General features: G+C 35.1%; 19 protein-coding genes, 1 long non-coding RNA gene and 1 pseudogene across 24 annotated transcripts in view; 14 read left to right on the plus strand and 7 right to left on the minus strand.

The window, feature by feature from the left end:
* The window catches only part of LOC130950215 (uncharacterized), a 1,005-nt gene extending 58 nt beyond the window's left edge, over nt 1-947 (minus strand). Inside the window, exon 1 of the mRNA XM_057878740.1 lies at nt 1-947. This exon is cut by the window's left edge and continues 58 nt beyond it. Within this exon, the coding sequence (XP_057734723.1) occupies nt 1-947 (947 nt within the window).
* Nucleotides 948-6,117: 5,170 nt separating this feature from the next.
* On the plus strand, nt 6,118-7,742 carry LOC130949115 (cinnamyl alcohol dehydrogenase 1). Its single transcript, XM_057877934.1, has 4 exons — nt 6,118-6,266; nt 6,355-6,696; nt 6,801-7,240; nt 7,326-7,742. Exons 1-4 carry the CDS (start codon nt 6,178-6,180, stop codon nt 7,526-7,528), a joined length of 1,074 nt encoding a protein of 357 aa, XP_057733917.1. The 5' UTR covers nt 6,118-6,177; the 3' UTR covers nt 7,529-7,742.
* Nucleotides 7,743-9,900: 2,158 nt separating this feature from the next.
* On the minus strand, nt 9,901-13,872 carry LOC130947884 (uncharacterized). Its single transcript, XM_057876599.1, has 10 exons — nt 13,556-13,872; nt 13,079-13,146; nt 12,811-12,836; nt 11,930-12,020; nt 11,487-11,582; nt 11,338-11,406; nt 11,055-11,113; nt 10,838-10,960; nt 10,379-10,450; nt 9,901-10,298 (listed from the first exon to the last, which is right to left on the minus strand). Exons 1-10 carry the CDS (start codon nt 13,652-13,654, stop codon nt 10,234-10,236), a joined length of 768 nt encoding a protein of 255 aa, XP_057732582.1. The 5' UTR covers nt 13,655-13,872; the 3' UTR covers nt 9,901-10,233.
* A 3,352-nt stretch (nt 13,873-17,224) lies between these two features.
* LOC130947872 (uncharacterized) lies at nt 17,225-19,627 on the plus strand. Of its 2 annotated transcripts, none has more exons than XM_057876589.1 (3): nt 17,225-17,413; nt 17,522-17,824; nt 19,063-19,627. In XM_057876589.1, the coding sequence occupies exons 2-3, from the start codon at nt 17,585-17,587 to the stop codon at nt 19,333-19,335; spliced, it is 513 nt and encodes a 170-aa protein (XP_057732572.1). In that variant the 5' UTR covers nt 17,225-17,413; nt 17,522-17,584; the 3' UTR covers nt 19,336-19,627. The 2 variants fall into 2 exon arrangements, with proteins under 2 accessions (XP_057732572.1, XP_057732573.1); XM_057876590.1 differs by having other exon boundaries at nt 17,236-17,417.
* A 415-nt stretch (nt 19,628-20,042) lies between these two features.
* On the plus strand, nt 20,043-22,636 carry LOC130950772 (reticulon-like protein B11). The gene is made up of 6 exons (XM_057879355.1): nt 20,043-20,278; nt 20,506-20,686; nt 21,116-21,257; nt 21,367-21,436; nt 21,541-21,698; nt 22,077-22,636. The coding sequence occupies exons 1-5, from the start codon at nt 20,218-20,220 to the stop codon at nt 21,696-21,698; spliced, it is 612 nt and encodes a 203-aa protein (XP_057735338.1). The 5' UTR covers nt 20,043-20,217; the 3' UTR covers nt 22,077-22,636.
* Nucleotides 22,637-23,346: 710 nt separating this feature from the next.
* Nucleotides 23,347-26,047, minus strand: LOC130947381 (protein TIC 21, chloroplastic). The gene is made up of 4 exons (XM_057876072.1): nt 25,670-26,047; nt 25,154-25,411; nt 24,622-24,825; nt 23,347-23,760 (listed from the first exon to the last, which is right to left on the minus strand). Exons 1-4 carry the CDS (start codon nt 25,970-25,972, stop codon nt 23,647-23,649), a joined length of 879 nt encoding a protein of 292 aa, XP_057732055.1. The 5' UTR covers nt 25,973-26,047; the 3' UTR covers nt 23,347-23,646.
* A 6,268-nt stretch (nt 26,048-32,315) lies between these two features.
* Nucleotides 32,316-35,582, plus strand: LOC130951446 (receptor protein kinase-like protein At4g34220). Its single transcript, XM_057880096.1, has 2 exons — nt 32,316-34,555; nt 34,637-35,582. Exons 1-2 carry the CDS (start codon nt 32,914-32,916, stop codon nt 35,332-35,334), a joined length of 2,340 nt encoding a protein of 779 aa, XP_057736079.1. The 5' UTR covers nt 32,316-32,913; the 3' UTR covers nt 35,335-35,582.
* Nucleotides 35,583-43,204: 7,622 nt separating this feature from the next.
* On the plus strand, nt 43,205-44,290 carry LOC130947882 (probable carbohydrate esterase At4g34215). Its single transcript, XM_057876598.1, has 2 exons — nt 43,205-43,856; nt 43,946-44,290. The coding sequence occupies exons 1-2, from the start codon at nt 43,320-43,322 to the stop codon at nt 44,141-44,143; spliced, it is 735 nt and encodes a 244-aa protein (XP_057732581.1). The 5' UTR covers nt 43,205-43,319; the 3' UTR covers nt 44,144-44,290.
* A 15,744-nt stretch (nt 44,291-60,034) lies between these two features.
* Nucleotides 60,035-63,217, plus strand: LOC130947443 (D-3-phosphoglycerate dehydrogenase 1, chloroplastic). Its single transcript, XM_057876141.1, has 5 exons — nt 60,035-60,701; nt 61,183-61,559; nt 61,672-61,782; nt 61,873-61,968; nt 62,299-63,217. Exons 1-5 carry the CDS (start codon nt 60,158-60,160, stop codon nt 62,968-62,970), a joined length of 1,800 nt encoding a protein of 599 aa, XP_057732124.1. The 5' UTR covers nt 60,035-60,157; the 3' UTR covers nt 62,971-63,217.
* Nucleotides 63,218-63,362: 145 nt separating this feature from the next.
* Nucleotides 63,363-67,152, minus strand: LOC130947445 (sodium/proton antiporter 1). 2 transcript variants are annotated; one of them, XM_057876142.1, is made up of 10 exons: nt 66,811-67,152; nt 66,376-66,552; nt 66,146-66,274; nt 65,714-65,890; nt 65,291-65,397; nt 64,850-64,970; nt 64,551-64,612; nt 64,138-64,440; nt 63,705-63,999; nt 63,363-63,621 (listed from the first exon to the last, which is right to left on the minus strand). In XM_057876142.1, the coding sequence occupies exons 1-10, from the start codon at nt 67,021-67,023 to the stop codon at nt 63,502-63,504; spliced, it is 1,704 nt and encodes a 567-aa protein (XP_057732125.1). In that variant the 5' UTR covers nt 67,024-67,152; the 3' UTR covers nt 63,363-63,501. The 2 variants fall into 2 exon arrangements, with proteins under 2 accessions (XP_057732125.1, XP_057732126.1); XM_057876143.1 differs by having other exon boundaries at nt 66,366-66,552; nt 66,811-66,833.
* Nucleotides 67,153-67,616: 464 nt separating this feature from the next.
* On the plus strand, nt 67,617-68,239 carry LOC130950216 (uncharacterized protein At4g04775-like). The gene is made up of 2 exons (XM_057878741.1): nt 67,617-67,844; nt 67,922-68,239. The coding sequence occupies exons 1-2, from the start codon at nt 67,617-67,619 to the stop codon at nt 68,237-68,239; spliced, it is 546 nt and encodes a 181-aa protein (XP_057734724.1).
* Nucleotides 68,240-70,653: 2,414 nt separating this feature from the next.
* LOC130950853 (stress enhanced protein 1, chloroplastic) lies at nt 70,654-72,462 on the plus strand. 2 transcript variants are annotated; one of them, XM_057879453.1, is made up of 4 exons: nt 70,654-70,950; nt 71,543-71,718; nt 72,072-72,157; nt 72,289-72,462. In XM_057879453.1, the coding sequence occupies exons 1-4, from the start codon at nt 70,794-70,796 to the stop codon at nt 72,410-72,412; spliced, it is 543 nt and encodes a 180-aa protein (XP_057735436.1). In that variant the 5' UTR covers nt 70,654-70,793; the 3' UTR covers nt 72,413-72,462. The 2 variants fall into 2 exon arrangements, with proteins under 2 accessions (XP_057735436.1, XP_057735435.1); XM_057879452.1 differs by having other exon boundaries at nt 71,540-71,718; nt 72,072-72,395.
* A 480-nt stretch (nt 72,463-72,942) lies between these two features.
* LOC130950905 (ADP-ribosylation factor 1) lies at nt 72,943-74,429 on the plus strand. Its single transcript, XM_057879502.1, has 5 exons — nt 72,943-73,182; nt 73,260-73,330; nt 73,470-73,589; nt 73,781-73,899; nt 73,997-74,429. Exons 1-5 carry the CDS (start codon nt 73,035-73,037, stop codon nt 74,091-74,093), a joined length of 555 nt encoding a protein of 184 aa, XP_057735485.1. The 5' UTR covers nt 72,943-73,034; the 3' UTR covers nt 74,094-74,429.
* A 9-nt stretch (nt 74,430-74,438) lies between these two features.
* On the minus strand, nt 74,439-79,090 carry LOC130950903 (uncharacterized; annotated as a pseudogene).
* A 3,319-nt stretch (nt 79,091-82,409) lies between these two features.
* On the plus strand, nt 82,410-85,288 carry LOC130950906 (uncharacterized). Its single transcript, XR_009073765.1, has 3 exons — nt 82,410-82,571; nt 82,667-82,956; nt 85,090-85,288. It is a non-coding gene; the product is annotated as an uncharacterized LOC130950906 (long non-coding RNA).
* Nucleotides 85,289-89,164: 3,876 nt separating this feature from the next.
* On the minus strand, nt 89,165-90,794 carry LOC130947322 (probable inactive leucine-rich repeat receptor kinase XIAO). The gene has a single exon (XM_057875991.1). It carries the CDS (start codon nt 90,516-90,518, stop codon nt 89,343-89,345), a length of 1,176 nt encoding a protein of 391 aa, XP_057731974.1. The 5' UTR covers nt 90,519-90,794; the 3' UTR covers nt 89,165-89,342.
* A 505-nt stretch (nt 90,795-91,299) lies between these two features.
* LOC130950634 (cyclase-like protein 2) lies at nt 91,300-93,546 on the plus strand. Of its 2 annotated transcripts, none has more exons than XM_057879188.1 (6): nt 91,300-91,806; nt 92,081-92,125; nt 92,264-92,336; nt 92,711-92,808; nt 93,118-93,185; nt 93,315-93,546. In XM_057879188.1, exons 1-6 carry the CDS (start codon nt 91,410-91,412, stop codon nt 93,438-93,440), a joined length of 807 nt encoding a protein of 268 aa, XP_057735171.1. In that variant the 5' UTR covers nt 91,300-91,409; the 3' UTR covers nt 93,441-93,546. The 2 variants fall into 2 exon arrangements, with proteins under 2 accessions (XP_057735171.1, XP_057735170.1); XM_057879187.1 differs by having other exon boundaries at nt 91,301-91,806; nt 93,115-93,185.
* A 6,944-nt stretch (nt 93,547-100,490) lies between these two features.
* LOC130948506 (cyclase-like protein 2) lies at nt 100,491-103,171 on the plus strand. The gene is made up of 7 exons (XM_057877254.1): nt 100,491-100,977; nt 101,097-101,141; nt 101,415-101,487; nt 101,845-101,942; nt 102,077-102,147; nt 102,459-102,638; nt 102,777-103,171. Exons 1-6 carry the CDS (start codon nt 100,548-100,550, stop codon nt 102,582-102,584), a joined length of 843 nt encoding a protein of 280 aa, XP_057733237.1. The 5' UTR covers nt 100,491-100,547; the 3' UTR covers nt 102,585-102,638; nt 102,777-103,171.
* Nucleotides 103,172-103,364: 193 nt separating this feature from the next.
* Nucleotides 103,365-106,008, plus strand: LOC130948507 (cyclase-like protein 2). Its single transcript, XM_057877255.1, has 6 exons — nt 103,365-103,922; nt 103,997-104,041; nt 104,133-104,205; nt 104,570-104,667; nt 105,227-105,297; nt 105,599-106,008. The coding sequence occupies exons 1-6, from the start codon at nt 103,595-103,597 to the stop codon at nt 105,722-105,724; spliced, it is 741 nt and encodes a 246-aa protein (XP_057733238.1). The 5' UTR covers nt 103,365-103,594; the 3' UTR covers nt 105,725-106,008.
* Nucleotides 106,009-115,813: 9,805 nt separating this feature from the next.
* On the minus strand, nt 115,814-117,709 carry LOC130950735 (cyclin-D3-1). Its single transcript, XM_057879305.1, has 4 exons — nt 116,947-117,709; nt 116,658-116,859; nt 116,434-116,567; nt 115,814-116,305 (listed from the first exon to the last, which is right to left on the minus strand). Exons 1-4 carry the CDS (start codon nt 117,526-117,528, stop codon nt 116,012-116,014), a joined length of 1,212 nt encoding a protein of 403 aa, XP_057735288.1. The 5' UTR covers nt 117,529-117,709; the 3' UTR covers nt 115,814-116,011.
* An 11,671-nt stretch (nt 117,710-129,380) lies between these two features.
* Nucleotides 129,381-132,283, plus strand: LOC130950965 (cysteine proteinase mucunain-like). The gene is made up of 5 exons (XM_057879571.1): nt 129,381-129,943; nt 130,024-130,259; nt 130,336-130,476; nt 131,455-131,907; nt 132,000-132,283. Exons 1-5 carry the CDS (start codon nt 129,463-129,465, stop codon nt 132,099-132,101), a joined length of 1,413 nt encoding a protein of 470 aa, XP_057735554.1. The 5' UTR covers nt 129,381-129,462; the 3' UTR covers nt 132,102-132,283.
* The last annotated feature ends 6,926 nt before the right edge of the window (nt 132,284-139,209 follow it).

The raw sequence follows: 139,209 nt of genomic DNA on the forward strand, positions 1-139,209 counted from the left end.
GTCGACGTATCTCTGATCTTGATACGAGCCTTTTTTCTGCTAGGTGGCTTGATGATTTTTGCATTTAATATCTCCTTGATGATGTCTTCTCTCCTGGTATTGAACTTAGTATAGGAATCATATTTCGGTGTCAACTTGAAGGGCTTCTTATTGTCTTTGTGACTCGGTGTCTTGGGGTATTTTTCCTCTTCTCGCCAAGGTTGTGGTTTGTCAGCTCGCCGAGCTTCTCTAAGCTCTTTGATTTCCATCTGGCCAGCCGCCATTTCACGGAACTCTTCTAACGTTCTGGGTTTGGTTACGGCTATTGTCTCCTGGAATTTGCCTGGTCTAAGGCTACTCTTCAGTGCGCGGAGATGCACCTTGGGATCGAGATCTGGGATCTCCATGGTTGCTTTTTTGGTGAACCTTGTCATGTAGTCCTTCAGACTTTCATGTTGACCTTGTTTAATGGTGCTGAGGTAATTCGACCCGTGCACATATATTCTCGAAGCTGCGAAATAGTCAATAAAGGATCTTGCCAAATCTTCAAAGCAAGAGATGGAACCTGCAGGAATCTTAGAAAACCAAAGTAAAGCGATACCATCTAAATAAGTTGGAAAAGTTTGACAGAGTACAGGGTCAAAGGCACCGTTAAAGAACATCATAGATTGAAACTTTTTGATGTGTATACGTGGGTCGCCGAATCCTTCATATGGTTTGAGCTCGGTGGGAAGCACGAAATTCTTTGGCATATAAACACTCATGACACCTTCCAAGAAAGGGTTATCAAGTGTAAGCTTCTCCTTTGGCAGAGTAATCTCTAGTGGCTCTGTTCCTCGAGCATGAGTACTACTCCCTCCAGGATTCTTGGACGATTGTTCAACTATTTTTCGAACCTCGGCTTGAAGAACTGCCATCATCGTCATCAGTTCAGCAGGTGTGGTCTGCTGGATTCCGTTGTCTGCCATGTGTGGTAGTCTTGAAAGAAAAAAGAAAAAATGGCAGAAGGAGAAAATGTGGGTCGAACAAGTCGGGCCCCACGGTGGGGCCAAATGTTCTTACAAAGGATACTCTTTCAAGCTATAGCTCGGACGTGCACTTTCTCTGTGAATTTCTCTGGCTTGGAAGGTTATCCTCGGAACTGGAATGGGCTTAGCGTGGAACCTGCAAAAGAGACTCGTTACTCAAGTTAGTAATTTTTCTTAAGAGAGAGTAAATAAAAATGAGAGCAATAAATTAGTATTAGAATATACATTTTCTCAATGCTTATAGAGTGGTATTCTCTGTCTTCCTCCCCTTGAGGAGGGTTAGATGATTCATTTATATAGTCAAAAGAGCGTTGGCCTCTGGCCGTTATGCTGAGCTGGTAGCCAGATTTTTAAGAGAGCTTGAATGCAGTTTGTTGAGGCGAGAATCTCGGTTGTTAGTGATATCCCGAAGAATCTTTTGCCATTAGGTAGTGCTCGGTCAATGCTGCTGAAGCCGAGGTTGTTGGCATAAATCACCACCAATACACGTAAACCGCGACTGCCAGCAGCGGTTTACGTTCTTCCCTAATCCGCTATTATCAGTAGTAGTTTCTATAGAATTATAAAAAAATGCATTTGCGTTTCGGTATTTAAAATTGTGTAATTGGATAAATTCCTCCTCCACTTTATTTATTTAAGTAAATTGTCTTATTTTTCATGTATTCTCTTATCAGTAACTATTTTTTATAGATATTTTTGGTGGTTTACTCTTATTTTAAAATTTCATCCTTAACTAGAAAAAAATATATTATATTGATTAAATGGTGAACACATTTATGTTTAAATAATCTTAAATTTAAATTTTAAATGCATATAACATATTTTTACAATTGTTTATATTTTTGGTAAAATTATTAATAAAATTTTTTCAATATAACCTACACATACCTATCATTTGATAGAATTTAATACATAACTATTAATAATCATATTAAGTATACATTAAAATTAGCTATCAAAATTTGTTACTAATATAAATATATATTATAATATAAAATATATATTAAAAATAAATTATACCATATATATATTTATATATAGTAACTAATTTTAATAATTAATTTTAATATATAAATAATATTTTGTTATTAATTAATAAAGTTAATTTTTTAACTTGAGTTAGTTACGACTTGGGCCACCAACGATCAACATCTTCAACAAAAATATTCTCTTCCTTTTCATCCACCCTTTCTGCATTTTATTTCTCTAGTGTGATGAAATAGTAGTTTAGTTTGTTTGGGTGAATATTTTAAGTTTTTATTAGTTCATCAGATTAAGTAATAAAAATTACACATTTGGGATAATGTAGGGATAATCTCAAAGGACTCACATTGATTGTCCGGTATTCTATTTTCCATTTTCTGCCTTCTGTCAACTAAAAAATAAAAAAATCTATTTCTCTCTCTCTCTCTCTCTCTCTATATATATATATATATATATAGCTGAATAAAAATAAATAAAAATATTATATGTTGATAATGATAAACCTTCAACTCTTGCTTTTATATATATATATATATACACACAAAAGAAAATATTAAAAATTGGTTCACGTCAAATCATGCACCTAACTTTTTTGCTGAAGTATCCAAAAACAAACAGACACCTAACGAAAAATTTACCGAAAAATAAACTAACTAAAGAGAACATGATAATATTGTAGCAGGAGCGTGTGAATACTTCCTTATATAGATAGTTAGATACATAGATAGGTGTTATATTAATTGGCTTCTAATTAATTACCAATTACGAACAAAAATTAATTCATATTAATAGCTAATAGAAAGAATTCTACTCCTAATTATTAGTAACTCCCTTCTTTCTACAATTAGCAAGTTATTAGTTCAATTAATAACTAATAAGTTAAATTCACTGAGAGAAAAAGAACACGAAATGGAATAGGAAGTCCCAGCAACTTTTGGACCACAGAAAATATAACCATTCATTTATTTTTATATGCAAATACTGAAATAAAATTGACGTATGTATGATGCAATTTTAGTAACCATATGCGCATGCGCAAACCGAGCTTAATTGGAAGAATTCTTTCCGTTTATAATTTCTGTCACTCAGATATATTTGTTGCCTCAAGATAAATAATCAGATGCAAAAGCAATATTTTCTCCTTTATATGAGTACAACGCACCGAAAATATCTACTTTTTTATTTATGTTTGAAATAAATTTTTAAAATAAATTATTTATGAATATATTCATCTTATATAAAATAATTTTATATATTTTTATTTATATTGATACCAAATAATCTATAAAATAAATTTTTTTACAAAATTCTTATATTTAATAAAAAAAAGTATAATATGCAATAAACAAATAATTTAATATCTATAAAAAATAAACTAAAATATTTTAAAGTGAATTTTATATATATTCACTAAATATTGTCAAATTAATAATAATAATAATAATACTCATGAGCGGAGTAAAAAATATCTATCCATTTGTTATAAAAAAAATATTTTATATAAATATAACATCTAAAAATTTTTAGATAATTTAAAATATATGATTAAATCATTTAATACAATATATACTTATATTGTGACTATCATTTTTATATAAAAGTATTTCAATACGGGTAATCCCAAAAATATGGCACTAGTTAGCTTGATATATTATGTATAAAATAGGTTTAAAAGGGTAGGGTATATTTAGTTTGTATTTTCATTTTTACTTTTAAAATTTTATAAAAAATAAAATTTTCACTCCTTCATATTTTTTCATTCTTGTACAAAAATTACTAAAAATAAGAAAGACTAAAAATAAAAATAAGAATCATTGAACAAACACACTTCTACATTTTTTAACGTATTCCAAGGCACTAGGCTGCTAGACAACATTGGTGAGAGTGAGACAGCAGATTTTGTTTCCATTTTACATAAAAGCTAAAGACCAAAACTGGAATAACAACTCAACGCTATAATTTTTTTAGATATTAATAAAATTTTAGTGTAATATTCCGTTATTAAATTTTATTAATATCTAATAAAATATATGCCAACTAGATTTAAAACGAACAAAATACTTTACTACTTTTATTTAAAAAGATACCCTTAAAATTAAGAGGGAGAATGGATCTTTTTAATTTTTTTAATAATTAAGAGAGTAAATATGATCAATTTTATTGTTAATGGAGATTAATGATGGAAGAAAAATTTATTTTTGGAAGGATATCTGGTTGCGTGATGGTTTTTTGAAAAATTAGTTTTTGAGACTCTTCTCAGTTTCAAACAAAAAAAAGGTTTATTATAGGGAATTGTGGGTTTTGGGATAGAATGAGTGGATATAAAATTTTCAATAGAGATAAAAGTTATTTCAGTGGGAGTTAAATTTAGTGAACCAGTTACATGATACACTAAGAATGATCAAACTTGATTATGGAAGAGAGGATAAAGTTGTGTGAAAATTTGATAACTAGAGAGTCTTTTTTACTAACTCGTTTGTGCAGGTATTGCAGGCGAAAATAATTTCGGAGGATATAACAAGTTACAGCTTTACTAGGACAATTTGAAAAGGGTTAGTGCCACCAAGAGTGGAACTGTTTGTTTGGTTTGTACTGAGAAGGTCAATACAAGGGAGAGATTGAGCCAGTTTGGGATGATCAACCAAAAAGATGTTGTATGCGTGTTATATAACAAAGATGTGGAATATGGACACCATTTATTTTTTGGTTGTGACTTTTCTTGGCAGGGTTTGGTGTGTTTAGCTATCATTTGTTAGTAGGCTATGGTCGTGCTAGGGACGTTGAAGGAGCATTTCCTGTGTTGGACTAAGATATCTGTTAGTAAAGAGGTGCGTAAGAGATGGATGATGTATTTTTGTGCGATTATTTGGAATATCTGATTAAAAAGGAATAGAAGAATTTTCCAGCACAAAAAAAAGGAGTGGATGAGATTATCCATTTGTCCTTTACAAACTACAAGAAGTGGTTAAGTGTGGATCTTTTTTATTGTTGATGGTAATGCTGGAGATGACAAAAGAATAAAGTGTAGAGTTCTTTGAGTTGCCTAGTTCTTTTTATATAGTTTATGTTGATCTTACTTTTTGTCTTCGTATGCTCCACATGATGTGTTGAGCTAATTTCTTTAAAAAAAAGTATGATTTCTCATTATTAATTTTATAAGCAGGATCAAGAATAAATATGAGAGAAAGCATTGAAAAATTAGAGATAATACTTTACACTCTTAATTTTTTTTTAACAATTGAGAGGATTCATTTTCTAAGAAGAGTGCTAGAGAGGCAGCAAATTTTGTAATTTGTAGTCATTAATTAACTATAATTATTACTTTTAATGGTATAAAATTTCATCCAATGATATAAAATTACTAATTTTTTTATTGGTTAAATACTGGTATAATTTTAATAAAAATGTTGACCTCTAAACTTTCTTTAAAAGTAAATCATAATAATAAAAGTTTAATATTATTATACTGTCATAATAAAACAATTGATGTATCCAATTAGATAAAATAAAAATTTACATGCAATTTTTTTTAATAATTAAAAATAATTAAATAATTTAATAAATTTAATTAAATTATTATTTAATAATTTATTATTATTATTTTTGTATAAAAATAATTATATATATTTATTTTTAAAAATATTATTAATATATTAAAATTAATCATCAATATATTTATATATAAATATATAATTTAATTTATTTTTAATATATATTTATATTTTAATATATATATTATATTTATAAATAATTTTAAAAATTAATTTTAATATACACATAATATAATTGATTTTATTTTATATAAAATAATTAAAATAATATGAGAGATTTGACTAAAAGTGAATTTGGACAAATATAAAACTATCACTTATAAATCAAAATCAGTTATAAATATAAAATATATGTTAAAATTTAAATATATTTTAAAAATAAAATAAATTATATTTATTTATTTATAAATATATTAATTATTAATTTGAGTGACTAATTTTAATTTATAAACAGTATTTTGGATTAAAAAAAAAAGGTGCAGAGTCACTCACCTACCACAAGGTGGAGCCCACCCACCACCTTGGTATTTGGCATCATGTATGGGACCTTACTTTTCTTTATATATCCTTCTGATCTGCAACACCCACTAAATCTAAAAGCTAAGATCCATTCTCATTGAGATTCACAAGAAAAAATGGGTAGCCTTGAGGCCGAAAGGACAACTGTTGGATGGGCAGCTAGAGACCCTTCTGGTGTTCTTTCTCCATACACATACCCTCTCAGGTAATTAATAATCTCTTCCATCACTTGTACTAATTAACTAACCAATCTCTCGTGTCATTCAAAATTAAATTGAAATCCATGCATGCAGAGACACGGGCCCCGATGATGTTTACATCAAAGTTCACTACTGTGGACTCTGCCATTCCGATCTCCACCAAATTAAAAACGATCTTGGCATGTCCAATTACCCTATGGTCCCTGGCCACGAAGTCGTAGGGGAGGTTCTCGAGGTTGGCTCCAACGTTACGAGGTTCAAAGTTGGTGAGATCGTGGGAGCGGGACTCCTCGTTGGCTGCTGCAAAACCTGCTCTGCATGCCAATCTGATGTAGAGAATTACTGCAGCAAGAAGATCTGGTCTTACAACGATGTTTACATTGATGGAAGACCCACTCAGGGTGGCTTCGCTGAAACCATGATCGTTGAGCAAAAGTAAGTAGCTTCTTCATTCAAGTCCTTGTCTTTATGCGAATCCTCAAATACCCATCATTTGATATGATGTTTTGGATGTTCAACGTTCACTGTTTTCTGTTCAGGTTTGTTGTGAAGATACCAGAAGGCATGGAGCCAGAGCAAGTTGCGCCATTGTTGTGTGCAGGTGTGACCGTGTACAGTCCACTGGCGCACTTTGGGTTGAAGAAGAGTGGCATGAGAGGTGGAATATTGGGGCTTGGTGGAGTTGGACACATGGGTGTGAAGATCGCAAAGGCACTGGGTCACCACATCACTGTTATAAGCTCTTCTGATAAGAAGAAGAAAGAAGCACTTGAGGATCTTGGTGCTGATAGCTACTTGGTTAGCTCTGATTCTTCAAGCATGCAAGAAGCTGCTGATTCACTTGATTACATCATTGACACTGTCCCTGTTGGACACCCTCTTGAACCTTATCTGTCTCTTCTCAAGCTTGATGGCAAGTTGATCTTGATGGGTGTCATCAACACCCCTCTTCAATTTGTTAGCCCTATGGTCATGCTTGGTAAGTAACTACTTCTGAACCAACCACTCTTTTGATTTCATATACTGGTTTTAATGTTAATATTGGTATTGGGGTGTGTGTGTAGGGAGGAAATCAATCACGGGAAGCTTCATTGGGAGCATGAAGGAGACAGAGGAGATGCTGCAATTCTGGAAGGAGAAGGGACTGAGTTCGATGATTGAGATTGTGAACATGGATTATATCAACACAGCAGTGGAAAGACTGGAGAAGAACGATGTGAGATACAGGTTTGTTGTGGATGTTAAAGGAAGCAAGCTTGATCAGTGACATTATTACTATTATACCAACTAAACAAGTTTGATGAAGAAGATTATATATGGGGTGCTATGCATAAACCCGATTAAGTAGTTTCTTTGTGTTTTGTTAATTCATGATTACTCTGTTTCCTCTGTTTCCTCTGTTCAAAGCTATTTCTGATACCAAACTTGTTATTATTTTGTAATTGGAGTCTTCTTGATGAATGAATGAATATTGAAAATGATTTTCATTTTCCATCCGTTTAAAGTAGAAAAGAAAAGATTATGGATTAGGGTAGTGGCTCACCAACTTGAATTGAAAGGCGTGGAAGAGTGTAAGTCGTTGAGTGACACCACCCACCTAATATTTGAAAGTGAAAGTGAAAGTGAGACATTCTCTCTCAGCCACACACGTAAGTTAAGTGGAACATGCTTCGTAGCTTATACTACACTTTATAGCTTCGTATTCTTCGTTTGCATGATTGAAAACGTTTATTGAATCAGCAGGATTGGTAATTAGAGATTTAAAAATTTAACTGAAATTTAATTATCAAATATAATAATGATAATAATAGTATTTTTGTTTAAAATATATATTTTCTAAAAATTATTTTCTTTTTAAAAGTTAATCTTTTAACTTTTTTCAGAAAAAAAATCACATTAGTTTATCGATTTTATCAGATTTTAACAATTTTTTTAGTCTAAACCAAAATGATCATATGAATAATTTTCAATTAATTCAGTTGAACCAATTAATTTGATCTAATTCTCAGATCAATAATGATTATTATATTATGACGAGGCTGGTATTTTGTTTCTTCAATAACTGCCCAAGATTTAAATATCTCTATTACACAATATTAAATACAAGAGTCACCACGAAAGTACAATGAGCAATAAATTAAATATTATTGTTTTTTAATCCAATGTTTCACCAACTTATAATGTAAAACAAGTGTACGCACTCTTATGGTATACGAAAAATATCTATTAAATATTATTGTTTTTTAATCATTTTTTTTAAAAGTTATAATTTACATTTTATTTTAAAAAGATATTTTTAAAAAAATATTTTTATATAATAAATAAAAATATTTTTATATTATTATATTTAAATATAATTAATAATAAAAATATTATTTTGCATAAACTTTTTTTTTAAATTCACCCAAACAAATTCTATGTATGCTGACACTAAAATATATTATATACGGGTATATTTGGCCACAGAAAACCATCCGTTTGTAAGATAATATAATGATGCGAGGGAAAAAGATGCCACAGTTGCTCTTTGTAGAATGAACCAATTCCATAATTTGATTAACAGATGCCATTTATGAAGATTCTTTCTATTATTTCTTCAGCACTTCGAGATTAAACTTATGGATCCACCCTTGGATGACCGTTTTGACTAACTATTTAAATTTTAGTTCTTACTTAAGCCAACTCTGATTTTATCCAACAATCAAGTTAGTTAATATGATTTATTTTCCCCCCATTCATGTAGCTGGTTGTATTTCGGAATCAAAAGGGCGCCTTCAATGCATTGTATCTAAGGCAAGCTTACCCCCTTTAGGGTGTAGTCACTAGTATGTGTCCCAGAAACGACCATTTCTCTCCGTATAGGTGTAGCAACTTCAACTATGAATGACAATATTATATTATATAACGACGTGCATGTATGTCTCACTGGGCATTTGGCATTATTTTTTCCTTTTAACCTTTCTTAATACCATCTAATGATTAAGAGACAGCTTCATTGCATGACTTTATCTCTTGATATAAATTAGTCATTGCATTTCATTTCCTTACGCGACAATTTGTACATATTTTAATTTCACCTACTCCGCACAAGAATAGGCAGAGAGTAACCTAAGGAAATATTTAGTCAATAAACTGCAACAACCAACAACAGTGAAACAATTTTTGTTTAATATCTTTCAGTTGCGCCCTGCCCTGACCATGTAAATGAATTTTACATGTGTATTCAATTACATATCACCACATCAATAAAAATAATTATTTTTAACAATGGACACGTGAATGATCATCTGTACATTCTCTTTCAACAATCAACACGTGAATGATCATCTAAAGGAACTAATATAATTAAACGACGGTGTACACTCTTAATGCATCAAAATCAAACGCCTTTTAATTTTTTCTGACCTTCCTCAACTCTAACCCTAATTACTTATTAGGACCAAAAGCTCAATAGAAACAAACAGCGCACGTACAAAACGCAAATTACAAATGTAATCTAATCAATGTCTATCTCATAGTATTACACAATGAAATGATCATAAGAGAATTAACTTTAAAGAGTACTCTAGCATTTAACGATACGATGTTTGATCATGACAGGAGTATTTTACACACAATTATCAATCTATCATGTATGAATTTTGATGAAAATAAGAATATATTTAACATAAATGTTCTTTGTTAGGTAAAAGATAACAGATTGATAGAAAAAATTCATTACAATGGGTATATTCATTTTAACAAATATCTTTCTATTCAATACTGTAAAAAATACACTGGCTATCTTGAATTACTACAGATCCAACTTCTATTGGGTGGTAGGAGGCCTAAATTGAGACATTTCCAAGCTATAGCATTCGCCAAACAAACAATCAAACACTCATCCATGCCATGCCTTCTCATCTTGTAGTCTTAGAATACCCTAATAAGCTCAAGGACACTTGACAGGTCAAAAGTTGAAACCGGAATGGATCATATTTGTCGGCTGAAGTACACATTCATGAAGTATCTAGAAGGATTGAAGCCACTCAAAATCACTGCAAACCGAAAATTGAGTTTATTGCGAGATTAACACAGCGTGAAAGAACAAAAATGACAGACGTATTTAAATACTTACAAATGGGAGATAGGACAATTACAACACCAATCGGGTAAAGGAAAAAGGTGGTCCTCTCCAAAAAGGGCAGAACTACAGCCACAGACGTCAGTCAATTAGTTCACTATTATTCCCACTAATTCAAATTCGAGCTGAAATTAAATTCCTAAGAAACAAGTTTCCCACAAACATTCTTAACATCCAGTTATTCCGTCACCAGCAATGGAAACTACACTGAAATATATTGTAACATCCATATATAGAAAAAAAAAAAAAAAGACAGTCCGATGCACAAGCATCCTGTGTTAAAGCAGGGTCTGAGGAAGGGCTGCACTCAAAAGGTGTAATGTACGCCGCTTAACTTGATAATTACATTAGTGACTATATATATACAATCCCGAAAGTAATAATCAGTTATTAAGCCAAGAACCTAAAATAAGAGAGACAGAGAGCAAGCAAGAGAGAGAAGAGTATTATTACCATCGTAACCTAAAAAATTTAGATAATGATAGTATGATGCGCCCACCATGAACAGTAGATTTGACAGCAAAACTGGAATGAAGCCATGAGCCACCAATAGAGGAGACAGAAAATAATGGATCACTGCCAAGGAACCAGAATTAGTGCCCCTCTAATGCGAGAAATATGGCTGCCAACATTATGACAGAATCTTATAACATAGAGAGTAAGAAATTACCATATAGCAATACAAACATTGGGAAGAAAGAGTTACAATGCACATCAAATGCATACATCCTTCCATGAAAGAAAAAAATATCTAGTCAGCCACTAGAATATAATAAATAAAATCTGAGACAGGTGACCAATTAAATCCCATGCTTATCAACGATGTCAAGCCTTTAAAGAAGAAGTGCCAAATTAAGTTTCAACAAAGATCAGGACATGCTCTTGAAATTTATGTATGCAACTAAATACTGTTAACATAGCAGGTAAGCAGGAAATAACATCCTGGACCTTACCATTCAACACGCTGTTCCACCACATAACTATTTGGAGCCTCTTCTCGAAGATAGGCATTAGTTAGGAACCTGTAGATTGCAGATCAGCTTTAATATCAAGATCTTAAAAAAGAAATAGATGTATTATTTACTTTTGGAAGTTTCCTTACCAACAAAAAGTAGCTAGAAATAACCCAGTCAAAAAGAAGTGGAAGAGCAATACTGAGAAGACAACAAAAATTGCATGTGCACTACTATGATCATACCTGAAAATAAATGGCAAAATACAGAAAAGTTAAGATTAGAACAGTGTAGCACTTGCTGAACTCAATAAGGAGGCAAATAATATAAGTCTAGAAACAAGTATTTTCAGATTTGCTAAGTCATACATTTCGAAATATAAAGCAACACACAGGTTCAATGAGCCTGTTTGCTGGTGCTTGTAAAGTTTTTTGAAACAATTACCCTTTAGCTGCATAGATGAAACACAATGACTTTCATTTGTGATTATATGTTGATTTCGCATCACAATAGTTAAAATGTTTTATTTTTTATTTTTCCTTCCAATCTAATGATGATAAGACACCACCAGCATGGTGTAAGAGAAACTTACGCTGCACAATAAGCCAGAGTTGAAATGGCCAAAAGAAGGCTGCAGATCACAACAAAAGCAGGGTCGTCACGTGCCCATTGGTTCTTGGTTTCTGATACCAAATAAGGCAAAAGAAACAAATTAAACACCTTTTATGAAACACACAGAAATTTGCTCTTCAAAATAGATACTTATGTAAGAAATGGTTTCCATTTTTTCTGAAACAACTGTGTAATATATCACCAAATTAAGTTGATGACGAAACATCCTTAACAAACATCATTAAGGCTCAAGTTCAAAGGCATAGTGATATCTTCACTCAAAAGGCAGGTTAACTGTAAAATTATTAATTTTTACCCCATTATTACTGTGAACAAAATTGATCAAATTGCTAAAATGTACTAATAAATCTTAAGAGATACAACTAAAGGGAATGTAATAGAGGGATGAGACTCATATCACTTGACATTCATAACACCTTCTGTTTGAGCAGCAATATTGCCAAAGCCAGACCATGTGAGTGAATTTCAGGATTAAGAAACTTCAGCAATACATGATTAGATAAGATGAATAACATATCAGCATCCTTTATCACTAAATGCATTTCTAACTTGTTACTTCATGCACAATGCTTTTATCAAGAGTTTACCGAGGATAACATCTATTTGTCATCCCCACACCCCAGATCCTAGAACATGTGAAATATGCATGTAACTAGCATAAGTGTTGCAGATAATAACCCAGTAATACACATGTAAAAAAGAAGCTCAATAAACATTGTTGGACTATTAATTTTCTATAAATATTTACGGCATGATAGAACAAGATAATCATTGAACTAATCATGATCTATAAATATTTACGGCAAGATAGAACAAGAAAATCATCAGAAGAGGACGTACGTTTATGATACTTTGTATGCTGGTAGCTGCATCCATTATCCAGTTCCACATCAAGTGCACCAAAAAAGGCAAACAGAAAAACAGGTAATTCAGAATTCCAAGCACATATACAACCCAGAACATCGGAATAAGTCTGTGTGTACACCATACAGTGGTGCAATTTGTCAAATAAAAGAGGGATCATACTGTTGTTGGAGCAGATCATCATAACAAAATGTGTTTTTAGCTATTTTAAAAGTAGAAAATGCTATATGTACTTAATACTTACACAACTTTTGGTGACGTACATAGATGAAGCATTTGCCAAAACGTATATTCGATATCCATTTGTTGCCACTACAATGCATAATCAAATCACAGAGAGAAAATAAAGAGTTAACAAAGTAGAAATTAGAACTAAAACATATATCAAGATATATAAATTTCCAGTGCGCTGTTTGGATTTCCTTATTAGAATCATAACACAGAATCCACAACAACGAAAGGCATCCACACCTGCTTCATCGGACACAGATGAGCAGTGAATTATGACTATTCAATTCAGAAATTCAGAATCAAACCTACTTAATCGAACTATTTTAGAAGTCACAAAAAAGCACGAGTATTAGAGCTGAACCTATTCGGTTTCCCATGGCAACAGTTGTTGGGGAAAACGTTGTATGGCATTAGCAATGGTAGAATGAAATGTGAATTGGATCTTAGATATGAAAATTGGGAAGGAAGTAAGAGAGATGAGAGAAAGAACCTTGATGATTCTACGGAGGTAGGGAAGGAGCATGGGATTAGGTCGAGAGGAAGAAGAGGAGGACGAAGCGCGTCCTTTCGAAGATGATGTGGGCAACATCCTTCTTTGCCTTCTTCACTGTTCACAACTCTTCTTCTTCTTCTTCTTCTACTTCTTCTTCTTCTCTTCTATTTTGCTAAGTCAGCTCAGAACAGAAGTCGATCCAGGATTCTTTCTTCCCTGCGAAATTCGAATGGCGAATGCCAGCACTCTGATCTATGAATGAATCTCTCTCTTTCTCTTCTCTCCGGTCGCTCAAACTCAGATGCGAGATGGGCAGGGACCATATAGTAAAATCAAACTTAGTTACATGAACTTGGGCCCTCTACCGGATTCCACAGCACAAAGAAACATAGCTCGTTTTTAGGAAAAAAGTAATTTTGGGCCTAAGTGTTTTAGGAAATAAAAAAAAAATAGCGAAGTATCATTAATTCTACTGACAACAACTCAGTTGCGGTACATTTCACGTGAAGTTGACTCTCAGTTATTAACTTCACGTGAAATCGACTGCATCTGAGTTTTCACCTATTCAAAGTTACGCATCCAAATTTTTTATTTAACTAACTCTAACGACGTTAAATAATACATTTTAGATTCATATACCAAATTTATTCGGTGTTTGCTACGATACGATGATAAATATATACGTACCGATACGTTTAAAATATGGACAAATAACATTAAGACATATGAAATTTATTTTTCATGTCAGTATTTAGTTTTTTCTTTTTTAAATATATAGTATATTACCGCTTTTACTAAAATACCCTTTTAATTAAATAAAAATAAAAAACATTTATTTATTTAATTTTATAAAAAGACTTAAACATATTTCCTTTATTTGATTAGACAAAAATACTCTTTTAAATTAATCAAATTTTAGAATTCAATTAATCCTAATTTTATAAATTCAAATAATTGAAACAACAAAACAAAAACATATTAAAAAACAAAAAATTAAAATTGTTCTTCATCTGTATTAAACATATTAAAAAAACAAAAAACTAAAATTATTCTTTGTCTGGGTTCAGAAACTTTCTCTCACACCTTGAAAGTTTCAATCTTCTTCATCTTCTTCTCTCCTCTTCCTATCCTCTCTCTCTCTCCTCCTCTTCCTCCTATTCCTATCCTTAGCTCCACACAACGCCTAAATGCGAACCCATCCTTCCTATCATCCTCGAGCTCCGCTTTCCTCTCTCCGTCATCGATCTCACTCCCTCACCTTCGTCCATCTCCCGCCGCCGTCGCCGAAACGAGCTTCGAAGCCACCGTCATTATCGTGCAGCTCTATTCCACCATCGTGCAGCTACTGTTTCAATTTTGAAAGCACCGTCACGCAGCTCGGTTCCATCGTCGCCAGGCTCGCCTCCTTTTCCGTCGAGCAGCTCTGTTCCATCGTCGCCGGCACTATCTCTGTTCCACCTGTCATCTCTTTGGCCGTGTCCTTGTTCCCCTCTTACTCAGGATCTGCTCTGCTCTGCTCTACTCAGTACGTATATATTTATCATCGTACCGTAGTAAACACTAATTTATTTTAACTAACACATAAATATAAATAATTGAATTACGTATACCATTTACGTGTCTTTTTCTTTATTTTCCTCCTTTTTCTATGTCTTTTTCCTTTTTTTTCCCGCATTATTAACATCATCATTATATTTTTTTTCTCTGTTTTAATTCTATTTTTTTCTCAAAAAAATAATAACTAAAAGAGAAAAAAACTAAAACTATGCATAACAAAAAAAGAGCTAAAAAATAGAAGAATAAGAAGGAGTTACATAAGTTCTTATTAAAAAACTATCGTATCAAATTCAGAATCTTAAAAAATTTTAGTATCAAATTTAAGACATTATTGTATCGCGGTTATAAAATTTGGATGCTATTTTTATGTTTTATATTTTATTTAAATAATTTCTCATCTTTCTTCTTCTTATTTTCATAATTTTTTTATCTTACATCTTTATAATTCTTTTCATTTCACGATATATAAAGAATAAAAATAAAAAACACAAAATAAAAAAAATCAAACAAAAAAAGAAATAAAATAAAAGGATTATACAATTTTTTTTCTTTTATCGGTTTCTCTCTTGAAAATAAACACAAAAACTTTAAAAAAAAAATGCGCAACTCTATAAATAAAAAATATAGAAATTCTACACGAAGAAAGAAGAAAAATAAGAAGCCAACAAAAAAAAACTGCAACATCAAGTTTAGAACTTTAAAAATTTTCGATATGAAAACTAAAAAATTTTGGTGTTAAAATTAAAATTTTTTATCTCATGGCAAAAAATTTTCAATGTTACTTTTCACGTAAAATAAAGTGTGATTTACATGTGTAAGTATTTTTTGTTGAATTTGGTCAAATTTAATTGAACTTAATTGATAAAAATGTTTAAATATATAACAAAACTAAATATTAAAATTTTACCGTAAAAAACTAATGACCCATAATTTAGATGACATATGTCTCTTTTTTAGTTTAGAAATAATAAATTTGAGTCTCACTTAATATAACTTGATTAAAAAAAAGAATGAAAAATTTATTAATGTACAAAATATTGCTCATATTAAAGAGAAATACTTATAAATCCGAAAGCTTTTAAAAAAATGGATTCATATAGACTAATTTTCTTCTAACAAATTATCTTTATGTTTAAAGTTAAATTAATTTTAATATTTCATGTTTAAACAACTGATTAAATTTAAAAAATAATTTAAATATATTTTTAATATAATTTTAAATATTTAAATCTCTCCAATTTTGCATACTGTTAAAAAAAAGGTGAGTCTTTTGTTTTTATGATTGAAACTATTAATTAATAAGAATGTTTAAATTTAAATTGATTTAAATTAAACTATTCATTCGATTTTATTTAAATAAAAAAATTTATTAAAATCGTATTAATTTAAATTTGATTGAATTATTTTTTTTACAAACTGCATATATTAGATTGAATTTTAGATTACTTCTCAAAATAGATCAAATTTAATTTAAATTGTACAATCTGATATAATATTATTTTTATTATTATATTTAAAATTTTATCTATAATATGTTTAATTTATTATACATATTTATGTTATTCATGTATTATAATTATTTAGTAAATATTTTATGAATTAAAACAATATTTATTTATTTTAATCAATTTATAATTTTATATATTATGTTATTGTTGGTTTTTAATATATTATTAAAATTTATTATGTTATTATTGATTATTTAAGATTTAATATTAAGATTTATTTTATATAATTATTTATTTTTTTAATTTAACAAAACCACAAATTCTCTAAAATCCAAATTACTTAAAATTGGATCGCATTATTTGAAAAAATTCATTCAATTAAAATCGAACATAAACAAAATTAGTATTTAAATTTGATGAATTTTTGAGTTAAAATCAAGCCAAATCGCACTACAAATACGTACTACTTAGGGGTAAGCAGTAAGCACGATCGGCATTATCCAAAGGCTCCGCCTAGATCCGGTGTGTTTGGGCTAAAATTGGCCCGGCTTGATATCAGGTCAGACCCAAAGGTTAAAATCGCTATCCGGTCTATTAATTCAACCGGGCTAGGGTCAAGGCTCAGTCTTTGGGCCGGTCCGGTTGAGAACTAGTGATTTCGAGCGGTGAGCTCTGAGACCCGAGTTAATTAGCTGATTGTCCCAGATTCACATCCAGTCAGCCGCCCTCATTCTAGCCTCCATCGTAGCTTCTCGGTTCTCATCGCCACAACTCCGCCTCATCCATCACAGCTTCTCAGCTTCGCAAAATTTTTATCAAGATCTCCAAACTAGCAGAAATTTGTAAATATGCAAGTATCACTTCACTATTTTATTTTATTTTATTTTTTTGTATATGATGAAGTAATATATAGTATATAGTCTGGATGATATTTATTGTTGTTTTGGTTACCGTTTAGGTTCTGATAAAGACTAATGAGAGGAGCACACCACAATTATTAGGGTTTTGGTAAATCCCAGATATGTCGACGGGCAAACCCAAAGACGGTGACTTTCAGATGGTTGCAGTGCCTGGAAGCTCAAAACCACCGCTAGCGCCATCATCTTCGAATGCCTTAGTGGAATACACAACACCGGTGACTTTCAAGGAGGAAGAGGAGGACCTGGAAGTCAAGCTACGCCGTATTATCGATAACGTCCCCGTGCGTGTCAGCAACACCTCCGGTAGTTCTGCCGGTTCTGGCTCCGGTGACTTCCACCAGGTACGAATGCTGTTTTCTGCATTTATTTTTTAAAATAAAGAAATAAGAAATTCCCTTGTGGTTTAGTTGTTTGATTAATGGTATTAGTGTTTATCAATGACAAATGATGCCCTCATATTTGTAGTAGAACTTGCACTAAGAATCTAAGATTCTTGATTCAGGAGTAATCAATACAAACTGTTTGATTCAATCTATATGCACAAACAGTAATTACAAAAGGACATGAGTGGGGAGTAGGAAATTTTAGTTTTGGTTTGTGGATAGGGCTGCAGTAAATGAATCATGCCCCATTTTGGATTGTAACAAGATGACAAAAGCAGCATGAAGGGATGCTGCAACTGTATCTATTGTTTGCCTATTAGATCACTGCATTATTCAATTCTTATGGTAGTGATAAGGAGGATGGATGCATAGCTGAAACTTCTCATGCATGAGGCTCAGAAAGAACCATAATGAGGAGGATAGGTGCATAGCTGAAACTCCACATGTATGAATCTCAGAAGGATGGTAGGGCGCAGAAGTTCTATAAGTTGAACGTTTATGCAAGGAGTCGAGGATTACTGTTAGTTTGTACTTGCAGGGGTTAGAATGGAAGGGGAGGGCTTAAAGTGTTCTGTATCAATTTTTCATTGTGACTAATAATTTTTTGCAGCGAAATAGCACTTTTAAGAATGTATAACTCTCCTATACCAAAAAAATAATATACAACTCTCCTATTTGGATAATTAAATCTCAAAGCTCAGTTTGTAAAACATATTGTGAAGTTTCATATGGATGTTTGATGCGAACTGATTGGCAAAAATGTTGATTTTGATCATTGCATGTTTGTTAAGTGAAGGCTACTAGCTCATTTGATGGGTGTTCTTGATTTTTCAAATGCAAATGACTTTTGAATTTTTTGGTTTCGAGTATCATTTTCTATTGCACAAACTTTGTTAGTGCTTTGGCCACTTAAAGGGATTTAGCTTGCTTCTGTAATTTGTTTTTAAGCGACATTGTTGATGATGCTGATACATCATTTCTTGCACCTGAGATTTCTTGTATTTAATTACGTTTTGGGCATCTGTCATCTGTTCATTGATTTTCTTGTTTTTCTAGTGTGTGATTGGGCCTACATAATATTTGTAACTTATGAGAATTTAACTGTTCTCTTATCTGTTATGAATCAATAACTCGGAAGGTGATAAATAATTTGTTCTGACTGTTTTTTAACACTCTTCAAATTCTGTTTGCAATAGTATCGGCAAATGCGGCGTAAGGAGCAAGATCGACTTGCTAGGATGGAGGTTGACTACCAGAAGAGGAAAGAGCTAGCAGAATTTAAAATGAGAAGGGAGGAAAGGCTAAAAGCTGCAGAAGAACGGACGGCGAAGAAAAGAGCAAAGCGTCAAAAGAAGAAGCAAAGGAAAAAGGAGAAGAAGATGAAATTAAACAGCGGAGAAGAGCAGCCAGAGAAAGAAGATACTTCAGATGATGGAGACTCTGATAAAGATGAAGAGGCAGCACCTTAGATCAAGCTTTAGCTGTACTCAAACACTTGAAATTTGGTTCAAGCTAGGTTGATTTTGACTTGAGGCCGCATTGATTTGTGATGTTGCATGGGTTTCTTTGTAAGAAGATCATGTTGCTGTGAGATTGACTGATTTTCTACGTCAAGCTTCTTCCCCCAAACTAAAATTAAATTAGAATTGTATGTTTTCTATTGTATAAACTTTAGCACAATTTAAGATGAAGTTTCTCTCCTGAACGAACATCGTTGTTTCAAAGCTCTGTGGTTAAAAGAAGCGTGCCACTTACTTGTTACTGATGTGACTAAATCATGCGTAAATAAGTAAAACCTTTAAGCATAAGCAAGCTTTGATATGGAAAGTTAGACGAACCAACTTGTCATACAACATATACTGAAAATTAACCATTAAAACAGCTATTTGCATGGAGTTTATGTTAAAAACTTAAAATACAAAATGCATATTAGAGATATGTAAAATAATTCAGACTGATTTGGTGACTATAGACATGATATTTTTAACATCGTTATGGTGGGTTTTTATTTATAAGAGTTGATAGAAAAAAAATAGTTTAGTTTTGGGCCATAATTGCTCGTGGTCCATCATAGAGACATTTAGGAGAATAATGGGCTGAAGAAAGCCCAAGTGAGGCCCATCTTATTAATGGGCAGGTGAAAGCGGAGTTTCGTATTTCAGTGTTTGGTATTGGAAGCACCGAAGCACAGGGAGAAAGGCATGCGTGGGATGAGCAAAAACGGAAAGAAGAAAGAGCCACCGTAACCGCAACTGTGTCTGTTAGTAACGTCCGAGTCTCCGCTGGTTGTTATACTCGACAGTCGCGACGCGCCACCACTCACTCACTCACTCTCCGTACAACCTTCGCCAATGGGAGAAACCACACCTCGCCAACGCATTTCCGTTCACCACGCCCTCGGCGCTGGCCCAGGTTCTCTCTCTCTCTCTCCCTCTCTCTCGCAATCTCTGATTTCGTCTTCTAAACAAATCCAATTCCGCAATGGATCCTTCACTTCTGATGCTGATAGTCAGGAAAACGATCTGTTCCTATAGCTCTGTTCCGTAACGATGCAATTGATAGATTTCTCCGTAGAAAAAATCAGAAGCTGATTGGTTTGTATTTCATGTGTTTCGGTTTGTGATTTGAATTTGTGGCAGTTGCCGATGTGTTGCTTTGGAAGAATTGGTGTGGCGCAGGTGTTGTTCTGGCTTCGGCTACCGCTTTGTGGTACCTTTTCGAACGAGCTGGCTATAATTTCTTGTCATTCGTGGCCAATGTAATATTGCTTCTCGTCGTTATTCTCTTCTTGTGGGCCAAATCTGCTAGAGTTCTTAATAGGTATCACATTTCTATTGCAATTTTTACGATGAATCGTATCTGCTAAAATATAATTTCTATTGTTAATTTATGACAGAGGAATGCTAGGGGGCCAGCAATATTTAGGATTTATAGCCATCAAATAGCCATCAATAAGGCTTTTAATGGTGTGAGATTAATGTGAGATTTCATCCAATGGCTCACTCTTCTTTGATGGTTACATGCTGGCCAGAATTTGATAAAATTGCTGGCCTCCTAGACTTTTCCTTTATTATGATATTCATGACAAAGTGATTTATGCTCTATTTACTGTTCTAATAAAATGTGCACATGGATTGATTTTAACTTATAAGAGTGCAGTGTTCTGAAATTTTCAGAGACATATTATGTAGGTCTCATTTTTCAGTATGCTTTTTGTTTCATCTGAAATTGATTAGTTCTATGATTCAGGCCTCTTCCTCCTCTACCTGATCTGGAGATATCTGAGCAAACCATTGCCAAAGTTGCTGACGTGCTTCAAATTTGGATAAATTGTGCATTGTCCATTGCACATGACATAGCTATCGAGAGGAATTTGCTCCTTTGCCTACAGGTATGCGGCTTTAATTTTCTCTCATCTTTTTGTATTGCTGAATTCAATGCGTTTAATTTTGGGATCAGTACTTATCGCGATAGTTCTGTATGTGGACATGTTGAATCAGGTTGCCTGTGCATTGTGGGTAATATCTTTTATTGGTGGTCTGTTCAACTTCCTGACTTTAATCTATATTGGTAGGCTCTCTACTTCTTTAACTTTCGTACACGGATATTATATTTTTTATATAGTTTTTGCCTGCATTAATTTGCTGCTGATATTTCAATAATTTTCTTGATAGGTGTTCTTGTAAGCTTGTCAGTTCCTGTTTTGTATGACAAGTTCCAGGACCAAATCGATGCTAAGCTGTACATGATAAATGGAATTATTGAGCCACATTATAGAAGGATTTCAAGCAAGATTCCAAAACTGTCAAACAAAGAAAAGAAGGTGCAGTAGGTAAGCAACATCTACCTTCATTTTTCATATTTGAACCTGATAGTTGTTAAAAGAGCAAATATTGCGGTCTTATTTTTGTAAGCAATTTATCTATGTGATGAAATGTTTCAATTTTTGCTATACCAAGTACAAACGCAATCTTATGTTGCTTCTACTGGTAGTATATATGCATAATGCTAGTTTGGTGTATGTGGATCATTTCTGTCCTTTTGTCTTACATCTCTCTGTTTTAAGCAGATGACTGTTTTGATTAATCATTTTAACTGATTTAACAATCATAACTGAGTTTTATAAGCAATATGAATGAAGCATTATGTTAAAAACCTTAAAATGGTTTACCTGAATCTTTGGGTTAACTTCTTCAAGTTTGAAATTCAGGGTGCACATGGACAAGCGAAGTCAATTTAGGGGCGTATAAATGAGTGCTTAACATATGAAGTACTTGAGGTTTTTCTTTAGATGGGATGTTCTCGCTGTTTTAATTGATGGTTAGATGGTATGGTAATTCTTGAGACGCAAGATTGACAAATAGCTGCAGCGTAGGTAATATTCTCTTCCAATTTTATATGGTACCCATTGGAAGATGCTTTCTTTGGAATTTTTTAGTTGGGTATGTTACCCTTGTTATGCTTCACTTTGGAATAGATTACTGGATCAGGAAGGGAAGAAAAATAGAAAGAAAACAAAGGACATGGGAGAATTTGCCTATCTATTTGTTTCTTCACGATTGTAAGATTGGTTTTGGCCACGAAAAGATTTTGATTAGGTTGGTATTTCGTTATATGATAATTACTGGAAGTATTTATCATCTAAATTTTTTTCCCTCCCCCCAACCTCCTTTTTTCTGTTCATCATCTGTTTATTGTTCTAAGTAGGAATGTAGTAATGAGAATCAAAAGAATTAACTAAATGTGTGGCTTACTGCCACATTTTTGTCATTGCTCCCAGCAAGACGCATGTTTTGATTGGTGACGGTCGTTTCCTTCCTCGACCACGAAGTTTGGTTTCCTGTATAATTGTTGGTATATTTCAGACAAATGGTTTTCCACTTTTCCTTCGTTACGCAATACGTATGTTATTCGTACATAATATTTAGATATTGAAATTTACAACCAAGTAAATCGTTAACCATAGTACAAACAAGTCTATTCAAATTCACGTTTATTATTGAGCAATATTGCACACTTCCTCCAAATTTTAGGTCCCCAAGAATTAGATAGAGCCTTATCCCCAGTACTAGCTACTAAGGCATGTTTATTTCTGTCATACAAATTATTATATAAACCCCAGACAGACCCACCAAGATTTATGAAGTATGCCTTTGTTTTGAAGATCTTTACCACTTATAAATAAAAATAGCAGCAAATAACACTAAATAATTTTATATATCCGTATTGGTACAAGTTCAACGGAAACCTTGTATATGAAGTAAAAGGACTGCTTCAGGATCAGCTATGTGAGAAGCGAAAAACAGTTATTCTTCCTTCATAAAACCCCATGTAAATACTTACTACTGAGCATGAACAGAAAAACGAATCCTGTACAAATCTCGGATTATTTTTAAAAAGTGACAACTGCAAAAACTACGTCCAGAATCGACGCTAACAAGACAAACCTTGTTCCTCAAATAAACCTCTACATCCAGAGATAGGAGAAGCATGATTATATTTTTGACGCAAAAAAAAAAAAATACAAATACCCAAGGATGGTACCGCAGGTCTAATGTACAATCAATTCTTACAAGTGTTAATTGGTGAGAAGCTTATTAGAAATATTGCTGGGATTTTACAAAACTTGGAACTACCAAATGCCTTATCAAGGCTGAGCATCGTCCATTAACAAAACAACTACTGCAAATGTGGGAACTCTTAAATTTTTTTTCCCCTGTGCTTTTATCATACGGGAGTGATATTTATAGTTGACCAAAATACTAATGTTGAGGCACACCTTATGCAAACTTGGGAAACGGAGTTGCTTCTGACGGTGGTAATGTGACAGATCTCAACAACTCTAGTGAGAAAACTAGCCCAAGAAAATGAGAAAGAATGGTGTTGGCGGAAGCCTGTAAATCAAAGAAGGATAACAAACATTTCAATAACATTACTCAGTCTCATAAGCTAAAGGTTTCTTTTAATTTCTTGACAATTCTCAAATAGCAGTGGCCATCAGATGTATCCAACTCAATAAGAAGAAGTTGCTTGCAAAGAAAATTGACATGGCTGATAATTTAGAATAAAAGGGAAAAATGCCAAAAATAAAAGAAAGAAATTTACTAACTGCAACGAAAATGCAGTTATGGAATATAATAAACCTACAGGCTACAGATACATGACAGTTAATAAGGTCCACTAAGACTTTCTAATTTTTCATTCACCACTAAGCAGCACACAGAAAGTTTCATACTGAGTGTTACAGATTTCTCAAGATAAGAAGTCGTTTGCAATTCATACACAGGCCCCCTACTATCTTTTTATAATAGATAACTTCATAAGATGTTATTTATGTGACAAGAGATCTGTGGTTTCTGCTCTCAGTCCTATAATCCAAGTTCCACCAAATTCTTAATGGGTTTGGGTTTGTAGTAAGAGTCAACAATTACATTTTGGGTTTTTTTTTTAAGTTTAGAATAGTAAACCATGTCCAGAATGTGATTGTCTGTACTTAAAGAGATGGAATCCGAGTCTTAGCCGGGCATTATTCTTCATTTCTTTATATGCACAACTGTTTCTCTCTGAATTACTAATTGAACATTTTTCTTTTCCTGGATGTTACACTAACAAAACTAGCCATTGGTTGTTGACATATTCTTCTCTCAAAACTTTCCAATTTCTTGGTATAACCTAGTTAAGACTCTCTGTCCTACATCCGACTAAAGATAATAAAAAAGGTTTCATCTACAGTAAGGATTCATAGTATGCTTTACCTGCACCAAAAATACATCCAAAGCAAGAACAGGGCTGTAGCCCGGAGATATTCCCTGATAATATGGGTTGGCAGAGGAAGTGAGAGCCTTTGCAACCAACAATCCAACAGTAGCTTGCATCCCAAGAATAGCAGCACCCATTCCCAAAAGGTTCACTACGATACCATTTTTCAAGCTTTTAATTACATCAGCACGAGGGGGTGCCTAAAACACCAGTGAAATTGTAAGCTACTATCAGTCATACACACATAAAAAAGATCCACATGAGATCAATAATGTTGATGTGGTTTTACAAAAACATCAAAGTCAGAGTCAATTATCTTGGTTTTTGATATCAGAATTATAAACAGAAAACGATTTCGCATTAAAACGATGAAGATGCTTGGGACAATCAGCATTTTCGTCTAACTAAGTAAGGTATTCTCAGAATTCAGAAATTATACACATTCCGAAGTGCATGAATCACATTAGAATTCAACATCATCTCAATCATTCATAATTCACAAAATAAAAAATAACAATGATAATGCACCTTGGTTGGGTCGCTGGCAGTTCTTCTAAGCTTCTCAGAGAGCCGAATATAACCAAACGACCAAAACACAGAGATGAAAGCAGCCGCAATTCCACCGGCAGTTGCATAAAATGTAGCCGGCGACGTGACTTTTCCGGTGACAACAACTGAAAAGGAAAGTATAACTGCAGCCACCACGGTGCACACTAGCTGACCCCAAAACCCTAAGCTCCCCAATCGCTTGAAGTACCTCGCAGTCTTCTCCAATCTCTTCGACACCTGCACCATCCAAACCGCAACAGTATCATCCATAAGTGTTATCAACACGAAGCAACATTGCCTTGCCGTAAATGCATTTCGAATCGCATCAATGAAACTACAATTTTAAAACCTAGAGATAGGAAGTCAACTCTACAATCCAATAATTTAGAGACACTGAGCTACGAAGCAGCTGGAAATTCTTCTGAAATTCAGAAATCTACATTCATTGGAACTTTAGAGAGAGAAATGCGGACGGCGACAAGAGAGAGAGAGTACCTGATCAAGTTTTGCTTTCTCTGATTCGTCGTTGGAGGGAGAGTAAGCTTGAGAAACTTGAGAGGAAGCGCTCACGACGGTGAAGGGAAGCTTCCATGGACGGCGAGAAACAAAGGAACCGAACAAGGAAGACGAAGGTGCAAGTGAGGGAAGAGGCTTCAGAGAGAGTGAGGGAAGGAAATTCGCGCGGAGAATAGTTCGGGGAATCCGACAGGAGGAGATTGCGGAGGCTGAAAGCGGAGCCGCGGCCGGCGCCACCGTGAACCTCCCGGTGTGTGTTGCCGGCGGAAGTAGCGTTTGCATTGCAGTTTGATTTCTGTAAAAGAAGAAGAGAATCTGTTTGGCTGCTCACTGGTCTTTCTCCGTCTTCTGCTTTCTCAGTTGCCAACAGTTTTGACTTTTGTAGATCTGTCACCAAAAAAAAAATAGAGCTATTATTGGGCCCATCTCCGACGACTCAATATTGATTGGGCCTCTTTTACTACCAAGAATTAAAACTAGCCCAATAGCCTCTCGGTCAAGAGTACAAGTACTGGATCCATGACCCAATAAAATAATTAAATAATTTATTAACGAATAGACAGAATTTATTCAGTTTACCAAACTCCATTCGAATAGGATTAATCGAGTTTCTTATGATTTGTAACAGTGTTGTATCTACATGTGAATTATTAAGTATATCAGGTAAAGTGAAATTTATCCTCTGTGGAGGGAAGTATTTGTTTTCTTTAATTGAAAAAACAAACATATGGTAGAACGGTTTACCAGCAATGTTAGGGGACCAGCAATTTTTATGATTGGTAGTCAGTAAATAGTCATTAATGATGATTTAATAGTGTGAGATTGGTATGAGATTTCATTCAATGACTCATATTTTTCTATTGGTTACATGTTGGCCAAAATTCAACAAAACTGCTGGTCCTTAGACTTTTCCCTTAATTAAATACTGTTTTCAGTTTAGTGCCCAAAAATCTGTACATTATTTTGTGGCGTTATATTAGATAGAGAGGAAGATGAAGATCGATCCACAGGGTCACGTGACCAAGTCCTTTTATAAATACTTGGTCACTAAGGTTCTTTTGTCTTTTACCAAAAGAAAAATAAATTTTGCTTTGTGCATTTGTTTTGTTCATGCATATGCAAACATGTGACGAGGTACTATTGTCATTATTATGGACTTGATATAGTTATAATCAATAGAACATAGGGATAAATATAATACGTGTATAATAGTTTATTGGCTTCATAACGGGCATTGGTGAGAAAGCACTAAAAAGAAGCAAATTGTAGCATATACGGTGAAGAAAAAGAAGCAATAATACGATCTAAAAAAAGAAAAGTAAAAAAAAGATGTTGAGTGGATTTAGATGTGAGGTACAGCTTGATAACCCTTTTAAACAACATTAAATCCTTTATCATAATAGATTGATACATAAAAATTGAATAAAACCATCACTTTACCAGACAACTTTGAATAAAGCAAGTTCGACTTTTGAATTTTACTGCACCACTAGCCCCATGCTTATTTCCTTATTATATTATGTAGCTAATAAGATAATATATTTTACCATTTTCTTACATGAACCGGCTAAAAGATATAAAGTTCCTCCTGTTTCAGTCGTTATTATTATTTAGTTTAGTGGGACTTTATGCAAAGTTGCAAACTCTTGCTAATGCATACTTAAATATATACCTCATCACTCATCAGTCACTAAATTTGGGATATTATTTAAGTATCATTGATAGTTATGCCTTGTGTTAATACTTTACTTTTTAAACATAATTCATCACATTATGTCTACTTCATAAATGAATTAAAGAGGTGGTTGTATGTTGACTATGGTTATTAGAATCAGATCGAATTGATCGATTTGATTAATTTAATAAAAAATCATCCATCAAATAAACCAATCAACACACAAAAAATTAGTAAATCAGTCAAACTGATTTTTTTAATTGTTTAAAAGAATAAAATATAAAAAGATTTTTTGAAAAGATATTTATTTTATATATAAATATTATTTTATTATATTTAATTCAACTCCAATTAATAAATTTCGGTTAGACTTTTAAACATTTAAATTGGTTTGTTTTTTAGAAATTTTAATACTTAATTGAATCACAAATCTATCTATTTATAACATATAAAAGTTGATACCAACTCTTTATACAATAAATTTAAGCTATTTTTTCCTTTCTAGTGATGTCATATCAGCAATTCTAATTACTTGACAAAAGATATAAATCAACTAATCTTTCTTTAATAAAAAATTGAAAAAATACAAAGTAAAAGTTCATACTTATTATTATTCAATTAAAATATAAAATACTAATTAAATACAATAAATATATATATATATATATATATATATTAGCAGTCTCATAATAATAATTATAAAAAATTTCAATTACAATATTTAAATTTAATAATTTATATACATATATAGTGTATAAAACTCTTATTACTACTATATTTATTTGACTTGCTTTTTATTATTATTACTGCATTTCTTAATCTCTCATAAAGTCATACTAATTACCAAAAAATTTACAAACAAATTTAAATTTAACACATCTCTTTATTAAGTATATTTAAATATATCATAATTATAAAATTAATTTATAGTTTTATATTACATTATTTTTTGTGTATTCATCTTCATTTATTTTTGTTTTTAATTTTTTTTGGATTATTTAAAAGGTAAAGCGAAAAGACAAAGTATGAAAATATTAAAGTAAATATAAAAATAAAAATAACAAATAAAAATATAATTTTGTACGATTCTAATATAAAAGAACCTTTATCTTTTTTTAAAATAAATAAATTTAAATTTCTAAAATAACAAATTATATTTCAATAATTTATATTATATTTTAGTTAAACAATTATATATGAATTATATACGAATTATTAAATAAATATTGTACAAATTAATTTTAATATATAACACTTTAAATTTAATATTAATTTATATATTATCTTATCAATTTCTAAACAATATAACACTTATTAAAATATATTATATAGTATATTTAATTTATTTCATTGGGCATGGCACATACACGAGACTCACTAGTTTATCTAATTTTCATATAAGAATGAGATGCCAAAACTTAAGACAAAAAGTGTAGCATGTGCAGTTGTGAATAATCAAGAAAGGAACTCTTATGGTATTGCATGGGATTCACCATACAACACTCAAGCGAGAATCTCTCATTATCAACCACATGGTTCCAAGTGCATGCGCATGCATCATCACCCTTTGCCTTTGACAATTACATTATTTGCATCCAAACACTGTCTAACCCGCTAGAGTTTCGGTTTCTCTTTACTTTTTCGGGGAGCTTCGAATGATTGTTTTGTCACCATTTTTAGCCACCTTGGTTTCAACCATGTTAGAGCCTTTTCACATACCTTATCAGAGGGACCATTAGTGCTTCAACTAATGGCCTTATTATCAGCAGTTTCGAAAGACCATTCAATGTTTTTTGTCTTCAATTGCATGAGTTTTCACAATCATGTCTCAATAGAAACTCTTGAAAACAAACCATTAATTATGGTGCTTGTGACAGTTCCAAATTCTCTATCAGCAATTTGTTCTCCTAACTTCAGCTTAGAGAAAATATTATTTTAAAAAAAATCCCACATGATTACCCTTTTACCATAGATTAGAGTTTTAATGCTAATTATATCAAGGACAAATGTTCTCATTTTATGTTAAGTAGTGATTTATTAGTTAAGAATATCAGAAAATGTTGTTAAATTCTCCTGTGTTGTTAATTTCATATACTGCTCCTCCCGCTTGTAACATTAACAAGTCATTTAATGGAATTATAATTACTTAACCAATAATGACTCATTTTTTCTAAATTCTCTTGCCCTGCCCTTAGTATTGGACAGTGTTTCATATCAGAAGAAAATGTGAAGACTCATGTGAAAGTTTTGTCCCTTTACAGAAACTGCAAGCACACTCATGATTCATGAATAAGATATTTATCTTCACATGTATATATAATTAAAAAAATATATCTATAAATGTGTCTTATATTGTTAAGAGAACCATGTAACCTCGTGACTGTAATTAGAAAAATAGGGATAGGCTTTGGATTTTATGCTATATTGTGTTGAAAATTAGAATTATTTCCCAGATTTTCCCAATTAAAAACTGTTGTGATCAGAAAGCAGTTAGACCTATATTTCTATGAGGTCAATAATTAATGACTTTTAAGGTAGGAGTTGGGATTATGTACGACATGGCGTGTGACAATGTTCAATGTCGATTATTTAGGAATCTGAGTGTGACAAGGTCTGTCACAATGAGGTTAAATTTGTAGTTGAATTCAATTAGCATCTTGTGAAGTCACAGAGCCACCTCTACATGGATGAATATTGATTGAATAATAATAATGATAATAATGGCCTATATAATCTGAGGTGATGGGTGAAATGTTTTCACCTCCAAATAGTTTACACTTTACACACCCGTGATCTGAAATGTTGTTAAACTGTACATGCATGTGTCCAAAATTTCAAATGGTGTTGATTAGTGACTTTAGTGCTGAATATTTACAACTTATTTGTACTCACTAATAACCACTTTTGATGCCATTACCACCTTAGCCTATTTTTCTTAGGTCCACAGTCAGGGACGGATCCAGAAATTTAAGAGTGGAGGGGCCGAAAATTAAAATATTATATAATCAAATATAAAGCTATATATTTAATAATAGATATAATCATAATTAATTTTTTAATTTAAAAAATTAATAAATACTTGTCAAATAAAAAAATTATCTCAGTTTTTATAATTTTTTCATAATTTTTTATAGTTTTATATCTAATAAATAAAATATAAAATTATATTTTTAAATATTTTGTTAATTAATTTACTATATTAAATATTTATGTGACAGTAAGTTATATTTTTATGTTTTATATCATTAAGAAATATAACATAAAATAATATAAGTTAATTACACTAACAATTTTGTTACGTGAATTTAAAATATATTAAAGTGTTTTATATAATAATAGGGTAAAAATTAATTAAAAAGAATAAAAACTAAATAAAATTAAAAAAATAATATTATAATAATATTAAAGTATTTTTATATGATTATAAATGTGTTAAGAAAAATGTAAAAAAATTCGAATTAAAAAAAATACAAATAATATAAATATATGTAGAAAAATTTAAACCCTATTACATAAAGAATAACTCTTTTTTTTTACCAAAAATAAAGAGACTTGAACCTACGAGCTTAATTGAGTATGAAGAGACTATGCCATTTAAACTATAGCTCATTAATAAGAATAATAACTTTTTTTACTATCACTATATTATTAAATTTTATTCTATACAAAATATCTATTATAATAGTATATGAGCTTTTAAAATTTGTTGGGGGGCAAGGCCACTACTTGCCCCCCTTTGAATCCGTCCATGTCCACAGTTGTTGTATTTGATATTGATAGGAACTAAACGTAGATGATACCGCACTCAATATGCATGAGGCAAGCGAAACAAAATAAGAGGCCCCCCACTTACTCCGCTCAAATTCTATGACTTCAACTTCTGTCCATATGCTCTTTTAAAAGGCTGATTTTTTTTGCTTGGAAAAAATTTTGGTGTTTTTTTGGAAAATGAGATTATTTGGTGTAATTACAGATGGGTGGATTTTGTAGAAGAGAAGTCAACATGTGGGGGCATGTTGCAACACGTGGGGAGCCTGTTGGACATATGGTAACATTCTGAAAAACACGTGGGGAGCGTGTTGCATCACGTGGGGGCCGTGTTGCATGATTTCCACAATACTGTAATACACTTTAAATATCAATATTCAACCAAAACACCATCTCTTTTTCCATATTAAAAATAATTTCTGCTTTTAAAAATTATATGAAATTATTTATTCTAAAATCTTAAACTATACAAAAAAAGTATATAAATTATATTTACGAAGAAGTATAGATATTCAGGACTCCAACATTTCATATGACTTGTATTTTGCTTGGAGTTGAATCACCAAACTGTTGTTGCAACTTGCAACTTTAGTTTGTTGTCTCTATTTTTTTTATATGCTGCAATTGTTCAAGGTTATTGACATCTTACTTTTAAATAGTGTGCAAGTCTATTACCTTTTATCACACTCAAAATATACAAGGACTTAGAGAAGTATAAAATTTGCATGATAGACATCTAAATAATGGCTTAATACCATATCAAAAGCAAATAGACCTAATCCAACTCCCAAAAGTAAGAGTTTTCTCATCATGTTAACGTCTAAGTCATACAAATTTATATATAAAAAAAATTATAATTATATGTATATATTAAAATTAGTCATTAATATAAATATATATTAGAATATAAATACACATTAAAAATAAATTAAACTACATATATATTTATATATAAATATATTAATATTTGATTTTAGTAAATGTTGATATACATGTAGTATTTTAAAAAAAAAACTAATATAAAGGAGGATGTAAAGAATAATGTAATTGAATCACTTTCCTAAAAATCAAAGCAGTAATGATTAACTATTGATTTTCATTTCATTTTTTTTTTTCGTGTATAGGTTATACCAAATTCACGGGGGTGAAGTGGTGGACTCTGCAACAAGTTATGGGCTCCAACTCACTCGGGTGTCCTGTAGTACCAAGTTAGATTCCTCTCTGCTCCATTTTTGCCAATTATGTCTAAGAAAAATTATAGTTTTCAATATGTGACAGAGAGAGAGAGAGAGAGAGAAAGAGAGAGAGAGAGAGAGCACAGCAGTACCAATTAACTCACTTTCTTAAAGACCTTTTATTAATCTTTACTTTGGTTAGGTTCAGTTCGTTAGATATCAACTACACAGAACAAGAGAATTATCTTAATTTTCTCTGCTACCAGCCAACCACTTTCCTTCTACTGTTCTACATCTCAATCCAATCCCTCCTTTATTTTCTTAGTACAGAATTTAATCATTTTTTGATTTTCTTACAACCTCTTTTGTCTACCATACTCATAACATAACACAACACATCTTAGCTGCTCTCTACAGGGGTTTTTGTGTTAACTGAGTTAAAGTGATCATTGATTTGGTGAACAAAACAAACAGCTTGTAGTTGGTTACTATCTCCTCCTCCTTTTTTTCTTCTTTGTCTCTTGCACTTCACCCTTGGCTCCTGGAGCTCTTTTTCTACACTATGAACTTGTAGTTGCAAACATGTTGTGTTTTTTCAAGGAATCATGAACCTTACCTCTAACATTCTCCATTTGTGGTGGAGTGTCTCATCTTTTGTTGTTCTTCTTTTTCTTGTTGTGCTTCAATCATCAGTACTTGCTCTTAACTCTGACGGGATTCTCTTGCTTCACTTCAAGTACTCTATCCTCAGTGACCCTTTATCAGTCTTAGATACATGGAACTACGATGATGTAACTCCATGTTCATGGAATGGAATCACATGCACAGAAATTGGAACACCAGGTACCCCGGATTTTCTGAGAGTCACAAGCTTGAACCTTCCCCATAGCCAGCTTCTTGGTTCCATTGCTGAAGAGCTAGGCATGATCCAATACCTACGCCACCTTGATCTCTCCCACAACCTCCTCAATGGTTCACTGCCAAATTCCATCTTCAACTCTTCACAGCTTCAAGTTCTTTCTCTCTCAAACAATGTCATCTCAGGAGAGTTAGCAGAGCTCATTGGCAAATTAACAAGCCTTCAAGTTCTCAATCTCTCTGACAATGCCTTTGGTGGTTCAATCCCAGAAACCCTGACTTCTTTGCAGAACCTAACAACTGTTTCACTCAAGAGTAACTACTTCTCAGGAAGGGTCCCAAGTGGTTTCAACTTCACCGAGGTTTTGGATCTTTCATCAAATCTGCTCAACGGTTCTCTACCAAATGAGTTTGGTGGGGAAAACTTGAGGTACTTGAACCTCTCTTACAACAAGGTTTCAGGGACCATTCCACAAACATTTGCAAGGCATATTCCTGGAAACGCCACTATTGATCTCTCATTCAACAACCTCACAGGTCCAATACCAGATTCTTCTGCTTTACTCAACCAGAAAACCGAATCTCTATCTGGGAATGCTGATCTATGCGGGAAGCCTCTCAAGATTCTGTGTTCCATTCCTTCTACACTCTCTGATCCTCCAACCAATGCAACTACATCTTCACCTGCAATTGCAGCCATACCAAAAACAATCGACACAACACCACCAACAAACGCAACAGGAGGAAGCAATAACGTATCACCGAGTGGCCTAAAACCTGCAACCATAGCCGCCATTGTTGTTGGAGACTTAGCTGGCATGGCCGTTCTTGCATTGATCATTCTCTTGGTCTACCAAAAGAGAAAGAAAAGGGATCCAAAACCAACCAGCAACAGCGTAAACAAAGACGAAATAATCATCACAAAACAAAACCACGAGAATGACGCGAAAACAACATCATCACTCCCCTGCTCATGCCTAACAATGAAAGAAGAAGCGACCTCATCAGAAGAATCAACAAGCTCAGAGAGTGAGCAGGAGAACTCAGAAAACAACAAGGTTGCGAAAGGAGGGAGTCTTGTGACGGTGGACGGAGAGACAAAGCTTGATCTGGAGAATCTCCTGAAGGCATCGGCGTATATATTGGGAAACAGTGGTGGCAGCAGCATAGTGTACAAGGCAGTTCTTGAAGATGGAAGAATCTTCGCCGTTCGAAGAATCGGTGAGTGTGGAATTGAGAGGATGAAGGACTTCGAGAACCAAGTAAGAGCCATTGCCAAGCTTCGCCACCCAAATTTGCTTCGGCTTCGCGCCTTCAGCTGGGCCAAAGACGAGAAGCTTCTTGTCTCCGACTATGTTTCTAATACCACCCTCGCTTCCATCGGTCCGAGTAAGTTCTAACACACGATTTGATATGTTTGACTAAATTATTATTTATTAATTTTTAATTAATTCATATTTAATAATTTAGGAAGAGGAGGTTCATCATCACCCTTGAACTTGGGATTGGAAATTCGGTTAAAGATAGCAAAAGGGGTTGCGCGAGGGTTAGCGTTCATTCACGAGAAGAAACACGTGCATGGCAACATCAAACCCAGCAACATTTTGTTAAACTCTGAGATGGAACCAATCATCTGTGATTTTGGGCTAGACCGGCTCATCTTGAACCACCACAACATTAACCATAGAGCAAACGGTTCAGCTAGGAACTTACTTCAACAGCAGCAAGAAAGTGCAACCATTGGTTCAAGCCCCTATGCTGCAACAACAACAACAACAACAATGCTTGGAACATCATCATCCATTAGTGGGACTCCAATGGCGTATCAAGCACCAGAGTCGCTTCAAAACATTAGGCCGAACCCCAAGTGGGACGTGTACTCGTTTGGAATGGTTCTACTTGAGCTCCTCAGTGGGAGGATTGTTTCAGACCGGGAGTTAGAGCAGTGGTTTGGAGTTGGACCGGGTTCGGTGGAAGAGGAGAAGAACCGGGTGTTGTTGAGGATGGCCGACGTGGCAATCAAGTCTGACGTGGCTGGAAGAGAGACTGCTATCTTGACGTGCTTCAAGTTGGGGCTTAGTTGTACCTCAGTTGCCCCACACAAGAGACCCTCTATGAAAGAGGCTCTGCATATCTTGGACAAGATCCCTTCATCTGCTACAAATTAAACTCACTCTATTGTTAGCTTTTTTCCTCTGCTTTTGTTGATTTGATTAGCAGTATTAATTAGTTTATGGAGGGAAAGTGACGATGATTGTAACATTGACCACTGAATCGAATCGAATCAAATCCTTGTCTGTGTAATGAGCTTTTTCACGGAGACCAATGGTCGGTGTTGCTGACTATTAGTAATAAAGCTTGCGCAGCAGATGCTGACTGTTTGGTCCTACATACATATATGGTTTGGTTATTATGACGGATTTATGTGTGGGGTTCGGTGCATCTGATTTCTGCTACACAAATGTTTGATGATGCGTGGATCCAAGTCTTTTTATAATGTGAACTCTGTAATCGCTACTTTTGTTTAAAGCTTTCCTAAAGTTTATAGTTTTATGCTGTTTAGATCATCATGCGTGCCTATTAAACAACATTAAATCAGAAACAACTATTTTAATAGATTTGAAAGGGATTAAGGATGGAAAAAGTTCTTTCTTTATTTATATATTTTTTAAAAAATTATATTTATACATTAAAATCAGTTACTAAGTTCCACTAAAAAATTAATTAGGACCGAAGCTAATTCTGGTAAATTAATTACAAAACCTGTTTATTAAAAAAAATCCAACCCCTACAACTCTATTTTTTAAATTTCAAAATAAAAAAAGAGTTTTGGCTTATATTTTTGTTAGTTGTCTAGTTTTTTTTAATATATTTGTATATAAATATATGTAATTTAATTTATTTTTAATATATATTTATATTTTAATATATATTTTATATTAATAATTAATTTTAATAGTTAATTTTAGTGTATGGGAATATGCTTCATTTTTCAATGCATGTATACGGAGAAATAGTAAATGAAAGACCCTTTAGAGTTATAACTATAAGTCACGTTTATCTTCACCAGTACAAGGATCTTGCTTGATGGTTATAAATTATATTTAAAATCCTTTACTTTGATGGGGACAAGTCAGCACGTTGCTGAATGCTGATGGCAAGTTGGTTAGGCTTTTTGTTTTTGTATACAGTTGATTAGTTTTGTTTGGGCTAACCCATGTTGTTTATTTTTGCAATGGGCTGGGCCGTTCTTTTCCTTGTGTTCTTGTGTAGGTGATGATGATCGATGGCAGGAGTTTTGTGCAGGGGAGCGTAAAATATATATTTAATCCGGAGAGGAGTTTTTTTTTTTTTTGGACAGGGGTCATGGGCTGGATGTCTGACCCTATCACACAATCAGAACCCGATCCGCCCCAATACCCACTTTTCTTAGTGCCTGATTCTAACACTATGGTCTTCCTCCTTGCGTTGCTCTGTGTTTGATGTTGCTGTTGCCGCCGGATCCTTCATTGCCAGGCCGACCTGATGCATAGATCTGTTAGCTGAAGCATCCTTTCCGATTGGTGTCTTTAGTTCCACTCTGTAGAGAGACGTTCTGAGATCTCCTCCAACACCGTTCTCCTCCTCAGCCTGTTTTGACGCCGCTGATCATGCGTCCTCCCTAGAGCTTCTGGCCGGTATGTCTCTGCCGCTGCGTTCCTCTGCCTCGAGGCATCCCGCATAGGACCATGACCCTCGATGCTCCCCACTCGACCCGCTCTCCAAGATTCGCCGATACGGTTGCTCCTCTCTATATTTAGCCGCCGTGACGCACTAGGTTGATGCTGCTCTCCCCCTTCAGCTTCTTACATGTCCCAGTTTCCCACTCTCTCAGGTAAGTCCTCCTCTGTTTGTATTCTTTGATGGTCGGTTGAGATTAGAGTCCCATTAATTTGATTTTGCATCCGTTGATTATGCTGAAGTATTGCAAATCTGGCTTCTGTTCTGATTGTATTTCTTACAAGATTGGGAGCGTTGAATGTCCACTGGCTCCTTAGAACATTTTCCACTGCCATCGCTGCCAGTTGGTGAGCTACTGTGTTGCCTTCCCTTGGAGTCCAGGTAGCTCCCACATCTGGCGCCTTTTCCGGCAGTTGTAGAATGTCTTTGAGGATTGCGTCCACTTCTGCTATAGGCGTTCTCGCCTTAACGGCTTGAACCAAATGTAAACAATCTGTTTCAATAATATAGTTTCCTATTTGTTGATTCTTGATGAGAATGAGAGCTTCTCTGTATGCCTGAGCTTCTGCTGCTAGTGCTAAAGTTATGATAAATTTTGATGTAGTCCCAGTGATGATCTTACCTGCCAGTTCCTAACGACGACTGCTGAGGCTGCCTTGCCTGTATCCCTTTGGAAAGCCGCGTCCGTATTGACCTTCAACCTATCTTGTGGCGGTGGTCTCTAAGTGATTCTCTTCCTATCACCAATCTTGCCTCTGCTTGTATTATGATTTGTGCTGCTTCTTCTTCTTGTGTTGTAGAATTCTGCTGCTAGACATTCTGCATTAATTATTACCTGTTCTGGATTGATTTTTGTTTGCTGGAATATGTATTGGTTCCTTGCCTTCCATATATACCAACATACACACCCCAGATTACATAAAATTCTTTCATGATCCCTCCCCGTCTCACTTTTTATTTTCTGGAGTGTATCCATTATCCATTTTCCAAACGATGCCACATTATAGTTTGTAGGTGCTATTTAAATGCTCGCTCCGAACCAAACTGCTCTCGTCCACGGATATAAAAGTAAAGCATGTTCAACAGTTTCATTCTCATCCTGGGATATGCTACATGAAGGCTTGACTGCACATTTGCGCTTAAACAAATTACTATTTACTGGCAGAATTCCCTCCACAGCTTTCCATAAGAACATTCTAATCTTTTGTGGCACTGGTAGTCTCCATATAGTCCCCCAAACCTCTCTGCAGTTCTGACTTGACGAAGCTCTGTTAAATTTTGTCTCTTCTTTTGCATCTTTCTCCTCTTTTGCAGCCCGGTAGCCTGATTTCACTGAGTACTGTCCCTCGACTCGGTATGGCCAGATCAGATTATCTTTCTTGTTAATCAGGCTGATAGGTGTTCTGATAATCAATCCCACTATGTTCCCCGGAAATAACTCCTTAATTCTGTTCTCATCCCAGCCCTCCCCCTGCTTTATTATTTCGCTCACTTTTCTGATTTGGTCTTCTCCACATCTCCTCATCTTTCCTATTCCAGCCACCCAATTATCCTCCCAAATATATCTCTGTTCCGCTCCCTATGTTCCATCTACCCTTCCTTCTTAGGAAATCCCTTCCCTCCAACAAGCTCTTCCATATCCATGATGCGTTCCTTCCTTCTCTCGCTTCCCACATGCTACAATTTGGATAATAAATTGCCTTTAGGGTCTTCACCCAAATGGTTTCCTCCTCTTTTAGTAGTCTCCAAGCTTGTTTCGCTAGGTGCACGATGTTTTGGCACTCTAAATCCTTAAAACCCAAGCCTTCATCTGTTTTGCACTTGGTCAATTTTTTCCAGCTTTTCCAATGAATGCTTTTAGCCTTCCCGTTGTTTTCCCACCAAAACCTCGCTGTTGCAGCCTCAATTTCTTTGCAGAAGGATTTAGGAAACTTGATGACGTTCATAGCAAAAGCCGGGATCGCTTGAATTACTACTTTTATCAAAATCTCCTTTCCAGCTTGATTTAAAAGCCTCTCTTTCCACCCTTGCATCTTGTCAAATATTTTCTCCTTTATCCATTCCAGCGCCCTATTTTGGATCTTCCCCATCTCGCAGGCAACCCTAAGTATCTTCCTGACTCCTCCCATGACGCCATTTCTGTAATCTCTTATATATTCACCCTCTTCTGTATAGAAACTTGGCTCCCAAAGATTACCCCGGATTTTTCCGTATTGATTCTTTGCCCTGATGCCTCAGTGTATTTGTTTAAAATCTGAATGAGTTAAAATATCTCCTCCTCTTCCGCTCCTGCAAAAATTATGCAATCATCAGCGAATAACATGTGAGAAATGACCGGTGCTGATGGGGCTAGTCTTATTCCAGAAATCAGCTTATCCCTCATTGCCTTTTCCATAAGAATAGTGAAGCTTTCAGCTGCCAAGATAAAAAGGTAGGGTGATAAGGGGTCTCCCTGTCTAAGGCCTCTTTGGGGGTGATCCTCTTGGATAGCTTCCCTTTTATTTTAAATCTGTAAGTGGCACTTTTTACGCAGTTCATAACCAACCTCACCCATTCATTGCTGAAGCCAAATTCTTCCATAACCCTCTGCGGAAATTTCCATTCCAATCTGTCGTAGGCCTTATTCATGTCCAATTTCATGGCTAGGTCCTTGCTTCCCGAGTTTCCTTTTCTTTTTAACATATGGAAAGCTTCCTGCACAATAATTATATTATCTTGTATGAGTCTTTCTTTGACAAAGGCACTCTGAACTGGAGATATGATTTTATCAAGCATTTTCCTTAACCTCCCTACCTAGATCCCCAGGTATGAAACCTTCTTCGAAGATTTGCTTCACTACTGCACAAACTTCTTTACTTAGGATCTCCCAGTGTTGTTGGAAAAATAACTCATTTAAACCGTCTGACCTCGGAGCTTTCAATCCTCCATACTGAAAGCTGCCTCCCTTATTTCCTCATCATTAATTTTTGCCATCAGTTCCTCATTCATCTCTCTGGTAACTCTCCTTGGTATGTCTCTTACGCAATCTTCCAGGTTTCTATCCCCTTTGGAGGAGAATAACTTAGTATAGTACCTTTCCACTAACCTCATTATGTCTGCCTCTCCTTGTATCCACTGACCTGTTTCATCTATCACTTTGTCAATTTTGTTCCTAATTCTTCTTTGAATGGTTGTTGCATGGAAAAATGCTATGTTTTTATCCCCCCATTTTATCCATTTCAGTCTTGATCTTTGCCCCCAATATTTCTCCTCTTGTTTCCAAAGTTCTGCTATTTGGTTCTTCAATTCCCTCTCTCTTCTTTGATCTCTTTCCGTCAAATCAGCCTCTTGGATATGATGTAACTCTGATTTCTTTCTTTCTAGTTCTATATCTGCTCTCTTGAACTTCCTTATGCTCCATTCCTTCAGCTCCCTTATGCATCTGTTCCTCTTCCTTATGAATTTGCCCTAACAATTTCTGTTTCTCTCATCCTGATGCCAACCCTTCTTGATCACCTTTTTGCACTCCTCATGCTCAGCCCAAAACACCTCAAACCTGAATTCTTTTTTTATCCTACCTTTTGGTTGAGTTTCCAAAATAAGCGCACAATGATCCGAGCTTATAGCCGGTGCTGCTTTTAAACTAACGTTCTGGTATATCTGTAACCATTTCCAATTCACTAACACCCTGTCTAGTCTTTCCCTAGTTATGAAATTGTTTCTAGGATTACTGAACCAGGTGTATTTACTTCCTTTAAGATCAACATCCATCAAATCATTATCATCTAGGAATCTTCTAAACGTTTCCAAACAGATTTTTGGTTGTGGAAGAATATCTACATTTTCTTCTTGACTTATTATGTCATTGAAGTCCCCCAAATAAGCTTGAGGTTCTTCCTTGCTTATATTACTTACCGTAAGCTCCCGCCATAGTTTCCTCTACTTTTGAAAAACAGGATTTTCATACACAAAAATACCCTGCCAATTCAGATCATTATTAATGTTAATATTAGCTTTAATATAGTTATCACACCATTCATAAACATTAATATTTGCATTAGATTTCCATAAGAGACATAGTCTACCGGACAAGCCCCGGAATTCTACACAAAACATGTTATCAAACTTCAACTTCCTTTTTATCCCATTCATTATGTCCCTACTGGCCCTAGTTTCCATAAGGAATACTATAAGCGGCTTTACTTTTTTACATAGATTGTATAACTTAGAGATTGTCGGGGCAGTCGCTATTCTCCGACAATTCCAGCTGATTATACTCATGGCTGAGGTTGGGGCATGTTAAGGCCCGCCTCCTCAGCCATTTGTCCCTTCTTGCGAATTTCAGAGTCATGTGTTACTAGTTGATACTCCCCTGAATCCCAAGACGCATTGCTGTTCCTCACTTTCTTGGCCTCATTATCCTTACTCTCCTCCTTCCATTCCGTATCTGTTAGCAAAGGCACCTGTAAGAGTTCTCTTTTCCTTTTTAAATTCAGTTTTATTTCCAGCTTCTTAGCTAACTGTGTTTCCCAATCTGCCTGTGCTTCCTTTTCTTCCTCCTGATCTTCATCACTTGCAAACTCAACGTAGTAGTCATTCCCCCCCCCCAAGTGAGCATGCTGATCCTCGGAGTTATGATCTCTCTTCTGCCTTTCTTTTGGAGGTTTCTTTTGTTTTGTTTGTTCCTTTTTATCTTTCAGTAAGGCTGGATTTTCGTTCCCTCCCATTCTGCCATCACACATTTGTTTGCCCTTGTGTTTTGCTAACATCAGCCTTTTTAATTCCTGGCCTATAGTTTCTTTCCCTGCTTCATTCTCCAGGCCCAACTTCCCTTTCACTATGCTGTAGCTATTCACTTCCCTTTCCTCTATTATATGTTGTTTCAGCCCATTTCTTTCTACCTTCTCTCTATGTTAAATATTTGCCCCTGTATTAGCCCTATTTTCCTTTGTTGGGCCTTCCCTTCCTGACCTTTGCTCTTTAATCATTTTCCCTCCCTTCTGGGCCTTATTGTAATTGGCCCATTCATTTTTCCTCTCCCTTATCTCCTCAATGAGGCTTTTAAATTTATAGGCAGCTTTTAGGGTAGTTTGTGTATTCCTAATTCCCTGAAAATCAGGGATTTTTTGTACTTTCTCTACTTGCTCTTCTGCCTCCGCCATTTCTTCTTCTCTCTCAGTTTGGTTTTTCCAGACACTCTCCTCTCTGATTTTCTACTGAAACGCCTGTTCCTCCCTTATCATGCTCTCTTCCGAGCTTTGCTTCTCCCCACTCTCCCTTTCCCGGTTCTGTTGCTCACGCGCCCACTCCTCTCCCTCCTCACTCCAACATTGTTGTTTTGAGCTTTCTCCCCCTGAGGTTGAACCTGGTCGTCCATGACCCACTCCCAGACCTGGCGCATACCTCTTCTTGGTCAGATCCCAGCATGCCATTGCTGTTGGATTCTTGCAAGTCTTCTTTTATGCCCTAAAATTCCACAATTGAAGCAGTAACTGTCCAGCAACCTTTCATACCTGAAAAAGACCCATAAAGGAGGCAGCTCCTCCCTGTCTAACCATAAGCCTGTGGGTAATGCCTTGGTGATGTCTATGCTGACCCTGATTCTCAGATATGATCTCCTCAGAATGCCATCTAGTTTTGGGTCCTCCGCCTCAGCTAATACTCCCAACATTTCTCCTATGCGCGCACCTGTCTCTTTATCCATGTAGTCGAGCGGAATGCCATGTATTTGGATCCAGAATTTCATGAAGTCATGATCTACCTCGAATACAGATTCACCCTCTTTCCATAGTCTAAGGTTGACCATATTTCCTCTAACATTTCATGGCCCGTTCTGCATAATCTGTAGTCCTTTCTTCCTATCTTTAAAATTGAACAACATCTTCTTTGAACCAATATCAATAAATGCAACTCCTTGTGGGTTTTCCCACATTTCTAGTAAGGCATTCTTACATGTTTTGAAGCTTATCTCTTTGTCACTTATTATCTTGCCCACTACATTTAGACAATCTTTCTTGTATCCCAGCTCTCCTGGTCTATTCAGCTTGATTACTCTTCCTTCTATGCTGCTCATGTTGTATGTAGCTCAATATATTTTGAAGTATGGCATGAACGATTACCCATCTAATTGTTACTTTATTGCCTCTTTATTGTAGTGATAACTTCTGCTAGTATATGAAGAACTCATTGGAGATCATTGTAATTGTGGAAGAACGGCCTATGATTTTCTTGGGCCTATGCAGTTGAATAAGTCCACCCAACCAACAAAAACGGATAACCATTAGGCCCACTCATTTAATTACTGAAGAGAGTTTCGTTATGGGTTTGACTTGTGTGCAAGGCAAGCTTCAGAACCTTCTTCATATTGGGTTAAGACTTGAGAACAAAACTTACACTCACAGGTAACAATGGAAGAATAGAATCCAATACAGATCCCAACCTCAACCCACGCTAAATGCACATCTTCATTCTATCCGGCCAGAGCAACATGGCCGGTCGCGGAGGCGTCATCAAGACCTACGACCACCACCTAAAACGGACGACACAGCACTGGGACGGCGTGGTACCGCCGGAGTGCAGCTCTGACCCTTCCACCCACCGCCTCAGCGCCGCCCTCCGATGGGAACAAGCACACGAGCCCCTCCACGCCGACATCGACACCAAAAAAGTATGCGGGGTGGGTCCCGGCATGAGCTTCGCGAACGCTGTGCGACGGCGCGTGGACTCCCCTTTGGGATTGGTGCCGTGCGCAGTGGGGGGCACGGCCATAAAGGAGTGGGCGCGTGGTGAAGAATTGTACGAGAACATGGTGAAGAGAGCGAAGGAGAGCGTGAAGGAAGATGATAAGAGTGCGATCAAAGCGTTGTTGTGGTACCAAGGAGAGAGCGACACGTCAAGTGAGGAAGACGCTGAGGCTTACAAGGTCAATATGGAGAATCTCATCCAAAACGTTCGTCAAGACCTTAATCTCCCTTCTCTTCCAATCATTCAGGTTTCGTAAATTCCCATCTTGCCCTTTTTTCTTGTAGAGTAGTGTGTCTGGCAAATAAAAATAGAAAATGATGCGGGCTTTGGATACAGGTTGCAATAGCTTCGGGATCTGAGTACATGGAGAAAGTGAGAGAGGCACAAAAGGCGATTGATATTTCGAATGTGATGTGCGTCGACGCCAAGGGATTGCAGTTGAAGGAAGATAATCTTCACCTAACTACGGAGGCTCAAGTTCAATTGGGTCAAATGCTTGCCGAGGCTTATCTTACACATTTTCATCCTTGTTGAAAGTTCAAAATTCAAATCCAGATCTTGTTTGTTTTGTCATTCTATCTTGGCGTGTGCTTGTGTTAGTCTCTCTGGTCTCTCTGAAATTTAGATCTAAACAAGTGTAATAATTGAAATTATAATTTTAAATTATTCTATTAAAATTAATTTAAATTGTAATAATTTAATTAATAAATAAATAATATGATGTACATTGTTCGTGTTTTTTTAAATATAATATTAAATATATTAACTTGAATGTAGTTATTAAACATATAAAAATTAGGGCAATTTACGTATTTAAATAAAATGTATGAATCCTTTACCTAAATGTGCAAAACAGATCATTGTTACGTGTTTGTGCAAATTTCGTTATTATATAAACCGTGGGAGCCAACCACGGTAGGGGTGTTCAAAACCGATCCGGACCGAACTAAACCGACGAGCCGAACCGAAAAAACTGAGAACCGAAATAACCGAAAACCGAAAAAACCGAAAAAAACTCATTTTGCTGTTTTTTGTTCGGTTCGGTTCGGTTTTCGGTTTTAAATATGAAAACCCTAACCGAACCGAACCGAACCGGTTCGGAAAAAAAACCCTAAAATGCCTAACCCCACCCCCACCCCCCCACTCCCCAGACCAGACCTGAGACCCCCACCCCCCAAACGAATCTGCGCTGCGCGATTCTGAGAGCGCCGCCTACCACCACAGCCCCCACGCGCGCCCCCCTCCCACCCCAGCCGTCCCAGTCTCCCTGACCCTGTGACCCTAACCCCCCGAATCCCTAACCTCTCAGTCGCTCTCGCTCTCTCTTCTCCAAATCCCGAAACCACCCACCGCACGCCCCACCTCCTACCCCAGCCACCCACCGCGCGCCCCCCCTCCCCCCAGCCGTCCCAGTCTCCCTGACCCTGTGACCCTAACCCCCCAAATCCCTAACCTCTCAGTCGCTCTCGCTCTCTCTTCTCCAAATCCCCCCAAGCACGACGCCAGCATTGTTTCTGGGTTCAACCCACTCCCAGCAGTCCAGCACGGCAGCACGGCAGCACCTCCGAGTCTCCCAGTCAGCCTTCCTCCCAAGTCAACATGGAACCCGAGCCACCGATTCAGGTAATTTACTGTTTATTGGTGGCTGTTTACTTCTTGGTGGCTGTTTACTTCCAACATGATTGGTGGCTGTTTATTGGTGGCTGTTTACTTCTTAGTCTGAATATACATTTAGAAAGATATTGCTGTTTAATTTGCTGTTTAATATTTCTGTGATAATATAGTTGCTGGTTATTCTTGTTGATAATATAGTTGCTGGAGTTAATGGATAATCTGATAATCTCGCTGTACTTGCCTTTTAGGTAAGCCACACCTACACAAATATTAGCAGAAAGCAGAAGTGCCTAAATGGCTAAATGAGAAGACTGAATTCAACTTTTTAGTATAACAAAATATTTATAAAAAAAAAATAAATTATACAACAAACGCATGTGAATATGCTGCAAATAACTAACCTTGGTTATAATGGTCAAACGAGAGAGAACAATGAATGTAAGAGAAGATATACAGAAAAATGTGGGATCTGATTGGATATAATTAGATAAAGTTGCTGGTGATTCATGTTGATATGAATGAATGCACATGTAGTTGCTACTTAATATAGTTGCTGGATAGTTGCTGGTTATTTCTTGTTGATAATATAGTTGCTGGTTATTTAATATAGTTGCTGGTTATTTCTTGTTGATATGAATGAATGCACATGTAGTTGCTATTTAATATAGTTGCTGGTTATTGTATTGCTGGATTGCTGCTAGTTGATAACTTGTTGTATTTATTGATGGCCTTGATTTATTGTATTTGTTTATGTAGTTTGACGCCAGTTCAAGTGAGAATATGGGCGAATCCGGATTGCCTCCCGTTCCTATTCCGAATGAATCAACAAGCATCAGATCTCCGACTGCATTGCCTCCTGTGCCAGCTCCTCATCGAAACACAAGGAATCTTGCTAGTAGAGGCCGAGGGAAAAGGCGAGCTGTTGAAGAAGCTCACGTTGATGACTCCGCTGAAACTGAGACCGACGAAGGTAAGAGAAAACCTTGTAGGCCTAGGTCTTGGACATGGGATCACTTCACTAGAGATGAAACTAGTAATCCACAGTATCCTAGAGCTAAATGTAATTGGTGTGGGGCTAGTTATGCATGTGATACACATAAAAATGGCACTAGTAACATGAAAAATCACTTGTTGTCGCAATACAAAAAATTTCCGAAGGAGGCATTAGATCCTACCCAAAAAATTCTTTGTTTTCAAGATGTGGTAAAAGATGATAGGAAAGGGATAGGTAGTTCACTTTCTGCCGTGTCATTTGATGTTGATCGTTGTAGACAAGCACTTGCTAGAATGATTATTGTGGATGAATTGCCTTTTTCGCATGTTGAGGGGGAGGGTTTTCGTTATTATACGAGTTGTTTGCAACCCAAGTTTCCAATTCCTGGAAGGCTCACAGTTGCTAGGGATTGTTGGAAGCTTTATTTGAATGAAAAAGTTAAGTTGAAGTCTGTTTTCTCTCAACCAAATCAAAATGTTTGTTTGACAACTGATTGTTGGTCATCTGTGCAAAACTTGAACTATCTTTGCCTTACTGCTCATTACGTTGATGCTAATTGGAAATTGCAAAAAAGAATCTTGAATTTTTGTGCTATCAAGAATCACAAGGGGGAAACAATTGGTAGGAAGATTGAAAGATGTTTGTTGAGCTGGGGGATATCCCGAGTTTTTTCTATCACTGTTGATAATGCTAGTTCAAATGATGTTGCACTTTCTTACTTGAAAAATAGAATGGAGGATTGGAACTCACATCCATTAAGGGGAGAGTTTTTACATGTTAGATGTTGTGCTCATATTTTAAATCTTGTTGTGAATGATGGGTTGAGAGAAATGCATGAGTCAATTTTAAAGATTAGAAATGCAGTTCGGCATGTGCGTGCATCACCTGGTCGTACTGAGAGATTTAAAACTATGATTAAGGAAGCTAGAATTCTGGAAAAAGGCACTGTCCATTTAGATGTTCCTACTAGGTGGAACTCTACCTTTTTAATGCTTGAAAGTGCTTTGAAGTTTCAAAAGGCATTTAAACGTTTGGGGGAGAGAGATTCTGAGTATGCTATGATGGCTGGGGATTCCTAAGTCTGAGGATGGGAGAATGCAAGCATTTGTGAAGTTTTTAAAAATATTTTATGAGGTTACTAATAAAGTTTCTGGTTCAACGTTTGTGACATCTTCTCAACACTTTAATGATTTTTGTAAAATATTGTCTACACTTAAGCATTGGATGGGAAGCTTGGATACAGTACTTTCAAGCATGGCTGAGAAAATGAAGTCCAAGTATGATAAGTATTGGGGAAATATAAAGAACACAAACATGATGATTTTCATTGCAGTTGTTCTTGATCCTAGGTATAAGCTTCAATTGATTAAGTGGAGTTTTGAAAAGTTGTATGAAAAAGAAGATGCTGAATTCTTAACTTCAAAGGTGAAAGAGACGCTTTTTAGGGTGTTTGATAGCTACAGGCTCTTTGGTGATAACTATCAAAGGTCTACTCGGCAAGATCCTCCTGAAATTAGCACACAAGAGCTTGAGGCACATGAAACTTCTTTTGCTATGGAATTTGAGAAGGAAATGCAATTCAATGAGAGTGCTAACAAGAATGAGGTGGAGTTATATCTTATGGAGGCATTAGAGAATAGTGGCGTGCAATTCGACATTCTAAATTGGTGGAAAGTGAATTCCACTAAATTTCCAATCCTTGGGCAGATTGCAAGAGACGTCTTAGCCATGCCAGTTTCCACAGTTGCTTCAGAATCGGCATTTAGTACTGGAGGAAGGGTGTTAAATAATTATAGGAGTTCTCTAACACCGATGACAGCTGAAGCGTTAATTTGTACCCAAAATTGGCTCCGAACCTCTCCAAAACTTGTCCTTGAGGAACTCATTGAGGAATTGGAGAAGTTGGAATTAGGTATGGTTAAGTTTTTACTTATAATTTTCTTTATTTTAATCTAGTTTTTATTAATATATATTAATTGTTATGATTGTTTCTTGTTTTATATATTTTGTAGAAGTTGCACCCACTCGTGATCCCAATGAAGAAGATTCTGGTGTTGAGTCTGATTAAAATACATCTTGTTAAGTTGTTATGGTAGGAATTAGGGGTGTTCAAAACCGATCCGGACCGAACTAAACCGACGAGCCGAACCGAAAAAACTGAGAACCGAAATAACCGAAAACCGAAAAAACCGAAAAAAACTCATTTTGCTGTTTTTTGTTCGGTTCGGTTCGGTTTTCGGTTTTAAATATGAAAACCCTAACCGAACCGAACCGAACCGGTTCGGAAAAAAAAACCCTAAAATGCCTAACCCCACCCCCCCCCCCCACTCCCCAGACCAGACCTGAGACCCCCACCCCCCAAACGAATCTGCGCTGCGCGATTCTGAGAGCGCCCGCCTACCACCACAGCCACCCACCGCGCGCCCCCCCTCCCACCCCAGCCGTCCCAGTCTCCCTGACCCTGTGACCCTAACCCCCCGAATCCCTAACCTCTCAGTCGCTCTCGCTCTCTCTTCTCCAAATCCCGAAACCACCCACCGCACGCCCCACCTCCTACCCCAGCCACCCACCGCGCGCCCCCCCTCCCACCCCAGCCGTCCCAGTCTCCCTGACCCTGTGACCCTAACCCCCCAAATCCCTAACCTCTCAGTCGCTCTCGCTCTCTCTTCTCCAAATCCCCCCAAGCACGACGCCAGCATTGTTTCTGGGTTCAACCCACTCCCAGCAGTCCAGCACGGCAGCACGGCAGCACCTCCGAGTCTCCCAGTCAGCCTTCCTCCCAAGTCAACATGGAACCCGAGCCACCGATTCAGGTAATTTACTGTTTATTGGTGGCTGTTTACTTCTTGGTGGCTGTTTACTTCCAACATGATTGGTGGCTGTTTATTGGTGGCTGTTTACTTCTTAGTCTGAATATACATTTAGAAAGATATTGCTGTTTAATTTGCTGTTTAATATTTCTTGTTGATAATATAGTTGCTGGTTATTTCTTGTTGATAATATAGTTGCTGGAGTTAATGGATAATCTGATAATCTCGCTGTACTTGCCTTTTAGGTAAGCCACACCTACACAAATATTAGCAGAAAGCAGAAGTGCCTAAATGGCTAAATGAGAAGACTGAATTCAACTTTTTAGTATAACAAAATATTTATATAAAAATAAAAAATAAATTATACAACAAACGCATGTGAATATGCTGCAAATAACTAACCTTGGTTATAATGGTCAAAACGAGAGAGAGAACAATGAATGTAAGAGAAGATATACAGAAAAATTGTGGGATCTGATTGGATATAATTAGATAAAGTTGCTGGTGATTTCATGTTGATATGAATGAATGCACATGTAGTTGCTACTTAATATAGTTGCTGGATAGTTGCTGGTTATTTCTTGTTGATAATATAGTTGCTGGTTATTTAATATAGTTGCTGGTTATTTCTTGTTGATATGAATGAATGCACATGTAGTTGCTATTTAATATAGTTGCTGGTTATTGTATTGCTGGATTGCTGCTAGTTGATAACTTGTTGTATTTATTGATGGCCTTGATTTATTGTATTTGTTTATGTAGTTTGACGCCAGTTCAAGTGAGAATATGGGCGAATCCGGATTGCCTCCCGTTCCTATTCCGAATGAATCAACAAGCATCAGATCTCCGACTGCATTGCCTCCTGTGCCAGCTCCTCATCGAAACACAAGGAATCTTGCTAGTAGAGGCCGAGGGAAAAGGCGAGCTGTTGAAGAAGCTCACGTTGATGACTCCGCTGAAACTGAGACCGACGAAGGTAAGAGAAAACCTTGTAGGCCTAGGTCTTGGACATGGGATCACTTCACTAGAGATGAAACTAGTAATCCACAGTATCCTAGAGCTAAATGTAATTGGTGTGGGGCTAGTTATGCATGTGATACACATAAAAATGGCACTAGTAACATGAAAAATCACTTGTTGTCGCAATGCAAAAAATTTCCGAAGGAGGCATTAGATCCTACCCAAAAAATTCTTTGTTTTCAAGATGTGGTAAAAGATGATAGGAAAGGGATAGGTAGTTCACTTTCTGCCGTGTCATTTGATGTTGATCGTTGTAGACAAGCACTTGCTAGAATGATTATTGTGGATGAATTGCCTTTTTCGCATGTTGAGGGGGAGGGTTTTCGTTATTATACGAGTTGTTTGCAACCCAAGTTTCCAATTCCTGGAAGGCTCACAGTTGCTAGGGATTGTTGGAAGCTTTATTTGAATGAAAAAGTTAAGTTGAAGTCTGTTTTCTCTCAACCAAATCAAAATGTTTGTTTGACAACTGATTGTTGGTCATCTGTGCAAAACTTGAACTATCTTTGCCTTACTGCTCATTACGTTGATGCTAATTGGAAATTGCAAAAAGAATCTTGAATTTTGTGCTATCAAGAATCACAAGGGGGAAACAATTGGTAGGAAGATTGAAAGATGTTTGTTGAGCTGGGGGATATCCCGAGTTTTTTCTATCACTGTTGATAATGCTAGTTCAAATGATGTTGCACTTTCTTACTTGAAAAATAGAATGGAGGATTGGAACTCACATCCATTAAGGGGAGAGTTTTTACATGTTAGATGTTGTGCTCATATTTTAAATCTTGTTGTGAATGATGGGTTGAGAGAAATGCATGAGTCAATTTTAAAGATTAGAAATGCAGTTCGGCATGTGCGTGCATCACCTGGTCGTACTGAGAGATTTAAAACTATGATTAAGGAAGCTAGAATTCTGGAAAAAGGCACTGTCCATTTAGATGTTCCTACTAGGTGGAACTCTACCTTTTTAATGCTTGAAAGTGCTTTGAAGTTTCAAAAGGCATTTAAACGTTTGGGGGAGAGAGATTCTGAGTATGCTATGATGGCTGGTGGGATTCCTAAGTCTGAGGATTGGGAGAATGCAAAGCATTTTGTGAAGTTTTTAAAAATATTTTATGAGGTTACTAATAAAGTTTCTGGTTCAACGTTTGTGACATCTTCTCAACACTTTAATGATTTTTGTAAAATATTGTCTACACTTAAGCATTGGATGGGAAGCTTGGATACAGTACTTTCAAGCATGGCTGAGAAAATGAAGTCCAAGTATGATAAGTATTGGGGAAATATAAAGAACACAAACATGATGATTTTCATTGCAGTTGTTCTTGATCCTAGGTATAAGCTTCAATTGATTAAGTGGAGTTTTGAAAAGTTGTATGAAAAAGAAGATGCTGAATTCTTAACTTCAAAGGTGAAAGAGACGCTTTTTAGGGTGTTTGATAGCTACAGGCTCTTTGGTGATAACTATCAAAGGTCTACTCGGCAAGATCCTCCTGAAATTAGCACACAAGAGCTTGAGGCACATGAAACTTCTTTTGCTATGGAATTTGAGAAGGAAATGCAATTCAATGAGAGTGCTAACAAGAATGAGGTGGAGTTATATCTTATGGAGGCATTAGAGAAGAGTGGCGTGCAATTCGACATTCTAAATTGGTGGAAAGTGAATTCACTAATTTCCAATCCTTGGGCAGATTGCAAGAGACGTCTTAGCCATGCCAGTTTCCACAGTTGCTTCAGAATCGGCATTTAGTACTGGAGGAAGGGTGTTAAATAATTATAGGAGTTCTCTAACACCGATGACAGCTGAAGCGTTAATTTGTACCCAAAATTGGCTCCGAAACTCTCCAAAACTTGTCCTTGAGGAACTCATTGAGGAATTGGAGAAGTTGGAATTAGGTATGGTTAAGTTTTTACTTATAATTTTCTTTATTTTAATCTAGTTTTTATTAATATATATTAATTGTTATGATTGTTTCTTGTTTTATATATTTTGTAGAAGTTGCACCCACTCGTGATCCCAATGAAGAAGATTCTGGTGTTGAGTCTGATTAAAATACATCTTGTTAAGTTGTTATGGTAGGAATTGTTTTCCTTATACTATTATTATTATTATAATTATTATTGTTGTTGTTGTTCTTATTATGTAACTTTTTTTTTTAATTTCAGGTTGGTTTGCATTATGAAGTTTAGCTATTTTGTTGGAGAAGACACCATAACTTTGCTAATGACAATTTATTTTTATTTTCAGTTGTGTTGACTGTTGAACTATTAAACTTCTTTAATTGTTGTATTTGAATTCTGTTGTCGTTATATTTCATCAGATCAAGACTTTGTTAGCTATTGTGTATTTTGGTTTGTCGATTTCAAGGTTATGACTTTGCATAATAGTATGGTAGAATTTTTTTATTTGATTGAAAAAACCGAACAAACCGAACCAAACCAAACCGATTTTAATTGGTTTGGTTTGGTTCGGATGACCTTGAAAAAAAAACCGAACCAAACCGAACCGCAGTATAATTAAACGATCGGATCGGATGGCTTTTCCTTCAAAAATCGAACCAAACCGCACCGCGAACACCCCTAAACCACGGTTTCTCATTTGTACATAAACCGTGGCTGACAGGAACGGTTTACGTGTTGGATGAAAATGAACATAAACAGTGGGAGCCTACCACGGTTTATGATTGCATGTAAATCTTCATAAAACCTTGCTACCAGCAACGGTTTATGAAGGAGTGGGAATTGACATAAACCCTTGTAGCCTACAACGGTTTATGAGGAGTAAACATCTATATATATATGTGGGTGAAATTCAAGCTGCATGAGAGAGATCATTATCATAATGGCAAGTGAGGAGGAGAGTGTTCTTGTCCTATTGCTAAATTTTAATTTTCTACTTTAAATAAAAAAATTAAATTTTATAATTTAAGAAAGTAAAAATTAAAAAAATAAAAATTAATCTTTTAAAATTTTTAATTTTTCTAAAAATATTTTTTATTTTTTATTCACCGGATAATAATACACCCGGACTGTTGACTTTTTTTTGTTGCTGGACTTGTTCACAAACTAAGAATAAATTAATTTTAAAATTTTTTTATTTTTTTGTTTATTAGATATTATTGGAATTTTTTATTTTTTAACTGTTAGAATTAATTTTTTTTAGATTAAATATAAAAAAAGAAATTTACAAATTTGTTGTTTATTAGATATTATTGAATTTTATTTTATTTTTTATTTTAAATAAAAATATTTAATTTTATAATTAAAAAAATAAAAAATTTAATTTTTTAAAATTTTAAATTTTTCTAAAAATATTTTTCTGATTTTTTATTCACCAAATAATGTTATACACGGCCTATTGACTTTTTTTGTTGCTAGACTTGTTCATAAATTAAGAATAAATTAATTTTAAAAATTTAAAATTTTTTATTTTTTATTTATTAGATATTATTGTTATTTTTTATTTTTTAACTGTTAGAATAAATTTTTTTTAGATTCAATATAAAAAAATGAATTTACAAATTTATTGTTTACTAGATATTATTGGATTTTATTTTATTTTTCAAATTTAAATAAAAATATTTAATTTTATAATTAAAAAAATAAAAAAAATTTAATTTTTTAAAATTTTAAATTTTTCTAAAAATATTTTTCAGATTTTTTATTCACCGGATAATGCTACACCCGGATCATTGACTTTTTTGTTGCTGGACTTGTTCACAAATTAAGAATAAATTAACTTTAAAAATTTAAAATTTTTACGTTTATTGCCAAAAACTACCACGGTTTATGCCTTAAACTCTCCCTTCCTAATCCGTGGTTGGTAGCCACGGTTTACAACCATTCTTTTCCTTCCATAAATCGTCCCTACTAGTCACGGTTTATGTACAAATGAGAAACCGTAGTTGGCTCCCACCGTTTACATAATAACGAAATTTGCACAAACACGTAACAACTATCTGTTTTGCACATTTGGGTAAACGATTATTTGATTTTATTTAAATACGTAAATTGCCCTATATATTAATTGTACATATAAAAATTTAAGTCACATATATTAATTATTTTTTTTGTTATGATTATATATATATATATATATAATTATTTTTTATTCTACAATCGAGTAATAATTTTTTATTTTTTATATCCTTACATATTCTCCAATCTCTTTTCATATGCATGATTAACAATTTTTTTTAAATGGTGATATTTTAATTTTTTTCTTTCACATATTTTTATATATTAGTAAGAAAGTAAATCCACGTGTTGTGACTCTTTTTCCTTTTTCACGTCTTAATCTTAATTAATCAATCTTGTATCTACACAATATAATTAAACTCTTAATCATTCTAATTTATTGATGAATTATTTCTCTTAATAATTGCATTACGAATATGAAATAATACAAAAAAAGTGATACATATATCCAAAAAAGAAAACAAACTTAAAAATAAAAAAAATCATATTAAAAAGTTTAAAAATAACATATCCAAAAAGAATAGTTATAATATATAAATTGAGACAGCAATTTAAATTTTTCTAAAACTAATTTAATCAATTACCAATATTAGAACTAAATTATTTAAATAATATTTAATCTATTCTAATCCTTAGATACGTATAGATTAGAGCCATTCTCGTAACAACCAACTGAAATAACATCATAAGATCGAACACTTAGAAATCGTACAAATTTAGACTATCTTCTTGTTAAAATTGTCAAATTAAATTGACTTTTATTCTCCTTCATGGCATTGAATTAATGTACCAGAAGGCCGATAGTTTCTGAAAAAAATCACAATATGTTATAAAATTATTTTTAATACAAAAAGCTTAAGAGAAGAAAATTTAAATATATTACCAATCTTTGAACTACATCTTTAAGGTTGGCACGAATTTTTCAAAATTGAACCTAAATTGAGAAAATTCAATCTCATTATATGCTTCACTTCGAATATTTTCGGACAAATGTAGAAAACATGGAGGGGATATGACTTGAACTTGACCTACAAAGCTCCTTAGAAACAATTGCCCAATCAAAGAAGAATAACAGATTAGAAAAAAAGAATGCTTTGATTCTTAGATTTAGACTCACTAACCACAAAGAAATACTATATATAGTCTTTAGTAGTACAAAAATAAATATAGAAATTAATTATTACAATATCAATTTATCACTATGAACGTTAGTATCATATTTATAGCAATTAGAATTATAAATTTATGTTTAATTTTTTATATAATTATAATTAAGATATTTTTTAAATTAGTATAATTTATGCATTATTTATTAAATGCTAATTGTAATATAATTCTAATAAAGATATTTTTTAAAATAAATTTAGAAGAGAGAATAGTACTTTTATTTTGAAAAGAAAATAAATTAATGAGAAATTGACACCTTACTTTCATTAGTTGGGGAAAAATCCAATTTTAGTATATTAAGTAGATTATTTTATATAATTATAATAAATATATTTTCTAAATTAGTATAATCATGCATTATTTATTAAATGCTAATTGTAATATTATTATAATAAAAATATATTTCTAAAAATAATTTTAAAAGAGAGAATAGTGCTTTCATTACATGAGAATAGTACTTTCTAAAAATAAAGATATTTTTCTAAATTAATATAATCATGCATTATTCATTAAATGCTAATTGTAATATAATTATAATAAAGATATTTTTCTAAAAATAATTTTAGAAGAGAGAATAGTGCTTTCATTACATGAGAATAGTACTTTCTAAAAATAAAAATATTTTCCTAAATTAGTATAATTATGCATTATTACTTAAATGCTAATTATAGCATAATTATAATAAATATATATTTTTATAAAATACTTAGAAGAGAAAATAGTGCATTCATTTTGGCAGGAAAATGGATTCATGAGAGATCTATCGACACCTCACTTCCATTAGTTGGGAGAAAACCCAATTTTAGTATATTAAGTCGATAAGTAGATAGATATCATATTAGTTTTTGAACTTTCTTTAATAATCAGTCAGTCAATAAAATACTAAATTGGCTCACATTGGATACAAGATTAAATAACACTAGTGTAAAACCCGGGCGTAACCAAACACTATTTCATTATATATAAATTTTATTGATATCTATTTATTGATATTAATAATCATTATTTTTAATTTAAAAATGTCTCTATATATAAAAATTTATTATACAGTGTATAAAATTATTTTATTCTATATTCTTAGAGAACAAAATAATTTTATTATTTTTCTAGTTCATATTAAAAAAAAGTATTTAAATATAAAAATTATTATGTTTGTATTTAAATATGTTACTGTTGTACTATTCAAAAAATAAAACTTTAATAAAAATAGTTTATATTCTAATCACACAAATAATAAATACTAACTAAATTATATTTATTTATATTATTAGTCTCTAGTGTATAACTTGTACTACTCATAAATCATGTATTTAATTTATTTTATTATATTTATGTATAATTTGTTTATAAAAAGATTGATATATATTTTATTATATTTATGTATTCGATTTAGCAGCAAATTTGTAATGCCATCAGTTAATTGATTAGTCTCTATATATGTGTCGTATGTGTACTTGTCATTCTCTGCTGAAAAGCTCTTTAAATACATTAATCTCTTTATTTAAATATATTAATCTCTTTATTTATTTGGGTCTGTCAGGCCCAACAGATAAATCAAATATAACTTTTGTTGTACTGATTTAGTCGATATATGAATACATATTTGTAAGAGTTTTTAAAATATGATAAATTAGACTCAGAAATGAATATATCTAAATTTTGAGAAAGTTTAAAATTTAAATATATTTTTAAATCTTTGATAACTTAAATATTTGCATACCAAAGATGAAAAATCTATTTATCTTTTTTTTTCGAGAATAAATGACCATTTGTATCCATTACAGATGAAAACGCTGACATTTGTATCCATGATAGCTTGAAACTAAAGTTATACCCATGATAGATGTCTTCCGTGTGACATAAGTGCCCTGACTTGGATCTGAACCTTGTTCGTGGAAATCCGATCCTACGTGGCACTCCCTATCTTATCTTCAACCCCTTTCTCTTGCTCACACACTCTCTCTCTCTTCAACCCCCACTCTGGCCCCTTTTTCCTCAACACTCGCTCCCTCACCTTCCTCGTTGTCATCAATGGTCAAGATCTCTTCAACAATTTCTCGTTCTCCAAAACCCTGAAGCTCAAGACCAAGCAGCAAGAGCTTCTAATCCGTGTCACTGTCCTCACACTCATCTACATCCTAGCCTTCATAATCCACCAGTAACCAACAACACCAATACATAAAGTGGCACCAAATTGATGATAAACACATAACCACCCCAAGCCGAAACCGTGTAGAAATATACCCAGGGCAGATTACAATCAAAGCCGTGGCGATGATCCCTGCGCCAGAATCCCAAATCTCCTTGCCGAAGAAGCAAGCAACGAGGGTGGTGTTGGAGGCAAAAAAAGGCGCTGTTAGGACGCAAACCTCGCGGATGTGGACTGCAAAACGGAGGAAGCAGAGGACCTAGTAGAGCGCGGCGGCAGTGAGCATGAGACCGGGGTAGGGGTTCCGTCGATGATGCGTCCAAGTGGGTACCAGCTCTCCGAGTCGAACCAATTCCAAAACTTCACCGTGAGGGCGCTTCCTCGACGGGGATCTATTGCTGTTCCACTTATGATTCTTCATCATTGTTGTTGTTCCCTCCCTGATGCTTCTTTTGCTGGTTATTTTTTCTTCTCTCTTCTCCATAACTGTGGTAGCGGTGGAGAAGCTTACGCTGATGCTGCATGGTTCTTCTGAGAGCTGAGACACTACCTCGGAGACTTTATCTTTTTTTTGTTGATGATAACGGGGTTGGGAATGGGATGTGGATTTTTTGATTCGATTTTGTCATCAGGGTTTTGAAGAGGAGGCAGAAGGGTGTCCGATTATGGCTTCAAAATTGAAACTTGATTTCGTTTGGCAATGGGTGTTTGTGATAGGACCACTTTCACAGACTCTTCCTCTAATACTAGTGGTGGTTGCCGCTGTGGTATTTGTTGGTTAAGGTTTGAGTTGGGGAGAGAGAGTATAAGGTATTGTTGGAGGGTTTGATTATTTTGGTGATATGAATTTTGGTTTTGGATCTGGGATTTGTTGATACAGCAACCTATGTGGAGGTTTGAAAAAACAATGCGAGAGGGTTGAAGTTTCAGAAGATTAGTACTTAGTAGTGGGAAGAGTGGTGCCACTTTATGTATTGGTGTTGTTGATTAATGGTGTATTGGTGTTACCATTTTGCGCCATTGATGACGACGAGGAAGGTGAAGGAGAGAGTCTTGAGGAAGAAAGGGCCAGAGTGGGGGTTGAAGAGAGAGAGAGAGAGTGAGTAAGAGAGAGAGAGGGGTTGAAGATAAGGTAGAGAGTGTCATATATGATCGAATTCTCACGAACTAAGTTTAGATCTAAGTCAGGACACTTTTATCACACGAAAGGTATTTATCATGGGTATAACTTTAGTTTCAGGTTATTATGGGTACAAATATCAGCGTTTTTATCTGTTATAGATATAAATGATCATTTATTTTTTTTCGGCTTTGGAGATTAGTTGCTTGTATTGCTTTGCACTTTGGAATGCTGTTAGCTGGTGGCCTGGTGTTAATAATAACTTGGAATTGAACGCCTTTTTATTGGGCCCAAAAACATAATACTCTATCCAGCCCAAAAAACGAAAAGTTTGTTCATTGTTAATTTCGGTATATGGTCCTTTTCAGTTTTCACACTCAAACTTGAACCAATCGGATCGATTACAAGTTTACAACTCCCCTATAGTCTTATTTTAAGAGAAAAAGGAAAAAGAAAAAACAAAGTGGCCTCCACGTAGCTGATTATCTGATTCGTTAGATTTGCTGCTGTAATTGATCATTGGTTCATACACTCTGCGGGGCTGCACCTCCACGCGACACGAAGACCGTGTGCCCTACTCTCTCTATGCTTTTATCTTCCGTCGCCACGCTTGGCAAGTTGACATTAGCGGGAAAAAAAAGGTTGTTTCAGGAGGAGAGAAAAAAAAAAGGGGGCTATAAAAAATAAAAGTTTGGATTCAGAAAATAATTAAAAAAATGAATTAAGAATTTAAATTATTGGACTTTCATCCTAAGTATTTAGATTACACATAATTCTACTCCCTTACGAAATTAATATTTTAATTCCTAAACAATAAATACCATTTCGATCCCTTCAAAACTGCAAATTGAAACAAAGTAATCTCTGTTGAAGTTTTGGCAAACTGCGGCATGCACGAATAATTGAATATGGCTTGTTCCCTGTGGGTAAAGATCCGTTTCACCTTATGTGATTTGCTGATTAATGAGTGTGCTAATCAAAATCATGCGGCGGCCACATGTATATACACACACAATTTCTTAACTGTTTTAAAATATTAAATAATACAACAATAACAAAATCTTGTCCTATTGAATGAGATCGAGTACGCAGATGAAACGATGCTATTAAACTCATAAATATTATTGTAAAATATTTTAATTAGTCATTTAATAAAAAAAATATGTCAAAAGATTATTAGTGTACAAATCATTTATATAAAGTGAAAAACGATCGATGAATTGAATTTTAAGACAAAATATTTTTTTATTGTGTTTAATAATAGATATTCCAATCAAGGACGACGCATAATTTATAAATGGTAGAGAAGTTTAACTTGGAAGGAAACAATCCTCAAAATTATTCCATTTAATCCAGGAAGATTCATTTCATTGACAGCATCTTTTTAAGTAAAAATCCTACTGAGAGAGGGTAGGTGGCCGTCACTATAAACAAACAATACAAAGTCCACCTGTCTCCATGTGTTTGGCAACGAGCAACCCCCGGCGCGTGGAATTAACTCGCACACCAAACACACAAAGAAGAGAAAGCTGAAGCCGCAAGAGAAGGAAGAAAATTGGACAAAAAAGAGAGACGTTATTCATTTTCATTCATTCATAAACCCTATCACTGACTATAAAAACCCCTAATACTTCAAACGCACTTTCTCGTCACACTCTTCTTCTCACTAAACTTCACCTCTTTCTACGCAACGTCAATAATGGCCACCGCACATTCACAAACCCTTCGAATCTCTTCACTTTCATCTTCCAGCTCTCTTTCTCTCTCCTCAAAACTTCCTCTCTCCTCCGCCTTCTCCGTCTCCTTCCGCTCCAGCCGCCGCGCCGCCCGCCCCCTCGTCGTCTTCGTCTCCGCCGGCCTCGACGCAAAACCTACCGTTCTCGTCGCCGAGAAGCTCGGCGAGGCGGGCCTCAAGCTGCTCAAGGAGTTTGCTAACGTGGACTGCAGCTACAACCTCAGCCCTGAGGAGCTCTGCACTAAGATCTCGCTCTGCGACGCGCTAATCGTCAGGAGTGGAACCAAGGTCACGCGCGAGGTGTTTGAGTCCTCCGCCGGCAGGCTCAAGGTCGTCGGAAGGGCCGGCGTCGGGATCGACAATGTGGATCTGGCTGCCGCCACCGAGCATGGCTGCCTGGTGGTTAATGCCCCCACCGCCAACACCGTCGCCGCCGCTGAGCACGGGATCGCGCTTCTCGCAGCCATGGCTAGGAACGTTGCTCAGGCTGACGCGTCCGTCAAAGCTGGTTAGTTTCGAATCTCTTTAAGCATTTCGTCGAGCACCTTGTTTCTTTAGCTTTGTTTTAGATCCCTGTTATTGAAGTACGCCAGTTGATTTGTTCGTCAAGAATATTGAACTCTCAATTGTTGTATCGTCGTGTGTGCTGAAGTGAAGTAGCTTGAAGTCTTGAACAGGGGAAAAAGCTTTTCGAAGATTCACCATGTCTTTTCATGGAAGCAAGTGTTGAGCTAAATTAAATATTAGATATTCCCAGCTAAAAGTAGGACTTCTCGCTGATTATTTTTGTACTTATGTTGAGATCTAACATTTTATATTGGATATTTGTTCTTTTTTTTTTTTGGTGACTAGGATATTTGTTCTTTTGATGCTGCCTTTTTTCCCTTGGAGTTCGTGCTATGAATTCTGTTTTTTAGTTACTCGGTGAATTTGTGATTTTGGATTCTGTTTTTTTTTTAATTATTATTTCTTTGTTTTGGATGATACAGGGAAGTGGCAAAGGAACAAGTACGTTGGAGTTTCGCTGGTTGGAAAAACACTGGCTGTCATGGGATTCGGGAAGGTTGGTTCTGAAGTTGCTCGTCGTGCCAAGGGGCTTGGTATGAATGTCATTGCACATGATCCTTATGCTCCCGCAGATCGTGCTCGTGCCATTGGTGTGGAGCTTGTGGGCTTTGATGAGGCCATTGCCACTGCAGATTTCATCTCTTTGCACATGCCTCTTACACCTGCTACAAACAAGATGCTCAATGATGAGACTTTCGCCAAGATGAAGAAAGGAGTTCGCATAGTCAATGTTGCTCGTGGAGGAGTCATCGATGAGGATGCTCTTGTTAGAGCATTGGATTCTGGCATTGTAGCTCAGGTTCTTGCCATCCCTTGGTTGGAAGCATTAAAAGTTCACCTTAGCGTTTAGTAAGATCATTGGTTTCTCCTACTAAAGAAATAACTATTGTCTTGTGTCTCGGTTGTTGCAGGCGGCGCTTGATGTTTTCACGGTGGAGCCACCCCCAAAAGACAGCAAGTTGATCATGCATGAGCAAGTCACTGCAACACCTCATCTTGGTGCCAGTACCATGGAAGCTCAGGTAAGTTACTTAAATAATTCCATATGATCATATAGCTATGTTGACTTTTATATAAATAAAAGGGAAATAACCTTTAAATTTGCCGATCAGGAAGGAGTGGCCATTGAAATAGCAGAAGCTGTTGTTGGAGCATTGAAAGGGGAGCTTGCTTCTACTGCAGTCAATGCACCAATGGTTCCCTCAGAGGTATCTTTCTCCTTAGCATGATAAACAATCTTTCTTCATCGCCTTATTCATTGCCTGGTTCACTATATCTCATCAAATTTGATACACCGGTAGGTTTATGTTAGTTTGGAATGCAGAAAAAAATTGCTGTACCATTTTCAATCTTAGAATCCGAGAAAAAGATAAAGGAAAAGCACTCTTATTCCAAGTTTCAGTTGCTCAAATGGATATTATTGCTTTCTATTCTACAATACAATTTATCCGACCAACCTGTGGAATTGGAATAGAATTCTCAGTTTAATTTGATACCGGGCTGAGATTAAACATCTGAGGTATCCTTCCTGACTGCAGGTGTTGACAGAATTACAACCGTATGTTGATCTTGCTGAGAAATTGGGGAGGCTGGCTGTCCAGTTAGTAGCAGGAGGAAGTGGTGTGAAAACAGTGAAAGTGACCTATGCTTCTGCAAGGGCTCCTGATGATCTTGACACTCGTGTTCTTCGTGCTATGATAACCAAGGGTCTGATTGAGCCCATATCAAGTGTTTTCGTGAACTTGGTTAATGCTGATTTCACTGCCAAGCAAAGAGGAATCAGGATAACCGAGGAGAGGATTATTCTTGATGGTTCACCTGAGAGCCCAGTGGAGTTCGTCCAGGTACAGATTGCTAATGTCGAATCCAGATTTGCTAGTGCCATATCAGACTCTGGGGAGATTAAAGTTGAGGGTAAAGTGAAAGATGGGATCCCGCATTTGACCAAGGTTGGATCCTTCGATGTTGATGTGAGCTTGGAAGGTAGCATTATACTCTGCAGGCAGGTGGATCAGCCAGGCATGATCGGAAAGGTTGGGAGCGTTTTGGGCCAAGAGAATGTGAACGTCAGCTTCATGAGTGTAGGAAGGATTGCTCCCCGTAAGCAAGCTGTGATGGCAATTGGCGTTGACGAACAACCCAGCAAAGAAACCTTGAAGAAGATTGGAGAAATTCCCGCTGTTGAAGAGTTCGTTTTCCTCAAGTTGTAAAAGATGTGACATGCTTGTTTTTATTTACCGGGGGTTGTTGCCCCCCTTTTTCTTTAAATGTTGGGTTGGGCATGACTGCATAGTGTGCCCGGTTTTGATGCGGTATCATCAATGAAAGATTGAGAGTAGCTATAGTTTTTAGGGGGATGAGGAAAATAATGATTAAACTTGCCATTGATACAGTCCAAATGAAAAGAAATCTGTGTAACTGATACTGTGCTTTATGAATTGTTGTTTATTAAAGCCATTATACTCCTTAATAATAATTTCCGGAATTGCCCTATCCATATCCAACTTGTCATTGTTGACTTCGAGCATACATGCATACATGCTACTCCTGATGGTAATTTCTTCAATACGCTTTTGACTTAAGGTTCCAAGTAAAACTTCAACATATTGCATAAACTTCCTGTCTACAAAAATCTTAACGGTTTGAGAATTTCCACCATGAGTTCCCCATGTATACATAATTTCGAAACTACGCCGCTTAGTGCCACAAAAATTGAACCAGATGGACTGTGAATTCTCAATTTATGAACCAGAAAGGAAAGGAACCTCTGCTAGAGTTGTAGGCAGGGATATGTTGAGGTTATGTAATGCTAAATAAGCAGCAATACCGGCAGCATATCCCGCAAAAGCAAAGCCACTAACCTGCAGAATAGATAAGTGGCTTCCGTCAACAAATATGAACAAATATTTCAAGAGGTTAATGTGTCATGTAAAGTAGGAAATACCTTCCGTAAGTACCAAAAGAAATCCACCTTCTCCATCCCCATGAATGCAACTCCGGCAGCCGAGCCAATAACTAACATGGACCCACCAGTACCGGCACAGAATGCAATCAGTTGCCAGAACTCAGAATCCTGAGGGAAAGATGCAAGATCATACATTCCCATTGCAGCAGCAACCAATGGAACGTTGTCAATTATTGCCGATATGACCCCAATGGCACTTGCAATCAGTTCACTGCTCTGGATATGAGCATCAAGGTAATTCGCTATTTCACGAAGGATTCCTGCTGCCTCCAGGCTGTGACACAACACCATTGAATTCGATCAATAAGCTAAGGGTGTCTTTCACATCTTATTATGGATTCAAATCGGTGAACTGATGGCTATCGCCCACAACTTGCTGCAATAGCATAATCAAATATATCTTCTTGTTTACCTGCTAACAGACAATAGAATTCCCAGGAAGAATAGAGCTCCTTGAGTGTCTATTCTTGACAGAGCCTGCGGCACTTTTAGCCTTTGTCTTTCCGATTCACCGTAATGAATAGCATCAGTGAGGATCCAAAGGACACCTAGTCCAAGTAGCATCCCCATGTAGGGAGGCAAACCTGTGAGGGCCTTGAACACGGGGACAAAAATCAAAGCCCCTAAACCAACTGAGAAAACAAGCTGTCCTCGAGGAGCCATCTGTTCGGAAGCCAAGACATTTGGAGAATCCTGTCCCTTCCCATTCACTTCGCTGTAAATAAGAGTAATCAACATCATCTAAACTGTAATATGTTATGTTATGCTGAATCTCGGCATTCAATTAAGCTTTGCTGGCAGATTTTTCTAGAGATAGAAGGATACCTAGTCAGGGACATGAGCGCCAATGGAACAGCTAGAGAAATGGCTGAAGGTACAAACAAACTCTGTAATCAAATAATATATAATTATGATACTGGTTGGTCTTATATTGCATTTTGTTAACACTCGTTGGTGTCCATAATTGAAACAAGGAAAATGACATCCACATTTAGCAGAATATGAGTGTTCTTGAAATCAATATCACTAACAGAAAGACTCTACGTATGTCTCAACAATCTTTCGAGATGTCGCTAGTGCTAACTTCATTATACCACTATAACTTATAGTGTAATTTATAGTACCTTCATTGTTTGCACTGTAGATATTTGACCATGTATCCACAGCATAGTGGTGGTAACATCACCAATAGGAGTCCATGCACCACCAGCATTTGCAGCTATTACAACCACGGCTCCAAGAATCCTGTCAATAGAATAAAAAATCTACTTCTGGAGAATATGATAACATGCAAAGAGATTCATAGCTAAACCTAATGGCAGTAGCAGAATTCCCAAAACTGTAAACTTGGAATATATCCCATTGAATCTTCATGCCTTCGACATAAACAAAGGAAACCATTGATAATACTAACAGCAATTTCCTATCATCAACAATGAATTATATACACTAGAAGGAACAGATATAATTTATATATAGACAGGTAATTTCTGGAAGAAAATTACTCAAGATTTCTCAAGTAAGTATTCAGATTGATAAGTTAACAACACAACAGAGACACATACTTTCGATACTCTGATGGGGGTACTAATTTCCGCAACAGAGAAACCATGACTATTGTAGAGGTAAGGTTGTCTAAAACTGAACTGAGAAAAAATGTCACAAATCCAATCTGCAAATTCAATAATAACTTGTCAAATTCCATCATGAAGACTGATGTGCCATGCAAATTCACCGAAGATTTAGAATATTTTGGTTGGAAGAGAGACGAGAGAGGGGTGGTGGGTGGGGGAGGGGTGTTTGAATTGAAATATTGTTGAAGAACTCCTTTCATTGATGTTCAACCTGGATGATAATAACATATTTGACCATAGAATGAAAATTTCAACTAATGTAATCAAATCTCAAAAGTCTCAATTTGCAGGGTTTCTTCCGAGAAATCTTTAGAATGGCCAAAAATATATTAGAGATAAAGCAATTGAATTTACCACCCAAAGGAGAAGTCGTGGCTTTCGAGTTGTTATATTGTCAGTAACTAGCTTAAATCCTTGATGAGCATCAACTATTTCCACAATAGTCATAGCTCCAAGCAAGAAAAACACTATTTCACTGACTTCCGCAGACGCACGCGTTAGCTCAGAAACAGCTACACCAGTTGATGGAGCCTGTTACAGTACAGACATTCCATAAAAGATAAAGCAAACAGCAGCGGAAAATGAAATCAGGAGGAAGAAGACATGAACTAATTTGAATAGGTACATCAACTTCAGGTCAATGTGTATTGAGTGTCTGTGTCCTATTCATTGCAAAACAAAAGCTTGTATGAGCTACCTAAATCTCGGAAGCACAACAAGGAACAGATGCATAAGGAATTCACTGATAATTTCAAAAGTAAAAAAAGCTAAGTGATAGATATTTACCCCAATACTTCTTATAGTCCACAAGCTTACAGCCATCAAAAGTCCTACTCCACTTTTGTTGAAAGCTAGAGATTCCTCAAATATGATGCCTACATATCCTATTACAAATAGCAATGCCATGGCAAGATCCTGCAATCATGGTCACAGACTTGTAAACATATTCCCAAATGCAAACACTTCATGCTGAAACATAAACAAGTGAATTTCAGCTAAGACAGACATTGATAGACCTGATTTGCGGCCACCCAAGAATGGTTAATTGCCACTGCCCCAGTTGCAGCTGCTGCAAATACCGCAACAGCTTTGAGCAAATCGGTCTTGGGCTTATAACTGTCCACAAAATCTTGTGAGCTTGTTTCATCAAGTGAACATAGGGGATCACAGGTTCCAGATTCAGTTGGTAAGTCCTGAAAACATTTATACGTGAAGTATGAGTTAAGCACTAAGCTATAAGCAGCAGATTATGTAACTTTGCCACATTTACGAAGGTTTATATTTTATTTTATTTTTAAGTGGAGTTGATATCATTAGGTTCAAATTCAACAAACTTTCCAGAAATTTTGAATCTTGCATTGGTTTTTGAGGTGCCCTTGACTCAAAATATGCAAATCAGTATCGAATATACAAATTCACAAACTTTGCTATAAATGGGTATCCATAAGAACCTGGAACTGCTGCTGGGAAGAAGTGGAGGAACCTCTGGCCTTATCTTCTGCACGCGCCAAGACATGATTACGGAGCAAGCTGGGCCCTCTGATTCTACAGAGAGAGGGGGGCGAGGATTGAAGAGAGTGAAGGCCATGAAGTGAAAGCCTAGAGTTCCGGAAATGGTGGAACATGCACAAGTGCGTGTGTGTCCCAATGGAAAACGTGGCCATCGTAGTGTACCCAAATCTAGTAACTTTGAACCAGCAGTGACAAAGTCAAACAAGAAGAAGAGGGTGTTCGGTGTTCTCGTTCGGTGATAAACTTGGAAAAACGATGATACGAGGGTTCATCTTTCTTTCAGGTGTAATAAAATAGTAATAAAAAATGCAACTTGATATTGTTTACTAATAATTTTTATAAAGCATAAAAATTAAAGAGTGATTATCCAAATCCATTATGAGGATTTTAAAATTGGACGTTTTAGTCTCCAAAAAAGATTAATACCCAAATCAGTCCTCATGGTTTATTTCCGGCGGCCAAAACAATCCCCAGACCCATTTTTCTATTTTATGCCATCGGAAAAAGCTGAAGTGGCACAGTTACTCTCCAACGTGTCCAGCAATAAGAACAGGTGTCATACAAGGACAAATTAGTCTCCAACCATGTTATGAAAACGGCGCCGTTTAAGGATTGGTTCCAAACGTTGCGTTTAAGTGGGAAACACAAGGTCGCGCTTCTTCTCCTCTACCTCAACCCCTCTGTACTTGAACAGAAGCGTCTTCTTCGTTGAACCTTTTGGAACCCTAGTTTATCAGCAGCTGCAATGACACCAAGCAAAGGAAGCTCGTCGTCTTCGAATCGCCATGGTGGGAGACTCGGCGGTGGCCATAGTTGTAGCGTTATCGGAGACGGTAACATCAGCAGCCTAAGCAAAGTTGAAATCCCCAAAGGACAACACCCAAAATGTCTATGCGGTTTGTATGCAATAATCTCTACTTCAAGGACTCATGAAAATCCAGGTAGACTATTTTTTGGATGCCCACTATATAAGGTAAACAATTGTAAGATTTCGAATAATTTACATTCTATAAGAATTGTGTTGAAGAGCTATTTTTGTGTGATGAGCAGGAAAAGTTATCTCATTGCAAGTTCTTTACATGGGTTGACAAGATTTTTGACATTAAGTTGAGAAATGATAACTCGGTGAAGAATGTAACCATGGATGGTGGTGAGATTGCTGCTGATATTTTACCCATGTATGATACCAATGATGCTGGTTTGGAACACAAACTGATGGAGTTACAAAATATAATTGATTTGTTAGAGCTTCAGAAAAATGTAGTCCCAAAAGCTGAGGGCAAGAGTAAATGTACGAATGTAGTACTTGTTATCATGTTCTTTGCAATGTTAGTGTTGATTTTGTCAGTAACAATAGCTATTTTGTAAGTTATATCTTAGTATTAAGAGTTCACTGAAACCTGTATGCAAATTTGTATGCTTTTTTTGTGATCTAAATGCTTGTGAGAAGAAGAAAATTTATGCAATATATCAGCTTTAAAGTTTTATTCCAAAATTGTTTAGTTGATGACCTTTATGAATCCAAACAGAAAATCATATTGCTATGTCATGTAGTAAAATGAATAATAAAAGAAAAAAGCAACAGCACCATTACTTATAAGTTCAGTAACAAGTAGCATGAAATGAATAATGGTAAAAAACAACAGCACCATTACTTATAAGAGCAAATATATTGCTTTAACGTCAAATAGCAACTTCAAATCATAGAATGCAAGTCACAGATTCGACCTAATAAAAACAACATAACTGTCATAGTAGCAACTTAAACTAAAGTCAGAATTCGGCTATACATGAGCCAAAACATAATTCACAAAAAAGTTTCATCCACACTACTCCATCAATCTGTAAATTAAGAGTATTTCAAGTTTAGGTCCATCAACTTGAAAACTCATTACCAAAATACAAACCAAACTATTACATCAAAAAGCCTAATCATTTGTCTTCATTCACTTCTGTCTCGAATGCTTGAACCCAGGATTTGGAATAAACTGGAACATCCTTGATGTAGTATCCTCACTTGCCGCTGCAATTGTTTTTACCGAGACGCCTTGACTTGGTCTAGGTGATGGAATAGGAGGTGGAGTGCTAGACTGGACTGGTGCAGGATATTGTGGTCTAATGATAGGCTGCTTGTTCTAATAGTTTTTGGCCCATTTGCAGTTGGGCCAGATGAAGTTGACCCATAATCTTTTTGTCCAACATTTTTTGGAGCCCTAATGCTGGGCTTAGCAGCAACAGCAGCTCTTGACATGTTTGAGCCTGCATACTTTGATCCAGAACCAGTAGCTCCATTAGTGTTTGTCTTGATTGTACTTGGCCCATCTATAGCTTTCTTATTCTCTTTTAAAGCCTTCCTTCTTGCACCTATATTTCTCTGTGAACTTTGCATTCCTACACCACCCTCTGTTTTTTTGCCAACTTTTCTAGTATTTCTCTTCTCAATCAAACAATCTGAGTCACTATCTTTATCCTCAAATCCTACTAGGGGTGGTCTATATGGTTCATCCTCTGTCGTTTCATACCTGTCATCACTAGACTCCTCCTCAACATCTGCATCAGCATCAAAGTTCAAATTGATATCCTCTGGTGGAGTAACCATTATTGGGTGATCGAAATATAGATAAAACTCGTCAGTCTCCTGGTTCATCTGTTTATTTTCACGCAAATGATTAATCTCCAAATCTCCTTTTATAGGGTGCAACCCCCTCTCCAAGTCAGGAGCCTTAGGATCAAACCAGTATATAGCCTTGTAATCTAAATAACCTAAACCTTTGAACAGAGTTTTCAGGTCAAAGAAGCATATGAGGTCAATATCTATCTTAGGAAATTTGTTAACTTTTCCATCAATATATAGAAGAACTCCCTGGTTATCCCTTATAAAATGTCCACTGTGGTGGAAAACAAGAACTACATAATCCTCCATTTAACTGCAAGTACAACATACTTGAAATCAACAAACAGAATCATCAAACCCTAAACTACTCTATTTTAAGAATTTTGGTAACTGAACCCTAACCAAACACTATACAGTCACAACATAACAACCAAACCATTATACTCCATAATTATCATAGAACAGAAACTCAAAATCCAACATACTCTGTAATGGTGACATTCAGCATTATACTTAACTAATTTAAAATTCCATAAATCTAATCCACATAAGAAAGAGAATACAAGCTCACCTTCCTCAATGAGCGTGTTCAACGATCGTAACATCCACTTTCCTCCGTCTTGTGCGCCAATTGTTGCTTCTGTTTCGGGAGCGACGCGTCAACAGAGTCACCCAATACTACCGTTGGTGATCGAATTCTTCAGCTGCTCTGGGAGATTAGGTGCGAGGGATTGATAGCCACCTTCTCTGTAACAGTTTGAAGAATGTGTGGGGTTTGGTTTCTATTTGAATAGAAAGGGGTTGAAGTTGAGAAGAAGCCTGACCTTGTGTCTCCCACTAAAACTCAACATACGTTTGGTTCCAATCCCTAAATGAGCCATTTTGATGAGGTGGCTGGGGACTAATTTGTCCTTGTATGACACCTGTTCTTATTGATGGACACGCTGGAGAGTAACTTTGCCACTTCAGCTCTTTCCGATGGCATAAAATGGAGAAATGGGTCTGGGGATTGTTTTGGCCACCAGAGATAAATTATGGGGGCTAATTTGGATATTAATTTTTTTTTTGGACTAAAACGTCCAATTTTAAAATTTTCAGGGACCGATTTGGATAATTACTCAAAATTAAAAAGGAAAGGAAAAGGAAAAAGGCAGAAAAGGGCACGTGTAAGTGAGATGAGTCTAAGATTGTGTTTGAGGTGGTCGTGGAAGAAGGTGAAGCCAGAGAGACAGAGTGTGTAATCGCTTTCTCCAATAGATAGAGAAGCACAACACTACACTCACCGCATATTTCGCAGTGACAGAAGCCATGGCAGTTGTTGTTCAACCCTCTGCTTCTCTTTCCCTCTCTTTTCGCGATGCTGCTTGTGTTTTCACTCCACCTCCAAAGCATTTTGCCACTTCTCGCCTTGCTCTTTCGAATTTGGTTCCAACTCGAGCATCCTTCGTTACTGGTTCCCCACTCTGTAAGACTCCTACTTTATCAACTCTCAAAATTGCTTTTTGGTTTTTGGGACAGAATTGAATTCAGTCCCGTCTTATGTTTTCTGTAAACAAGTAAATTATATCACTGAATTGAATTGAAGTTCCTGAGTTTGGAATGCACTTGACAGAAAGGGGGAGAAGATATCTAGGTTTCAATTTAGGTAGATAATCTTCTAACATCAATTCCGTACAAAATAGACCTTATACCTCTGATTTAATTTTATGTCCATACAATTAATTAGTTCCAAATGAAGGAATTGAATTCCAATTCTTGAGTAAAATCAACTACATGGCCACATGGGCTTGTAACCAAACACTCTTTGGATTCAACTTGAGCTTCTTTAGATATGTTCATGTTATTCTTAGCTAGGATAATTGTACATAAGTTTGTTGGAAAAATCATTTTAACTGTATGTATACTTGGGTGTTTGCTGTTTTATCTATAACATCTAAGAACTATAATGCTATCCATGTCCTTTTTATGGAACTATAGTGTTGCTCATCAAAGATCCTACATAGTACATAGCTTTACATAGTCATTAAGCTATGTAATGTTTCCTGTGTCTGTAGCAGTGATTCAAACAAGTTATGAAAGGAAAACCATATGCAAGGCAATGCCATTTTCAATAAAGTGCGAGCAAAGTTCACAGGGAGGGAACAGTGTGGATGTATGGCTAGGCCGGCTAGCCATGGTTGGCTTTGCATCGGCCATCACTGTCGAAATTGCTACTGGCAAGGGTCTCCTTGAGGTATGAAACACAGCATTGAATGAACTTCTTCAGACTTTATTTAGAGACTTAGACTGCAATTAATGTTTCCGATTTCTAGGCCCTGATAAAATTAACAATTTCCACATGTCAACAGCATACTTTGTTATTTAAACGAAGCTAAGCTAGAATCATTTCAAGTTGTAATAAGTCTCCAAAAACTCCTGTCTTGTTTTTTTGCCTATACTTGATGATTACTCTGACAGTGCATAAAATTAAATTCGGCGACTCATTCTTCAATTCCTACTACTTGTTTCACCAATTCCAAATGATTAATTACAAAATATATGATGCAAAAGAGTAACTTATATTCTTCTTGTGCTTTGATTTTGCAGAACTTTGGAGTTACAGCTCCACTGCCTACAGTTGCCTTGGCAGTAACAGGACTGGTGGGTGTTTTGACTGCAATTTTCATCTTCCAGTCAGCCTCAAAGAACTGATAATGTATTTAGGCTGTTGATGGTGTTTTACTGTAAATTCTGTTGTTACAATGTTTATTTTTTTTTCAACATAAAAATTCCATTATTTTTTGTTGTAATCTTTTTTTTTTAGCATCAACGCCTGTTGTAGTAATGGAAGCGATATTGAAGGCCTCAAAACTTTGCCTGTTGTGCAAGTCAATTTTGATTCCTTCGAAATATTGTCCCCATTCCAAACAAGTATCATTGTGAATTGAGGAAGAATTTTGCACAGCATAATGGATGATTAACACAACAAAACATGATATAATCATATGCAAGAGAATAAACATCATCTTGTATTATCAATGGTTCTGCACGTAGTATGGTGTGTATTTTTGGGCACAACCCCTTGTGTAAATAGCATGTCTTTGAAGCAAACACTTTACAGCGCCATTATGATTTAATTTAAGTAATTGTTTAATGAATCTTTTAGTTGCAACCAGGAATTAGTCTAATAAAGAAAGAAAATTTATATAAGGAAAAGCTTAACTATCAGCACAACTATATAGTTATTTTAATGTGTTAAGCCTCTTGGTGTGAGGGATGGGATATTCTTTTATATAGTTGTTTAATTTGGAAGTTAGGGACATGATTCTGTCACAATTTTTTCCTAATAATATTATAACACAATATCCTTATGATGTCTCTAAGTTTGTCTTGTGATGTCTACTTAAAAAAATACAATAAGATTACTTCCTTTTTAGGCTTTATGAATGAAAGTGTGACAATCCACCTAGTTGTCCCAATCAGATATGAGCATTTTCTCACATTATAATAGCTAAAGAATTTTGTAAGTAAGATTTCTCTCCATTCTTGAGAACCAGTTTGCGTGGTTCCATGGGTAAGGTGATGTCTCGGTTGGCAAAGAGGTTCTTACCAAAATATGAATGGAGGATCCCAATGGTGGGTCTTGATTCTTCAGGGAAGACTACCATTCTCTACAAGCTCAAACTGGGGGACACAGTCAGAACCATACCAACTATTGGTACCCACTTTCTTATCATTCCCTCATTGAGATTAAACAGAAGTGACATAGTACAATGTTGTTTTGTGATGGATCAGGTTTTAATGTGGAGAGTGTAGAGTATAAAAATGCAAGCTTTACTATCTGGGATGTTGGAGGACAACAGAAGGTAATAACAGGTCATTTTGTGTCATTATGTCAATATATAATATATGTTTAAAAGCATAAAGAGTCAAAATGAACAAATCTTCATTTCATGATCAGTCATGAGTTATTATGAGTCATAAGTAAGTAACTGGTGAATGCAGATTCGGCCATTGTGGAGGCATTACTTTCAAAACACCGTTGGACTCATCTTTGTGGTGGATAGCAGTGACCGGCACAGAATCATAGAAGCTCGTAATGAACTCCATAATATTCTAACTGATGTGAGTCTAGCCATAATGTAACAATAGAAGATACTATATACTCTATTCATTCTTTTATTCTGTTGCTGTCATCTTTTAGTATATCTCATCATTTGTGTTAAAATACAGTAGAAAAAATATTCCAAAGGATAACATTGATAACTAATTGTAGCGTATTATGAGCCAGATTTGCCTTATGCATCCTTTTGCAGCATGAACTCCGCAATGCTATACTACTTGTGTTCGCCAATAAGCAGGACCTCTCAACTGCCATGAGTGTTGCTGAGATTGCTGATAAGCTTGGCTTACATTCGCTTGAAGATCGTAGTTGGTATGTTTTAAGCTTCATTCTATTGCCACATATTCAAGTCCAAGTTTCTAAACTTACAACCCAAAACAAAAATGATATGGTGAATTCTTCCATTCAGGTACATTCAGAGCACTTCTGCCATCTCAGGCCAAGGACTCTATCAAGGTCTTGATTGGCTAATTGACAACATATCAACCAGGAAGCATGAGAAATGATTAACTTCCACACATGGATCATGGAGGTTTTCCCAGCTTAAAGTTATATACGTTTTATTATAGTGGAAATGGAAAAGTTTCCTAGACATTGTTGTAAATCTGTTGCAACACTGAGGGTAGTTACAAAGAATGAGTTTGATGATCAAGATGACGGAATTTCAGTTAATTGTTAGTCATGATTTTAAAGTTCAGGAACAGGAACTCTTTTTTCCATTTGTTTCTCTCAGTATACTTTTTTTTTTTTTTCTAAACCCTTATAAGTGGCTTCATTCCAGCAACATGTTACCCCGAACCAATGGATACAACTATCACAAACTATATCATAGACATCGACATTGAAAATGCTTAAGAAATTTGCAGTATTTCCATTCACAATTTGAGTATTCTAACATTTTGTAAAAGTAATGAATTACAGGAAGACCTAGAAAGAAGATCATTTTAGTAGTCACACATAACATTACATGTCCATAGACATTAGCCCGGTTGAAGAAGCCTTTGACTTCTTCTTCTTCTTGGATCCATTTTTGTTCACTTTCTTCTTGGGCCGTTGTTCCTCTGCAACTGGTAGTGTGCTCCGTAAGTGTTCATTCATGGCAGACCTGGGATTTGTTTTGAAGTCAGGATTGTTTAGAACTGCAGAAAATTGTTGCACTTCCCTCAATCTGATTAAACGGGGATACAAGGTTAGGTATATAGTGTTAAAACATCAAAAGAAAATATGATATCATAATATTCAATTATGAAAAGAAGCGCTCACAGTATCTTTCGCCGAGATTTACAATTAACTTTGACATCCTGCGGACCTGGTTTCCGCGGTGCCTTTGGCTCAGGATCAGGAAGGAACTCTGAGAGAGCAGAGAGATCATATGCCTTCAATTTTTTCTTCTGCCGCCTTTGCTGTTTACTATTTTTCTGAAAGGAGAGGAAAACATCACTAAAAAACCAAAAAATATCATATCTAGAGGTCTCCCCTGTAAAGGATTGTTTAAAATTAAAACTAATTCATTTGGATTGCATCAAACTGCATTTCTTATGTGAATGCATCAACCATTTAGTTAATCCTAGATCACTATTTACTCACAGGAAGAATATAGATTCTTTTGAAAGCAAAAATAAAATTCTCCTTGGAATACTCACATCAAGAATAAAATACAAGCTCATCCAGATATAAGCACAAGAGCAGCATGTATATTAAGTGACAGAATGCCTGATCCCTAAAACAATAACAAAAGCAATACACAACAAAGAACCCTAAAAATCTTCAAAGTGTCTATTAACAAAATAACAGTGCAATGTACATCTAACTAGCCAACAAACCTATTACAAGCACAATGAAGTATTTCCATAATCCATCTTAAGAACAATACCGTTTGAAATAAAATTATTACCTTAGTAATAGACTTTTGAGCACTCAAGCTAGCCACAGCATCTTTCACCTCTGCAGTATCACCAAGGATTGGATGCAGTTAAAATATATGGACAGTTTTGGTATGTAAAAATTCAATATTCGAAAGAAACAGAAAAAAATTGATTCGAAACTTACTAGAGTAAAATTGAACCTTTTTATCTAACTTGCGATTGGACTTTGATTCCGCCCTGCAAAAGCGAGAGAAGAACATAAATAACTGCAAACTCCAGCTCAAGTCACAAAGTAGATTTTAAACTTTGGAAACTAGGAAAACAAGGAAGGAAGGGAAGATATTAACTTTTCCCTCGTCTTTCCCATGGCGGAAGGTAGCGGCGAAGCGGTGATCGAAGCGGCGGAGAAGAACTACTGATGGAAAGCCGCAAATAGGGTCTACCCCAAGGTTCTGAAAACCGAACCGATCATCAAACCGTTTTAGTCACTGATTCATTGGTTTACTGGTCCAACCGGTCTAACCATGATTCAACCGGGAAAACCATTCCATAATAAAATAATAAATAAATTATAAATAAACATCTTAAATATCTTTCAAATTTAAAACCCTACATAAAATAACACCAACTAAATAAACCCTACATAAAATAACACCAACTAAATGTAATTAATCATCAAAATATGCAATAACTTGCTGCAAATTTGTTGACAATTAACATAATTATACTTCCATTAAAAATAGCTGGATTGAATTACAATGCACAAGTTAAAGATAGAGAATATTGTCTTAATGTAGCTAAGTCAAAAAGTAAAACAAAAAATGATAGTGTTGCACAATAAACACACAACAGAGCCCGAAACAAACACACAACACAACAGAGGCTGAAACAAAAACACAACAAAGCCTGAAACAAAGAATCTAACACGGAGGAGGGGTAGCAAGTCGGCAGAGATCAAGAACAGGGACAGTGCAACCAAACAATGAAAACAGAATTTTGTTTATATAACAAAACAATCAAAACATGAATCATACAATCACTAATTGCAAATTTTTTCTTCATAAGAACAGAACAATGAAAACATGAAGCATATAGATCACCAATTGCAAATCTTTTATTAAGAACAGAAGTTAGAACAGTGAAAAATGAAGAAAGATTAGTAGTTTTCAACCCAATTTTAACAAAGCTCATCACAATGATTAACAACAACAAAAAAAGCAATGAAGGAACAGTGAATCAATAACATAAGTAGTGCAAATTCAAGAAACTTTAATAAAATTTAACTACAGAAACAGACAGTAAAGCAGTAATAGAGTTATCAATTTAAAATTTATCATCAAATACATTCAGTGAGCAAAACCAATCAACCAAGTACTGACTGGGCATTCGGAAAAAAAAAAAAGAATCAAAAGAACATTTAAATCACAGCAAAAACACAACAATAGGAACATTTAAAACAAAGCAACCCAAAAAAAAATCTAAAAATCACCACTGCTGAAAACCCGTGTATGCTCAAAGAATTAAAAGATAAGCTTACAGGAAAGTGAAGAATACCAAAACCAAAGAACCTTCAATCACAGCTTAAAATTTAAATCAAGAACAGAAAATCACAACAAAAACAAAAAAAAATTAAAAGTAACAGAAGAACAACAGAACAACAACACAAGAACAATTAGCAAATTAACAAATTCACAATAACAGTTAAAATTTACCAGAAGAACACTAATGCAAGTGGAATCATCATGCTAATATGTTTTCTGCAAAGATGCTATTTGTGCAGCTAAAATTTCCTAGTTACTAAGATCCAATTATTCTAATTTCACATGCAATCAACTTACTAAGTTTCTAAAAGCTAGAAATTATAAAACCAACCAGAAATATGGTTAGAGCATTTCATCAAACATGTTGAGTGCGGTAAAATTAAAACAAAATAAGAGAATTCAAAGCTTAATATCAATGTGATAGAGAAGAGAACATAACTATTGTAACTTTAATTCAGTCTATGAAAGAATCCAAACCACTACCAAATCAAATAGTTACTTATTGTAATAGAAATCAGAAGTTGCAGAGTTTGAGGCAGAGTATTGTTGTTGTGTGAGTGTATTGTCTGGTGGCGGGTTTAGGGAACTCACGGTGGCGACAAAAGAGAGCAGTTCGACGGCTAGGTGGAGCGCGCGGGTTGGTCGCAGTGTTTGAAGCAGACCAACGTGGCTTCCAGACGAACACGAATGCGAACTCGAACGGTGAACGGTGAGTGAACGCGAACAGTGAAAGCCGAGCGAACGTGAACGGCGAAGAACGCGAACGCGAACGGCAAACAAACGGCGATGGAAGCGCGGCTGGGCAAACAAAGACGAGGGACGCCGAGCTCGAGGAAGCAGCCGCGATCGGTGACAGCGAACAGGGGTTGAAGACTTGGATCACGAGGGAAGCTAGATGGACGGACGGAAGGCGAACTTTGAGTGCGACGGACGCGGCAGTATGCCACTCCTTGCGGCGGTGGTGTAGGCTTACAGTGCTAGGGTTTTTTGGCTGGGGTTGTGATTTGATTTCTTTCTGAATGAAAGAAAGGAAGGGGGAAAGGGAGAAAGAAACGAAGGAGCTTCCGTTATTGTGTAAGCCGGGCGGGTTCCGGTTCGGTCCAACCGGTCGATTCTTGTCCGGTTCAATGGTTTTCAGAACATTGGTCTACCCTCGTTCTGGTTGGTTTGGTTGTACTGTTTCGGCTTCAATCCCTCTAAAACGTTTTTTTTTGGGACGCAGGCCTATAAGGCCTAGTTTTCTGATTTGTTTAAACAATGGACCCATACCTAAAAATGGGCCTCACCAATTAAAATTTTATTATAAATAAGATTTTCATACAACAACAACATAGCCTTGTCCCACTAGGTGGGATCGGCTACATGAATCAAACGATGTCATTGAACTCTGTCATGTATCATGTCTACAGCGAGATCGTTTACATGTAAATCTCGTTTGACCAACTCATGGATGGTCTTCTTAGGTCTTCCTCTGCATTTCACCCCTTGTCCATCTTCCATCTCATCCACCCTCCTAACTAGGTGCTCTGTCAGTCTTCTTTTCACATGTCTAAACCACCAGAGACGTGATTCTACCATCTTTTTCACAATGGGTGCTACTCCAACTCTCTCCCTTATATCTTTGTTCCTTATTTTATCCAATTGCGTACGACCGCTCATCCATCTCAACATCTTCATCTCTGACACACTTAGCTTATGTTCGTGCTCCCCTTTGGCCGTCCAACACTCTGTACTATAAAAGCATAGCCGATCCTATAGCAATGCGGTAGAATTTACCTTTAAGTTTTAAAGGCACTGTTTTGTCACATATAAAACTTGATGCACTCCGCCATTTTGACCAACCTGCTTGGATCCTATGATTTACATCCTGTTCAATCTCTCATTATCCTGTATGATGCACCTAAGATACTTAAAACTTTTGACTTTTTGTAGGATGTTTTCTCCAATCTTCACCTCTATATTAGGGTTTTTCCTTCACAGACCGAACTTATATTCCATATAGTTCGTCTTGCTACGGCTTATGCTCAGACCATACACTTTTAGAGTTTCTCTCTATAAGTTCAACTTCTTATTTAGGTCTTCCCTTAACTCTCCCATAAGGACGATATCATCGGCGAAAAGCATGCACCATAGCACAAGCTCTTGGATGTACTTTGTGATAGGGATGTAAGTGACCGAACCGGACCGAAAAGTATCGCAGAACCGAACCGAATTTTACAACAACCAATTGAAAAACTGAAAAAACCGGTTTTTTGTTTTTTTGAACTAAACCGATCGGTTCGGTTCGGTTTTCGGTTGTCTTTGCTAAAACCGAACCGAACTGGATCGAACCAAAGAGTGAGGGTTCAGTAGAGTGTGTTTTTACTAAGTTGCCCTTTAACCTAGGTATAAAAGGGCCACTCAACCACAACCCTAGCTTTCTTCTTCTCCTTTTACGCTGTGAACCCTAAACCCAGTCTGCCAGTCACCCACAAAACACTTATCTCCCCCATTCTTCGACGGTTCCACCTCCGACCTCCATGCTTGAGAGAAGGAGAGGTTGAGGGAGACAGAGAGTGTTGTCCACCATCAAGAAAGTCGCCAATCGTCGCTCGAAGTCTCGAAGTCGTTCATTCATCGCCGTCGCAGGGTCGCCGTCGCAGGGTCACCGTCGCAGGGTCACCGTCGCAACAAAACCAAAGCCGAACAGCAGTCCAAAGTCCAACCAGTCTGTCGCCGAGTAGCAAACCATTCGCCGAGTAGCAGTCCATCGCCGAGCAACCAGTCCTTCTCCTGCAAAAACCCAAAAAGCAACAGAACGATGTCTTCTTCAGATGTTAGATTTTATGCTTGGTTATAATTTTTTTTACAGTAATTAATGTATATATTGTCAACAAAATCCCAGTCTGCAATATTTTTAGTAATATTTGTACTTGATTTAGTGAGATTTTTAGTGATATTTGTACTGTTATGTGAGTTTCTGATTGTATGTTGAGAAACAAAGGTTTTGGTGCAAGGTGTTGAAGGTGCAAGGTGTTGAAGTTGTTATCCAATGCAAGGTGTTGAAGTTGTTTCAACAATAATGCTTGTTATCCAATGCTTTTGATCCTTTTTTATTTAAACAATTGAATAATGCATACACATATGCACAAACAATAGTATTAAAAGATAGAAGTTATTTTAACTTCAATTAATTAAGCTCATCCATTAAATCATGTACTGCACTTTATTGCGTTATTGATCTTAAATGTCATTGCTATTCTTTCTTATTGTTGAGTGCATTTTTATGCGTTTAAGTCATCAATTTATTATTGTTGCTCAATAGTGGAAGATTTTAGTGTGGGCAACTTTGTAAGCAACAGTGCTGCATTATAACTCAATATACATATATGAATGATCACAGAGAGAAATGAAGAGAGAATAAAAATTGTCCACTAACAATGGTTGAATTTGAAATTTTATAGTGTAATGTGCTTGTATCCATGCTTTAAAGGATTTATATACTAGCTATTGCTTTATTTTATATACAGGTTGTCTGCACCTTTTTCATAGTAGTCTAGTTTCATCTTTGTTTATTAATGAACATGCTTACTTTGAAAAAAAACACTATGCATATACTCTTATAACAAATATCATTTTGACTTCAGTATTGTTAGCAACCAAATTTATTTTCTTTGTTAATATATAATTAATTGTTGATTGGCTGCTTATGAGCTGTTGTGGTTTTGTTGCTGGGAACAAAACTGTTGCTCGAAAATTGCACCAACCGGAGAAGATGAGGATGAGTCTAGTGTGGATTCAGATTAAACATGGTGGCTGTTTGGTTTTTATTTGTTTTAAAGTGAATGTTTCAGTTTAAACTGTGTTTATTTTTGTTGTTTTGCTAGATATTTTTAATTGTCTTTATTTTATGTTTAATTAAGTTGAATTTGTATTGGATTTGGATGTGATATACTCTTGTTATTCTAGTTTATTGAAGGTTTTAAATTTCATTTTATGGTATTTTAAATTCTGATAATTAGGTGTAAAAAAACCGAAAAAATCGACCGAACCAAACCGCTGTTGGTTCGGTTCGGTTGTTCGAACAGCAGCCAACCGAATGGTTAGCCTCATTGTAGAACCGATCAGGTCGGTTCGGTTGGTTTTCGGTCCAAAACCGAATCAAACCGAGCCGATTACACCCCTACTTTGTGAGTACTTCCAAGACTAATGTGAAAAAGGTATGGACTTAACGAAGATCCCTGGTATAATCCTATACTAATAGAAAATTTCTCTGTCACACCACCTTGAGTCTTCACACTTGTTGTGGCCCCATCATTCATGTCTTTAATTGCACAAATATATGCAATTCTTACTCTCTTCTTTTCTAAAACCTTCCATAAGACCTCCCTTGGCACCCTATCGTATGCTTTTTCCAAATCAATTAATACCATATGTAGATCCCTTTTATTACTATGATACCTCTCCATCATCCCTCTTAACAAGTATATTGCTTCGGTGGTGGATTTTCCTGGCATAAAACCAAATTAGTTCTCTGTTACCTGTGTCTCTTTTTTCAACCTCTGTTCTATCACCCTTTCCCATAACTTTATGGTATGGCTCATGAGCTTGATCCCTCTATAGTTTCTGCAACTTTATATATCCCCTTTATTCTTGTAGATAGGTACCAAGGTGCTCTTTCTCCATTCATCAGGCATCTTCTTTGACCTTAAAACCTTATTAAAAAGCTTGGTTAACCAATTAATACCTTTTTCTCCAAGGCCCTTCCAAACATCAATTGGGATATTATCAGGTCCTATCACCCTGCCATTTTTCATCTGCTTTAGAGTTTCTTTTACATCAAAGTCTCGAATCCTTCGGTAGTAGTCAAAATTTTGATCTTCTTCCCTTGTGCATAACTGACCAAGGCTCGAAAGAGTCTTATGCCTTTCATTAATCTTCTCCTTTTGAGCCAATACCTCTCCGTCTTTATCTTTTATGCACTTAACCTGATCCAAATCTCTAGTTCTTCTTTCATGGCTCTTTGCGATTCTATATATACCTTTTTCTCCTTCTTTCGTGCCTAAAGACTGGTAGAGACCCTCATATGCTATTGTTCTTACTTCAATAATAGCCACTTTTATCTCTTTCTTAACTGGCTTATATTTTTTCTAATTATCTGCATTGCGGCATAAAGACTGTAAACCCCGCTAAAATCGGTATATAATTAGTCAATAAATCAAATTTTCAATAGGAAAATTAAATATACAAAAGTGATATCAAAATAGAATAGAGCTCGTCAAAACGAGAATTTTGATATCACTTTCGAAAAATTTGGCCTAAAATTGGGCCGAACGAGTCGAACCGGTCGAACCGGATCCAAACCGGGCCCGTAGGCCCAACCAACTCACTATATATAGTGAGCTGAAGCTCATTTCATTTCCATTCAGCATGCAGAACACGCTGGGCAGAGCCAAAATGGGGAAGAACATGTTGAAGATTCCAAAACCCTTGATTTCATTCAAATCCACATAACTTCTCGCTCTGAGCTCCGATTGACGATCCGTTTACGGCCACGCGACCGCGGCGTCGAGCTCTACAAAGCCCATAACATTGTAAGGTAAGGAAGTCACGCTTTCTACCTCAATTTTCTCATTTCTATTTCTGAATTTATTGGGCTTTGGTGTTGAGATTTTGTATAATTTGGTGTTTTAGGTTTAATTTATCTTGCGAAGCTTATTGAGCTCGAGTTGTTACGCGTGTGGGCACGGTAAAGACAACCTAGACCCTAGCCCAATATTGTATTTATGATGAGAAATCTGAAATTGGAACATGTATATGTATTAGGTGTAGATCAAGTGGGTATATAAGCATTGGAAATGAATTGGGATTACTTGGAGGTTTGTTGATGACCAAGGCTTGTTTTGGGGCTGTTTGATTGAGCTTTGAGGGGCTGTAATTTTGAGTTGTGAGACTGCCTTGGGTGAACTAAGTGATCGGGCAATGTATGGTTTAAGTTTTGCACATTTAATATTTACGGTGTTGTGAAAACTTAGGTTAGAGAAACCATAGGATAAGTTGAATTATTTGTTGTATTTAATGATTAGCCTTGTAATGTTGTTGGAATAGATTTGTTGGTATATATATAGGAATTATGAGGTCTGAAAGTTATTAATGGTGTGCTCTTATATTTATTTATGATGGATTAGGATTGGTGTTTGTTAATAAGGATGTAGAGTTGTGTTGTAGTGGTATTGCATATGCTGTAACTAATTATGTAATGATCAAAATTGCATGAGACTAAGTTTGGGCTAAACTTGGGAATATAAGGAACTAAACTGGAAAATTTGGGATCTTTTTGTTAAATATACAATTTATGACAAATTTTTAAAGTTAGGTTGTTAAATCTGTCCTGGAGCAGAAAAGGTCAAATAGGGCAGCAACTTGTTTGTCTCGTTGCGACTTCTATGAGTTGAGTTTTGGAGTGAAACCAATTTTGTTATAAAATTTAATTAACTTTATTTATTACTCTAAAACTTCAGAATTTTAAGAGTTGAGGATTGGGAGTTGTGAATTTTTGAATATTGGTGGTCAAAGCTGAAAAGAAACAGATTTCAGCAAGCTATGCATCAACTTCCAATGCTTGTAACTCTTAGAATTGAATAGCAATTGGGTTGAAACCAAGACACACTTGTTTCTGGATGAGCTAGGAGTTCCCAAATCAAAATTTAGATTAATTGTAGTTTTGTAATAAAAGTTATTCAAATTAAAAGGTACTAAGCTTGTTGGTTTCTAAAACAGATTTTGACTTATTTTTACTTAACTTCTAGGTAATGTAACTTCTTCATTAAAAATGGTATTAACTCAGAACCAATTGAGAAAGAAACCTGGATGAGTGAAGTTTAACTACATTAATTTTTAAAGTCATTGGATTTAACTTAGATTTTATATTGAATTTTGAATATCACATGCTGCTGCTATTTTTCTGGTTTTATGCACTGCAGAGCAGTCACGGTTTTTCCGTTATTTCTGAGGCTAGAGAAATCAGAAAATTATGATCTTTGGTTTGTTAGAAAGTTATTTCAAGATGAACGCCTGGAGATAAAGTCTGTAAAATTTCGAGTTCATTTATTATATTAAAAATAGAAAAGAAAACAGAGTGTCGAGGATGTCTTAGTGATACTCATGGGTTCGAGAAGTTAAAGTTTAATCTTCGTGTGATATGATTGATTTAATGTTAGAGTTAGGTTGATTTTAAGATTATTCAATATTAAAAAGGTTGAGAAGAGTTTGATAAATAGTTTGGTCAAGACTCGGAAGGGGTAATTGAGATGAATTATAAGGGAATGATGATGAAAAATGTGAAAGGGAGGTTGTTAATAAAAGGAGTTAACATGCCATGGCTTGATAAATGATTAAATAATAATTATGACTATGAAATGACTTATGAATGATGATATCTGAGATACGAGTTTCCTTGGGTAAAAACCGTGGCTCGCCACCACGTGTTCCAGGTTGATTCTCGATACTCTGTTAACCCTACGTCGTAAGGGTGACCGGCCACGTATAAATTTCCGGGTATGGATAACCCCATTGAGTGATTTATATGATGATTGAATGTGAACTCTATGCATAGACTCTTGGGGATGCGCGACGAGGGACAGTCTAAGGTTTTCGGACTTGTCGGATTGGCTGTATAACCGACAGGTGGGCCCCATCAACCATAGGATAGGCATGCATCATATGCATTTGTTTGTTTTGATTGCTATGTATTTTCTGGGTTTGCCTAATTGATATATATCACCTGCTATCTGTTATACTTGCTATTTGTACTATCTGCTCATTACTTGTGCGTGACCTTGTTTGGTTGCTTGTTTCTGTTGCATTGTGAATGATGGAGGGATGGAGGAAAAGGAGAAATGGTTTGGTATTAGATTAGGATTGAAATTGAGTAAGTTAGGTAGATTTAGAATACTTATCCCTGTTATAGCTTCTATTTAGTAATTAAGTTGGATAATTGTATAACTGAGTTTAGGATTGCCTATGGCATTCTCAGGACCTTATTTATTATGCGCGTGGCACTTTTACCATGTTGAGAACCCCCGGTTCTTATTCCATATTGTATTGTTGTTTTTCAGATGCAGGTCGAGAGGCTCCTCGCTAGGCGTCTGGATCCTGGGAAGCAAAGTAGTCCTTGGGTGTATTTTGGTTTTCTATTTGTATATATGTATATATATTTAGCTTACTCTCCAAGTAACTTATGTATGCTGCTCCCCTTAGAGGTTGAGGGAGAGATATGAGTTTATTTTGGTATTTTGGTATATTTTGGGGATACCTATGTATATAATGATATATATATATATATATATCCAGCCTTAGCTTCGCAGGCTAAGTTAGGGGCTAGTTATGCTGTTTCCTTGGCTTTCCTTTATTCTTTTGCTTAACTTTATCATGTTCCTATTAGGTTTCTTAGCACGCAAGTAATCCTTTCCTGAGCATTGCGCTTTTTGTTTTACCCATTTTTCAAGGCTCCTAGTTAAGTATCTTTTCTCTATTATTATATATATTACTATTTTTAGAGGTTGTAATACCTTACTATCTCAGTCTTATGACTTAAGCATAAAATTAAGTATGGTAGGGTGTTACAAAGACCACTCTTTAAAGCACTCCCTTTTTACCTTTATCTTTTCTTGTACACTCGCATTCCACCACCAGGATTCCTTGTCTCTTGGTCCTATCCCTTTAAATTCACCAAAACTTTCTTTTGTTGTTCTTTTGATAACTTCTGCCATCTCCCTTCACATATCTTCCGCGTTTCCATTCCTATCCCACTTTGTCTTTTCTCCTACCCGTCTTACGAAGCTTCTTTGTTCTTCACCTTTCATCCGCCACCACCTCGTCCTTGGGTTCTTCGTATGATGTCTTTTCTTCAGCTTTTCCTCAACACGAAAAGCCATGACGAGCATCCTATGTTGTGTTGTTAAACTCTCTCTCGGGATAATTTTACAATTAATGCAAAATTTTCGGTCGACTCTCCTCAACAAGAAGAAGTCAATTTGAGAGCTTGTCATGCCACTCTCATAGATTATAAGATGTTTGTTTCTCTTTTTAAAACATGTATTTGTGATGAGAATGTCAAAGGTTGAGGAAAAGTCCAAAATAGTTTTACCTTCGGCATTGATCACCCCGAAACCATGGCCTCTGTGAATACTTCCATACCAGTCACTTCTCCTCCAACATGGTCATTTAAATCTCCTCCTAAAAAAATCTTATCTTCCAAAGGTATGTCTTGGATCAAACTCTCTAGATCCTCCCAAAACCTTATCTTGTATTGTTCGTCCGAACCCACTTGCGGTGCATAAGCGCTAATCACATGAAAAGTACCTCCCTCCACCACAAGTTTGATAGAGATGATTCGATCTCCCACTCTCTTGACATCCACTACGTCATTCTTCCACTGCTTATCCACAATAATACATACTCCATTCCTGTTCTTCACCTTTATTGTATACTAAAGTTTGAAACCGGAAATATCCAACTTCCTAACCTTCACACCAACCCATTTTGTTTCTTGTAGGCACATAATGTTAATCTTCCTCCTTGTCATCGTGTCCACCACTTCCATGGATTTTCCTGTTAGGGTGCCTATGTTCCATGTTACAAATCTCAACCTTCTGTCGCTCCGACCTTTACCTTTTACTTTGTGAACTAGCTTATTTACCTCCGTCCGTTCACGGAACTGCGGGAACCCTTACTCATTTAACATTACATCCGGGCACCGATGCAGCGACTCTTGCTTATTTGACATTGTACTCGAGCTATACAGCACGTTGCTTCCAGGCAACGACCTAGCTTTAGCACAATAACGTCTTTAATTCATGTCATAAAAATTCGACTAAGTTTTTATGTTAGTTGTCGAAAACTTAATACAACCCTCCTCTTTTATCCGGATTTGAAATCGGCTATGTACTGCAAGTATAACATAGGTAGAGTTCGTCCATGTTCATTTTTATGAGACTTTAAAAAAAGTCAAACATGTTATCGATGTGGTTGTTCATTCATGTTCATTTTTATGAGACTTTAAAAAAAAAGAAATTGCTACTAAAATAATGAAATTTCTTTAGAATTGTATGAATTTAAAAATAATTTTACTTAAAAAATACGTTTTCTGGAAATCTCAAACAAATAAATACAGTAACTTGGTAAGAAAATAAGATTCAAAGAGCAAATGCTTATGCGGCTTCTAAAAAGATGAAAGGAGAGGGATATTACACGAAAAACCGAGGCGAATTTAGCTTCAAAAAGCGATCAACACAACAATTTTTGTGATCAAGATCATCACAGCTGTTAACTTCCGAAAACAGATCTGGGGATAATGATTCTATGGATGGCAAAGAATGGATATGTAGATTTTTCTTTTTATATATAAAAAGCATTCGTATTATAAATAATGTTTTGAAATATTCACTTCGTACTTGTCATTAAAATGTTAATAGAAAGTACTAAATATCGTACTTAAATTCACATTATGCAAATCAATATCAAAAGTAAATATTCAAGTAATGATATCAAATTCAAATATTTAAAACTCAAAGTTAGAAACCGAAAAAAGGAACTTAATGATCGTTTAATATTCAATCTCAGATTGTACGTGAAAATGGTGGAAATTGTTACGTAGATTAAACAAATATAGAAAGTCACCAAAAAAAAAAACAAATATAGAAACATAGGTGATGGTACAAGGCGGACAAGTTGATCCAATAATAATTTAAAATTTAGAAGCGATTTCATTCGAGTAAATGGTCAAAATTTATTTTTGAAAAATTATTTATTTTTTAAATTAATTTTTTTAAAAGAATTTTATTATTCAAATTTATTTTTCAAAAATTTAAAGTTAATTATATTAATTTTTTTATTATTGTTATTGATAATATTAAAATTTATTGATATAACATGTTAAATAATATCACGATACATATTTAATCGACTAATATGATAAGATATAAAATTAGATTAAATCAATTTTAAATTAAAAATTTTTAATTTAAAATTTATTTAATTTAATTTTGTAAATTTATTATATTAGTAATTTAATTAAGACTATTAGATATTAATATAATATTATTTAACATACCATAACGATAAATATGACAGACTTAATAACAAAAGTGACAAGAAAATTAATATAATTAAATTAAAATTTTTAAAAGATAAATTTAATTAAAAAAATTTTAGAAAATAATTTAAAAAACAAATGATGTATCAGGATAAATCTAACTATTTAATTGATTCAATTTTCCTATTTTTATGTAACTGGAGGGTGGGGGCATACTCAATGGGGGAAGCGTGGACTTACTTTCAACTAGAAAAGTCAGTCATAGCTGTAAGTAACTAAACTTAAATTGTTATTTTTATTTTTATTAAAAACAAATATATATATATAAATTATTCTAAAAAATTGTTAAAAAAATTTAATTATTAAAAAAAATATTTAATATTAAATTTATTAAGAAGAATCAAATTTGTTATAATATTTAAAAAAAATTTTATAAAAAAATAAATATATTTTTAATTATTTATTTATTTATTTTTTATAATTTTTAATATATACTATTTGATTCTCAATACTATATAAATATATATGAATATTCACTTAGGATTAATTAATTAATTAATTTAAAAAAATTATTATAAAAAAATATTTAATTATTAAAAAAATATTTAATATTAAAATTATTAACAACAATTAAATTTTTTTATAATATTTATAATATTTAAAAAAATTAGTTTTTTTGTAAAAAAAAATATATCTTTAATTATATTTTATTTATTTTTTATAATTTTTATATTAACAATTTTTATTTTTTTTAATTTTAGTAATTTTTATTATTTATTTATTTTTTTACTTTTTTTATTTTTTGTCTTTTTTTTCGTTGAATAAAGATTACAAAAATAAAAAATAAATAATTAATAAAAATTACTAAAATATTTAAAAAAATAAAATTTATCAACATAAAAATTATAAAAAATAAATAATCAAATAATTAAAAATATATTTATCTTTTTATAAAAAAATTTAATTTTTCTTAAATATTATAAAAAAAATTAAACATTCTTAATAATTTTAATATTAAAAATTATTTTTAATAATTAAATTTCCCTAATGCTCTTTTAGAATAATTTTTCATATATATATATAGTACATGAAGACGACATAAGATGGCGATAAATATAATTAATTGATTAATAAAGTATACTGGTTTTTACACAGATTCCTTTATAAAACACGTAATCTATAACAAGAAGATGGTTCTACGAAGTACAAAGAACCTTGTTTAGTAAAATAGAAATCTAATTATTTTATTGTTTTGCAACCGACACATTATTGAAACTATCTCGTAGGTCTTCCACGGTAGACTTGCTTGCAAACAGAGCTCGGTTTCTGTTTCGGCGTGCACAGCTGCGACATCGCAGGACACCCCTCAAGGCAGTTGTCACCCAAGCTGCCGGAAACTTCAGCTCCGGCAGCCACCAGTCCCGCCGGTGGCTTCCCCATTAGGAAGTTCCCGTCCAGGAACAACCTCTTCATGGACTTGCTTTTCCCGTACTCCAATGGTATCGCGCCACGTAGCGCGTTGTAACGGAGCGACAAAAATGACAGCGACGGATACGCGCCGAGATTCGCGGGGGCGTAGCCTTGGATCTTGTTGAAACCAAGATTCACCGCCACGAGGCTGTTCCCGCCACCGCCAACAACCGGCCTCGAGATCTCCACACCACTGAAGGAGTTGTTGGCCAAATCCAGTTGCTGCAGGGAAGGCAAAAGGAAGAGCCACGTTTCGATGATCCCCTGAAGTGCGTTATCACTGAGTTCCACCACTTCCAACTGGTTTAAACCTTCAAAGGTTGTTTTTTGAAGAACCCCAGATAGAGAATTTGCCTTGATCGCCAAATCCAGCAAGTTGGGTGGTAACTTGGGGAGTCCACCGGTGAGCTTGTTGAAGCTGAGGTCCATTCTTCGGAGACTAGTGAGAGAGTTCATGGACTTTGGAAGGAACCCAGAAAGAGAATTCTGTGAAAGATCAAGCGATTGGAGCGATTTGAGGGTGGTTATGGAGGGAGGGATTGAACCTGAGAAAGAGTTGGATCGGAGGGATAAAGTTTGGAGTTTTGAGAGCGAAGAGAGAGAAGAAGGGATTGTGCCATAGAAAGAGTTATCGGAGAGGTCGAGAGTGATGAGTGAGGTGAGTTGAGAGACGAGTGGGGTGAGTGTTCCTGTGTAGCCAGCGGGGTCGAGGGTGATTTGGTTGATGCGGGTGTTGTCGGCGGTGCAGGTGAGGCCGCACGTGAAGTGGGTGCGGCGAGGGACGGAGCATGGGTCAGTGGTGAAGTTCCAGGATGCTATGCATGACCATGGTGTTATTGAGGAGGGTTTGATTGAGGCCTTGAAAGCCTTTAGTGCTTCAATATCTGAGGATGAGGTGAGACCTTGTACGAGGAAACCACACTTATTGTTTGTGTGAATGCACAAGATGATTGTTACGCAAAGATAAATGATGCTTTGCATATTGGAATTTGGAAGAGAGGGTTGGTTATAGAGATTAGTGTGTGGGCAATTGAGGTGCTTTTAATTTCTTAGCTCTTTAATAGAGGCCACTAGTTTGTGGCATTGTGGTTTTGAGATGCGAGTGCTTTTGAGTAGTTCGTTAGTTGGTGGTGTTTTAAGGAGCGAGGGGCCAGATCTTAAACTCTCGTGGATTATTGCTGATATTTTGAGACAAGAGTCACAAAATTGCAATGCTGCTATATGCAAATGGAAACTGCCTTTTTCTCAAGTTACTATTTGGTGGGAGCTCTAAATCATAAAGGAGAAAAACAATGGGGGACACTTGTTTGACTATAATTACTTGAAAAAGTAAATGGGCGACACTAGATTTCCAGGGTTATGCTATATTAGATAAAAATGTATAAATCCTATTTGTTTTTCACATATCTATTCTCCTTGTTGAACTTAAAAATAATAACAAAAAAAAAAAGTAAATATCAATTGGTGTGTACAAAAATATCAGTAAAATGATACTGAAATTTTGTTAGCATAATACAAAAAACATGTTATATATACATTGAAATGTCAGTTAAAGTAATAGTGTTTTGTGAAAAAAGAAAAAGTATTAGTAAAATAAAGTAACACACTATTACTAAAATAAAGTATTATTTTAAAGTTTTGATGAATTACAATGTGTTGATAAGTTAAAATCTTGAAGTGATGGTGGAAGAAGAACCAAAAATTTCTCTTATATGATGGCATGTGAATAGAAATGTCTATGATAATGATATCACCTTTGACCAACGAACTGTGTCCGTGTCACTGTGACTTGTGAATGTGCAATTCTGCATCAAAAGTAAAGTGATTAATTGCGATGCACTGCTATATGCCTATATTCACACACCAACCGCCATGAAGAATTCTCACACTCTTCTCTCCCACCTCCTTCCCTTTCTATGCACTCTGTCTCTCCGCTACTCTGCACAAGCACTTCCAGACTTCGCTGCCTATCCTTCCATCCCCGGAACCGATTCCGGCGACTGCTTGATAGGCAGCGGAGACACTCCCCTCGTCCCTCCACGGCGGGAAGTGTACGACGAGGGGAGAATCTTTGACATCAGCCACAGGTACACCACGGAGATGCCGCTATGGGAATCTGAGGAGGAGCTTGGGTACTTGATGTGGTTGACTCGGAGTATGAGGAACGGTTCCGTCGCCAATTTCTCTACCTTTAAGCTTGGCCTTTACATCGGCACCCATGTCCATGCAGGCTTCGACGTCGATCTCCTCGATTTACAGCTCCTCAATGGTAACGGAAGAATCTAATCACTCTTGAATCGAAATAGTTTGACTTTATGTGTTACAAATGGCGATGATAATTCATGTGAATTTGATAGTTGAGAATGATTAAATAATAATTTAGTCTAACAATTTTCAAATAATAACTGCATGCGAGTTTCTACCTGTTACAAAGTCAATGGATATTAATCTTTTATTATCACTTATAGTTCTCCTGATCTTTCTCCATTTCAATTCATGAATCATCTATGACTTTGATGCATGATCATGTGTTCTTTTCATAGGTCTTGCTCTGCTGATTGATGTTCCACGGGATAAAAACATTTCTGGTATGCCTAAGATGTTAAATGAAGATGATAGATATTCTTTTCAACTATAGTAGTCGTCCAATTGTGCTGTTTTATTATTAGTTAAAATTTGTGTTAGGCATAATTCTCTCTAATATTAACAGTGGACTTTTATCACAGCTGAGGTTATGAAATCACTGGATATCCCTAAAGGTGTACAACGTGTGCTATTTAGAACATCAAATACTGACAGGTAACTTTTATATATTGCATTATGACTTAATATTCAAAGTAATCTCTGAACTTGCAGTCAAGTCTCAATGTCGTTCTTAAACTTAAAATCGTCTTAAATTTGTCCCTAAACTTAACAACGATAGTCATTATTCCATCACCAGAAAATATCTCAAGGACAACCGTTGAGTTCAGGGACAAATTTGGAGCAATTTTAGGTTTAGAGATGACATTGAGGTGCGACAGCAAGTTCAAGAACCATTTTGAGTATTAACTCATTGCATTACATGTGATAAGAGTTTGAAATTGTTGTAGCTTAATCTGGACTCTGGATGTTATTGTATTCTTTTTTTAATTTGCATGGTATGTGAGCTAAAATTTTGTTGAAATCATTAGGAGGCTTATGTTTAAGAAGGGATTTGATGCAAGCTATGTGGGATTCAAGGAAGATGGAGCCAAATGGCTGGTGGAAAACACTGACATCAAACTTGTAGGTAAGATATAAAGCATTCCTCTGGATGCATAACGCTATTGTGATTAATAAGAATTCCCCTACATTATGTGCCATATATTGTTATTATTAGCTTTTGGGATATGATTCTAAAGCATTTCATTTATCTCTCTGCCCCCTTTGATGCATAATGGTATTCTTAATTAACAGAGCTTAATTTATAAATTATCTGTTGTCAATTTTCAATAGAGACATCAACCTTACAAATTGTTTAATGTTTCTATTTTTGATTATTTTGGTTTTTGAATTCATTTACTAAGAAATGCCTTTTTCTGTGTTGAACTTGGAGGAGTTGATTACTTATCTGCTGCTGCTTATGATCATTTGGTGCCATCTCGTCTTGCTTTTCTGGAAAGCAGGGTAAGAAATCGTTTCTCTATTTATTGTGAATGAATCTTTTACTCATCATTAGTTATAACAATAAGCCAGGGGGTTAATACAGTAAAATAATGCAGTATATAACATAAAATTGAAATAAAAATGGTGCAGGACATGATTATTGTGGAAGGACTAAAGCTAGATGATGTGGCAGCAGGAGTATATTCACTGAGATGCTTGCCTCTTAGGTTGGTTGGCTCTGAGGCATCACCAATACGTTGCATTCTCATGAAATGATCTCGCTCCATCTCAGCTTCCAAATATCTGCAATAAAATATTGGCCATGTAAAATGAACAATTTTACATTTTTACTATAAGTAAATGCTTGAGGGTTTCAGTCTTAGGCTTGTTCTTATTACTTACTTCCAAATTATATACCTTGTCGAAAAATATAAATGGCAAAATAATATGAGTAAAACAAATTTAACTACATTCCGGATAGTGCCTAGTTGAAAAACGAACACAAGACAAGGTTACTTCTTAACTTCTTAAAATACACACGAGATGCATATATAAACTCCAACAAGAAAGTAAATTAATGTAGTTACATTTTACAAAATGAATTTAGTTAACATGTAATTTTAGGACACATCATAAGATTATTATACAAAATTTAGTTTTTAAAATATTTATTAAAATAAAAAATTTATTAATAATAATTTTAACCTATTAAAATAAAGAATCAAAATTTTATATAAAATAAAATAAATAAATACATAAAATTTAAAATTTTAATACAATTTAAATTAAAAAATCATCAGAATTAATAAAAATTTTGTAAAATTCATTCACTAATTTAAAATTGTAATATCAAGCAGAGAAAGAATACGTACTCCGTACTCAAGGAGAATGAGAGAAGGAGAAAGCGGAGGGCGAGCGATTGAGGGTGAAACACGGTGAGGAAGATGGCCATGCCATCCGAAGAGATAAGGGAGAGAGCGTGGGTGGGTGTGTATCCGGTGTTAAGGAGGGTTCTTCTCGAGAGGGATTAGAAAAGCCATCCAAGGTCTCTTTTAGAGATAAAGTTATTGGTGCAGAAAAATCTAAGGCCTTTGCATTAGTAGGGTCTTTATATGGGGATGGTATCATGACGGTGACAGGTAAGCAGGGTGATTCTTGTCCACCAAGTGTCAGTTTTACCAAGGAGGCAAAGAGCTGTCTAGCTAAACCTTATAAGGAAGTCATCATGATCAAGGTGCTGGATAAGCATTATGGCTACACGACTTTCATGCATAAGCTTCGGATAGTATGGCGCATCAAAGGAGGGTTTGATTTGTTGGATGTGGGGTTTGGATATTTTTTTGTTAAATTTGATATTGCGGATCATGAGAAAGTCATTTTTGGTGGCCCGTGGTTGATAAACGGTCACTATGTTGCAGTAAAGCCATGGGATGTGGATTTTAGGCCATGCAAAAAATCTTTTGGATCAACTTAGATTCGAGTCTCGAGACTTCCAATTTGGTGCTATCAGGAACAAGCAATGCTGCGAATTGCTTATGCAATAGGGGTTCCGGTGAAAGTAGATTTGGCCACTAAGCTTGCAGAAAGAGAAAAATATGCTCGAACTTGTGTTCAAATTAATCTTGAGATGCATGTAATCAAACATATTATAGTGGAGGGTGTGACTTATGAAGTGGAGTACGAGAGTTTACAGTTAATTTGTGCTACTTGTGCACGGTATGGGCAGGATAAATCGTTGTGTATGGAGAAGGAGTCCTTGGAAGGAAACGAAAATTCCTTTGGTGATGGAAAAAATAATGAAGCTCCGACACTAGTGCCACACAACAATCATGAGATTCAAAAAAAGGCTGAATCAGAAGCTCGTGATTTGGGTGAGAATCCTCGTAATTTGGGTGAGAAATTAGGAGTTGTTAAAGGGAAGGATGTGGTTACGGAATTATTGGCTCCTCACGTGCCTGATGGTCATGTTAATGAGGCATGTATGGATGATGGAGAGGGCTGACAACAAGTGTTGCGTAAGGAAAAATAATGGGTCAGTCATAAGGTTTGAAGGACCAAGATGGAAAGCAGCACAAGTATGGTTCGAGAAGGGTTCCAAGGCCCGATTTGCATGGTGATGGAGGCAAATCAATTGGCATTAGGATGGGAAAGCGAGAAAAACATGAAATTGCACCATCTCCATCGCGCAGAACTCCTGCACGTCGTGAAATTTCCCTACGGAAGCGTCATCGGCCTTTCTCCCTGCAGAACTCGCCAGTTGATAAAAATGGTGGTACAACGGAGGAAACCTTAATAGATGGAAGCATGGCAGGTGCAGTGTCAGGGGGTCCGAAGATGGCAATTATTGAGGATCAGAGTGTGCCAGTACCGCAGGACAAACCACCTATTGAGGTTGGTGATTCTGTTTAGAGTTTATGTTCTTATTTATTCTGTCCCTATTATTTATGGATAATTTAAATATGATTGTTTGGAATATTAGGGGTGCTTCTAATAAGTTAGCCCGGGTGCATTGTAAGGAACTTGTTAGGAAATTTAGACCTGTTTTCTTTATTGTGGTTGAAACTCACTCCCCTTTTCAGCAATTAAAATTATTTTGGGAAAGGTTGGGGTATCACTCTGTTGGTATCGTAGAAGCAGAGGGGCATAAGGGAGGTATTTGGTTTCTATCCTCTATGAAGGGTGTTTGTTGTAAGTTCATTGATACTTTTGATCAGGGTGTTACTGTTGAGGTTCACTTTGATAATTTAATTTGGAGGTGTAGTGGTATTTATGGTAGTCCTCAATTTAATAAAAGGGTTCTCCTTTGGAATTATCTTGTTGCACAATCCATGGTTTTTCAAGGACCTTGGATTGTTCTTGGTGATTTTAATGAAGTCAAATTTTTTCATGAATCTAAGGGTTGTCAATTTTCTCATCAAAGAGCAAACATGTTTGCTACTTCATTAGGGGATAGTGGTTTGTTTGATCTGAAGACTATTGGGAGGCAGTTTTCTTGGTATAGGAGGGTGAAAAATTATGTTGACGTGGCAAAAAAGCTTGATCGAGTCTGTATAAATAGTAGCTGGTTATCTATCTTTCCAAAGGCTTATGTAGAAGTTTTAAATAGGCTTCAGTCTGATCATTGCCCTATTTTGGTGCGTTGTAAAGGTCGTCCTCAGCCTAAAGGGAATCGACCTTTCCGATTTGTTGCTGCTTGGGCTACTCATCCTTGGTATAGGGATATTGTGAACCGGTCATGGTGTTTTGGTAATAGAGGGATTCATGGCAAGCTTTCGGAAGTACAGAAGAATTCACTAGAGTTTAACTCGAAGGTATTTGGTAACATTTTTGTTAAAAAATGTGAATTAGAGCAGCAGATTAATTATTTACAAAAGCGTTTGGAAGCGGTGGATAGTATTTATTTGCGTCAGAAAGAGCAACAATTGCTTGATGATTATAATAATACTCTAGTGCAAGAAGAGCTCCTATGGTTCCAAAAGTCCAGAGAGCAGTAGGTAAGGTTCGGGGATAGGAATACAAGATTCTTTCACATTCAAACTCTTGCGCGAAGGAAGCATAATAAGATTCATGGCCTTTTTCTCAAGGATGGAGTGTGGAAAACTGATCCAGAGGTTCTGAGTCAAGAAGCAGAGTCTTTCTATAAAAGCTTATTCTGTCATTTCGATGATGTTGATTTGGGTTGCCTTGGTGATGTGCCTTTTCCTTCTCTGAATGAGGAAGCTTGCAATAATCTTACGGCACCAGTTACTATAGAGGAAGTCAGAATAGCTGTTTTTCACATGAACTCTTTTAAAGCTCCGGGTCCTTATGGGTTTCAAGCTTTCTTCTTTAAAGAATATTGGGAGATCATTGGCCTTGATGTTTGGAAGATGGTTAAGCAGGCATTCTTCGGTGTTACTCTTGATCCGAGAATGTTGGAGACTTTACTGGTTCTCATTCCAAAGGTTGAATCACCGGTATCTATGAAAGATTTTAGGCCGATTAGTCTCTGCAATGTAGTTTACAAGATCTTCACAAAGGTCCTTGTTAATAGGCTTCGTCCTCATCTTGCGGAGATTGTTGGCCCGCTTCAAGGAGGATTTATTCCGAGACGAGGAATTCTTGACAACATCATTATTGCTCAAGAAGTCCTCTACTTTATGAAGAAGACTAAAGAAAAAGAAAGGCACACTGACCTTTAAGATTGATCTGGAGAAAGCTTATGACAGAGTTGACCGAAGGTTTTTAGCTCATACCCTTAAGAGCTTTGGTTTTCCTATTCCTACACTTAATTTGATTATGAATTGTGTCACTGCTTCTTCCTTATCTGTTCTTTGGAATGGGAATTGTCTGAATGGCTTTACTCCTAGCCGAGGTCTTAGATAAGGAGACCATATGTCACCCTATCTTTTTGTGTTGTGTATAGAGCGATTGGCATGCTTTATTAGTCATCAGGTTGATTTGGGCTTGTGGGAGCCGATTGCTATTTTTAGAGGGGGGCCAAGAATATCCTACTTAATGTTTGTGGATGACTTGCTTCTATTTTGTAAAGCTACAAAGAGACAAGTGCAAAATATGATGTTGGTTTTAGAGACTTTTTGCAAAGCATCTGGGATGAAGATTAATGTAGAAAAGTCTAAAGCGCTTTGCTCCAAGAATGTCTCTACAATAAGGAAAGAGGTTTTCACTGGGGTATCCTCTATTAGATTTGTCCAGAACTTGGGCAAGTATCTTGGAGTTACCCTTAGCCATTCTAGGGTGACTCGTTCAGCTTTCAATGGTGTCCTGGATAAGATTCGGAGTAGGCTAGCAAGCTAGAAGGGAGTTTACTCAATCGGGCTGGTAGATTCTACTTGGTTAATTCTGTTGCCGCCGCTATTCCCACGTACCAGATGCAGGTCTCTATTTTTCCCAAAGGAATCATTAGTAAATTGGAGTCTATGATGAAGAATTTTCTTTGGAAAGGACAAGTTGATAGAAGAGGATTGAATCTTGTTAGTTGGAAGGTACTGGTTACTCCAAAAAAATATGGAGGTTTGGGAATTAGAGATCCTTATTGTGTAAATATTGCTCTTCTTGGGAAGCTAGTTTGGACTTTTTTCCAGCAACCAAACAATCTATGGGTCTAATTGTTGGATGCCAAATCCCGATCATCTATATATGACTGTTTTAGTTATCCTAAAAACAAGGACTCTCCCATTTGTAGGTGTCTTTGCAAGGCTTGGGAAGTGTTGAAGGATGGGTTTGCTTGGTGTATTGGAGATTTGAACAAGAATTTTTTGTTTTCTAGCTGGAGGAGAGAAGGACGTTTATCTAATGAGATGGATTATGTTCACATTTCTGATTCGAATCTTCGGATACAGGATATTTGGTCGGTTGGTAGGTGACATTTGGATACTATTTATTCTCCTTTATCCCAAAATCTGTAAGGTAAAATTCTCTCTTACAATCCAGATGAACAAGCAGGTCCAGAAGTGGGTTGGTATTGGAGTGGGTCTGCTGCCAAAGTCTATGACTCACGCAATGGTTACTTGTGGTTGTGTAAGCAGCTGTTTGGTTGAGAGGAGCGGGAGAATTGGCTTTGGCTTTGGCGTCAGCTTGTTCCGGAAAAACATAAGTTTTTGGCTTGGTTGTGTCTTAAGGAGGCTCTTCCTACTGCAAGTTTTCGCTTTAGAAGAGGGATGTCGTCATCGGATAGGTGTCCAAGATGTCTTTCTAGCCAGGAATCGATTTTACATTGTATTCGGGATTGTCCAAAAGCTCAGCTTGTCTGGCATAGGTTGGATATTTCTTGTCATCCTTTGGATTTGAAAAACTGGTTCTTGTATCATAACAGATAGCATTCGTTCAAGTTCTTTTCGAGACTTTGGTGGATATGGCGAGCAAGGAATAATGACATCTTTAATCCCATGAAACTTGGCCTCCAGAAAAAATGATTTGTCTGACATTAACTTCAGAAAAGGAGTTTAGGAATATTTTTGAATTACAACGTATGTCCCTTCCCTCTACTCTAAATGGTTTTTGGAATCCCCCATTCATTTGTACTTTTAAGATTAATTGTGATGCTAGTTATTTTGGTTCGGGTGATAGTGTTGATTTTGCTTGTGTTATTAGAGATTGTAATGGGAGATGGCAAAGGGGATGTTTGGGAATGATTGAGAGTAATAGTATTCTTCAAGGATAATTGTTTGCTATTTGGAGATGATATCTCTTAGCTTGGGATGTGGGTCAACGAGATGTTATTTGTGAGACGGATTATGTGAAAGCATTTAATCTTGTTACTCAAGATGGTTTTGGGTTTATTGATCCATTGGTGCTCAAAATAAGAGATATCATGCATTGGAATTGGCGTGTTGACTTTCGTTTAATTATAAGAGATGCAAACACGGTGACAAATACTATGACCAGTGGTGGAGCTTAGTTCAGACAAGGGGGGCCATGGCCCCCCCCAAACTTTTTATAAAAAAATTAGTAATACTTTACTATGACTTAAAGTAACCAATAAGTTCAATAAGCAACACTTTCTCTACCTTTAAGTTCAAATATAAAAAATTAGATATTTTTATTTATTTAATTTAATATTATTTTATATTTTACTATTTATTTAATTTAATTTTTTATATGATAAAAAATAATAGAATATTCAATAAGTATTAATATTATTGTATTTGTATAAATTGATAAAAAAATTCAATAAATATTATAAATTTTAATATTTGTCCTTCTAACTTATTCTTTACATATTTTATAGGATATATATTCTAATTTTTATATAAAATAATAATAAAAATTCAAAGAATTGATGATTTTTTAAGAGGAAGGCTAATATTTAAGAAGGAGAACATATAACTTTTACAATATCAACACCTGTAGATAGTTATTCTACTTTAATGAATCACGAAGAAAGTAAGATACAACCTTCAAAAGTTTAAAAGTTACATCTGATGAGTTTGACCTTAATTTTTTGGAACGAGACATTGAAAAACGGCTTTAAATTTGGTAATATTATCCAAATCAGAAAGATGAAATTAGACGAGCTTATCTTAAATGGCGTTTATATCAAAAGCTTTTTGACAATTATTTTCTATCATGGCCCCCCAAAATTTTGTTTCAAGTTCCGCCACTTACTATGACAAAGATGACAATAAAATTACAACTTTCGTATGTGAAATTTATTTCACCTTGAGATAAATTTAAGAATAATTTTAAACAAAACTATCCCACTATTTAAACAGTTTTTGTTTTGTTTATTTTATTTTTCTTTGTTTCTGTCACAAAAAAAAAAAAATAGTAATATCAAAATATTATAAGAGTCAACATTCTAACTCTGACGGATAGTGTTGAGTGTTAAGTGCGGTAGAACAGTGGGGAGAGAGGAATCAGCCCATCGAAGGAAGAAGCAGCATGGACTCTGTTTTGCTACTTGCGTTTCTGTGCGCAGCACTTTCTCTATGGTACATCGCAGCTGCTGCACCTCCACATGCAGCGGCAGACGTCACCGCTTATCCTACCATCCCCGGCACCGAAGACGTCTCAGTCGCTGGAGCCAACTCCATCCTCATCCCTCCGCGCCGAGAAGTCTACGATGACGGCAGAATCTTCGACATCAGCCACAGGTACGTGCCGGATATGCCGGTTTGGGATTCCAAGGACGGCCTCGGCAACGACTTCCTCTGGCTTCTCAAGAGCATCAAGAACGGTTCCCTCGCTAACAACTCCGCCATGAAGCTCGGCGTTCACACCGGCACTCACGTCGACGCTCCTGGCCATTTCTACGATAATTACTTCGACGCTGGCTTCGATGTCGATACTCTTGATTTACAGGTCCTCAATGGTAACCTCTCCTTTTTCATCGATTTCAATTCTATATACTCTGCAAATTGGGGAAATGGATTTGAAATTGCCATTGAAAGAAGAAATCACAAATCAATAGGCTGATTGTTCTGTTTGTAGGTCTCGCTCTGTTGGTTGATGTTCCTAGGGATAAAAACCTTACCGGTATGTATAAACTCATGGAGTTTTTTGAAAGTTTCTCTGATTCTGCTATTTTACTGTCCATTAAGCAATTTTCATTCATGTGATATGCTGAATTTCGCAACACAGGAAATTGTGATTTGTTAAAATTCGTCTTAGAAGTTCGGGAGATGCTTTCTCATATGCTATGCAAACCGTTTTCCTGCCATGTTTTGTTTTGATTTTCTGCTATAGAAATGCAAACTTATCTTCCCTAACATTTGTTGCATTATATATTGCATATTAATCCTTTTCCAGCTGAAGTTATGAAGTCTTTAGATATCCCCAAAGGTGTTCGCCGTGTGCTATTCAGAACTTTAAATACTGAAAGGCAAGTTGTAGAAGTTGCTATTCATAAGCATTGAATCATCGTTCTGGCATATATAATTTTTGTTTTGTCTTGAAAATTATTCTGGCAATATAATGCTTCAATCCAAACAGTCATGTGCATCGTTCATAAGTGTAAATAGCAAAATATTGTTCTGAGAACAGTAAAAAATATGATTCTTAATTTCTCATGACTTTGAACGTGACGACAACTGTGTTTTTTCCTTACGAGGAAGAAATTGTATTCATGTACGGATTAGATCTTTTGGTAATTATAATATATCAGTTACACCCATTATTGGTTTCACATTTTCAGTTGTTATAATATGGCTGTGAGCTAAATTTTTGTTTGTAATGTCAGGCGGCTCATGTTTAAGAAGGAATTTGACACCAGTTATGTGGGATTCAAGGAAGATGGAGCAAAATGGCTTGTGGAGAACACTGACATCAAACTTGTAGGTGAGGGTTAAATTACTTTTGAAGATTTAGATTGCTTCTTCCCAAAAGCATTTCCTTTAATCCTTTATCCCTTTTTTGGCCTCAATGACTGATAGTCACTTCACTAATTCTCTTATCTATTATGCACATGGTAGGGATTGATTATTTGTCAGTTGCTGCTTATGATCACTCAGCTCCATCTCATCTTGTTTTCCTGGAAAGCAGGGTAAGAAGTTATGTATCTAGCCTCACTGCTAATAAGCTAACTTTATTATTATGGGTCAAAACAAAAAGTGAAGAAAAGCTACAAATAAGATCTTGTTGGCCAAATTTGTCTGACCACAGGATAATTCATAAGCTTCTTATTAATTTCCTTTTGTCATTATCCAATAAGTTGCTAGCATGTTGTTTTTAGTTTCACTATTACAGAGAATGCAGGGAGCTTAATTAATGAGTTGTATTTTTGGTTATAGCAAATGTGTTTGTGATCAGTATTAGAGAAGCAATGTATTAACAAAGTTGAAATAAATGGCACAGGAAATCATTCTTGTGGAAGGGCTAAAGCTTGATGATGTCCCAGCAGGAATTTATTCCCTACGATGCTTGCCACTTAGGTTGGCTGGCTCTGAGGCATCACCGATCCGTTGCATTCTGATCAGATGATCTGTTCCATCCGAGTTTGCTTGTGTCCTACAAACCTTGTTTTCCATTATTAGGGTATGATCATATCTTATCTATCCAACTTCCTGTTCTGCCTGGGGAATGTGGCATTTATCTATACATTGTTGATTCATATTCTTATCCTTCCTTATCAAGACACCCTTATCCTTATTAAGTCAAATGCTGATGATGCAGGAGGGAGAAAATGAAGCAGGAAACAAACGGCGTTGGTGGCCACGTGGAACATTTTCATGCAACTATGTTGATAGTAATAGGTTGAATAGCCATAATCCTTTTGTTTTTAATTGCGTGTTCGGCTTGGAGTGCTAAATATCGCTAGTCTAGTGTCTGGGGTACATAGTATGTGGAACTTTTTTTTCTTTAAGGGCAGTGTATGTAGAAGTCAATTATCGCGATTAGTCAGGAAAAGAAAACAAAAAAATAAAGAAATTTGCCCAGGCAAGTCATCATCATAACGTAGTCATGCGTATACATTCTCAATAATTATACGAACTTCTCTCTTTGTAAAACAATGACATGTATTTATCTTTTGAGCAAAGAATAATATGCCCCCATCTCCCGGAAAAAGGAATCTGAAACATAATGAAAACAGTATCTCTGCCTGAAAATTTATCTTACTTCCGAGATAATGTTTTCTCTCGTGCCGCCCATTTTGTATATACTGTATACATTTTCACGGTTCATGATTTGTCATTTGTTTTGATTTCTTATCTTTATTATTTTTATAAATAGATATTAAAAGAATATCATTATTCTATAATTCTGCCTAATTTTTTTTAAACAATAATTATTCTTTGGTAAATTACCAAATCCTTCACCATCAGTGAGATGGATTATGGAAGGAAAAAGAGATATTTTCTAACAAGCGGTCTCCCTAAGACTGATATTGACGACTGAATTATTCTTGTTTTTTATTACTAAAAAAATAAAAAAAAATTAAGACACTAATTAAATCTGTCTAGAGTGAATAGCAGCTTGGCAACTAACAAAGAATGAAGTCTCCATTGGTGTGGCTTGTTGTATGGTGCACCTTGTCTCTCGTAGGTGGTCGGCGGGAGGTGTACGATGATGATATGCGGTTGCGAATAGTGGACATCAGCCACAGGTATCAGGCTGACATGCCGGAGTGGGAATCAGAGGGCGGCATCGGGCAGTTCCTATGGCAGGTTAGTAGCATGAAGAACGGTTCCATGGCCAACGCTTCCCTTATGAAGCTCCCTACTCACACCGGCACCCATGTGGATGCCCCCGGCCACTTCTACGACCACTACTTCTATGCTTCCTTCGATGTTGACACTCTCGATCTTCATGTCCTCAATGGTTAATTGCTCACAACCCTCCCTTCTTCACCTCTTTCATTTTCTGTTAATTCTTCTATGCCGATTTGTTTATAGGTCCTGCTCTATTGATCGATGTTCCAAGACATAGCAATATTACTGGTATGGTATATCTTTAACTGTTACTTACTACTTTATATGTTTCTGGCACTTCTGTGGATTAAGTGAAGCTATGTCTCTTTCTGTGTTGCAGCTCAAGTTATGAAATCGTTGAATATTCCAAGGGGTGTCAATCGTGTGCTCTTTCGAACACTCAATACCGACAGGTAACTGCTGCTAATACTTGAATTTTTTATGAATCTGTTGAAACAGGGGAACACTATAAGCAAAAGATGTATTTATTCCCATTAATGCTGTTCTTAGAGACTTTGATAGCATTTACTTGTTGGTGAAAACTCACATGCAGTTAGTTATCTTCATGTGAAATTTATATTTGAGAACCATTAGACGATTTGACAAGTTTGATTAAATCATTATCTAACGGTTTTCAATTATTAATTACACATGAAAAAGACAACTGCATGTGAATTTTTACCTTATTTCTTTCTTATATATTGGTATTTTGATCTCCAAGTCTAATCTATAATGTTAATCTTCTTTCACAATCTTTGGACTTCATTGCATTATTAGGCGGCTCATGTATCAGAAGGAATGTGACTTAAGCTATGTAGGATTTACAGTGGATGGTGCTCAATGGCTAGTGGACAACACTGACATCAAACTTGTAGGTATGCCGCAAATTGCTTCTCTGCCCCTTAAATTGATTCTTTGACTGTGATTGCTTCGTAGGTATTTTGTACATGTCGTGCAACATAATGAGACTATAAGAAACTAATCATTTAGTCAAGTTGCTCTTGTAATGAGTTGAATAAAAGAAAAATTCTTTTTTCTTAGTTAAGATAGGGAAGCATAATCTTATTTAGTAATGTGAATGCCATGAAGTTGATGTGGCATCATTATATTATGATTATGATGCCACTTATACACTATTTACTCCTAACTGGAAGTGTACTATTACAAAAGAGTCATCCTGAAATTTAACGGATTACTAGAATGTCCGCAGGTTCATTTGTTGTTGACATTCATTTAAGATAATTATGAGGAAGTGTATCATTTCTGGCGATTACTCTGAATCTTGACCTCCTTACACGAGTTCCCCGGTGTGATCCGGATCACAGTGTTCAACTATTTTAGTACTTTATTATTTATATGTATCTTAATCATGATCTTAAGTGAATGCTATATCTTATGTTGCCTACTGACGGGCTTTTCTGTGATAAAATTTAGGAGTTGATTACTTATCAGTTGCTGCTTATGATCACTTGGTTGGATCTCACCTAGTTTTCCTGAAAGACAGGGTAAGATTAAAAGAATAGTCTTTTGTGGTTAATGATTTTGATGTTATGCATATCACTACATGTTAGTTAATTGTTAGCTACCTCTTTCATTCACATCTTGTGGGTCAAATATACAAACACAGAAATCTCATTTTGTCCATTTGTCAAACGGAGCTCTTGAAGGTTGTTAAGACCAAGTAACCTTTGTTGTTGATGTTGCCTTTTCTGTATTCTCATTATGAACAATGCTATGATGCACCAAAGCTTTAGGAAATGAAATCATCATGAGCATGACGTGAACTAACAACTCCAAATACTTTAGGAAATCATTCCAGTGGAAGCCCTGAAGCTTGATGATATCCCAGCAGGATTATATACAGTCCATTGCTTACCTCCTAGGTTGTCTGGTGCTGAGGGATCACCAATACGCTGCATTTTGATCGAATAATAACAGTGTAAGTGCAGGTTTGATTGATGCAGAAGGCTTGGATCGGATGGGTATCATTATAGTGTTGTTTGATATATTCACCAGTCCTAATAGCATTACATTGAATCTGGGTTTCTTTTGTATGCTAAGTTAGAATCACATGTATAGTAGTATCCTTGTGGAGCAAGATAGCATAGCAAGTTAGCAACATTGGACTTCAACTTTGTTGCCATACCCTCTCGACGAATTCAATCATCACACTGTATAAATATAAATAAGAGACACACAAATTATTATATCTCTAATATATCTTTTTATATTTGCATGAAATTTACATGGACCGTTTTTCTTTTTAGGAGTCAACAAAGATGAATCTCTAGATCTTTTGATCTTAAAAGTTCTAATATTATATAATAAAATCAATTATTCTAAAATTTTAAATTATAAAAAATATGTATAAATAATTATATCTCTATAATAGTAAAAAAAAAAAAAAGTATAGTAAAAACTAGAGTCTGCAAACAAAATACACCTATAGTAGGTTTTGGTCTCAATTGGAAGTTGATAATGGATGTTTTGAATTTTGATTGTGAGTTTTACTATTAGTAGCAGCTAGCAAAGGGAAGTGTGCAGTATGTTGAACATGGTCCATATCATGAATATAATGCAGGTAGTGTGCCTGAAATCATAGAACGAGCGTTGCTATATGTAATGGGTGCATGATGCCCCTTTTAAGTACTGTGTTCTGATCTTTCAGAGGCCCCAAATGCATGGATCTTGTTACAATGTGAAATTCATAAAGTCAATCTCTTCATCCCCACTAATGTCAGGCCTTGTAAACTGTGTCCTGTATATAAAGCATGGTAAGTTGGTAACACAATAATATAAGTAATGGTCACCAAGTTGAAGGTTCATTCCTCGAATGTGGTATCAACTAAGCAACACCAACAAACTATATCATCAGTAAATTAACAAGTTAAAAAGACCAAACATTGCACACAACACAATCTAGAATAATAATGTTCTAGATACCACTTCTATGACATGTGACGACGTAACACTCATCATTTGAATATATTACGTAATCTTAGTCTCAACATGGTTATGGGAGGATAATCTACCTCTACTATTCTTTCCGTACAGAAAGAAATCTTGTGAATATATTGCCCCCTCTTCTTAGTAATTAATTTTGCTAGATAGCAAATTTGATAAGATGATAAGTATGTCGGTCTCATTCTTATTGTTGTAAGAGTTAAAGTGAAGTGAGGCATAGATAATAATAATTGAAGGTTGAAATGCACGTGAAGATAGAGGTAAGTGCAGGTAGCTGTGTATATATATGAAGGACGAATGTTAAATTCTCATATAACAACATTGAAGAATGAACACACACACTGTTACTCTCTACCTACTGCTCAGGATTAGATTTGTCTGTTCCTATCTTGATGCATTCATCATTAACCGTTCCCTTCAATTCCTTTCATAGAAACCTTCACATTCCAACCATTTAATTATCTTAGCTTCGAGAATTCTACTGACCCACCTGCAAGCAAAACAGCTAAAATTGTACCATTTAAGACACTCACGGGTTCTATCTTTCTGTGATGATGAAATCAACTCTGCCATCTGGATGCCTCTACCTGCACACTCTAATCTCATCTCAATTTCTTGGACCATATCTCAACTCATTCCTATAATTCTTATATCATTATCTTGTATAAATTCTAGTAATTATAGTTTTGTGTATACAACAACTGATTGTGACTATTAATTTTTTAGTTATCCACCGTATTCCCTAATCCGATAAATTAAAGAATAATCCGTGATAGATATAAATTTTATTTAAAGATTTATGACTGACTAATGAATTACTGCTTGAATGAGTTGACTATTTGACCAATCTAAATCGATTAACTGTGAAATTGAAATAAAGCTAGCACTAAGGAGAACGTACAGCAGAGACATTATAATTTGTAACATTACACACGCAAAGTAATATCATAATTTGCTTAATCATTTCATCCATCCGTACGGTTTCATTTATCATGTGAGTATAATTTTGGCACGAATAGAAAGAAAGTTGAAACGACCTTTTTTTTTTTGGTACGAGATACTTGCATTGTTGATGACTGTAGAATTTTGACTTTTTCATGAACCCTACACCAAGACACGCATGTCTTTTGTTTTTGTGTATTTGTTGGTGTCCTCATCATACCTTGTCTGTTTTATTTATACCTACAGTGATGTTATGTACTACGTAGTAGATTGCCACCCACTTCAAGTATGCGTTTTCCAATAGATAAGGTCTTTAGTTTTTCTCTCTTTACCATTTATGATTTACAACTCACTCCTCCATACTCACCGTTTGCTACCTTACTCTATGTGCCCTTCTTTAATTAATAAGGCTTCAAAGCAAAAGTTTAATTTTTATTCCCGCACAATGTAAAGAGTTTTATATAATTATTCAATTAGATTCATGTATTTAAATAATTTTTTAAATAATATATCTGAAAATTATTTATTTTTAAGTAAAAATTTAAGTACAATTGTTTTTATCTAAAGTTGATAATTGAAAATCGTTAAATTATGATTTAGTCAAATTTATTAAATCATCTAATAATTCTTAAATATCAACTTTACTTAAAAATAATTGTACGTGAGTTTTTAACAATACATGAATGGTTCCATTGTCCGACGTTAATAAATACAGGCATGTATATATATAAGAAGCAAACCAACACCAATATAACTTTAATTTATTTTAATATGACCATCATCATGTTGCAAATTTGCATACTTCAATCTAATAAATTTCACCACGTTTTCTCTATTTATCCATTCAATTAACACATTGAACTTATTTTTTGGTAAAAAATTCAGATAAATCCAACTTCACGTGAAATTAAGAGTCGAGAGTCGTTAAATGATTTGATCTTGATTTAACTAAATTTTTATCTAACGACTTTCACCTATCAACTTCACGTAAAATTGACTGCGTATGAATTTAAACTAACCCTTCTTTTTATCAATATTTAGAGAAGTTATAGCCGGAATTGACTTAAAAGGAGGTAATATATGAGAAGGGTTGCATGGGGGGTTAGTTACTTATTGGGGTCACTATTGCCTGTGAAAAGATACCCAAATCTTTGTCTGATAAGTCGGACATACTCGGTTGCAGAAATCACTGCCAAGTATCACAGATTTGGGACACAAGCTAAGCCATGTCATATGGCCTCTTTGGATGGCCATGGCCCCCTCATCATAACATCTAAAACTTCACATGTCCTTTTCTTCTGACTTTCTAAAGCAACTACATATTGATCCCTAAAATGGGATGCTCCCTTCCTTAACAATTAACCAATTTCCCTTAAAAAAAAAAAGAAAAAGGAAATGATACATATCATGTTAAGTACTTCAAGTTTATTGCTTCACATTTTCTCTTTTGTGTGTAATATTTTAAAATTTGAGACTTGCAATTGGAAAAGAATTTTTTTTATTAATGTGATTAGAATTTATTTTTTATACAAAATTAAAATAAAAATTTTAAACAAATATTTAATCGTGTATTACCACATCAGTAAAAATAATTATTTTTTAGATTCACAATTTAAAAAAATTATATAAACGCATAAATCTAATTAGATGCTGTCTAAAAATTTGATACTCATCGCATCAAAATTAAACTCTTTAGTAAATATAAATAATTAAGCTTATTTGATGACCTAGATTAATTAAAACCCGAAAAGAGGATATTTGTGGTTTAGGCTAATGAAATTGAAAAAAGAGAGGGAAAATGATTTAGCAAGACACACTTGTGTGTTTGCATTGGACCACTTAGACATATTACTGTTTGTGCCCTTTTGTTTGGGTATTTAATGTTACTTGTCCCCATCTCCCTCATAAACGTTTTCTTTTCTATATAAGACATCAAATGAATATGGTGGGGTAACCCTATTGAGGCGCCAAGATTATTATTTGTTAAGATGAGTCTACTCTAACCCCATTGAGTAAATTAAATCAACATTTGACTTTTAAAGAAAAAAATATTTTCAATTTTTTTAAGAATGCTTGAAAAAAGTTATGGTGAAATTCAATTTTTAGATAATATTTTAGAATATATCTCTTTATATTTAATGCATTTTATCATACAGTAATGTTGAAACAATTATTTTATCAATTTTTTCTTTCATAGTATCAGAAATAAAATCTTTTAGTGGTTAAAATGAAGATTTACTCACTACTTGTCTACTTATATTATTACTATGAGCTTCCAAACAAGTTAATAGCTCAATGTCTTATCCTCTGGACATGGTTCATTTTTATCTACTTAGTATAGTAGGTGATAAAAACCAAAATTGTCATAAAACAACGTGTGCTATTGCCTCAGTTCATTTAATGTTTGCTTCTAATTTATTAGTGTTAGATTAGTCTAGCAATGCAACCCAGGTTGATGAGTTTCTAATTATAGTTTAGATGAATTAATCATGGTTATGAAATTTTCAATATTGTTAGAATAGTGATTGGTAATTACTTTACCAGAGCTTGAATTGTACCTTTCAGGTCTTCATCATAAATCTAATTATTCCAACAATATTCTCAAATGTTACATAGAGTAGGCCCATGTAGATATAGTTAATTAAATTAAAATTCATTATGGTTAGAAATGTTTGTAGTTTGGACCACAATGCGATCTGATCTGAATTTAAGATAAAACATAATAGCGATGCTGATGATAATTGTCTTGTAGGCATTTATATACTTGTGTCTTATTGAATTAATTGATTATTCCCACATCTTGATGAGTATATGTATATATAAGATAGCCAAATTATAATAATGTTTCCAGTGTTGAAGATTTTTGTCTCTGCTTGAGAGATGTGGTGGCCAGTTAAAATTTGATGGATCATAAACTAACATTGGATGCCAATTGCTGGTGGTAGCAAGAAACATTAAGTGTGTAACAAATTGTGATAATAATTTGGTCACGCATCAGGTGTGGAAATGCAAGTTGACAGAGGTTTTTGGGGGGCCATGATTCATGCATCAACATTCAACTGCGCTGTGCATTGAAATAGAATAACTTTGGTTTTTTGGGGACCATATTGTATATGGAACTTTGGATAGTTACTTTCCTTTTAGAGTTTGAGATATTCACAAATCAACACGTTGGCCTCAGGACTTAGATGCCTCTAAATTTGTCTCTGCATCTCTGCTATACTTCCACCTTTAAATCAACTTGAAAAGCTAAGATCATCTCTAGTGTCCAAGGAAAAAACAAATGAGTTTTTTCTTGCTTTCTACTCATAATATTGTAATCCTCTGTTAATTCGCTTTTTGGTTGTTCACGGTGTCCCCCAACTCGACATGCCAAAGACTAATTCACCATTAATCAGAGTTCCATTTAAGAATTTGTTATTGGTCAATTGGTTGCTGCATGCATAAGGCGAAACCAAGGGCGGAATTAGATGAAATATTAAAGGAGGCCAAAAATATTTATACAATAAAATAAGATTAAAATAAAATTTTAAGAGGAACTAAATTAAAATTTACATGTAAAAAATTAAAATTAAAGAGGACAATTACCCCCTTTTCTTTATAGGTAGTTCCATTCCTGTACTCAACCAACCCAAATTGATTATTCGAGACGAATTACTAATCTCCAAAAAATTCTAAAGAATTCACCAATTCATTAATTTTTCTATACTTAATACAATGACTCATTATTGCTCCTATTTATATTCTTAACAAAGTCTAATGTGCTAATTAACCAACTAAATAAGCGACTCAATATTAATTGCATCGTAACACTTTTTATTTATTAAATAAAATTTAATTTATTAAATATTTCATACTTAAAAAATTTTATATGTGCATTTAATTACATAACGTTATATTAATAAAAATAACTATTTTTTATATTGTTTACATGAATAATTATTAAAAAAATAATTGTGATTATAACGACCGTGTAAAACATTTTACATTATTTGTACATCAAAAGTAATCTCTATTAAATATGTGTAAAGGTATTGAAAATGGAGTTAACTATGGTGACAAATTGCTTATAACTTAACTAGGTCATTTTCGGTTTAAGTTTTAAAAATAACAGGAAATAAATATTTGGATTATATATAATAATGAAGTGTATTTTAGAAAGAAAACAAAATAGTACACCAATCATTTTTATTTTTCTATTATATATAGTATTGAAGCCTAGATTATATGGATTTATATCACATTTGTAATTAAGTCATATGCGAGTTTAATTAATTTAAATTAAATAGAATTTATATTCTATTTAATAATAAATAAAATATAAGTCAATATATATTTTTCTCTTTAGCCTCCTCATGCTATGACTAGTCGAATCACTGTTTTTTTACATTCTTTTTTAAGTTTAATTAACATGTATTGAGAATATAAAATAATTTTTTGTCATAGCTAAGTAAATTCAATTAATGAGTAAAACAACTGATTATAACAACAAATATATTAATATATGATTGAATAATAATGTGAAAATATTTCATATTTTATTATATTCAAATTTAAGTCCATTGATTATCTCTCTTACCACACCATGATGACGAAACATAGAAACTATATATACAAACTCTGGATTCCCCCCCCCCCCCCCCCCTTTCTCTGGATTTCAATACTTTTCTTCAAATCTTTGAAGAATTTAATTACTTTAATATGTTGACTACAATATAATTAATTCAACACATAATAGGCCAAATTAAACGATAATGGATGTGACATTTTACCTTATTAATAGAGTGGGCTACCTCCACCTGTTTTGTATTTATCATAGAACAGTTGAATTAAAATTACATATATGTATTAAAAAGAGAAATCAGCATATCTTAGCATTTGAAATAATGCATGGGGACAATTGAAATTCTCATATGTTGTTTGTGTGGATTGACAAAATCATTTGATGCAATCATACATTTCCATGTAAAAGTTAGATGATGTAACCTTATGAAATCATAATTTAGTACACTAATAATAGCATGTTGATGTATCAACCTTGATTCTAGGTGATATTATTCTTATTTTCTTCTAAAATTTTGATTCTAACATACATTATTGGAACCTTAGTAACATAATAAAAAAATGAGTGAATATCCCATCCAACTCCTCACAATTACTACAAAAGGACAACGAGGTCTTCAAGAAAAAAAAAATATTTAATCCGGTTCTTGATAATTTTTTTTGGAATCGATTAGTCCATATACAAAAAAAAATAACATTAATTTTTTTAGCACATGAACCTCTTTGTCCTTTCGAAGTAATTATCAGAAGTCGAATTGATTTTTTTTGTTAAGAATCTCATTGTCTTTCGAAATAATTGTCAGGGACTGTTTTAAATTTTATTCTAAAAAAATATTACGTGCATACAAAAAATTATTTATTGAATTAATTATTATATATTTATATATAAATATATGTCGTTAATTTTATTTTTAATGTATATAATTTTTTTATACATATAGTATAATTATAAACTTATGATATAAAGGAGAAGGATATTAGCAAGTCTAAATGACAAAATCATAATTATTATAGAAGAAAAAAGTTAGATTGGTATCTAGAAACAATGGTTAAAAGTTGTATCTAACTCGATGCTAGGAAGATTAGCACAAATTCTTAATTATAATTGATTAATAAATCCCTATTACACTAAAAGGGAAAGAATATAAGAAATTAAGTGTGCAGAAATTAAGAGACAGAAGGAAAGCAGAGGGAGGGTCCACCAGCACTTATGGTCCTCTTTTCTTGTCCTTTTGGACTTTACAGCTGTAAGCAAGGAAAAGATCACACTGAAATTTCATTAGATGAATTTTAGCCCAAATTTTTTGTATTTATGTGAATCAATTAACACAAGGTTGAGTTAGACTTGGTCAAAAAAGAAAGTTTTTAAATTCATCAAGCTTATGCATCATATTATTCTTCAATTATTGTTGTGGGGTCGTACTTATTCATGGTCTCACGAGTCCTTATTATTAGCTTTGGTCCTTAAAAAAAATAAATAATTTTTATTATATGTGAGTTCTATTCTTTTAAAATGACTCAAAAATAAATTAAATAATTTATAATTGTGACCACATTAACATAATTTAAGAAAAAAAATTTAATAGAGGCAGAGACAATCTTCCTACAAAATCAGATTTTGTCCCCCATAATAAAATCCACTGCCTTAATGCATTACAATATCATAATTAAGGATTAGTGGGTGTTTAGTCAAAGCAACCACAAAAACTAAAACCATTTTTTATATTTACTTATTGTCTCACTCCACTTAATAGAGACAAACCAATATGGCATTGTTATTACTTTAAATTCCTCCAATAAAAATTGGTCTCATATACTAAGTTAAGAAGTCTTAAAATATATGGCATTATTATTCATTTATTCTTATTCCATTTTGCTTTCATGCAATGAACTTAGATACATTATCTTTATAGAAATTATACATATAATATATAGTAGTTATACACGTGAAAAAAGCAAGGTGAGCTTTAATTTTATTTTCACATGGGAAGAAGAAGAAAGAAAAATAAAAATAACCAAAAGGTGAAGCATGCACTATAGTCACTCCACTAGAACGATAATCATGAATCTTTGCATTCATAAAAGAAAAAGGGTAAGGAAGAATTACAAAAAGGAAAAAGAAAAGAAAAGAAAAGAAAAATCTCAGCGCAATTTAGAGAAAGAGAAGGTCTACGGAATGTTATCCACATGGTGCATGCCACCTTTCTTGTTTCTTTAAAAAGATTATGCATTTAATCATCTAATCCAACTAACGATTAACAAAGTAATTAAAAGTCTCCATAAACATGATTAACCATTTGTCTCCTATATATTAGTAATAACTAATAAGTAAGATTGAATATATTTTGCAAAGTTTATAACTACATTATTGAGAATATTTTGTAATTTAATTTGATGTATCGAAAGAAGTAAGATTACAGTGGAATTGACAGAGAGAGCAGAGCAGAGAGAGTTTTTATTATTAATTAAGATGGTTAGTCACTAATTAAAAAAAGCAGTACATTCGTCCTTACATGCCTGGCCCTATGAGAACTTCTAAGATTGCGTGGAAGCAAGAGTCCGCAATTAATATCATTGCACAAAATGCAACTCTTTCGAAGTTGCCAACTATGTGCATAAATTAATTAATTCTAAACTTTCTGATTAGTGAGTAATACATGGATCCATTGGCTAGCAACATGTTATTAGTTATTACTCAGGCCTCTATCATCAAATATGAACTCATGAAAAATTACATTACTCTCAAATCAAATGTCATAGAAAAATATAATAGGTGAAAATTATTTGATAATTTAATATACTTGATTAATTCGTTATTGAATAATTTTTAAATTAATTTTCAAAAAATTTTATTAATTATATTAGTCTTTAAAAAATACAATTGTAAATTAAATTAGTCCAATAATATTAAGTGTGACATAATAGAATAATAACAGCAAATAAATACTACCAACAAAAAATCATTAAATCATGTGATATTTAACATGACACATTATTTTTAACAGTTAAAATAACCTATTTGATTTAGAATTATATTTTTTCAGGACTAATATAATTAATAAAATTTTTTGAAAATCAATTTAAAAATATTAACCTAACCATCATTTTTAACTATGATTTTTGACAGGAAAACAAGTGAAGGAGCGCAAGTAGAGAAGAGGAATAGTTAAGTTGGTAAATATATTGAATTAGTTGAGGGGTTAGGTTAATAGTAGTGAGTAGTGAGGGATTAGGGTCAGTGAAAAAATAATATTAAAAGAGAAAGGGTGATGGCCCTTGTAACGAGGTCAAAAGAGTGAAATCCCCAATGAAGAAGAAAACCATCACACCCTCACTGGCCGACAAACCACTCTTCCTTTCACATGCAAACAAACAAACCTCACCTTCCTAATCTCTGCATAACAACCCTTTTTTATTCTTTCAAAGAAACTAATTAATTAAAGTAATGGTAGAAAAAAAAGGTTTGGGTGTACCATTTTGGGCGCCCATCTCAATGCGCCAAACACATTCAAACACATAATAATAATAATAATAGAATTAAAACACAACACATAAACAAAATTGTTCCCAATTTATTATACTAGGAAAATTAAAGATGTAACATATGTCCAGATTTGGTATGGTCTAGAAGAGATATATCATAGTCCTCATTGCCAACTTTGTCCCTCCTCTTCCCCCTTCTTCTATGACCTTGTTGGACATTGTTGGAAATGAAGAGATAGAATAGTAAAAAGAGCAAAGGGGTACTTTTTATGGGGTGGTGCCAACAATTCCGACAATGACCCTGTTAAGTGATGACAATTTCAATTGTTGTTTCTTGTTCTTCAAGAGAGGCTGAGGCTGAGCCTCCTCTTGTGATGGTGATGACCCCACCACCACTTCCCACGAATCGTTGGAACCATCATCAGAGCTGAACACTGCATCAATTACGCCACTTGGGCTACCAGGGATTTCCTCATACTTTCTCTTCTTCCCCCTCCCACCATTATTATTATTATTATTTGTCACCTCCACTATGCCTTTATAACATTCATCTACCTTCTCCTGTACACATGCATTGCAATTTATTAATTAATCTGCATTCATTGCATCACCACTTACTACTAATCTAATCTAATTACTCATTATTAGTCATACACAATAACACAACACAATGAAACTAATATACTAACCTTGTTCATGTTGAGAACACTAAGAAGCTGGTTTTTGTATTCCACTCCCTCAGTGCTGTGATGAATCTGGCCTATTACATTCAGCATTGTTGCAGTGGCCAATACAGAAGGAAGACAACCAACAAATCTTGAATCTAGATACCAAAAATGATAATAATAATAAGCATTCATTTAAATAATGAGATCTAATTGAGTGTTAATTAGTTGTTAATTATTATTCTTACCCAATAGCAAAGACAGAAGAAGACTCTCACACCGCTTGAGAAACTGCCAGTGAAGGTGTGTTTTGAGTCCCAACCTCCTTATAATGTGATCTAGAAATGAGAGTGGGGTCACAGGGTGCATCTTCCAATTCAAGGTGGACAGAATCAGAAGCTCCATTCTCTGAATAGTCTTTGCCTCAAACACATATTTTGCATCTTCTACCTGATGATGATTCATGATCAAATAATCACATTATTAGAAACGTCATGATGAGTTTTCTGAGATAACTTTAAAAAAAAAAACACGTACTTGAAGGTCCAAGAGAAGAGGCACTTGAGTTTCTTCAACTTTAGCAGCCAAAGAGATGCAAGTAACAGAGGCAAGTTGGATCATCCATGGCTTCTCCCTTTGAAAATGGAAGCTCAAGAGGAACCTATCCAGATAAGTAACGGCAAGTGTTGCCGTCAGAGCTGAGAACCCGTAATGAGCATTCACCTTAAGCATCCATTCAACTGCTTCACGGCGAGCCATACACACAGAAGAAGAAGAAGAAGGATCCAATGCTTTCATGACATCATCGCCATTGTTATAATAGGCTTCGTGGTCAAGCTTCTCTTTGGAGAAGAGGGTGTTGAGCTCTTCATCTTCCCAGAACATGTCCTGCTCCAACAAGAGCAGAGGGTCAAAGGAATGGAAGTTCAAGTTGAAGTTGACACCATCATCATCTTCTTCTTCATGGTCGTGGTTTGTTGTGACATCACTCTCTCCTGAGAACTCTTCTTCTTCTTCTTCTTCTTCCCACTTTCCTTCGTCGCAGTAAAGGGCATCGAGGACAGCGTGTTGGTGGTGATGTTGTTGTTCTAGTTGGTCATTGTGATGTTGGATTGCCATCTTCTTTCTTCAGAGAAGAAGAAGAGGGTAGTGTGTAGTTGTTTGTTCATGGTAAAAAGAAAACACTCATCACTCTCACACCCATCTTCTTCTCCCTTTACTACTTTTATTTCTTCTTCGAAAGAAGATGGAAGAAGAAGAAGGAAAGCAGAGAAAGAAAAACAGTGAGAGAGAGAGAGAGAGAGAGAGAGAGAGAGAGAGAGAGAGAGAGAGAGGGATTGATATTGAGCAGAGTAGGTTTCACGCTTGTCTTTTACATATTTATACATCCATCAATTTCTTAAGAAGACTGATACACTATTTATATTCACATACATAAAGTATAACGCAAATTATTTTTGATATTGGGGTGTAAATGGTGGTTTTTAGGATTATGAATAATAAGGATATTATTTTTAAATGTATAATTTTTTTATTTAAAATGTAGAAATCAGATTTTTGATTTGTTTGAGAATAAAAATCGGACCATCTGATTTATAAAAAACAAAAAGTTGAACCTTTTAATTTGTAAAATTAAAAAAAAAAATCATAACAAACAAATCGGAATGTACAATTTGATATTTAAAAAATTTTAAAAATCAAATTACAAAGTAATCCGTGGGTCCGATTTTCTATATCAAAATAAAACACATTTATCTTTCATAATAAAAATTTTTAGCCTAAAACATAAATTTTTTTTTTGCACCTACTTAAAAAAAATGTTAAAAACATCTTTTTATAAAGAGTCTCGTATTAAAAGTGTGTTTTGTTTATTTGACCACATTTTAAAAAAGGTAATATTTTTATAATATATCAAATTAAATTCTATAATTTATTATTTAATAATAAAAAATATATATTTATGTAAAAATAATTATAAAATTTTCATAATAATATCCACTTTTTTTACATTGCAGAAGTAACTAAAAATTCCATTTGATATAGTGTTATAATAAAAGAGAAAGAAAAATGCTAGAAGATTGATATAATTTATTTATATTTTTTATTTTTTATTATTAATTAGTCATTAATATTAAATAAATAATAAAAAATAATAAATTTTAATCATTTTTAGTATTTTTCATAACAAAAAATACATAAACAATAAAAAGCAAAAATATTAAAAATATAAGATATAAGATAGAAAAGTTATAAGGTATAGTTTCTACTGTAAATAAATATCTAAATCTCTACATTTTTGTTTTCATTTTCACATTTCTGTTCCAATAACCTTAATTTGAAATTAAATCATCAACGCTGTAGTAGAGGATGCATTTATATGTATATAAATTGATATTTTTGCGATACATTTATTAAATTTAAGAATAAAAGATAAATTCAAGTGGACAAAACTATAATTTTATTAAATAATAATTATGAATTGCCTATCTAAAAAGTACGTCACCAATTTAAAAGTATATTTAAACATAATATTTTTCATTTGTCATTCATTTTTGTTAACTAAGTCCTAAAGATAATTTTGAAGTTAATAATAATAATAATAATAATAATAATAATAATAATAATAATAACTAAAAGGTATTAAAAAGTTTAAAAGTTCAATTTTATTATGGACCAAAAATATCCTTTTTTTTTCAAATTAGTGAAGGATATTCAAACTAAATGATTATTTTTATACTTTAAAATCACTAATCTACTTCTACTAAGTTAATTCCTATTCAAAGAGGTAGATTCGTTTGTGGGTATGATTGGACCTCATTCAATTGTTTCAGCAATCGTATAAGAAGCCTCATTCTTTTTCTTTTTTTTTTTGGCTGTGTTTAGAACAAAATAATAAATGTGACAAAAAGTTAAGCATGCATCTAAACATTTTACTTAAGGATTATTTTCTGTATACAAGTATTTTTTTATACAAGTCTTATAAATTTATATACTCATTTATAGTTAAAATGTGCATTTTCTGACACGTCTAATCTACGCATTTGTTAACAGATTTTTCAATCAACATACGAATATATAGCTTCTTTTTTTGAATTTCTTCTGCGTTTTCGTACCTTCTCTCTGCAATCTCTTTCGTGCGTTTTTTTCTATGTTCTTTTTCGGCGTTTACGTGCGTTTCTCTCTACGTTCTCTTTGTTCGTTTTTCTCAATTTCCACTGTTTCTAAAATCAAACTCTCAAATCATTTTGAAATCAAGTTATGCTCTGAAATTGTATTGAAATCAAGCTCTGAAATCGTTTTGAAGATAATGGATGATTCAACTTCAGATTGTCAAGTGAAACAGAGCGAAGTGGATTTTGAATTTGAATCCAATGAAGTTCCTGAGGTGTTGTTTAATTCCAATTAATATTTTTTTTAGTAGTTTATGATTGTGGAGCTGAATAATGTTGTAAACCTTGCCTGTGAAAATTGATGTTCATTGTTTGAATTGAATATAATGTACTAGTTCTGATAAATTTTCTGCATTTTATATCAGACTTTCGGGTATAAATGAGAAATATTTGGGTGTAAAGTGGGAAAGTTTGGGTGTATTTACAGGTTTTGAATTTTCATTTGACTGAGGGTGAATTGTCTTATTGTTTTAGTTGAATTGGTTTAGTTTTTGTTTGATGATGATCATGAATATGATTTTTATTAATTTTTATGATGGTTTAACAGTTGTATTTCATTCTATATTTTATGCTTGTTTTAATATGGTATATTGTGGACTGTTTTGGGTGTATTCTGCAGTTCTTCTGTGATGTTGATGAGCAGTTTGTTCCCAAAGTTGGGATGACTTTTAACACCCTTGAAGATGCTGTAAAATTCTATAAGAATTATTCGAAAGCTATAGGTTTTTCTACAAGAGCTCGGAGCACAAATAAGAAGGAAAACGAAATTAAGAATCAATTTATTACATGTAGTAGAGAGGGGAAATGAAAATCGAAAATATCTCCGATGGAGAAGACAAACCCCTCAGCAGGATTAAATTGTTTCGCATGAATTTATATACCATATTGAAGGACATCGGTGTTTGGATCATTTTTAAAGTCGTGTTGCATCATTCACATTCTTGTCGTGCAAATCAAGCAGGGATGTTTAAACAGCACAGGGAACTAAGCATGTCTGTGCGTCGTACAATAGAGAATAATGAGAAAGCCGAAATCAGACCAAGCAAAACTTACCAATCATTTGTGGCAGCAACCGGGGATCACTACGAGTTAAATTTTATCGAAAAAGACGTGAGAAATTACATCACGAGAGAAGTGCGGAATGTTTCGAAACTAGAGGATGCAAAAGAATTCAGAAAATACTTATTAAGAATGAAAGAGAAGAATCAGAATTTTATTTTTGAGCTCGAACTCGAGGACGATAAGTCGATTAAGCTTGCTTTTTGGGTGGACACAAGGAGCATAGCTGTCTGTGAGTATTTTAGAGATGTTATTTTATTCGACACCACCTACAATACAAACAGGTAATATGCTGTTCTGGTTTATGATGTTGAATTAATGTTGTTTTATAAATCTGCAGCAGAGGTGTACATTGGATTTTTTGGGTGTAGACAGATTTTATTTGGGTGTATTTAACGACTTCATTTTCGTTTTGTCGTAATTTGTTTCAGGTATAATCTAGTTTTTGGTTTTTTTTTGTCGAGGTAAATCACCACGGTTAGTCAACACTTATGGGATGTGCTTTGATGAAAAACGAAGATATTTAATCATTCAAATGGATTTGAATATTGGCTTTGTAGTATGGGAGAAAATGCTCTGATAGGGATTCTCACCGATCAATGTGCATCTATGCAAAGGGCTATCGAGGCTTGTATGCCAACAACAATTCACCATTGGTGTATCTGACACATCATGAAGAAGATTCGAAGCAAATTAAACAGCTACAAGAGACACCTAGAAATCGAACAAGACATGAGCCACGTTGTTTGAAACTCTCATACCAAAGAATCATTTGATAGGAATTGGAATGATTTTCTGATGAAGTATGGTCTTGTGGACAACAAGTGGAGGTGTAAATTGCATGTTTCTAGGTGTATTATAGTTCTGATTTAGGTGTTTTTTGCAGAGCTTTACGAAGACCGTCATATATGGATTCCAGTTTATCTCGATCACCACTTCTGAACCGGGATGGGAAGCACACAAAGGAGCGAGATTATGCATGCTTTTTTTTAACAAGTTCATTACGTGGAACAGTTCACGTATCTAATTCATCAAATAATATGATAATTGCCTCGGAAGTAGGGAGCAAAGAGAGAGAATCGGATGCTGCAGATTTTTACACCGTCATACCGTGTGCAACAAAAATTCTCAATAGAAGCTCAGTTTCAATAGGTGTACACTCACCAGAAGTTTAGGAAAGTCCAAGTACAATTCAGAGGGAAGGTGAATTGCATCACAAGATCAACGAACTCCGTTCTAGGCTCTTCGGTATACGAAGTTGTAGAACAAGTTTCCAACTCAATATTAAACAAGTTTGCGGTTACATACGATTCGGTAGCAGCCCAAGTGAAATGCCAATACTTATTATTCGAGTCAAGAATGATATTGTGCCGTCACGCCCTAAGCGTGTTAAGCTTTGAACGAGTAAACAAAGTGTCACCGAGATACATATTGGAATGATGGAGCAAGAACGTAAAGAGGAGACACACACATCAAGAGTAGCCACGACAAGCCACTGTTGGAGCCAAGAAGCAAAAGGTTTGACGAATTGGTGTTTTATTCGTAAAATATATGCGAATTTTCATCAGAATCCGAGGAGCTCATTGCCATTCTGCACCGCGCCTATGATAACATCGTGGTTGAGATGCAAGAACTGAAAACCAAAAGGAAGGGGACATGTTCGTTATCTCACGAATATGCTAACTCGGAATCTGTTAACGACCTTCAAAGCCCTCCAATGGTAAGAACATGATGACGTTCCAAAAATAAACCAGGTTCAAAGTTGGACAAACAGATTGCAAATGCCTCAAAGAAAAAGAAAACAAAAGCTCTAAGCAAAGTAAAAATGATGTTCTTTAAACATGGAGTTGAGTTTAATTTTTTTTTTATAGTTTTGCTAATATGTGAATTTATTTTTTTCAGTTGAACCTTTTTGATAGTCTATCAGTGGTGCAACTAAATTCCAACCAATATCATGGACATGTTATGAATTATCAGTTCAGAGATCCAACAGCAGAGGATAGATTTTTGGGTGTATAGTGAAAGTATTTTGGTGTACCAATAAATTTTTTGGGTGTATTTCAGCACTCTCTTATTTTTTACCTTTTTAAATATATTTTTTGAAATGCTGCTATTTGTGTTAGAAATTAGTGTCTTGTTTATATTTGTTTATTTTAAATTTGCAATACATATACAATTCAATTTCTAAAGAGGTTAACAATTCAAATTTCTGAATTCCCATCATTCTTGGGTTGTTTTTCATGAATATATGTAAGCACTCAATTTGGGCGTATTCTGGTTATTTTTGGGTGTATTATGAAAGTAATTTGGTGCATTAGTATGTTTGGTATTATTTTTCTTGATTTTTTTAACCTGTAATTAACAGCTTTTGAATACAGTACAGACAGTTTATTTATGCAAAAAAAGTTATAATAATATTGGATTAAATATTCACAAACTTTACAAAAAATATTCAAATTATTACGAGACTACACAACACTCAAACTAATCACTGTCAATATCATCTGAATCTATTTAACAATATGGACTCAACAACACTGCAGATGGCTTGGACAATCTTATTGTTTCGCTTTCCTTAATGGCTGTATCTCTGTCTTGATTTATCTCATGAAACAGAATCCGCGAAGCGTATTCAATTCTAAAGTGGTCCACCTCCGCCTATAGTTTAAAGAATATTCTTTACTGAACTCTGTTAATTTAGTATAGTAATAGAGAGTTATATACTTATAAACACAATTACCTGTGTCTAATTCTTCCAATTATATTTTCTCCTTTTAATGTTTTGAGGCTCGATTATTTCAAGCCATTTTATTACATAAACTTCACAATCATAGCTGAAACCAAAAATAAATTAGCAAATTAAAATAGGACAACAAGAGAAAACATAAAATTTTCACAGAAAAAGATTTATACTCTGTTTTTCGGCATGCAATGTTGATGTATGACGGTTTAATTTGATGATCATCTTTTCTGATAGGTGCCCCCGGCATATACCCTCATTCTAGAAATCACATACCCCTAAAAATAAAAAACAAAGTAAAATATAAGAAAGACTAAATTTAATACCTGATTACACCCAAAGTATCCCGTAGTACACCTTATTTTAAACAGAACTACAACCAAATATTAAAATGCAAACAACAAAATCAACTTAAAACAAATTTATTAAGCTTCAATCTGTTTGGGGAGGGACACTTCTTGTGATATGGGTCAAGGATACAAATTTTTTTCTTTCTAATATCAGCCAACTATATCCACTAATGCTCTCCATAGCAAACATGTGCAAATATTTGAAGTATGCCCACATTGAACAGTATTTTAGTTTAATTGGCACATAATAAAAGAACTGTGATAAGAAGTTTTAGAAACGAAAACTTACGTAGATAGGATGCCAATTTTTTCAAGTCCAAAAAAGGTATGAACATTTTGTAGTCTTGAATGTCAAACCGCTTTATTTTTTGCATGTAAGAACTCGCCACCGTTATGATTCCCAATAGTCATGTTATGTAGCATTTGTGTAACACCGAAAGAAATAGTTATTACACCCAATATATTACATAAACACACCCAAAATTGAGTTCAATACACCTTATCACAATAGTAAGAGGGAAGACAGTAAATTTATTCTTCAAATCTTCTAATATTTTGTTTGTTCAGAATCAGACACATAGCAGTGACAATCTAAAAAAATAAAATATCTAAATTAATTACATTAATCAACATTGCAGTCACAGCTCATAATAGAATTATTAATCTTATTCTAATGTTACCTCAGCTTTGATATATGTACTAGCTTTTAGAGATGCGAAGTGAATTTTTGACAACTGCATTAGTTGTTGGGTATTGAGGATGCACATTGACTCCCACTCATTAGTACCTCCATCCTCATAGCTCTTTCAATGTATGGCCCAAAAGGTAGCACTTTTTTTTCAGGTCAGCCGACAATTCCGTCCTCTTTGCAGGAGTTTCAAACTTTTCAAAAAATTGGTCGGCATGCTACTTTTCGAGTCAGGGACTTTTATCCTCTGCAAAATTCATTGCTGTTGCAACCCCAGTATTTACAATTTGCTCCACCAACTCCTCTAATTCTTCAATTAGTATTGGCGTCTAGGGACTTTTTTCCTTCTCAAATCCCGCTCGCCCCTCCTGAGTCAGTGTTTCTTCCTGACTCGAATCAATGAAGCCAAGGCTGAATGAATGGTGCTGGAACTTGTTTTGGTACATAGGATGTTGTGTTGGCGATCATCATCAATGTAGCAGTGGCTTTAGGGGTTGGATTACTGCGTATTGACATATAAGATACTATAAGTATAAGAATAGACGAATGATATCGAAAGAGAATTATATTGTGTAGAACTTACATTTTAGAAGGAGCTGCTGGTACTGTGGGTATGCTTTCAGCAAGTTGCTGGAGTTGTGGAGTGCTGTAGGGTTAGAGAAAATTATTTAAATTATAAAAGAAAAAACCAATTACAGCTCAATTCAAATGAGATACACCAAAATAAGAAAAAAATACACCCAAATAATAACCAAATACACCCGAATATTATTCCTTACCCTTTAATTGTTTCTTCGCTAATTTTCTTACTTGGAGACTTTGGGGGTGGTTCAATTTGCATAGGACTTGCTATTGTTGTCTGCGACGGGGGCATACATACTTGAATCGGAACTCTAAACAAGACAAAAATAAAATGTTAAAAAACTCCATTAAAATAGATGATTAGAAGGTTGAAATTTAATTGTAAAACTCACATATCAAGCGGTTCAGATTGTAAATGTGTCTCCATCCGAAAAATGATCATCTTTTGTTGAGATGGGTCACTGAATGATTTTTCTTCCAAACCTAACCTGAAATCCACCAAAATAATGTCAAAATACACCTGAAGCATTGAAAAGAAACACATGCTCTATTTTTTGAAAACTTACATAGTTGCATATTTTCCTTTCTTTTCTTTCTTGAATAAAATATTAAAAGGCTTTTTTTTCTAAAAAATTTATACAGAATTAGAAGCAGATTGTAACAAAAGAATTAAGCAAATGGCATTAGAAACAGAAATTACATGCTATCCGTGAGTTTGTTTACACTTTACACTGCTTTGATCTGTTTGTGTTTGAAACACATGATCATTTTTGCTTCCTAAGTTCAACTCCGGCATTCTAAGCAAAGAATAAACATATTCAATAAAAATACTATTTAATTAAATCAAGATCTCAAAATTCTATCAAATAAAGGATCTTACGTTTTGGATGAATCATAATGAGCTTCCGTCGATGGGAGCTCAGCTTCTTTCATCCTGAGAAAGCAAAAACAATTATCAGCAACAATAAACACCTTAAAATCGGCAATATACACCGAAATTCAACATACCCCAAATTAGAGAAAATATTCTATTCAGTTACCATATGACCATCAATTTCTTCTCTGATCCTCGCAACCAGTAGCTCCCTATTCAAATGGCTAACCCAAGGTAGTCCAAGGATTGCTTCTCTTTTTTTGTCTGTGTATTTTGTTAGACGAAAATATACTATCATCAAGGCATAGAGGCAACCATCAATCAATTTTTAATTTTTTAAACGGTAATTGGTTATGACTTTGATGATGAAATTGAGGACATGACTGCCCCAGCTGCACTCTGTTATGTTGTTCAGTCGAAAAATTGGAGCCATGTGGACATGAGATACTTTGTTTATGATAGTTGGCAATAAGAACACCATTTGAATATAGAGGATGAAAATCATCCTGAATATTATGCGATCTTGATCGTTGTCAACACCGATATCCATCATCTGATAAGTCAGATTCTTTAATATTTTTTTTCTGAATCCTTCTAAAAATTTATTTATTCTCCTCAGAAAGGTATTTAAAAGTCATTTTTTTCGAGAAATAGGTCTCCTATAAAAAAGAAAACCAATTATACTCCAAATAACTTCAAATGCACCCAAATATTAGTCATATACACCTAAATTTATTTTCTGATTATATGAGATCAGAATAATATATTACAAAGAATAGATTATAAAGAATGCAAGTATAAAAAATTTTTTGTAATCAGTTACCTGATACATTGAGGCCAAAGACATCTCCTATTTTTTTGGGTTTAATTTTCAACGAATCGTACTTTGTGTCTAATTTGTTTTCATCCAAATTAAAGGAATTAGCCAATTCCTTCAACAGTTTGTGTGGCACATTCATCGGCAAGATGTGCATCAGACCACCAAATCTTAATTTTTGAACGATGGCCTTTTTTGCCTCGCTCATTTTTTTAAACTTTTCATTAAATAGTCATGTGGAGCATCTCAAATCCTTGGTTTGTTGTAAACAAAGCAAAATGAGAGTCATTTAAATAAGCTATATTTATACTAGAAAAAATTGACTTGGTCTAAGATATATATATACCTTCGCTCTTACTTGTCATTTTTACTGTAAGGAATAAAAAATATTGTTAATGGATAAAGATACCAGCCAAATAACAGTCACATACACCTAAATATCAGCCACATACACGCAAATACCAACAACATACACCCAAATAACTGCTAGATATACCCAAATACCAGTTCAAGCACAAGTACAAGTACAACAGCACCAGTTACACTACAAGCTCAAGCACAAGTACAACAGCACGAGTCAACCAAACATGTATACAATGACACTACAAGCTCAAGCACAAGTACAACAACACCAGTTACACTTGAATACTCTTGATATATATACCAGACACATACACCTGCATTTTTTTTGGATTAGATGACATTATATGAGTTCAAAATGATACTTAAATTCAAAATATCACTATAAGTACCAGCCACATTCGAATTCGATTGATATACACCAAAAAATCGGTCATATACACCCAAATATGAGTTCACTTGAAATATAGTACAAAGTTTATATGTATACAAACTCACTTCAAAATATGCAAACATGCACAAAAACGAATGAAAAAATACGTTAAATCATTCACTAAAAGTATGTAAAACAGTATAATTGACTTGAACAGTTTTACCAAAAACGTAATATCTACTTTAAACCAAGAACATGTAATGAATCTACTTAATAAAAGAGAAATACGACGATATAATGCTTCGCCTTAAAATCAGAAAGAGAAATCTGAAAAACTTAGAAGATTAGTGAAACATTATCTTGAATAATGTTTCTTCTTTCTTTTCAGTGTTTTTTGATGGCGATTTTGATATTTGCTTGTTGATTTCGTTGAGTGTTGATGAGGAGTTTGAAAGTTTCTTCAGAGTTTTCGAATGTGACTTGAATCTCGACAGTTGTGGATTTGATCGAAGAAGAAAAAGAGTCATTCATAATGGTGAGTAGCGCGTTTTGGAAATGGTTGAGTGACACACGTGTTTAACACGTTTGAGTTGGGTGAGAATATCTTTTGTTTGGTTTGACCCAACTTATAAGATTTGAAGCAAAAAAGACTTCTATGTGTAGCATAATTGTTTGCTTAATTATATTGTATATCAACTACCTATTAAAAATAGAAAATTGTTTTATACTCCATTTAAATGTATCTCTAATTTAATTTGCTGTACTTTTTTCTTTCTGTATTTTAATCGATTGATAATGAAAACAAAAGGCTAAGTAGTACGAAGAATATATTAATATATGGCCCAATAGAAACTCTATCATTTGAGTTTTTTTTCTTTCTTTGGTCAGACTGTTTTAGGACTGATTATTCATTTTGGTATTGAAAATGGGTCAGCTAACTAATTTTGAAGGTGAAGATAAGATGGACCATGTTCTTCAAAAATTGTTTTAGCCCAACGAGTTAAAAAAAACTTGAGAGGGTCCCACTCCTCTAAATTTAAATATTTAGTTTTAAAAGTGTTGCGAATTGGAATCCTACTTTTTTTTTTTGTATATGCTAATATGCAATAATGTAATTCGTTCATCATTAACAAACTCTTAAATTATTAGATGATTAAGATTTTACCAAATTAAAAATATTTCATAAAACCATTTAAAAATTTTAAAAGAGGAATTTTTATCTTTTTGTTTCTTGCTTTTTTTTTCTTCCTCTTTAGTGGTTACCCTCTTGCTCTTTTCAATCCTTCCTCTTCCTTTTTTTTTTGTGATTCGCTTTTAATTTATTGGTCAATTTTATAATATTTATTATTTGATCTTTAACTTACTTTTTATAATAAATTTTAAATATTAAAAAATTATTTATTTTTATATTTTTTAAATTAAATATTAATTTTATTTTTTTATAAGTTAGACATCACCTTTTAAATACTATTGTGAAAATTTAAGTAAAGTTATCAAATTTATCAAATTATTTAAGAATTTTTAAATATCAATTTCATATAAAAATATTTTTCTTCTTAACCATTTATAAAATAAAAAAAAAACACGGCTGGTAAACAAATAAATAAAATAATAATTCCTGTTTCAGACTTTCAGTTTTTTATTTTACTATTATTTGAAAACATAATATTAAGTTGAAAACTATGTATCTACTTTTGCGATAACTACTACCAGTGAATTGTTTAATTAGTTGTTGAAAATATTTAGATAGTAAAAGATGCGGTAAGATACATGTATAAACATGCAAATCAAATCCAATTATAACTTGTTAACCAAGCCATTATTTGAACTTTTGAAGATAAAATTTAAAGATTTGACTTAACCTCCTATTTCAACGCAGTTCTCCCGTTTTTTCTGAACCAATCACAACCCTAACTTCTCTCTCATAAATATTTAAATATAACTCCCTCTTTCGCATCGCAACCCTTCATCCTTCTTCATTCCAACCATAACCAAATCAGCCGCACCACCACCACCACAACCACCGCGCACAGCCGTACCATGGGTCGCTCCCATGTCCTCCTCCTCTTGCTCCCCCTTCTGGCGGCGGCCGTCGTGGCGTCCGCACTCGACATGTCGATCATCGACTACGACGCGAAGTTAGAAGCCATGACGGAGAGCCACCTCATGAACCTCTACGAGTCATGGCTGGTGAAGCATGGCAAGGTCTACAACGCGTTGGGAGAGAAAGAGAGAAGGTTCGAGATCTTCAAGGATAACCTGCGGTTCATTCACGAACATAACAGCGCTGGGAACAAACCCTACAAGCTTGGCTTGAACAAGTTCGCCGATCTCACCAATGAAGAGTACAGAGCCAGGTACCTCGGCACCAAACCCCGCAGCTCCTCCCAGCAACAGCGATTGCTCTCTGGCAACAGGAAGAGTGACCGTTACGCATTCCGCGCCGGCGACGAGTTGCCTGCTTCTGTTGATTGGAGGGAGAAGGGTGCCGTCTCCCCTGTTAAGGATCAAGGCCAATGCGGTTAGCACATTATATCTAGGGTTTAATTTTGATGCTCTATAATATTAATTCCCCTAAAAAAATTTGGTTTTGTTGTGAAGGGAGTTGTTGGGCATTCTCGACGGTTGCTGCGGTGGAAGGGATCAATAAAATTGTGACGGGGGAGTTGATATCTCTGTCAGAGCAAGAGTTGGTGGACTGTGATAGGAGCTATAACATGGGATGCAATGGAGGCCTCATGGACAATGCATTCGACTTCATTATCAACAATGGAGGCATTGATTCTGAGCAAGACTACTCCTACCATGCTCGTGAAGGTGTTTGTGATACCAATAGGGTCGGTATATATCCCTTTCACTCTATTCCTCTAATTACTATTATGAATGTCCTAAACTAAATTGGCTTTTTGTCAGAAAAATGCTCATGTAGTCACCATAGATGGTTATGAAGATGTGCCAGAAAATGATGAGAAGGCGTTGACCAAGGCTGTTGCACACCAACCTGTTAGTGTTGCCATTGAAGCTGGTGGCAGGGCCTTCCAACTTTATCAATCTGTAATGTTATTCTACCTTACTTTATATTACATTACATAACTCCTCATGTGAATAAGATAATAGCTGAGATATTAACATGTATATTCAGAAAGAAATTTAGTCAAATATGTGAATAAGAGCCTTTTTGTTTGAAGTCAATAATTTATCAAATGGATTTAGGCCGTGTTTGCAAAAGCTTTTTCAAGAGTTACTTATACTTTGTCTTTGATCAATTAAAAAGTCAAAATAGTTATGCTTACGATTTTTTTAAAAGTTAGGAAAATTTTTAAAAGTATTTAAGAATAGTTTATTTGACATATGTGTCCCATTATTTGTGATATGTAAAAGTGAGCTAATATATATAGTTGGTTAATACTTAGTACTAACATTAAATTATATTGGATTACATACAAATTTTATTATTGGCTAATGATAACTCTATTTATATTAGTACAATCAAGTAAATATTTAGTCTCTAAAATTTGAGTTAAGTAATTTAGTATTTTTAATGATGATGTTTAAGATAAAATAAATTTTTATGATATTTATATAAAATTTTAAAATTAAAAAAATAAAAGAATTTATTCATTATATTTTTGTTTATTATGAATTTTTTATTTTAAAATTATTTTTTTAAAAATTTTTAAAAAATAAATTATTTTTTGTTATAAATATATTTATTATAATTTTTTTAAGTTTTTGTTTTATCAAATATAATTGTAGTGTTTATGTTTATTAAAAGTTATTTTTAATTTAATTTTACTAAACATAAATACTATAGCTCTTAAAAAAATTATCTTTCACCAAACCCTAAGTTTTATTAAGTAAATAATAATTTTTGTGAATAATAATCTTCTAGATTTTAATATTAAAATAACTATCTACATACTTATTAAATTGAACATTTAATATATCAATTGTTAACATTATTTAGCCAATATATATTTCGTAACGAATATATGAAATCATCTAACAATTTTGTTGATTGGTGATGACCAGGGTATCTTCACCGGCATATGTGGAACTGAACTTGACCACGGTGTTGCCGCAGTTGGGTACGGAACAGAAGACGGTAAAGACTACTGGTTGGTGAGGAATTCATGGGGTTCAGGATGGGGCGAGGAGGGTTACATCAAGCTGGAGAGAAATCTTGCAAATGGCAAAACCGGAAAGTGTGGCATCGCAATGGAGGCATCATATCCAATCAAGAACAGCACCAACCCACCAAACCCTGGTCCCTCACCTCCATCCCCAGTCAACCCTTCCACTGTCTGTGACGATTACTACTCTTGCCCTTCTCGCACCACTTGCTGCTGCGTCTTCGAGTATGCAGGATTTTGCTTTGGATGGGGATGCTGCCCTATGCAATCCGCCACTTGCTGCGACGACGGTGCTAGCTGCTGTCCTCCTGAGTTTCCCGTCTGCGACACTCGCGCCGGAACCTGCAGATTGGTACGTAACTGTTATATGCCCTTTCTTCTTTCCTCTTTGTTTTTGTGTCTTTATAGCTGCCAATGTTAATGTTCCTTCATGCAATGCAACAGAGTAAAGATAACCCATTCGGAGTGAATTCCTTGCCACGAACACGTGCTACAAGCACTTGGACTCAAAGGAAAGTTGCCATGAAAGACTGCTTATTGGCATGAAAAAAAGCCAGTGGGAAAATGTATATAGGGTGGTTCCGTGGTGGTGCTTCGGTACGGTGTTGGTCTCTCTTTTGAAGTATTATTAGATGGTTTAATACGTTTAATTAATTAAATTGTTTAATGTACTTAAATCATTCTTCTACAAATATTTTATGTCTTCAAGTCCGATCTATTTGTTGCTTGGGAAGGATTTTAATTGTAAATACAAATCCATTTTTCTTTTCTTTTTCTCTTTCCTCCGTTTATCAATTCTCTCTCTCTTTCATTTTTAATTGGAAAGAATGGAACTTATTAATAATTGAGCAACAGTTCTAAAATACATGAATATGCTACTATTCGCAGAACTCCATTACGGAGAAGAAAATTCTCAATTTATCAATATTTTCTCTAATTTACCGAAGATATTTTTGATATTTTTATTTGAATAAATACCTTACTAAAATTATATATTTGTGTAAATTCTAATAGATAATTTAAGAACGATTAATCTCTTACTAATATATTTTAAAGTATGCAAATCCGTTTTCTATATATTGCAAAAATTCATCCAATTGATACTACTTAGGGATTTTTTTTATAGTGATATAATCATAAGTCTACAATAAGGACAAAATGTACTTTTTCTTAGTTAAATTATCCCAGCATTAGTCTCATATTTGATAGTTATTCATAAAATGTCAAATAGGAATTGTGTATCATATTTTAAGATTTTGAGCCAATTAATTTTTTACCCCTTATATATTAGATCGGATAAGAGTCTCTCATGTATAAAGGACTAAATCAACCAAATATGGTGAATTTTTTGGTGTAGAATGGGAACAATTCTACACATGTAAAAATGTGTCGGCGTCAATAAGAGATAATTTCTGGCACTACACAATATTCTTATCTGATGTATCACGTAATGGGTTTAGGTAAGAATTTGTTAATTTTGTTTAGGTGTGAATAATTAACTGAATAATTAATTTAGACTAATTGTTGGACTTATAGATTAGCTGTTTGGACTATAATATTAGAAGGATGAGGTGTTTTTGACAAATTAAAATGTCTTTTAAGAATATATATGTTTCGGGCTTACTTAGAATCGGACGGTGGTTGGGCTTGTTTGTGAGGCCCAAGCGTTGGAGGAGTGTGGTCTACGACTTGGTTTACGTCTGGGAGCCGCCTCCGAGTTGTGTATGTGAAAGAATTAGGGTGGTACCTGCAAAGACACTCCAATGCCTAAGTCAGCAAGAGTGTGAGCAGGTCTAGAGAGTATTGGGACTTAGAGATACCTGAGGAATGTCAGTGTATTTATAGTGGTGAACCAATAACCACCATTGGAGTAGTGTCACTTTTTTAGGGTATTAACCGTCCCTTTATCTTGGGGAGGTTAAGATATGGATACTGGAAGTGGTTAGAGAGATTTTAGGGGCAGTTACCCATCTGAATGAGTGCTTATCTGCCAGCTAACCCTCGTTCCCGACTTCTTTAGAACAAGTCGTGGTGAGTGCCGACTTCGTAAGACGAAGGTCGGTGCCGGGTTAGGCTTAATCCGTGGGATTAGGCCTTTTGTTTGGACCTGGGCCTTTACTATTGGGCCAGGGTATGAACAGTGCCCCTACTCGAGCCCAATTTTCTTTTCAAGATTTGGGTTCGAGTATTCTACTCGGGGTCGTAGCCGACTTGTTGGAGGACCGACGTGATGGTCTGAAACCGACGTGACTTTTCGTGACCTTTTGGTTCTGACAGTTACGTCTAATCAAGCGTCGCGTCTGTTAGGGATGTGCGTAGGGATTGATGGTCTTGGTAACGGTGCATTCTCATTAATGACTGCCCCGCTTTTACCATTGTGCCCCTAGCATGTTTATAAATACTTTCCCTCTCTTTCGTTGTTTCATTTCTACGATTTTCAAATTTCTTCTTCATTTGTTCGTACTGCATTCTTGTGTTCGAAGGCTTTTACTTCCTCCAATCCTGATTTTCAGATAAAGGTTAGCTTTTTCTTCTTCTATAACATGCTTTCTATTTGCATGCCTTTATTTTGTAGATAGATAGGTTGGTTTGTAGATTTCTGTTTGGTTCCGTATTCCCTCCCTTTAGAGACCGTGTTTTTTTATTTTTCTTTTCTTTTTTCATTGTAGGTTTTTGTCACCTTTTTAAGTAAGAAATGGCTTCTGTAGATATCCTTTCCCAGTGGGTTGATGTTACAGTCTTAGGGGAGGAACCTTCGGTCGATACTGAGTTTATCACCCACCTTCGTACTCGCCACAGAATTTGTACTTCTGAGGAGGATGAGCCGAAGTATGAGTTGGTAGTCCCGGGCCCAGAAGACCGGGTTTGCTTTGGGAGGGCCAATGAAGCGGCCCCTCATTTTTTCTTTATGTATGAGTGTATAATCACCCGTTTGGGTGTTTTTCTTCCTTTTTCAAATTTTGAGATGTCTGTGTTGCGTCACTACCGAGTTGCCTCTACTCAGCTTCACCCTAACTCTTGGGCTTTTTTGAAAATTTATCAATTTATCAGCCAGGCTTTGGAGTTCCCAACCTCTCTGAAGATTTTTTTCTATCTTTTTCATATGACCAAACCCTTTAGTGGGCTAAATAATAAGCAACAGTGGGTGTCTTTCCGGGCCATACAAGGTCGGAGAGTTTTCACCTTCTTTGATGAATCCTTCCATGACTTTAAAAATTATTTTTTCAAAGTTCAAGCTGTAGAGGGTCAGCACCCCTTTTTCTTGGACGAGAATTCTTCTCCTCGCTTTCTCTTGTATTGGTTGGAGGCCTCCCCCTGTGAGAAATATGGTCTGGACGACCTAGACGAAGCGGAGGCGGCCATTGTGGGGTTCCTCCGAGAAGTGTGGGGGAGGGCCCCATATCTGGACACTAAGAAATTCCTCCAGGGGTCTCCGACTTTTATCCAGGCGCAACTAGGTAGCTTTTGTTTTTCTAATTTGCTTCCGACTCGTGATTTCTTGTACCGACTTGTTTGACTTTTAGTTATTACTTGTTTTTGCAGAGATGGCGAAGAAGAACGCTCAGGAATCTTACCAGATAGTCCAGGAGGCCAAGGCAAGGTCTCGAGCCAGGACTGGTGGCACCAAGGCGATTATCTCTCCTCCTCCCCGGAACACGGGGACTCCTTCTCAGCCCATTGTGATTTCTTCTTCAGCTTCATCTCGGCCGCCCCCCTCCGCCCGACCTCCTCCTGAGCCAGAGAAGAAGAAGCGCAAGACTTTAGAGTCTGGCTCTTCTTTTGAAGGTGAGGTTAAAGCGGATGCTCTTGCATTCGTCCGAAAGTACATCTACCCCCATGCTCGTATAAGTATGGATAATGTTTCTGTTCGGAACCACCTTACCACTCTGGCTGAGGAGAGTCTCAGGGCGGCGGGTGTTTGTGGTAAACTCTTAGATATTTTTGAGAAGACTCCTCTCAGCTCTTTGGGTTTAACCTCGAAGGTTGAAGAGCTGGAAGGAAGGCTTCTTATATATCAAGAGCATGAGAGGGAGTTGAAGGAGGAAGTCGCCAAGCTGAGGGAGGAGAGAGATAGCCTCCGGGAGAAGGAGAGTAAGTTGCAAGCCCAATGCAACATGGAGGTGGGCTTGAGGAAAACAGCACAGGAGAGTTATCAAAGTTTATTTGAAGATCTTGTGTCTGTGAGGAAGGATCTGTTGAATTCTCGGAATGCATATGCCGAGTTGGAGGACTCGATTGCTGATGGGGCCGAGGAGGCTTGGAGGATTTTTAAGGAGCAAGTCGGAGTCATCGCTCCTGACTTGGATCTTTCTCCTTTGGATCCTGACAAAGTCGTTATCGACGGTGCCATAGTGGATCCCCCTGCTCCCGTGATCGTTTCCGAGTCAGAATTGAAGACTCGGGGGCAGAGGATCATTGAGTCCCCTCCTCGCCCGAAAGACGCTCTGAGCTCTTCCGTAGTTCCTCCGACTTCCTCTTCATCTCCTATGGATGCCTCTCTCCCTGGTCCTGATGCTGCTCCTACTACTCCTTCTGGTGGTGATCCGTCTACTCCTCTGAAAAAATGATTTTGTTGGCTATATGGGGGCCCGGTCTGTGGGTCCCCCCCTTTTTTAAACTCTTTTATTTGTTGTTTGTTGGTGGTTTACTGAACAATTTTCTTTTTGGCCTTTTAAGGCTGTAAACAAAATATTTTATAATACCCTTTTTTAATAAGGGTTTTAAGTTAACAAAAAATACCCTTTTTTGGATAAGGGTTTAAGTTACCTTATGCGTGCATACTTTTCTGGTTTTGATTTTCGGAAGTTCCCTTGATCTTTTCTGAAAACCCTTGGCTTGTCTATCTTTTTAAGCCTTTTTGTTTTCAAGGTTTTTTAGGACAGCTTTTAAGCTTTTCTCCTAGGTTTTTTGATCTCTTTTTGGTTATTCCTTGTACTCAACTTTGTTTTATTGAGCTCTTATGACTTAGGCTACTTTTGTAATTCATTTTTGTTTTACTCGGTTTCTCATTTCGACTTATGAGTCGGTATGTTTCCGAGTTTATCACGATCAACTTCTATAACCTCTTTACACCGACTTGTACCTCGTCGTTTTATCCTGACGACCATCTAGGTCGGTTCATGGGATTTTCACATTTTGTCGAGCTTAAGTCGGCGCGTTTCGTCGAAAGAAAGAGAAAACAAAAAGGAACTTATAAGAGATATTTGTAAAATGAAAAGATCTTTATTTATTGGGGAGGTACTTTATTGCTACTAAGGGTTTTTGCCAATCTATTTCCCTTAGCCCCTACTATGATGCCTCGTTAAAAACCCTTCTCCAGAAAAAACCCTTTGATTTTGGGAAAAAAATCATGAAGTTGGGAAAAGAGTACATCAGGGAGTAGAGTTCATTTTTAACTGTAGTACCTTTTCATATTACAAGCATGCCACGACCTCGGTAACTCGGTGTCGTTCAAGTCGGTCACTTTATAATAACCTTTTCCTAAGGCCTCATTGACTTTGTATGGTCCCTTCCAATTAGCAGCGAGCTTTCCTTCCCCCGATTTGTTGACTCCAATGTCGTTTCTGATCAAGATTAAGTCATTTGGGGTGAATGTTCTTCGAATGACTTTTTTGTTGTATCTTCTAGTCATCCTTTGCTTCAACGCTGCTTCTCTTATCTGGGCTTGCTCTCGAACTTCGAGGAGCAGGTCGAGCTCCTCTTTGTGCCCCTGTATGTTCCCGATCTCGTCATGGAGAGTCACCCTTGGGCTTTGTTCATTGATTTCTATTGGTATCATGGCTTCTACACCATAGACTAGTCGGAAGGGCGTTTCTCCAGTGGAGGATTGGGGGGTTGTCCTGTAAGCCCATAGCACTTGTGGGAGCTCCTCACCTCAGGCTCCTTTTGCATCTTGTAATCTTTTCTTTAGTCCTGCCAGTATGACTTTGTTGGCTGCCTCTGCTTGTCCATTGGCTTGCGGATGTTCTACCGAGGTGAACTGGTGTTTGATTTTCATACTGGCTACTAGGCTTCTAAAGGTAGAGTCGGTGAACTGGGTTCCATTATCTGTAGTAATAGAATAAAGTATCCCATATCTTGTGATGATATTTTTGTAGAGGAACCTCCGACTTCTTTGAGCGGTGATGGTGGCCAATGGTTCTGCTTCTATCCACTTTGTGAAGTAATCTATTTGATGTGAATTGAACTTGAAACATGGACAGCAAGTAAGAACAGAAAACATAGCCATAGACCAAGAATTCAATGTTTCAAACAATATGCACAATTCTTAAGGAATAGGTATGTTCATCATCATGACTCAAAAGAATGGTTAAAAGGTTAAAATGCAAGTGAAAGTGAAGTTGGTAAGTAAAGAAGTCAGTGAGTTAGAAAAGTGGAGTTAGAAATTAGTAGTATGATGAAAGATGAACCTATCAAGCACACGAATCATGTTCACAATCATGAGGGTATGGACATAACAGAATTCGCTTTCACAAGAATTGGTGCAGTAAACACTAGAAAGTGAATGTGCAACTATAAACAAGTAGAAATCGAATTTGGAAGAAAGAAGAAGTTACACATAGAGGTATACCAACACTTGTGAAGGAATGAGAATGGGTATACAGAGTGTTGGGCAATTCTTGATTTCATTAGGCCAATGCCGATCCCAGGAGTCAAATAGAAACAGAAATTAGCCCGCTAAGAACTTGGTGTGCATTAAGCAAAGGTTTAGAAAATGTATATGCCAAGTTCAATTTGTCAATAGAAGTTAGAAGGAAAAATAGTTCTTGAAAATTGGGCAGCATTCCGGCTTAAAATTGGACGTTTCTGGATAGCAAAATGGCACAAATAGCAAGAAAGCAACATCAATTAAGCACAGCAGTAGTGGTGCAGCAGTCAGGCAACAAGAAGTGCATAAAAAGCAGTCCAAAATCAACATACAACATTCACATAGGCAAACAGCGAATATGCACAAACGGAGCACTTATCAGGCCTAGAATCCTCTATCCAGTCCTAGCTACCTAACAACAATTATTTCTAACTAATCCTAACATACAAAATTCCAATTCTAACTAACTAACAGAAAATTAACAGTAGCTAACAGAATCGAACAATTAATAACAAACAGACTTTGAGCAGGAACCAGGGAGCGGGGAAGAACTGAAAATGGAAAAGGAAATTGGAGTCAATTGGAGTCGGAACGGAAGCAACATAATCAGTGAGTTGCGCCGCCGTGGATGGTGGCGGTAATGGCAGGGCAGCGGCTGTGGCGGCGTTCAGAAAAGTAAGAGACTGAGTACAGGGGGAGTTGGCTATGGTGAGAGAAGGAAAGCAAAGAGGTGTTGGTTGGTGGTGAGAGAGAGGGGGAAACTGGCCGTGTGATGGTGGTGGCCGGCAGAGGTTCACGGCGGCGTGTGGTTTGTCCGAAAGGAGAAAGGGAAGGGAGGTAGAGGATGGTGACAGGGAAAAGAAGAGGGATGATAGGGGAAGGTAGAGGGGGTGGTGGCGACGGCGGCGCCGCTGTTAGCGGCGGAGGGTGAAGGTGTGCAGAAGAAGAAAATGGTGAGGGAGAGGAAGAGAGAGTGCGCGACTGCGCAATGTTCTTCGCGTATTAGGGTTATCCTATTTTTGAATCGGCGCGAGCGCGCACCTTGCGCGTCCGCGTACATTGATG

Source organism: Arachis stenosperma, chromosome 9 (assembly GCF_014773155.1).
Source record: "Arachis stenosperma cultivar V10309 chromosome 9, arast.V10309.gnm1.PFL2, whole genome shotgun sequence".
Classification (NCBI taxonomy): Eukaryota; Viridiplantae; Streptophyta; class Magnoliopsida; order Fabales; family Fabaceae; genus Arachis; species Arachis stenosperma.

Coding starts and splice junctions, on each gene's coding strand:
- LOC130950634 (XM_057879187.1), top strand. CDS start 91,410: ATGAAGAATTCTCACACTCTTCTCTCCCACCTCCTTCCCTTTCTATGC. Junction 92,337..92,710: donor AGAACATCAAATACTGACAG/GTAACTTTTATA, acceptor TGAAATCATTAG/GAGGCTTATGTTTAAGAAGG. Junction 92,809..93,114: donor CACTGACATCAAACTTGTAG/GTAAGATATAAA, acceptor TTGAACTTGGAG/GAGTTGATTACTTATCTGCT.
- LOC130948506 (XM_057877254.1), top strand. CDS start 100,548: ATGGACTCTGTTTTGCTACTTGCGTTTCTGTGCGCAGCACTTTCTCTA. Junction 101,943..102,076: donor CACTGACATCAAACTTGTAG/GTGAGGGTTAAA, acceptor TGCACATGGTAG/GGATTGATTATTTGTCAGTT. Junction 102,148..102,458: donor TTGTTTTCCTGGAAAGCAGG/GTAAGAAGTTAT, acceptor TAAATGGCACAG/GAAATCATTCTTGTGGAAGG.
- LOC130950735 (XM_057879305.1), bottom strand. CDS start 117,528: ATGGCAATCCAACATCACAATGACCAACTAGAACAACAACATCACCAC. Junction 116,860..116,946: donor CTCTTCTCTTGGACCTTCAA/GTACGTGTTTTT, acceptor AATCATCATCAG/GTAGAAGATGCAAAATATGT. Junction 116,306..116,433: donor GTGTTCTCAACATGAACAAG/GTTAGTATATTA, acceptor GCATGTGTACAG/GAGAAGGTAGATGAATGTTA.
- LOC130950216 (XM_057878741.1), top strand. CDS start 67,617: ATGACACCAAGCAAAGGAAGCTCGTCGTCTTCGAATCGCCATGGTGGG. Junction 67,845..67,921: donor TTGGATGCCCACTATATAAG/GTAAACAATTGT, acceptor TGTGATGAGCAG/GAAAAGTTATCTCATTGCAA.
- LOC130948507 (XM_057877255.1), top strand. CDS start 103,595: ATGAAGTCTCCATTGGTGTGGCTTGTTGTATGGTGCACCTTGTCTCTC. Junction 103,923..103,996: donor CGATCTTCATGTCCTCAATG/GTTAATTGCTCA, acceptor ATTTGTTTATAG/GTCCTGCTCTATTGATCGAT. Junction 104,042..104,132: donor AAGACATAGCAATATTACTG/GTATGGTATATC, acceptor TCTGTGTTGCAG/CTCAAGTTATGAAATCGTTG.
- LOC130950965 (XM_057879571.1), top strand. CDS start 129,463: ATGGGTCGCTCCCATGTCCTCCTCCTCTTGCTCCCCCTTCTGGCGGCG. Junction 130,477..131,454: donor CCTTCCAACTTTATCAATCT/GTAATGTTATTC, acceptor GGTGATGACCAG/GGTATCTTCACCGGCATATG. Junction 131,908..131,999: donor GCGCCGGAACCTGCAGATTG/GTACGTAACTGT, acceptor GCAATGCAACAG/AGTAAAGATAACCCATTCGG.
- LOC130947445 (XM_057876142.1), bottom strand. CDS start 67,023: ATGGCCACGTTTTCCATTGGGACACACACGCACTTGTGCATGTTCCAC. Junction 64,971..65,290: donor CCCCCATCAGAGTATCGAAA/GTATGTGTCTCT, acceptor TTCTATTGACAG/GATTCTTGGAGCCGTGGTTG. Junction 64,441..64,550: donor GCGCTCATGTCCCTGACTAG/GTATCCTTCTAT, acceptor TCTTATTTACAG/CGAAGTGAATGGGAAGGGAC.
- LOC130950905 (XM_057879502.1), top strand. CDS start 73,035: ATGGGTAAGGTGATGTCTCGGTTGGCAAAGAGGTTCTTACCAAAATAT. Junction 73,590..73,780: donor TCCATAATATTCTAACTGAT/GTGAGTCTAGCC, acceptor ATCCTTTTGCAG/CATGAACTCCGCAATGCTAT. Junction 73,900..73,996: donor TCGCTTGAAGATCGTAGTTG/GTATGTTTTAAG, acceptor TCTTCCATTCAG/GTACATTCAGAGCACTTCTG.
- LOC130950853 (XM_057879453.1), top strand. CDS start 70,794: ATGGCAGTTGTTGTTCAACCCTCTGCTTCTCTTTCCCTCTCTTTTCGC. Junction 70,951..71,542: donor CGTTACTGGTTCCCCACTCT/GTAAGACTCCTA, acceptor TGTCTGTAGCAG/TGATTCAAACAAGTTATGAA. Junction 71,719..72,071: donor CTGGCAAGGGTCTCCTTGAG/GTATGAAACACA, acceptor TTGATTTTGCAG/AACTTTGGAGTTACAGCTCC.
- LOC130947884 (XM_057876599.1), bottom strand. CDS start 13,654: ATGTTGCCCACATCATCTTCGAAAGGACGCGCTTCGTCCTCCTCTTCT. Junction 11,407..11,486: donor TTTCTAGCTACTTTTTGTTG/GTAAGGAAACTT, acceptor TGCAATCTACAG/GTTCCTAACTAATGCCTATC. Junction 10,961..11,054: donor AATGTTTGTATTGCTATATG/GTAATTTCTTAC, acceptor GTTCCTTGGCAG/TGATCCATTATTTTCTGTCT.
- LOC130951446 (XM_057880096.1), top strand. CDS start 32,914: ATGAACCTTACCTCTAACATTCTCCATTTGTGGTGGAGTGTCTCATCT. Junction 34,556..34,636: donor CCTCGCTTCCATCGGTCCGA/GTAAGTTCTAAC, acceptor TTAATAATTTAG/GAAGAGGAGGTTCATCATCA.
- LOC130949115 (XM_057877934.1), top strand. CDS start 6,178: ATGGGTAGCCTTGAGGCCGAAAGGACAACTGTTGGATGGGCAGCTAGA. Junction 6,267..6,354: donor CCATACACATACCCTCTCAG/GTAATTAATAAT, acceptor CCATGCATGCAG/AGACACGGGCCCCGATGATG. Junction 7,241..7,325: donor TAGCCCTATGGTCATGCTTG/GTAAGTAACTAC, acceptor GTGTGTGTGTAG/GGAGGAAATCAATCACGGGA.
- LOC130947882 (XM_057876598.1), top strand. CDS start 43,320: ATGCACATCTTCATTCTATCCGGCCAGAGCAACATGGCCGGTCGCGGA. Junction 43,857..43,945: donor CTTCTCTTCCAATCATTCAG/GTTTCGTAAATT, acceptor CTTTGGATACAG/GTTGCAATAGCTTCGGGATC.
- LOC130947872 (XM_057876589.1), top strand. CDS start 17,585: ATGTCGACGGGCAAACCCAAAGACGGTGACTTTCAGATGGTTGCAGTG. Junction 17,825..19,062: donor GCTCCGGTGACTTCCACCAG/GTACGAATGCTG, acceptor TGTTTGCAATAG/TATCGGCAAATGCGGCGTAA.
- LOC130950772 (XM_057879355.1), top strand. CDS start 20,218: ATGGGAGAAACCACACCTCGCCAACGCATTTCCGTTCACCACGCCCTC. Junction 20,687..21,115: donor TCTGCTAGAGTTCTTAATAG/GTATCACATTTC, acceptor TCTATGATTCAG/GCCTCTTCCTCCTCTACCTG. Junction 21,258..21,366: donor ATTTGCTCCTTTGCCTACAG/GTATGCGGCTTT, acceptor ATGTTGAATCAG/GTTGCCTGTGCATTGTGGGT.
- LOC130947322 (XM_057875991.1), bottom strand. CDS start 90,518: ATGCAAAGCATCATTTATCTTTGCGTAACAATCATCTTGTGCATTCAC.
- LOC130947443 (XM_057876141.1), top strand. CDS start 60,158: ATGGCCACCGCACATTCACAAACCCTTCGAATCTCTTCACTTTCATCT. Junction 61,560..61,671: donor ATTCTGGCATTGTAGCTCAG/GTTCTTGCCATC, acceptor CGGTTGTTGCAG/GCGGCGCTTGATGTTTTCAC. Junction 61,969..62,298: donor CACCAATGGTTCCCTCAGAG/GTATCTTTCTCC, acceptor TCCTGACTGCAG/GTGTTGACAGAATTACAACC.
- LOC130947381 (XM_057876072.1), bottom strand. CDS start 25,972: ATGCAAACGCTACTTCCGCCGGCAACACACACCGGGAGGTTCACGGTG. Junction 25,412..25,669: donor AGAAAGCAAAACTTGATCAG/GTACTCTCTCTC, acceptor TGGATGGTGCAG/GTGTCGAAGAGATTGGAGAA. Junction 24,826..25,153: donor CTGCCAGCGACCCAACCAAG/GTGCATTATCAT, acceptor CTGGTGTTTTAG/GCACCCCCTCGTGCTGATGT.